This window comes from Mobula hypostoma, chromosome 22 (genome assembly GCF_963921235.1).
Source record: "Mobula hypostoma chromosome 22, sMobHyp1.1, whole genome shotgun sequence".
Lineage (NCBI taxonomy): Eukaryota > Metazoa > Chordata > Chondrichthyes > Myliobatiformes > Myliobatidae > Mobula > Mobula hypostoma.
In genome coordinates this window covers 552565-674460 of record NC_086118.1, presented here as the reverse complement: position 1 = coordinate 674460, position 121896 = coordinate 552565, and the positions used below count along the sequence as shown (strand labels likewise).

General features: G+C 47.6%; 1 protein-coding gene across 2 annotated transcripts; it reads left to right on the top strand.

The window, feature by feature from the left end:
- The first annotated feature begins 358 nt into the window (after nt 1-358).
- Nucleotides 359-107681, top strand: nherf1b (NHERF family PDZ scaffold protein 1b). 2 transcript variants are annotated; one of them, XM_063030836.1, is made up of 6 exons: nt 359-913; nt 77151-77330; nt 84833-84986; nt 101285-101328; nt 103187-103303; nt 105145-107681. In XM_063030836.1, the coding sequence occupies exons 1-6, from the start codon at nt 374-376 to the stop codon at nt 105298-105300; spliced, it is 1191 nt and encodes a 396-aa protein (XP_062886906.1). In that variant the 5' UTR covers nt 359-373; the 3' UTR covers nt 105301-107681. The 2 variants fall into 2 exon arrangements, with proteins under 2 accessions (XP_062886906.1, XP_062886905.1); XM_063030835.1 differs by having other exon boundaries at nt 105142-107681.
- Nucleotides 107682-121896: the final 14215 nt, after the last annotated feature.

Below are 121896 nucleotides of genomic sequence, written 5' to 3'. Positions count from 1 at the left end.
ACGGACCGGTTATTCAGTTTATCGCCTTTTCATTTATCCTTCCAGCAACTTTTATCGTGGGAAAGCCTCTCTCCGCAGGTTGTTGCAAATCAAGATTCCGGACAGGTAAATCACTCGTTACCGGGCGACCCCGGCTAAGCGTTATAAATACTCAACGCTTTACGATGCAATGTTATAATATGGTATTTTACCATATCTAAAATATGACATAAATAAAATCAAATACGGTTTAAATGCATTGAACAAATTCATGACAAGTGAAACTTCTTCTTTCGCTTATCAACAGCCCTATAAATATTAATGAGGGGCGGGGAGTCGGTTGGCTGATTGGAGGGAGTAACCTGAGGTCGTGCACGCTGATTGGAGGCGCGACATGCCAGTCAGAGGTCGGGGCGGCGAGCGGGAGAGCGCGACTCGGACGCGGAGAGTTTGCCGGAGTTCGGCCCTGCTCGCTGCTCGGGTGTGTGGGCGAGAGCGGAGCGCCGGCGGCATCATGACCAAGGAGCAGCTCAGGCCGCGGCTCTGTGCCATCAGCAGGGGCCCGGGCGGCTACGGATTTCACCTGCACGGGGAGAAGGGGAAGACGGGCCAGTTTATCCGGCTGGTGGAAGCGGGCTCGCCGGCCGAGGCAGCGGGGCTGAGGGCCGGCGATAAGGTGGTGCAGGTCAACGGTGACAACGTGGAGCAGGACAGCCACCAGCAAGTGGTGGAGAAGATCAAGGCGGTGGCCAGCGAGACTCGGCTGCTGGTGGTGGACAAGGAGACGGACGAGCTGCTGAGGAGCCTGGGGCTGCAGTGTAAGGCGGAGTACATCGACGGTATCCCCGAGCAGGGGCAGGGCGTCGAGCAGCTGCCCGAGTCCGAAGAGCGAGAGGTGGGAGGCGACAGCGTGTCTCAGTCGAGCAGCGAGAAGGTAGGCAGGCGCAGGGCGCGGAGCCTGTGTGTCCGCTTCCCTCGGGCACCGAGCTTCGGGGAGGGAGGGATAGGCTGCCCGGGAGTCCCGCTGCGCTGGGCGGAGGGCTGGTCACGGGCTGTCTTCCCGAGCCGTGAAAAACTAAAGATCATACCGAGTTTGCATCGGGCTCGGGGATTCCTTCAGCAGCGTCCCTGTCAGGTGTGAACGATGCTGCGCAGGGGGTGATCTGAGCTGCCTGTCACGGCCGAATTTCTGAGTGTGAAGTGGCCACACTCACCACATCTGGGTATATGCCGAGTTTTCTACACGATATCCGTGTAGACGCTGGTTTGGGAGAGGGCAGAGAGCCACCTGCATCTAACGTGCGCTCTCGGGCGTTAGATGTTTATTCCAGATGTTTATCCCCGGCCACTGCACTGTTAATGGAAGGAGCAGGGGCATGTCTCCAGAAAGGTTTCCCGGAGACCCGCTTGGCAACTGGAAGCCTGTTTGGGACTTTTTTTTCCTCGTGTGAATGACCTGTGTGTTTGTGTTTGTGTGTGTCTGCATTGGGGTGAATTTCTGGGAGGTCAGTACCTTTGGAATTATAATCCCCGTCTTAAATGACGTGACATTTGTTGTTTGCGACGGAAGTACAGCGGAAATGTTGATTTATTAATTACAAAGTAATGTAAAAGATACATTGAGGTGATTATAGGCTCATGGACCTCTTCAGAAATGTGATGGAAGAAGAGTTGGGCGACTTACTCCGTGACAAGAAGAGGACAGGTACCGGACGGTGAAGGCCCTTCGTGATGGTTGCAGCCTCCGCGATGGAGCTGGCTGAGTTTCCGACTCTGCAGTCTCTTCATCCCGCGCATTGGAGCCTCCATGCCAAAGGTGATGCAGCCAGTCAGAATGTTCTCCACAGTTCATCTCCAGAAATCTGCAAGAGGTCTCTGAGTGACATGCCAAGTTCCCTAGGGCATTGCATCAATGTTTTGGGCCGGTACAGGTCCTCTGAGATGTTGACACCCAGGAAATGGAAGCTGCTCACTCTTTTCATCAGTGATTCGGAATAAAGACTAGTGAGTGCTCTCCGGCCTTCCCCTTCCTGATCCACAGTATATTCCTTGGTGCTGAGTGTGAGTTTGTTGTTGGAACCACTTGAGCAGCTGATTTGTCTCACTTCTGGAAGCCTCCTTGTCTGAGGTTCTACTAACAACAACTGGGGTGTTATCAACGCATTTACAAGAGGGGTCTACAAGAAGGGTCAGAGCCGTCTCTATTTCCTGAGGAGACTGAGCTCCTTTAACATCTGCCGGACGATGCTGAGGATGTTCTATGAGTCTGTGGTGGCCAGTGCTATCATGTTTGCTGTTGTGTGCTGGGGCAGCAGGCTGAGGGTAGCAGACACCAACAGAATCAACAATCTCATTCGTAAGGCCAGTGATGTTGTGGGGATGGAACTGGACTCTCTGATGGTGGTGTCTGAAAAGAGGATGCTGTCCAAGTTGCATGCCATCTTGGACAATGTCTCCCATCCACTACATAATGTACTGGGTGGGCACAGGAGTACATTCAGCCAGAGACTCATTCCACCGAGATGCAACACAGAGCGTCATAGGAAGTCATTCCTGCCTGTGGCCATCAAACTTTACAACTCCTCCCTTGGAGGGTCCGACATCCTGAGCCAATAGGCTGGTCCTGGACTTATTTCCTGGCATAATTTACATATTACTATTGAACTACTTATGGTTTTATTACTATTTAATTATTTATGGTGCAACTGTAATGAAAACCAATTTCCCCCGGGATCAATAAAGTATGACTATGACTATTTGAGCTGTGCTTAGCCACAAAGAGTAAAGCAGTGGGCTAAGTACATACACATCCTGGAGGTGAGTCGGTGTGGATGGGATGTTAACACCAATCCATACCAATTGAAGTTTCTTGATGATGAAGTCAAGGATTCAGTTGCTGAAGGGAGATACAGAGGCCCAGGTTTAGAAGTTTGTTTCTAAAACTACCCCTCACAATCTCCAAAGGCAGTTTGTGGTGTCCTGGGCATTGGGCAGTGAGACTTAGCCAATGTGTTTGCCCTTCACTGTGCCCTGCACATTCAAGAGGTTTAATTGGGGTAAGAGGGTTTCCACCTGATTTCCCTCCTTGCTGAGGATGGGCCTTGCATTAGAAGAAAAGGACTTTCACACACCGAGATTAAAATGAAAATTCCTTCTCTCAGATTTTAAATGCACCCTTTCAGTTTTTAAGCAGAGTTCTAGATGCACCCCTGAAAGAAGAATGATCTCCTTGTCAAGACTTCAGGATCTTATCAAGTCCCTCCTCACACTTATAACTTCCAGTGGACAGGAGATTTGTCCATGCCAGATCCTCGTGCAATAATCTGGGAACTGCTTCCAAAATATTGATGTCCTTCTTGAAGTAAGAAGCCCAGTGGAGTATCTGGTGAACAGAGGCTCAGGATAGTGGGGGATCTGATGGTAATACAACTGAATGTCAGGGCTAGGAATTTAGACTGTTTCTCTTTGGCTGACCTTGAACGTTACTGGCTACCTAAGAGCTGAATCTTTTAAAATGAGCTAATATGCTGCATTGACTGAATCACAGTGGAGAGCTGCTGGATTTAGTTTTGAAGGTGTATCTAAAATTAATGAGTTTACGGTGTTGTATGTGGTTCACTTCAATAGTCAGACCTGAATACATCGCTTCAGATTTCCTCTCCTGGGCAGGGTTAAATGTCAGCAGAAACTGACTGTCAGAGTAGAACATTTTTTCTCTGAAATTTGTAACTCAGTGCTGTCACCTGTCTGTTAGCTTCCCTGATCTATTAATATAGGTTGGAAATTCACAAAATGCCGCACAATGTGCAGGATACCCTTACCTCCAGCAACAACAGATGCAGTTTAATCTGGGAAGTCTAAAATGGTGGAGTTTCGGAGGTCAAACGCCAGGGGAAGATGTAGCATAAATAGCCAGATCTTTAGGACCATTGATGATCTTGGGGTGTGAGCCCATAGCTTCCTGAAAGTGGTGACACAAGTAGATGGGGTGGTAACGAAGGTATGACCACGTCTACTTACATCGCTACGTGCTTGGTGTATGAGAATCAGGAAGATGTGTTCCTGTTGTTTAATACTTTGGTCTGGCTACGTTTGAAATACTCTGTGCAGTTCTGGTCACCTCATTCCAGGAAGGATGTGGAGACTTTCGGGTGGGGGGGGGTGGTGTGCGGCTGAAGAGGTTTACCAGGATATTGCCTGGATTAGAGAGTACGTGTCGTAAGGAGAGTTTAGACAAACTTGATTTGTTTTCTCTGGAGCGTTGAAGGCTGAGGAGAGACTGGGGGTTGTAACATTGAGGTATAGAACATTACAGCAAAATACAGGCCCTTTGACCCACAATATTTGCCAATCTTTTAACCTACTGTAAATCAATCTAACCCCTCCCTCCTGTGTAGCCCTCTATTTTCCTATCATCTTTGTGACTTTGTTTCGTAAATGCCCTTTATGTATCTGTCTCTACCACCACCCACCACTCCTTGTTAGAAAAAATATTACTGCTACTCAAAACTTGTGTTGCATTCGCTGGCCTATAATTACTGATGCCAAAGCCAGAGCACGAAATAACCTTTATTCAGTAAACCATGCAGCTGAAAGATTCAACAGTGCATCTGGAGCACAACTATTTAAATGGTTTACCAAGAACATTCGAGAGATCATTAGGAACAACAACCAGACAGTCAGTCAGCCTGGGATTGGTTGTCAGCCAATCAATTAGCTTTGTTATTTCGGCTTGGCGTAATAACTTTCCTCCAGTCATCGTAAAATTATGCCCCCTCTTGTTAGTCATTTATGTCTTGGTTAAAAGTCTTTTGAGTATCTACTTGATCTGTGCCTATTATCTTCATGTACAGCTCTATCAAGTCATCTCTCATACTTCTTCGTTCCAAAGAGAAAATCCCTATCTGCATAAGGCATGCTGTCTAGCCCAGGCAGCATCCTGGTAAATCTCTGCACCCTTTCTAAAGCTTCCACATCCTTTCTGTAATCAGGTGACAAGAATAGAACACAACACTGCAAGTGTGGTCTAGCCAGGGTTTTCTGGAGCTGCAACATTACTTCATGGCTTTTGAACTCAATCCACTAATTAAATAAGGCCGACACAACTTATGTCCTCTTAACAACCAAATCAACTTGTGCTGCAACTTTCAGGGATCTTTGGATGTGAACCCCAAGATCCCTCTGTTCCTTCACACTTAAGTCCTGCCACTAAGCTGTGTTCTGTCTTCAAATGCATTCTTCTCAAGTGAATCACCTGATGCTTGTCTGGGTTGAACTCCAGCTGCCTCTTCTCAGCCCAGCTCAGCATACTGTCAGTCAATGTCCCTTTGTAAACCTACACATTATCCACAACTCCACCAACCGTCGTGTCACCTGCAAACTTACTAACCCACCCTTCCACTCCCTCATCCAAGTCAATTATAAAAATCACAAAGAGCAGGGCTCCCAGAACAGATCCCTGTGGAACACCAGTGGTCACTGACCTCCAGGCAGTATATGCTTCATCTACTAATCTCTCTCTGCCTTCTATGGGCAAAATAGGATAGTCAGGTTTTTCTTTTGCCTCATAGTCAAATATGAGAGGATAAAAATTTAGGGTGAGTAGGAATGTTTTGTAGGAGATATGCAGGGTGTGTTTTTTTTATGTGTCAGCTACTAGGTACCTGGAAAAGGCAGCTGTGGGTGATGATAGGAATGTATATTTAAAAGGGATTTAGACCGGCACAAGTACATGCAGGGAATTGAGGGAAATGGATCAAGTGCTGGCAGGTAAGTGTAGCTTAATTTAACATCCTAGTTGGCCCAGACATTGGGAGCATAAGGGCCTCTTCTTGTGCTGTAGCATTTTGTTTTTGTTCTGTGTTCAATGCCCACAAGAGTTGATCAAGTCCAGACAAACTTGGCTTTGGGAAAAAAAACAGTTGAGAATTGAGGTGTATCTTCAGCACAATGTGAAAATATTAGTTACTTGCACTTTCATCCACAACAAACTGTATCCTATATCCTGTATCCCCTACTGAGCTGTAGTATTCTGTCCTATTTTAGCAGGGAAGGGTTCGACTGATCTTCGAGTAAGTGAAAAGGTTGGCATAACATCGTGGGCCAGAGTGCCTGTCCTGTCCTGAAAATCCAGGGAGAACTTGAAATATTCAATCAAGATATTGATTCTTGAATCTAAAGCTAGATCAGATATTTGGAAATTTCTGAAAGGCAAATGTTTTATGTTCTATAAACAGTTATGTCATACGCAAACTTGATAATTATCCTATTACTAAATTACAAAATGATACCTCTCTGCAAAATTCAATGGCAGAAAAGAACTGCAAGAATATCTGTACAGACCAAAATCTGATTTTGAGTGTAGCTGCCACTTTCTCAGGCAGTGGCATGCTTCCCTTTGTATACCCATATCCTCCTCAGTGTCAGAGGACATTTAAATTTTAACTCTAGAAATTTCTCTGTCAGTTACATAAATGCAGGAGGTTTTATTTCTATGGAAGGTGATTGTCTGAATAAAATTGTGGCAAGTGGCCTGACGATCACCCATGTTCTACGCCTGCAGTAACGTTAGCAGCACAAGGCAAATCTTTGTGCTGAACTCCCTTTGTAGTTTGTTGAGGGTTTTAGTAATGTCAGGATTAAGGATCATTGCCAGATGGTAAACTGGAGGGAGAGCAGACTAATCAGGACTTGTTTACTTTATGTAGCTGTTTGCCTGAACCTAGTTAAATACACAAGCTGTCAAAGTTCTGATTGCTGAACAAAAGTCTCACACAAAGTAATATATTGATTTAGTACAGTTGTGTGTGTGACTAATGATTGCTGGGATATTGAAAATCCTGGAAGAAATTGTAAATATTCTGATTAAGATATTGATTCTTAAATCATAAAGCTAGGACAGATGTTTGGAAATTCCTGAAAAAGCAAGGATAAGCTTTAATTGATAATGAGATTCTAGATTCTAGAAAATAAAATAATGGTTTGGAATTTGTGGTCAGTACTGAGCCAGTTTTGCTTGCCCCTGACCCACTGGAAAACATTTGTGCATTTTTCTAATCACCAGTTTGCCAAAAAGGACCAGCTTTGTGCCCAGCACAGTTTGGGGCATCCGGGTTCAATTCTGGCATCTTCCTTAAGAAGGTTTGTTCGTCCTTTCTGTGAAGCACATGGGTTTCCTCCGGATGCTCTGGTTTCCTCCCACAGTCCAAAGACGTACTGGTTAGTAGGTTAATTGGTCATTGTAAATTGTCCTGTGATTGGCTTGGGTAAATAGGTGGTTGCTGGGTGGTGCAGCTCAGTGAGCTGTCCTCTAAATAAACAAATAAATAAACCTTAGCATTGAGATTCTGAGAGTCTGCGTCCTGTTGCTGATAAATCCCTACCCACAAATTACTGGTACCAAACGTTCAGAATCACGCCAAAATATTTCACAGAATCAACTTTAATATTACAGGTATATGTGAAATTTGTTGTAATAATAAAAATTGTAAATTACAGTAATTATATAAATATTTAAGAAAAGTTAAATAGTGCAACAAGAGAAAAAACAAGCAGTGAGATTCAATGTGCATTCAGAAATCTGATGGCAGAGGGGAAGAAGCTGTTCTTGAGTTTTGTCTCTGTCTTCACGCTCCTGTACCTCTTCCCTGATGGTAGCATTGAGAAAAGGCCATGTTCTGGATGATGGATGCTGCCTTTTTGGGGCATTTCTCCTTGAAGATGGCCTGGATGCTGGGGAGGCTGGTGCCCATAATGGTACTGACTGAGTTCACAGCTTCCTGCAGCTTATTTTGGTCCTGTGCTGTAGCCTACCCCCCGCCCCCCCCCCCCCCACCAGCCAGTTAGAATGCTGTACACGGTACATCTGTAGAAATTTGTGGAAGGCTTTGGTTACATACCAAATCTCTTCAAACTCCTAATGAGATATACCCTGTGTTGTGTTTTCTTTGTAACTGCATCGATATGCTGGGCCCACGATAGACCCTCAGAGACATTGATACTCAGGAACCTGAAATTGCTCACTCTCACCACTTCTGGTCCCCTGTCTTTCCCCTTCTGAAGTGCACAATGGGCTGTTTGGTCTCACTGACATTGAGTGCAAGATTGTTGCTGCAGCACCACTCAACCAGCTGGCCTTACTCGCTCCTCAACATCTTTATTCAATCCATACTTTTTAAAGAAAAACTCAAAACAATGTTATGAAAGATTGTCATAGCACAGAGTCCATGCCAACCATCAGCCTTGTATTTACACTAATTTTACCTTAAACCCATTTTACTTCCTCACGCTTTCATCAACTCTGCCAGATTGTACCACACACTCACACACTAGGGCACCTTGTAGCAGCCGGTTAATTTGCAATCTGCATGTCTTTGGGTGGTATGAGGAAACCAGAGTACCCAGAGGTACCCACATGGTTGTAGGGAGAATGTTGAAACTCCGTGCAGAGAGCACCAGGGGTCAGGATAGAACTCTGGTCCCTAATGTGAGGTACTGGCTTGACTACCCTGGCCATTGTGTATTTAAACCTCTGATGACCAAAGCAATCCAAAAATTCCACCAAGCAAAAATCAAACTTCTAGAGGAACTCAGGTTGTCAGGCAGTGTCCATAGAGGGAAATGGGCTATTGACATTTTGGATTAGGGTCTTTCTGAACTGATTGGGCAGTGTAGATAAAGAGTATAAACCTGAAATGGCAGTTGTCCGTTTGCTCTGCAGCTACTGTCTGACCCACTAAGCACAGATAAAGACTGTTATGAACTGGTGGTGCAATGTAGATAAAGATTCTCGACTCAAAATGTCAGTTGTCTATTACCCTCTGCAGATACTGTCTGACCCACCAAGTTCCTCAGCGATTTGTTTTACTTTGCCCCAGGTTCCAGCATCTGCAGTCTTTAGTCTCTAAAGTTCCTACTGGTTGCCTCGATCCCTCACTTGAAATGAATGGAACAGAACTCGCTGCACAGGCTCTAATCCAGTGCAGTCCTTAGAGAGGGTTCCCAGTGCATGTTCTAACACTTCTGGGAAACTGCTGGTGAATGACTGTCAGTGAGTTTGGGAATTTGTCTTCACATACACACACGACGGAAGTTCTGAACTTGTTAGCTCTAAGATGGGGAAAAGACAGTGTTTCCTCACAATGACGGTTCTGTGGACTTGCAGGCAAAATGTCTGATTTTTGTCTACTGTTGGATGTGTGTTTCAGCCATAAAATACTCTTTTTCAGAAAGCTAGAGATTACCTTTCGATGGACTGTTCGGATGTCGAACAATGAGGTTCACTGTTTATTTCCTGACAATAGTGTTACTAACTTCGAGCTTCTTTACAGAATCTCATTGGTACAGGGCAAGTACAGAGGTTAACCAAGACCTGTACATTTAGCAGCTTTAAGCAATTCGTTAACTGAAAACAGGAACTGTTGTGTAAAGAATGCATTGCTTTCATTGGTGGTGTTACTTGTGGTTTTTAATTGATAATGCACAATGTAGGCTTGGTGCGCTGGCTGTCCCACAGAGAGCAACGCGACTTGGAAGAGAACAGTCTGATAATGTTAGTGATATTGATTGGGGAATAAACATTGACTGAAACTTTGAGTAACTCAATCTTCCTTTGGAAGAGTGTTACGATTTTATTTTACTGAAGGAAGAAGGGGTACATGCCTGCCTCAGGATTACTAGTTTTTATATATTCTAGTTTTACTAGCCTTTGTGCTCTGCCTTGATTTCCAGTGTTGATGTCTTTGCTTTGCATCACTTTATATCATTTTATATGTCTTGCTTTGCAGATGTGTGTATCACCGTTAGAAGCCAACATTTAGTTATCACATTCTCTTGGTAGTTGTTTCAGCATTGAGTTGCTGTCTTGGCTAATCCAGTTCCTGGGTAAATGTCAAAGAAACCAGCAAAAGCTGGACATACTCAGCAGGGCAGACAGCATCCGTGGAGAGAGAGAGAAATACAGCATGTTTTCCTTCTGCAGTTGGGTATGGGATGACTTCCAAAGATGGCAATCTGTGATGCACCCTGCCACTCTCAGCTTGGGGAAGGGAAGGAGAAGTATGGCTCTGACTGCACAGGGACAGGACAGTGTAAAAAAAAAAGATGCTTTGTAATCTTGCTCTTGCACCAATACAGTAAAATTGTACTGAGTGGTGATTCTGTGAGCTAACACATACCAGGAATGTGGATGTTAGCCTTGGAGAGCATGCAGCAAACAGTTGTTAGTGTGGTACTCACAAGGTGGGTGTTGCAATTATATTGGATGTCCACAGCAGATGTGATTGTATTACTTGAAGCAGAGAAGAAAGAGTTTAATGGAGGTTTATGGTTTTGATTGTTTCTTTAACAAAATGAAGGGGAACGATAACTGAAGGTCACCGGTTAATGAGAGGTGAGATAAGGCAATTTATATAGGTTTTGATTTGTGATATGTAACCTGAAAAGGGTGCTGAAAGTCACTATTTGATCTGTGTCTGAAGGGTAATTGAGTAAACATTCAAAAAGGAAAATATTGTGAGATTGTGAAGTTAACAAACTTTGAAATCTGGGCCTCTGTACCTCAGCCTGCAACTGGAATCCTCAACTTTCTTATCGGGGGAGCACAATCAGCGTGTTGATTGGAAATATTCTCTTCCTCACTGACACTCGATACAGGTGCACTTTGTGGATGTGTACTTAACCCACTGCTCTATTCTCTATGTGTGGCTCGGCCCAGCTCAAACGCCCTTCATAAAGTCAGTGATGACACAACTGTTGCTGGGAGAGAATCTCTGACAGTGACAAGGAGGTGTACAGGAGTGAGATCAGTATTGGTAGTGGACAATTGATATAGACAGGAAGGGGAAGTTGGGAGAACACACCAGTCCTTATCAAGGAGTCAGCTGCTTCTATTTCTTGGCTGTCAACATTTCAGAGGAACTATGGTGAGTCCAACATACTGATGCAACCTCCCATACAGCACCTTGTCAAAGGCCTTCTGAAAATCCAAGTACACAACATCCACTGACTCTCCTTTGTCTATCCTGCTTGTTATTTCCTCAATGGATTCTAACAGATTTTTTAGGCAAGAGGAAATAAAGCTGACTTTGGCTTGTTTTATCATGTGGCTCAAGTACCCTGAACTTCATCCTTAATAATGGACTCCAACATCTTTCCAACCACTGGTCAGGCTAATTGGCCTATAATTTCCTCTCTTATCTCCCTCCCTTCTTAAAGAGTGGAGTGACATTTCCCAATCCTCTGGAACCATTCCGGAATCTGGTGAATGCATCCACAATCTCTTCATCTACCTCTTTCAGAACCCTGGGATGTGGTCCATCAGTCCAGATAACTTACTACTTTCAGCTTCCCAAACACCTTCTCCTTAGTATTCTTCTGCTCTCTGACACTAAACTTTCTGACATTCTGCTGGTGACCTCCACAGTGAAGTTGGATACAAAATACTTACTGTGTTTGTCTGCCATTTCTTTACCCCCCCCCCATTACTACCTGTAAAGTTCAAATGTAATTGTTATTCAACCATACAGATGTGTAGAGCTAAATGAAACGTTGTTTCTCTGGGGCCAAGGTGCAAGGCACAGTACATAGAACACATATAGTTACGACAGCAGATACTATACAGTCACAAAATAATATTAGCACAAGTGGTCCTGGAGCCATGTTTCTATAAGAAACAGACACACAGCAGTTCCTCATCTCACGCTGGGTCAGCCACAGACAAAGGCAATCTAGCTTGTCTTCCAGGAGCGAACACTGGAGAGCAGCACTGATCGGAGAGCTGGCCTGAAGCCTCCAGCAGTCCAATATCACTTTGCCTTTCTTTTACTGCTTATATATCTGGAAAAAAGTTTGGTATCTTTTATATTACTGGCTAGTTTACCTTCGTATTTCATTTTTTCTTTCCTTAGGCTTCTGGTGTTAGTGAGGCCTCTGATTGTAGTGTGCACATTTCTGCTGTTGAGGCCTCTGACTGTACTGTACATAGTTCTGGTATTGGTGAGGTCTGATAGCCTGTAACTGTGTACAATTCTGGTGCTTGTGAGGCCTTATCGGCTGTACTGTGCATGGATCTGGTGTTGGTGAGGCTTCATTGTACTGTACTGTGCACAGTTCTGGTGTTGGTGAGGCCTCTAACTGTAGTGTGTACCATTCTGGTGTTGGTAAAGCCTCTGACTGTACTGTGCACAGTTCTGGTGTTGAGGCCACTGACTGTAGTGTGCACAGTTCGTGTGTTGGTAAAGCCTCTGATTGTAGTGTGCATCGTTCTGGTGTTGGTAAAGCCTCTGACTGTAGTGTGCACAGTTCTGGTGTTGGTGAGGCATCTGTCTGTAGTGTGTACAGTTCATGTGTTGGTGAGGCATCGTCATCTGTAGTGTGCACAGTTCTGGTGTTGGTGAGCATTGACTGTACTGTGCATCGTTCTGGTGTTGGTAAAGCCTCTAACTGTAGTGTGCACAGTTCTGGTGTTGGTAAAGCCTCTGACTGTAGTGTGTACAGTTCTGGTGTAGATGAGACCTCTGACTGTAGTGTGCACAGTTCTGGTGTTGGTGAGGCCTCTGACTGTACTGTGCACAGTTCTGGTGTTGGTGAGGCATCTGACTGTAGTGTGCACAGTTCTGGTGTTGGTGAGGCATCTGACTGTAGTGTGCACAGTTCTGGTGTTGGTAAATCCTCTGACTGTAGTGTGTACAGTTCTAATGTTAGTGAGGCCTCTGTAGTGTGTACAGTTTTGGTGTTGGTGAGGCCTCATCGACTGTAGTGTATGAGAGGTGATATTTTGCAAACATGCAAAATCCAGAAGGGTCTGGACAGGGTGGATGTTGAAATGTTTTCACTGGTGGGAGAGTTGCTGACAAAGTGCTAGTTGCTTAAAATCACAGTAGGTAGAAAGCTCTAGAATTCTCTAGCCAAGAGGATTATGGAGGCTAGTTAAGCAGAAGTTTGCAAAGCGGGAGTAGGTGAATTGAGGGCTGTGGGGATCTGACACAGGAGAGGGGTTGAGGTCACACATGATCACAATGAATGACTAAAGGGGCAGAGTGGCCGGCTTCTGTTTGAACTTCATTCATTTGGTGGTTATTGTGGTGTGTCAATGCAAGTGTGAACTTAATTCTTTTTCTCTTGTTATTCTTCCCCTGAAAACAAAAGTTGGTGTGGAGTATGACTTGCTGCTGTCATGTCACCATCGCTAAAACATTGCTGGCTGGAGATCAGCAGATTAGCTCTCAGCTGTAGATCTTCAGCAGTGTGCACTGCAGCAGACCTGGGAGTCCTTACTCTCTCTCCTTTGGTCAAAGTACAATGCAGCCGCGTACCATTCCTGCCACTCTAATCTCTAGTCTGTTGGTGCACCACATTGAACCTAAAATTTTTGCTTAAAATGCATCTTGGAGTTAAATATTAACACCTGAAAAATAATTACAGGCCATGACTTTAGAGATAATTTTAGTTAAGCAGCCCTGGTATTTGGACTTCTCCCTTAACAATATCTGGACTGTTGACTATTAACAGACTCCAGTGAACTTTGTGACTATGTGAGGAATGAGACTTGACTTGGGTGTGGGGCAACTATGTGCTTTTTGTTCTGTCTTCAGCCATCAACGTTGGCAATCATATGCACACATTCAGTACCTTCTATCACGGTAGAACTCGGAGGCGATAGCATGGGAAAAGATATCAAACTGGCTATCTTTACTGTAACTTCATCTAAAACCATTTTGGACCTCTCTCACTCAAGGCAGGTGCAGCCACAAGTTAGGTAAAGGTAAATATTTTTTCCTGTAGATGATGCTAGGGCAGGGACTAGATGGGATGAATGTTGCAGGCAGTAAGGAGACTGACCAGAGAGTTCAGAATTAGAATTAATTTGGATGAAGCTAAGGAACAGTAAGGGCCAAGCACACTGTTGGGGATTGTATACAGACCCCAGTTATGGTGAATCTATGGCTCAGCTGGTGTACATAGCTGAGTACTGAAGACTGCTCATCAACTGTCTGGAACATTTACTGATATCTTCAGCAGTCTGAGGCTTCAGTTATACTGGTGCCCAAGAAGAGTGTGGAAAAAGAAAGGGGAAAACACTGAGGTAGTATTTATGTGTTCAGTGTTCATTCAGAGCTCTGGCAGAGGGGAAGAAAGATACTGTTTGTGAAACATTCAGTGTGTGTCTTCAGGCTCCTGTATCTCCTTTATGGTAGCAAAAGAGAAGAGGGCATGTCCTGGGTGATGGAAGTACAGTACAGCCTCTACTTTCTCAGAAGTCTGTGTAGGTTCAACATATTATCTGAAACTTTGAGAAACTTCTATAGATGTACAGTGGAGAGCATCCTGCATGGTTGCATTATGCTGTGGTATAGAATCACCAGTGCCCAAGAATGAAAACTCCTATTAAAATCAGTGGATACCACCCAGTTCGTCACAGGAAAAGCCCTCCCCCCTGCTGAGCACATCTACAAAGAGGGTTTGTCAACTCGGTCCATCTTTGTGTAGTTTTCCATTGATTCTATTGTACATTGCTCTACTGTGAATGCCTGCAGGAATATCAGAATCATATTTGGTGACATGTACATACGAGGGGTGATTGATAAGTTCATGTCCTAAGGTAGAAGGAGTCAATTTTAGAAAACCTAGCACATTTACTTTCCTACATTTACACACTTAGTCCAGCGGTCGTGGGGCATACGGATCCCTTCTTTGTAGAAGTCGGCGTCTTGGACCTCCAGAAAGTGGTCGTTCGTGACCTAAGGTAGAAGGAGATGAGTTATTAATTTCAAACCTTCTGCATTATCACTCAAAGAGTTGAACTGCACGTGCGTGTAACGAGAGCTGTATAACTCATCTCCTTCTACAGATAGCTACAAAGCAAGAAACTCGAAAGGACTCAATTGAAGAAAGCAGGGAAAAAAATGAAAGACCAACACTCGATGTGCAAGAAAAAGAAAAAAAATATAAATCATGCAAACAACAGCAGCATTCTGAACCAAAATAGAATTCTCAGATCCAAGCCCCAGAGCGGACTGGAGTGGGCCAGTGCCTCGATTATCAGTTCATCATATTCAGAAAGTGATAGATAGATACCTCTCAAAGATGAAGAAGTATTTGAAAAGGACAAAGAGGCAAAGAGTGGGAATAAAGGGAGCCTTTTCTGTCTGGCTGCCGGTAACTAGTGGTGTTCCAGAGGGGTCTGTGCTGTGACCTGTCTCTTCTCGTGTTAGTTGTCAGTGACTTGGGTGACAGAATTGATGGCTTTGTGGCCACGCTTGTGGACAATATGAAGATGGGTGGAGGGGCAAGTAGTATTGAGGAAGCAGGGAGTCTGCAGAAGGGCTGAGTCATATTGGAAGAATGAGCAAAGAAGTGGCTGGTGGAATATAGTGTCAGGAAGTGTATGGTTATGTACTTTGGTAGAAGGAATAAAGTCATAGACTATTTTCTAAATGGGGAGAAATTCAGGTATCAGAGATACAGGTGCAGTTATAGAGAAAATGCAGTACAGATGTAAGGTAGGTTGTGAGGCATAGGAGGTCTGTTCAGGTGCCTTACAGCAGTTGGATGGAAGCTGTTCTACAGGATGTCTATAGAAGACGGGCAACTATAGGCCAGTTAGCTTAACATCTGTAGTCGGGAAAATGCTTGAAGCTGTCATTAAGGAAGAAATAACAAAATGTTTAGAAAGGAGTGGTTCCATTAAACAGACACAGCATGGATTCAGAAAGGGCAGGTCTTGTTTGACAAGCTTACTGGAGTTCTTTGAGGACATAATGAGTGCAGTGGATAGAGGGGAACAGGTAGATGTCGTATACTTGGATTTCTAGAAGGCGTTCGATAAGGTGCCGCACAAGAGACTTATAAGTAAGATACGGATGCATGGAGTTGGAGGAAGTGTATTGGCATGGATAGTGGATTGGTTAACCAATAGAAGGCAGAGAGTTGGTATAAATGGGTGTTTCTCCGGCTGGCAGTCAGTGGTGAGTGGGGTGCCGCAGGGGTCGGTGCTGGGCCCGCAGCTGTTTACCATTTACAGTGATGATTTGGAAGAGGGGACTGAGTGTAGCATAGCAAAATTTTTTTTAGATTAGATTAGATTATGAGAACACTCAGTCCTCGTTTATTGTCACTTAGAAATGCATGCATTAAGAAGTGATACAATGTTCCTCCAGAGTCATATCCCAGAAAAACAGGACAAACCAAAGACTAACACTGACAGAACCACATAATTATAACATACAGTTACAGCAGTGCAAAGCAATACCATAATTTGATAAAGAGCAGACCATGGGCACTGTAAAAAAAAAGTCTCAAAGTCCCGATCGACTCCCGAGTCCCCGATAGCAGGCGGCAAAAGGGAGAAACTCCCTGCCATAAACCTCCAGGCACCGACAACTGCCGATGTATTGGAAGCACCCGACTACAGCCGACACTGAGTCCGTCCGTCTGAAAGCTTCGAGCCTCTGACCAGCCCCTCCGATACAGCCTCCCGAGCGCCATCCTCTGCCGCGCGCCTTCGACCTCGCCCCGGCCGCCAAAACAAGCAAAGCCGAGGATTCGGGGCCTTCTCCGGAGATTCCGGTTACCACACAGTAGCAGTGGCAGCGAAGTGGGCATTTCAGAAGTTTCTCCAGATGTTCCTCCGTGCTCTCGCGTCTGTCTCCATCAAATCAGAATTGTTCACGGTACCCTACTTGACAGATTACAGATATCATTCACCGTAGTGGCCGCACGCGCTGCGTCGCGCCGCCATCTTCTCCTCCTCCCCTATGACACTAAACTGAGTGGAAAAGCAAATTGTACAGAGGACGTGGAGAGTCTGCAGAGGGATATAGATAGGTTAAATGAGTGGGCCAAGGTCTGGCGGATGGAATGCAACGTTAGTAAACGCGAGATCATCCACTTTGGAAGGAATAATAGAAGAGCATATTATTATTTAAATGGTGAAAGATTGCAGCATGCTGTTATGCAGAGGGACTTGGGAGTGCTTGTTCATGAATTGCAAAAAGTTGGCTTGCAGGTGCAACAGGTTATTAAGAAGGCAAACAGAATGTTGGCCTTCATTGCTAGAGGGATTGAATTCAAGAGCAGGGAGGTCATACAGGGTACTGGTGAGACCGCACCTGGAGTACTGTGTGCAGTTCTGGTCTCCATACTTGAGGAAGGATATACTGGCTTTGGAGGCAGTGCAGAGGAGGTTCACCAGGTTGATTTCATGGATGAGGGGGTTAACCTCCGAGGAGAGATTGAGTCACCTGGGACTATACTCTCTGGAATTCAGAAGAATGAGAGGGGATCTTATAGAAACATACAAAATTTAGAAAGGGATAGATAAGATAGAAGTAGGAAAGTTGTTTCTATTGGTAGGTGAGACTAGGACTAGGAGACATTGCCTCAAGATTCAGGGGAGAAGATTTAGGACGGAGGTGAGGAGAAACTGTTCTTCCCATAGAGTGGTGAATCTGTGGAATTCTGTGCCCAGAGAAGCAGTTGAGACTTCTTTACTAAATATATTTAAGATACAGTTAGATAGATTTTTACATAGTAGGGGAATTAAGGCTTATGGGGAAAAGGCAGGTAGATGGAGCTGAGTTTAAGGACAGATCAACCATGATCTTATTGAATGGTGGAGCAGGCTCGATGGGCCGGATGGCCTACTCCTGCTCCTATTTCTTATGTTCTTATGTTCTTGTGCCTTGTGCGTTTGGTATCTTCTGCCCAGTGGAAGGGGGAAGAAGAGAAAATGTTCAGCAGTCTTGACTGCTTGCTACCTGTCTGAAACGTGTGTTTGGGAAGTTTGATCCAGCAGAATGTATCTGGGGTTCTGCTAAAAGGTTTGGCTGGTTACAAGTTGATGTCAATGGTTGTCCATCCCCTGTAATGAAGGTTAGCAGTATTTGTGTACATTGTTCAAAGGCAGGGCCAGAGTCTGCCCAGCGTTTTGGCACAGAAGTACTGACTTGGATGTTGGTGACCAGAACCGGAGATAGACTGGTCAGCTCTAACCGCACCCCCCCCCACCCCCCCAAACTCTGTAATCCGTTCAGGATCCCGAGTTCATCTTATCTCCTATTTAGTTTCTGCTACCCCTGGCAGCTTTTGTGATGTTATGTGGGTTGAAATTGGTTAAATATTCATGTATTTTATTATTTTTTCTTGCATATCCACCGTGCATCAGTTGGCAGAAAGCGCTTGATCAACAGTTTTCTCTGAAAGTTTTGCAACCCTCCTGCTGTGGTTTCCGATCGAGCAACTGAGGCATTTGGTTGAGCAGAGCCAGTCAGGTGACCCAGAATGACATGGGTGGTGACGAGGAGGGTGAAGGTTGGAGAGCAAGTTACAGTGAAACCACAGGAAGCTTGCTGAGAGTGTAAATGAAGCACAAACATACTGGAACACCCTTGACCTGTCATGCTGTCATCTCAGTGTTCAAAGCCTCCCCTCCCCATTTCAGTTATCATCCATTGTTGCCATGTGATACAAGTCAGCTGTATCTAAAACAAAATCTTCAGCTTTATTTAGAAGAGTTTGATATCAGAGAGACTGCATTTGCTTTTCTCCCCCACAATTAGGGCACATTATGAAGTTCTTTTCTGCTGATAGGTGGTCTAAACCTCAATTTCCTCTGTAATAGGGTTACTGGAGGATTCTCTACGAATTCCTTTGCCTCTACAAATACTGACTAGCCCTCTGACTCCCTTCTGTGTTTATTTCTTTACTCCAGATTCCATCTTCTGCAGTCTCTCGTGTCTGAATTTCTTGAATGTGTTATTGTTTTGTTCATGAGATGACAAGATTAGAGCTGATTTTTAATCTTGGGAACCTGGTGATGAGGTACAGTCCTAGCTGAGGGGAACCTTGTTTGCTGTTGGAGTGAAAACCACAGATGGTGCAAATCTAAAAGAAAGGCAGAAAGCACTGAAAACAGTATTTGTGGGGAGAAGAACGGGGTTGATGTTTTGGGTAATGGGCCCTCCTTCAGAAGCATGTGGTGAAAGATTAATCGGACCCCCCCCACCCCAGCAACTGGAAGGAGCAAAGAAATGTGACAGCTGGTCTCATTATCGCCAACTGCACCCCTCTCCCGTAACCCATAAAGCTGACAGCTTCATCAGCTACTGCCAAACTGGGCTGGAAGCAGGCCAGCTCGTCCCCAAGGCATAGCAACAGGAAGGAGCGGGCAGCAGACAGCTTCAGGCAAACTGCACATGAGGTGGATATTTTGAACAGTGGGGCCTTTGTGCTGCTGTGGGTTACAGGTGCGTCAGGCATGGAAATATACTCTGGTCAAAGCCTGTGTATATTGCCATTTATCCTGTTGATGCAAATAGCCCTGTTCATGTGCACTGTCCCCTACATTCCTTCACCCCCTCATCCAGCAGAAGGCATTTCTATCCCAACTCTCTGATTCTTTGCTCTCATTCCCATTATCGGTGGCAACTGTCAGATTTATTAAGTACCTTTCCACTTTTTTTAAATGATTCTGTTCACTGTCACATCTTTTGTCCCAATGAAAGGGCTGTCTAATTTATAACTTTTGGTTGTGGTGGGCACCGGGTCACCTTCATGGACTCTGCTATCCAGCTGGATCCAGGATCTATCCGTTTCACATTGCCTTTTGTTGTAAGCCTCAAAGACTTGTCTGGGTTTTGTACAGTAGCGTTCTTTTTAAAGGCAAGCTAGAATGTTCTAGCAGAAAGCGATGAGAAGTCCTTTTGGATAAACCGTTTAAACCTATGAGGCATTGTGTCTTATGTTTGTGGGTGGCATGCTGAGTTGTGTTCTCTTGCTGTACAAAATAACTATCCTTGCCCAAGGAGGATGTAGTAACCACAATTCATGCTTCCTCTCTGTAACCCTTTAAACCTAACTTCCCCCCTGTGTTCCTCCCATTCTGGACTATTCCACAACCGTACGCTTGGGGAAGCTCTTCGGAAACCCCTGTAACTGTACCGTTGCTCTTCCTTTGTAAAATCTCAAACTGTTTTTCTGTTGCTTATCTATCTCTGTATCTCGATATGGATGACTTGCCCGTGGCTGAATCTGTTCTTGAAAAGCACTCTGCAGTTATGAGCAGCATTTCCACTTCAGGCTGTGATGCAAGGAGTTGCAGATGTAAATGGGCTTCAGAGAAATGTCCCGCTGAAGGGTTTCAGCCCGAAACGCCGACTGTACTTTTTTCCATAACTGCTGTCTGGCCTGCTGAGCTCCTACAGTATTTTGTGTGTGTTGCTCAGTGAAATATCATTAGTATCTGTGACTAGGTGGTTTCCCGGAAAACTTTTGCTGATGTGCAGAAGAAAACACTTCACCTACTTGAAAGCTGCTGTCCTTTTGGCAGGAGCTGAGCATGGGGGCTGTCCTTAGCATTAGGTCCCGGTTGGGCTATGGTGGGGTGGGGGGACCTGACTCCCGGGGAGAGGGTGCGTGACTGATGAAAGTCGGGGTAAAAGTGGCAGATGGGGGGTGGGGACACAGCACAGTCCCAGTGGCAGGAGTCTGGTGTTGGGTTTTGAGCAGGCACCTGGTGTGAGGAATGATCTGACCTGGCAGCCTGCAGGAATAGTGACTGACCTGAAAGCTGTGTTGCTCCTTCCCTCCTCTCCAATTGGGTACTAAACTGGGTTTATTCAAGTTCAGTATGGCGTGTGACTGTGACGATATAATTCTCAGACATGCAAGTGAATTCAGCAGAACAGTGTGATGCATGCTGGGTTTCATGGTCCATCACTCATTGTGATTGTATCAGAGTTTATATTGTGTGTCTTCTCTCTGTACATGTATACAACCAAACAAAACAATATTTCTCCAGACCATGGGACATCCACAAAACATACAAACCCACACAGCACATAAAACAAAATATTACCATAAATGTTAATAAAATGGAATTTAAAATGCAGCACAGGTAAACGGTAAACAGCTCCTTGTTCTAGTAATGAGACATTGATGGTGGCAGGGTAGTCATTAATCTCACAGCCTGAGAGAAGAAGCTGTTACCCAGTCTGGCAGTCCTAGTCCTGATGCTCCTGTACCTCCTCCTTGACGGTAGTGGGTCAAAGAGATTGTGGGATGGGTGGAGAGGATCCTCAACAATGCTTTGTCCCTTCGTATACAAGGCTGGAATCAACTCTGAACATGGGGCTTAATTTGCTATCTGAGGCAACGTAATTGGGATTGTTGTTTCCAGCCGAGTTGATCCACAGAACGCATTTGGAGAATTGTTTGTTTAGTTTTGTTGTGTGAGTCGTAGAATTGTTCAGTTGAAACCAGGCTACTTGGCCAACTGGACCACATCGAGCGGTGGGCACCTTTCCATCGCCCAGCACTTGATTCTATCGCTCTGTGCATAGGTGATTTATTGATGTTTTCACTTAGAAGCTTGTTAAGTCACCCTGCTTTAACCCTCCCTCAGGAACTGTATTCCAGAAACTTACTTCCTTTTCAGTGAAGGAGGTTTCCCTCAGTTCCTCTCTAGATTGTTTACCACTGACCCTAATCCTATATCTTTTAGTTTTATCTACTCTGGTACAGAGAGAAAGCTGTCTATGCGACTTTTGATATTTCTCATAATTTTCTATACTTGAGACTTCTCATTTCAAGTTCACATCCCTCCTGTAGCGTGGTGACCAGATCTGAAATCCAGCCAAGGTCTGGCCAGGGTTTGATAAAGTGGGAGCAGGAGGCCTCCATACTTTTGTATTCAGTATCCTGACCAACCAGCCAGTGAAGGTCAATATCCCATCAGTCTCCCTAACTGAGATCCAAATCAAAACAAAGATCTATTTACCAATCTCTGTTCCTTTGAAAGTGAGATATATAGTGAATGAAGAACAAAACCTCCATTTCCAGAGGCCAGGTACTTGCTCAGCTGTTTGAGCCTGATCCTGGTCAGCTTGCTTGGTCTGTTGATGCCCGGTGCTCCACAACCAAGGACGCAGCTGAACAACGACAATGAGCAGGAACTGTGTACTTGTCCTGCAGTTGCAAATCAGACTGGTATGGATATGCATGGTGGATCCTCTATCCCCACTGGATCAAGGCCAGGACTCCCATCCAATGATGAGTACTCCCCACTGGGGAAAAAATGTAGTGACAATCAAAGAATGCAGTGTATGTATCTGCCGGTATTGTTACCAGCCTGTCGACAGTGGTCCCTGGTGTGTATGTATCTGACGGTATTGTTACTATCCTGTCGACAGGGGTTCCTGGTGTGTATGTATCTGACGGTATTGTTACTACTCTGTCGACAGTGGTCCCTGGTGTGTATGTATCTGACGGTATAGTTACTACCCTGTCGACAGTGGTCCCTGGTGTGTATGTATCTGACAGTATTGTTACCAGCCTGTCGACAGTTGTCCCTGGTCTGTATGTATCAGACAGTATTGTTACTACCCTGTCGACAGTGGTCCCTGGTGTATATGTATCTGACGGTATTGTTCCTAGCCTGTCGACAGTGGTCCCTGGTGTATGTATCTGACGGTATTGTTACTAGCCTGTCGACAGTGGTCCCTGGTGTGTATGTATCTGACGGTATTGTTACTACCCTGTCGACAGTGGTCCCTGGTGTGTATGTATCTGACGGTATTGTTACTACCCTGTCGACAGTGGTCCCCTGGTGTGTATGTATCTGACGGTATTGTTACTACCCTGTCGACAGTTGTCCCAGGTGTGTATGTATCTGACGGTATTGTTCCTACCCTGTCGACAGTGGTCTCTGGTGTGTATGTATCTGACGGTATTGTTACTATCCTGTCGACAGTGGTCCCTGGTGTGTATGTATCAGACGGTATTGTTCCTAGCCTGTTGACAGTGGTCCCTGGTGTGTATGTATCTGACGGTATTGTTACTACCCTGTCGACAGTGGTCCCTGGTGTGTATGTATCTGACGGTATTGTTCCTAGCCTGTCGACAGTGGTCCCTGGTGTGTATGTATCAGACGGTATTGTTCCTAGCCTGTCGACAGTGGTCCCTGGTGTGTATGTATCTGACGGTATTGTTCCTAGCCTCTCGACAGTGGTCCCTGGTGTGTATGTATCTGCCGGTATTGTTACTAGCCTGTCGACAGTGGTTCCTGGTGTGTATGTATCTGACGGTATTGTTACTACCCTGTCGACAGTGGTCCCTGGTGTGTATGTATCTGACGGTATTGTTACTAGCCTGTCGACAGTGGTTCCTGGTGTGTATGTATCTGATGGTATTGTTACTAGCCTGTCGACAGTGGTCCCCTGGTGTGTATGTATCTGACGGTATTGTTACTACCCTGTCGACAGTGGTCCCTGGTGTGTATGTATCTGACGGTATTGTTACTAGCCTGTCGACAGTGGTCCCCTGGTGTGTATGTATCTGACGGTATTGTTACTAGCCTGTCGACAGTGGTCCCCTGGTGTGTATGTATCTGACGGTATTGTTACTACCCTGTCGACAGTGGTCCCTGGTGTGTATGTATCTGACGGTATTGTTACTAGCCTGTCGACAGTGGTCCCCTGGTGTGTATGTATCTGACGGTATTGTTACTAGCCTGTCGACAGTGGTCCCCTGGTGTGTATGTACCTGACAGTATTTTTACCAGTCCATCACCCCCACCCTTCTAAGGAAAGCCACATACATCAAACTGACTTCCTCTAGCAGAGAAGTTGAACTGGACTCCAACCCCCATTTCATCCATGTGGTAACTATGAGAAGCTGGTCTTCCGAGTTTTATTCAGATTTGATCTGTCCTGTTCGTAGTACTTTCATTATCTCACTCCTCACAAGCTTAAGCTCGAAGTGAAGTCGGTGACATTTAGTCAATATTTTAGTGAAGAGCACCAAACAGTCAGCTCCTGCACAGTGGGCATTCGCTGTCACATGTAGCATTCTGGTAATAACCTGTTCAGTTGGCCAGGGCATGGGGGCATTCCGTTTGGTGGGGTCAAATGGCCTAGTATTAGACAGGGCCTGGGAAGTGAATATTCAAGGGTATACGTCCTATCGAAAGGACAGACTGATGGGCAGAGGGGGTGGCGTGGCTTTGTGGGTGAGGAGTGATACTCAGTCCCTTGCGAGGGGGGACATAGAATCAGGAGACGTAGAGTCAGTATGGATAGAACTGAGAAATTCTAAGGGTAGAAAGATCCTAATGGGAGTTATCTACAGGCCCCCAAACAGTAGTCTGGATGTAGGGTGTAAGTTGAATCAAGCGTTAAAATTGGCATGTCGCAAAGGTAATGCTACAGTTGTTATGGGGGATTTCAATGTGCAGGTAGACTAGAGGAATCAGTTTGGTACTGGACCCCAAGAAAGGGAGTTTGTGGAGTCCCTCCGAGATGGATTCTTAGAACAGCTTGTACTGGAGCCTACCAGAGAGAATGCAATTCTAGATTTAGTGTTGTGCAATGAACCGGATTTGATCAGGGACCTCGAGGTAAAGGAGCCATTAGGAGGTAGTGACCATAATATGATAAATTTTAATCTACAATTTGAGAGGGAGAAGGGAAACTCGGAAGTGTCAGTATTACAGTTGAACAAAGGGGACTATGGTGCTATGAGGGAGAGCTGGCCAAAGTTCAATGGAACAATACCCTAGCAGGGATGACAGTGGAACAGCAATGGCAAGTGTTTCTGGGAATAATGCAGAAGGTGCAGGATCAGTTCATTCCAAAGAGGAAGAAAGATCCTAAGGGGAGTAAGGGGAGGCCGTGGCTGACAAGGGAAGTAATGGACAGTATAAAAATGAAAGAGAAGAAGTATAACATAGCAAAGACGAGTGGGAAGCCGGAGGATTGGGAAACTTTTAAAGAGCAACAGAAGGTAACTAAAAAGGCAATACGCGGAGAAAAAAATGAGGTACAAAGGTAAACTAGCCAAGAATATAAAGGAGGATGATAAAAGCTTCTTTACGTATGTGAAAAGGAAAAAAATAGTTAAGACCAAAATTGGGCCCTTGAAGACAGAAGCGGGTGAATTTATTATGGGGAACAAGGAAATGGCAGACGAGTTGAACAGGTACTTTGGATCTGTCTTCACCAGGGAAGACACAAACAATCTCCCAGATATAATAGTGGCCAAAGGACCTAGGGTAATGGATGAACTGAAGGAAATTTATATTAGGCAAGAAATGGTGTTGATAGGCTGTTGGGTCTGAAGGCTGGTAGGTCCCCGGGACCTGATGGTCTGCATCCCAGGGTACTTAAGGAGGTGGCTTTAGAAATTGTGGACGCATTGGTAATTGTTTTCCAATGTTCTATAGATTCAGGATCAGTTCCTATGGATTGGAGGGTGGCTAATGTTGTCCCTCTCTTCAAGAAGGGAGGAAGAGAGAAAACAGGGAATTATAGACCGGTTAGCCTGACGTCGGTGGTGGGAAAGATGCTGGAGTCAATTATAAAAGATGAAATTACGACACATCTGGATAGCAGAAACAGGATTGGTCTGAGTCAGCATGGATTTACGAAGGGGAAATCGTGCTTGACTAATCTTTTGGAATTTTTTGAGGATGTGACTATGAAAATGGACAAGGGAGAGCCAGTGGATGTAGTGTACCTGGACTTTCAGAAAGCCTTTGATAAAGTCCCACATAGGAGATTAGTGGGCAAAATTAGGGCACATGGTATTGGGGGCAGAGTACTGACACGGATTGAAAATTGGCTGGCTGACGGAAAACAAAGAGTAGCGATTAACGGGTGCCTTTCGGAATGGCAGGCGGTGACCAGTGGGGTACCGCAGGGTTCAGTGCTGGGACTGCAGCTGTTTACAATATATATTAATGATTTAGATGAGGGAATTATAAGTAACATTAGCAAATTTGCCAATGACACAAAGCTGGGTGGCAGTGTGAGATGTGAGGAGGATGTTATGAGAATGCAGGGTGACTTGGACAGGCTGGGTGAGTGGGCAGATGCATGGCAGATGCAGTTTAATGTGGATAATTGGAGGTTATCCACTTTGGTGGTAAGAACAGGAAGGCAGATTATTATCTAAATGGAGTCAAGTTAGGAAAAGGGGAAGCACAACGAGATCTAGGTGTTCTTGTACATCAGTCACTGAAAGCAGGCATGCAAGTACAGCAGGCAGTGAAGAAAGCTAATGGCGTACTGGCCTTCATAACAAGGGGAATTGAGTATAAGAGCAAAGAGGTCCTTCTGCAGCTGTACAGGGCCCTGGTGAGACCACACCTGGAGTACTGTGTGCAGTTTTGGTCTCCAAATTTGAGGAAGGACATTCTTGCTATTGAGGGAGTGCAGCGTAGGTTCACAAGGTTAATTCCTGGGATGGCGGAACTGTCATGTGTCGAAAGATTGGAGCGACTGGGCTTGTATACTCTGGAATTTAGAAGGCGGAGAGGGGATCTTATTGAAACATATAAGATTATTAAGGGATTGGACATGCTGGAGGCAGGAAGCATGTTCCGGCTGATGGGTGAGTCCAGAACCAGAGGCCACAGTTTAAGAATAAGGGGTAGCCCATTTAGAATGGAGTTGAGGAAAAACTTTTTCACCCAGAGAGTGGTGGATATATGGAATACTCTGCCCCAGAAGGCTGTGGAGGCCAAGTCTGTGGATGCTTTCAACAAAGAGATGGATAGAGCTCTTAAAGATAGCGGAATCAAAGGTTATGGGGATAAGGCAGGAACAGGATACTGATTGTGGATGATCAGCCATGATCACAGTGAATGGCGGTGCTGGCTCAAAGGGCTGAATGGCCTACTCCTGCACCTATTGTCTATTTCTTATCTTCACAATGATAACATGACTTAGGGTGGAGTAGAGGAACAGATAGACCTTGGAGAATAAATACACCAACCACTATAAGATGCACCACTGTTTAGCAAAAAACCACAAAAAATGCTAATCGAGCACTGAAAGTTTTTTTTCCCTAAGAGGTTTCAAATTGAGGAAGTAGGGAAGCTGTATCAGTTAAGTTGTCTAGACCACATTTAGGGAGTTGTATACAGTTCTGGTCACTATTAGAAATTTGGAAACCTGATACCAGAAATGTGGGGGAGTAGTATCATGAAAGGGTGAACATTCTGGCCCTCGTTCCACTTGAGAAAAGAATGCTGAAGGGTAATCTTATAGAGGTATTTAAAATGGGATTGTTTTGAGGGTGGATACAAGGGAATTGTGGTAACTGAATGTCAGTGATGCAGGGTAGTCACTGAGAAAGAGCTGAGTTGAGTAATGGGGATACATTGTAAGGCAGTAGATGGATGTAAATGAGGAAGGACAGACAGAGGCTTGTGAGTATCGGTCCTGTCATAGATTGGTTTGGCTAAATGGCCTGTTTCTTTGTTTTATTTTCTGGGTAATCCATGTTATACCCCAGGGTAGCCATAGACAGCTCCTTGTATGATGTTGAAGAACAGCGCTGTCACAATCCATTATTATGGAGGTGAGAGGAGGCTCTGGTATTGGGAAGATAATGCAACATTGCCATAGAACTATCAGCCTTCTTTTCAAAGTTGCTGGTGAATGCAGCAGGCTAGGCAGCATCTCTAGGAAGAGGTACAGTCGACGTTTCAGGCCGAGACCCTTCGTCAGGACTAACTGAAGGAAGAGTTAGTAAGAGATTTGAAAGGGGGAGAGGGAGATCCAAAATGATAGGAGAAGACAGGAGGGGGAGGGATGGAACAACACCTTATATTCCGTCTGGGTAGCCTCCAACCTGATGGCATGAACATTGACTTCTCTAACTTCCACTAATGACCCGCCTCCCCCTCGTACCCCATCCATTTTTTATTTTTATACACACATTCTTTCTCTCTCTCTCTCCTTTTTCTCCCTCAGTCCCTCTCACTATACCCCTTGCCCATCCTCTGGTTCCCCTCCCCCCTTTTCTTTCTCCCAGGCCTCCTGTCCCATGATCCTCTCATATCCCTTTTGCCAATCACCTGTCCAGCTCTTGGCTCCATCCCTCCCCCTCCTGTCTTCTCCTATCATTTTGGATCTCCCCCTCCCCCTCCCACTTTTAAATCTCTTGCTGTGTTCACCAGCAACTTTGTGTGTTGCTTGAATTTCCAGCATCTGCAGAATTCCTGTTGTTAGCCTTCTCTTCAATTGTTTGTGCTTGGTGTCTGTCCCCAGCGTCACAACCCTCACACCTGTGGTGTGGGCGTGCACACTGAGTTTAGCCGTCTGCCACGGGAGTGCAGTTGATTGTTCTTGCTGTATTGTAGTTGATTGTCCTTGCCACAGGAGTGGAGTTGATTGTTCTTGTCATATTGTAGTTGATTGTCCTTGCCACAGGAGTGGAGTTGATTGTTCTTGCCGTATTGTAGTTGATTGTTCTTGCTGTATATAGAACATAGCTGAGAGAGTGGGCTCTTCAGCCCACAATGTTGTGCTGCTTTCAGTCTAACCCCTCCACGCCTACATGCCCCATAGCCCTCCATTACTCTTCCATCCAAATGCCTAGGAGTCTCCTAAATGTCCTAATGTATCAGCCACAGCCACCATCCCTGCCAGTGTTTTCCAGACATTTACCACTTCCTCTAACCTCTCCCCTGAGCTCACTTTAAAGGGATGTCCATTGCTATTACCCATTGCCACCCTGGGGAAAAAGGGATTGGCTGTCCTCTCTACCTGCCCTCTTATCAACGTGTACACTGCTGTCAAGTACTGTTCCATCTTCCTTTGCTTCAAAGAGAAATGTCTTGCTCAACCTTTCCTCATGAGACACGGTCTCTAATCCAGGCAGTATCCTGGTACTTACCGCACCCGCTGTCAAGTTTCCACATCCTTCCATAACGAGGTGACCAGAACTGAGCACAATTTCCAAGTGTGGCCTAACGAGAGCTTTATAGAGCTGCAGTGTTACTCAGTGGCTTTTGAACTCAATCCCCTTGACTAATGAAGGACAAACCACCGTACACCTTCTTAACCTCCCTATCAACTTGCATGGCAACTTTGAGCAATCTGTGGACTTGGATCCCAAGATCCCTTTGTTCCCCCTCACTACTAATAATCCTGCCATCGTCTTGTACTCTGCCTTCAAGTTCGACTTTCCAAAGTGTCTCTTTGCACTTATTTGGATTAGGTTCCATTTGGTACTTCTTTGCCCCGCTATGTCCTGTTGTAACCCATGACAACCTTTACACCATCCACAAGACCACCAAACCTTTGTGTCATCTGCAATTAGTGAAAGTTCAAAGTTCAATGTAAATTTATTATCAAAGAACATATACGTCACCATATACAACCCTGAGATTCATTTTCTTCCGGGCATTCACAATAGTTATAAGAAACATAATACACGAGGTACATGGGCATGATTCTAAAATGTCTTTTTTAACAGAAGCTAAATCTAATCTCTCACTGTAAAAAGCTTCACAGCCTTTCATTTCACAAACTGCTGGAGTGACTTGCTCAGCTGATGGGGCCAAGTTTCACTGCCATGGTATTGCTGCTGTGGACTCTTCAATGCTTCCACACTTTGCATGTTGTAAAAGTGGGGGCACTCCTAAAGAAATCCTCCTGGCTTTAAAACATTCTGGGAGGTCAAAGATACTACGCTGATTCCAGTTCCACTGTTAGCTTCCTGTTGCATAATGGCACGACTCTCAAGGTGGCATATGGTAACATATCTGTACTTCGATAATAAATTTAGTTTGAAATTTGAACATCAGAATTTCTTTGGGATGCAGGAGTTGACCTAGAGTCTGGTTATTCAGTAGTGCCTGATCACGGAACACTGACCTGAGAGCCCTGTGCAGCTGCAAAAGTGGCCGTCATACAACACAATGGGAAACGTCTACCTGTGGGTCGGGTTTTCACAGACCCATACGCAAGTATGTGTAAGTTGCAGAAGGTGAAGCCTGTAAGTCCTGGGAAGGATGGTGGGAAATAAGCATTCGATGCTTTGGGCTGAGGCCCTTCATCAGGCACAAATTGAAGTGGAGGAGGTGGAACTGAGGACACTGTTTTGGTATTGAGGGAATGGGTGTCGATGCAGGTTACACTGATGTGAGGGGACAAACGGCTTTATAGACAAGAGTAAGAAGTTTGATTTGGAGACTGGGATTGCAGACCTCCCAGTGCTTGGTCTGCCTGCGTGATCCCAGACAAGGTGGCCCAAAGATTAGCTGTGGCTGAGTTTCTTTCTGCTGGAGATGATAAGAGTGGATCCCTCTTGATTGCTTTCAGCCAAGGTGGTCTGTTAATGTTGTCCGGGTCTATCTCCAGTGGGCTAGAGTGGTCAGTTAATGTTGTCCGGGTCTATCTCCAATGGGCCAGAGTGGTCAGTTAATGTCCCGGTCTATCTCCAATGGGCCAGAGTGGTCAGTTAATGTCCCGGTCTATCTCCAATGGGCCAGAGTGGTCAGTTAATGTCCCGGTCTATCTCCAATGGGCCAGAGTAGTCAGTTAATGTCCCGGTTTATCTCCAGTGGGCCAGAGTGGTTAGTTAATGTCCCGGTTTATCTCCAGTGGGCCAGAGTGGTCTGTTAATGTCCCGGTTTATCTCCAGTGGGCCAGAGTGGTCTGTTAATGTAGTTTGGGTCTATCTCCAGTGAAACAGAGTGAGGCCATCCAGCTGGTGGCTTTAAAAACTCAAAGGGAAAAATGTTGGGGAAGGAACAGGCATTGGTACTGAATAGTTTGAAGTCTGACAGAGTTAGCATGGAAAAAAAGCTCGTAAATGGCCCAAATGCTCTGATGTTCCATGATTGTGTTAAGTTGACAGTCTCAGCAGAGAAGTGATAACTTTTCAAGTCATTTTCCATACTAGAGCATTAGGAAGAGATAAGTATAAGATTATTTTTGGGTTTGGCCAGGTGTTGAAATGTGTGTTACACAAACTGACCTTGAGGAAGATATTCCAAGGCTTCTTATCAAAGGATTTTAAACCCCATCAATGATCTACTAGTTATATTCCAATGACTCATAAGCTTGATGATCCACTATATAACAACCATCTCATTGATTTGGACGAAGGAACTAAGTTTTCAGGTACGAGGCTGTGAGTGGGGGTGTGGGGAATGTATGCCACAGAAGGCACAGAAGGCACTGGTGCTTAGCTCAATAAAAGCCAGTGTAGATACATTTCCTAGGGTAAAGGAGGTTCAAAGGCTATGGGGGATGGGTGGGAATGTGGTACTGAAGTGGACAGTCTGACGTGAAGGGCTGAATGGCTCACTGCTATATTCTATGTTGGTATCCAAAACAGTGAGGCGCCTGAGACAGAGAATGTAAGCAGAAGGCAATGGGGCCAGTCCATCCCTTGTGTTTTCAACACAGGTTCTAATCCGTTCTCGGAGGTTCCTGTACAGGCCATGGGCGAAGTTGCCAAGAGCTCCCCTCCCCTACCCCCAGCCCTACCCATGCTTTGTGATGGTATTGGTCTCTCACATTCGGGTACAGTACAGTGGGGAAGGGTATGTCACTACTCTTATTCTCAATCTAGCTGATCATCCTACCCAGGTTTTGCTGAAAGCCGTTGGCCTGGGGTGTAGGAAACAGGACCCTTCTCAACATGCTCTCCCACTCAGTACAATCCCACTCATTGCCCATTCTCACGGAAGCCACTGTTTTCGGTGGCAGAGAATTCCACTGGTTCTCCACCCTCAGAATGAACAAGTTTCTGCTCCATTCAGCCTTGCCCCCCCTCCCCCCCAAACATGCGACAGCGGCCAGGGAAAGTGCCCTCCATTTCCAGCCATTTGAGACCTGTCAGTAATTTCAATAAACAACACACACAAAATGCTGGAGCAGGCTCGGCAACATCTGTGGAAAAAAGTACAGTTGATGTCTCTGCCCAAAACGTTGACTGTTTACTCTTTTCCTGGCCTGCTGAGTTTCTCCAGCATTTTGTGTGTGTTGCTTGGATTTCCAGCATCTGCAGATTCTCTCTTGTTAGTAATTTCAATAAAACTTTTCCCCATTCTGTACCTTCAACCTTCTAAGTTCTCATGAATGTAGGCCTTGTCAAGCCAAGTTCTGCTTATACAATGACCCCACCGTGACAGGAGTCTGTGACGAGCTTTCTTCGCACTCCTTCTATGGTAAGAGTATCCTGTGGAAGAGCCAGAAGCTCCGTACAATGCTCTAAGTGTCACAGACACGAGAGGTTCTGCAGGTGATGGAATGGCACAACACACCTGAACTCAAGGGATCAGGCAGCATTTATGGAGGGTAGTGTACAGTTAACATTTTGGCTCAAAATCGTTAATCAGTACCCTGTATTATTGTCATTGTTCTGTTTGCTGTAAAGAGTCAGAAAAAAATACAGCACAGAAACAGGCCCTTCAACCCATCTAGGTCATGCCAAACCATTTAAACTGCCTAGAACTATCAACCTGAACCTGAACCATAGTTCTGCCATCCATGTTACCTATCCAAACTTCTCTTAAACATTGAAATTGAACTCATAGGCTCCACTTGTGCTGACAGCTCATTCCTCTGTCTTATCGTCCTCTGAGTGAAGAAGTTTTCCCTCAGGTTCCCTTTAAATTTTTCACCTTTCACCCTTAACCTATGACCTCAGTGGGAAAAGCCTGCTTGCATTTACTCTGTCTACGCTGCTCATAATTTTGTACACCTCTATCAAATCTGCGCAATCTTCTACGTTCCAAGGCATAAAATCCGAACCTATTCAGTCTGTCCTTATAACTCAGGTCTTCTAGTCCAGTCAACATCTTTGTAAATTATCTCTGCACTCTTTCAAACTTACTTACATCTTTCCTGTAGGTAGGTGACCAAAACTGCACACAATACTCCAAATTAGGCCTCACCAACATCTTATAACTATAATATAACATCCCATGAAAAGATAACAAAGAACAACAGATCCAACACCAGTCCCTGTGGCACTCGACTAGTCACAGGCATCCATTCAGATCCTACCAATCTGTAGCTTCTCCCACAAAGCCAATGTCTAATCCAATTTACTGCCTCATCTTGAATGCGAAGTGATTGAACCTCCTTGACCAACATCTCATGTGAGACCTTGTCAAATGCCTTGCTAAGGTCTATGCAGACAACATTCACTGCCTTGCCTTCATCCACTTTCCTGATAACTTCCTCAAAAAACTCTAAGATTGGTTAGACACGACCAACCACGCACAAAACCATGCTGACTGTCCGTAATTAGTCCATGTCTGTCTCGGTACTAGTAAATCTGATCCCTAAGAGTACCTTCCCACTACTGACATCAGGCTCACCAACCTATATTTTCCTGATTTAATTTTAGAACCTTTCTTAAACAGGGGAACAACATTAGCTATCCCCCAATCCTCAGGTACCTCACCTGTCTGTAAGGATGATTTAACTATCTCTGCTAGGGCCCCTACAATTTCTGCACTTGTTTCCTACAGCATCCAATGAAACACCTTCTCAGGCTCTGGGGATTCATCCACCCAAATTTGCATCAAGAAAGCAAACACCCCCTCCTCTGTAATCTGTACAGGGTCCGTGATTTGTTGCTGCTTTGCCTCACTTCTATAGTCTCTGTGTCCATCTCCTGAGTAAATACAGCTACAAAAAAATCAATTTAAGAGCTCCCCCCTCTCTTTTGGCTCCATGCATAGATTACCACTCTGATCTTCCAGAGGACCAATTTTGTCCCTTGCAGTCCTTTTGCACTTAACATATCTGTAGAATCCCTTAGGACTCACCTTCACGTTGTCTGCGAGGACAACCTATATAACCATATAACAATTACAGCACGGAAACAGGCCATCTCGGCCCTTCTAGTCCGTGCCAAACTCCTACTCTCACCTAGTCCCACTGACCTGCACTCGGTCCATAAACCTCCATTCCCTTCCTGTCCATATATCTATCTAAATTAACTTTAAACGACAACATCGAACCTGCCTTAACCACTTCTGCTGGAAGCTCGTTCCACACAGCTACCACTCTGAGTAAAGAAGTTCCCCCTCATGTTACCCCTAAACTTTTGCCCTTTAACTCTCAACTCATGTCCTCTTGTTTGAATCTCCCCTACTCTCAATGGAAAAAGCCTATCCACGTCAACTCTATCAATCCCCCTCATAATTTTAAACAGCTCTATCAAGTCCCCTCTCAACCTTCTACGCTCCAAGAAACCTCATGCCTTCTTTCAGCCCCCCTCCCCCAATTTCTTTGAGTGTTCTCTTGCATTTCTTGCATGCCATAAGCACCTCATTTGTTCCTGCCTGCCTAGACTTGCAGTTCACCTCCTTTTGTTTAACCAGGGCTGAAAACTAAGGTTCCCAAAAGCTGTTAACTTTACCTTTTATTTTGACGGGCATCTTTAAATCCCTTGGACTGTTGGGTGGTCCATAATATAATTCCATGAATGTGGTCATCCCTTTTCTTATTCCTTAACTCCGTTGATAAAACCTCACTAGATGAGTCCTCCAGTTTGTTCTGATTTAGCACTTCCATGACCTTTCCTGATTAGTAAAACCATCCCTCCCATTCCAACTCCTTAACACAGCGTTAGAAGCTGTAGCTGGACTCATTTCTCAAAGTTGTAGTTGTCAGGAACACTGGAAACCTTCCTGGCATCCACATACCGCAGGCATACCTATTGCTCCAACTATGCAATTATAAACATAAACAGAATTTTCTGCTTGTAACCTCAGCTTCTGTTGGTTGTGTTGAGGTAAGAGGGAGCAGTGTGGAGGGAAGGCTAGTGGGGATGGAGTGGGGGCAGGGTGAAGGAAGGAGTTAGTGGTGACAGAAGGGGTGAGGGAGGAGTTAGTGGTGACAGGGTGGGGAAGTGAGGGGGGGGGCAGTGTGTAACCCTGCCTTCTGTTGGTTGTGTTGATCACATTGCTAAAGTTCAGCTTGTTTAAACCATTAAATGCAGTATTAATTATCAAAGAACCAAACTGTAAACATTTGTTCCATGTAATCTGAGGAAATGCAAGTAGGTTGTCCTGTGACTCCCAATAATTTTAAGAGCTGCTACCACTGAGTTGTGTATTGGGAGTGATTTGGCAGAGTAGTTGCTCCGAGGACTGAATGTTGTCTGGTGAAATGTCTGAAGTTGTGGATCAGCCATGGTGGGAGTTGAGAGTGAACACTACTTCACGTGTCTGGGCCAGTGTGAAAGCTGCTTCAGGAAATACTTGTCAGAAAATTTCTCGATAGGAAAGGTGGAGGGAGCTTTCCTGACTCTTTAAATCACTGTTTTCCCTGGTTCCAAAACAATAACCTCCCACTCATGTCAGCTAAACCAAAAAGCTGATTATTGATTACAGGCAGAAGAAACTGGGAGTCCATGCATCACTCATTGGGAGTTCAGAAGTGGAGTGGGTCAGTAATTTCAAATGCCTTGACCTTATTTCAGAGGCTCAAACCAAGGACAGCACATATGTGTCATTATAAAGAGGGCATTTCTAGTTTCTTGAAAATTTCCACAGATTCAGCATGTCATCTGAAACTTTTGGGAAACTTCTAGAAATGCAGTGGAGAGCATCCTGCCTAGTTGCATCATGACCTGCTGTGAAAGCACCAATGCCCAAGAATGGAAAAGCCTACAAGAATGCCCAGTCCCTCCCTGCCCAGCACTGAGCACATCTATAAGAAAGCAGCATCCATCATCAAACACCTCCACCATCAGGCCATGGTCTCTTCTTGCTACTGCTATTGGCAAGGAAGTACAGGAGCTTCAGGTCCCACACCACCAGGTTCGGAAGCAGTTATTACCCCTCAACCATCAAGCTCCTGAACCAGTGTGGATAATTTTACTCACCTCAACATTGTGGACAACCTATGGCCCTTTTCAAGAACTGTGAACTCATGTTCTCTGTCTGTCATTCTTTTGCACTTTGGTTATTTGTCAGACTTGTAATTTTTCATTTAATTCTATAGTATTTCTACTGAGAATGCCCGCAAGAAAGTAAATCTCAGGGTGGTATATGGTGATGTAAGCATTCTCTGTAGTAAATTTACATGGAGCTTTGAGCTTTGTCTCTGGTTGAACCTGCTGTCTGTCCTATCAAGTGTAAAGAGTATGATCATTTTTTGGAGTAGCTCTGGTTGAGCTGATCTTTGCCAACTTGCTCAATCCTGTTCAAATGTCATTGAGTAGCACCACCCCCACCCTCTCCAGCCAAGAACCATTTTGGATCGCAAAGTTTCTTCATGGCAAACTCTGCCATTCCCCCTCCTCTCTCCTCCTTGCCCCCATCAGCAAATGTTAGTTAATGCACTGATTTTGACCTTGTACCAAGTCACCCCTGCCCCCTTCCTGGAGCTCAGAGGGACAATCTCCTCTAGAAACTGGGTAACAGGGTCCTGGCGTGTTGAGAGAACTGGGTGGATTCAAAGATTCAAAGTATTGTGGCGAGCATTTGGTCCATAATGATAGACGAGGAAGCTTGTTGAATTCGACAACCATTTTATTGTGATGAACACGAAACAGACCGGCTGCCATGACCTGGAGAGTGAACCCAACCAGTCTCACCAGATGGGGGAGGTGACCAACACACACCCCGGTTACAAACCCACTGATACACAAGTGAATAACTGCATAACCCGAGCTAAAGTGTAACAGTAAGTGAACTGGAACTTCCCACCAAAATCCCACAAAAACAGTAAAGCGTACTGGTTATTAGGAATGCAAGGCAGGCTGTTGACCACATCCCCACCCCCCCTCCACAGAACGTTACAGTACACTTATTATTAAAGTATAGGATGCAACTGTGAGGTTGTGCTCCCACAGGCAGCCACAAAATAAACACAATTGAATCCATTCAAAGAAAACATCAAACACCCTGTGCGCAAACAATGAACAAATTATGCAAACAACAAAAAGGGAGTAAATAGCAGAGGTCGGTGAGGAGACGGGTAGGGAAGATGAAAATGCCTGTTGCAGATGAAGTGCAGGGTTCTGCATTAAACAGTCACTGTTGTAGACGAGGTCCTATTTTATTGATAACAAGGATGCGGGACTGGATGGGCATCTCCTCACTCGGATCACATCACTTCCATAATGCATTCTGTGACAGCAACGTGCAGGTTTCAGTTTCTGTTCTTGATGGAAGATGATGACAGCACCTGCCCCTGGAGCAGTGTTCAGGCAGGGAACTCTGTGTGTGTGTGTTTGCATGCATGCCTGTGCGGGGTGTGTGTGTGTGTATATATGCCTGTGGTGCGTGTGTGTCTGTGAGTTTTGCTGTGTTGCTCTCTAATCCATTGTGTCTTGCACCCTTGTCCCTCCCCGTCACTACAAGTGGTGTTTGATTACTCACCAGGCTAGCAATGTTTCTGAGTGGAGCTGTCAGGTCCCTGGAGCTGGTTCTCCAGTCGACACCCTGCACTCCAGTTTGATCATGAGATGTACTGTGATGTCACAACTGATCCTGATCCTGACTGTCCCATTCAATTGTTGGAACACCGACTGATCCCTCATCTTGGACCAGCCTGTCAGTTAACAATGAGTGGCAGAATGAAAGGAAACGATTTCCGAACAATGACCGGAGAGTAATCTTTGGTCCATCCAGCCTGGGGTGTACATTAGGGCAGGCCAACTCAGCGGCCCTGCCTGACTTGCTGTATTTTCCTGGAAGAGGAGAAAAGCCACAGTAATCCTGTTCAAAAATTCAAAGTAAATTGATTAACAAAGTACATAAATGTTATCAAATGTTTTCCCAAGCTCATTTTCTTGCAGGCATTCGCAGTAGAACAAAGAAGTACTGCAAAATCAATGAAAGACTACACATAAAGACTGACACATTGTACAGATACAAAAAGGAACCAGTGGTAATAATAATGATCAGTAAAACGGGGAACATGAGCTTGAAAGTGAGTCCGTTGCCGAAGCTCAGTGTTGAACCACTCTGGGACGGTTGAAGAGTGACAACTGTTCCTGCCCTTGGGGCTGTTGTATGTCCTTCCCAGTGCTTTGAGCACCTGCTGGGTGATGGGGACTCTTGCTGCTCTCCTGTGACAGTGCTGCTTGTAGATGTGCTCAATGGTGGTGGTGGTGGGGCTTTTCCTGTGGTGTACTGGGCTATATCCACCACTGTTAGTAGGCTTTTCCATCGCTGGGCACTGGTGTTTCCATACCAGGCCCTGATACAACCAGGCAGAGTACTCCACACTTCTTGTCAAAGATTTAGACGACATGCTGATTGATCTGCACAAATGTCTAAGAAAGTGGAGCTGTGTAAGTAAGGGCAGACTCTTCTTCAGAACCATTCATTTGTTTACCAGTAAATGCCTTTTGTGTGATCTGGACTATCCCAGTCCACTAAAGGCCTCGGCCGGACTCTGGTGTGGCCGTAACTTCCACTTGCAGTAGGTATCCTGCTACTTTTTCTATTTCTGTTTCTTTGTGGCTGGAACATGGACACCCCCGAAGTGTGTATCAGGGCCCTGGATCCACTGGGAGACCATGTGGCTGGAACAAAGAGCATGGTGGGGGGGGGCTTTGTTTGTGGTTCTCACTTGTTTACTAAGGTCCTATAACCAGAGATTTGTATGTACTCCATCCCCAATAATGACATCAGCGGTAAATTGGCTTGTTCTTGTCCGACGTAGTGAGGTGCTGTGCTGCCTGCCATGCATGCAGTTCATTTCATTACAACAGTGATTGCAGCAGTACAAAGTAAAAGCAAAAACAGAATGCAGAGGCAACACACACAAAATGCTGGAAGAACTCGGCCCAAAACTTCAACTGTACTTTTTTTCCATAATGCTGCCTGGCCTGCTGAGCGTGTGTTGCTCCGATTTCCAGCATCTTCAGATTTTCTTTTGTTTGTGACAGAAATCAGAATAAAGTGTTACAATTACAGAGAAAGTGCAGTGCAGAGCCATAACAAGGTAGATTGTGAGGCCAGGTGTCCATCTCATCGTACAAGGGTTCGGAGTTGCCCTTTAGTCTGGTGGTACGTGCTTTCAGGCTTTTGTATCTTCTACCCGATGGGAGAGGGAGAAGAGAGAATGTCTGGGGTGGCTGCTTTACTGGAGCAATGAGAAGTGTAGACAGAGACCACGGGGGCAGGTTGGTATCTGTGAAACATGGAGCTGCAGTTTTTTGTGGTCATGTATAGAGCAACTCCCATACCAAACTGTGATATTTGCTCATTTCTGTACTTTACATCTTTGCAATCTACTGCTGCCAGAAAACAAGAAATCTTGCAACATGCGTCGGTGATTCTGATAGAATCTGGGTCTGGGTAGAATGCTTTCTATGGTGCATCGATAAAGATTGGTGAGGGATCAGAAGGAAGATGCCAAATTTCTTCAGTCAGCTGAGGAAGTTGAAGTACTGTTGAGCTGCCTTGGTCACGGTGTCTATGGTTGGACCACTGGCAATTGGCAATATTCACTCCTGGAAGCCCTTAACCCTCTTGAGCCCAGCACCATTGATGTAAACAGGAGCTTTCTGCCGGGCAGTGTTGAGAGTGCTACACTGTGCAGGCATGATGGGGTGTGGAACATTCAGATGAGATAACGCACTGCTGCTCTCGATTGCTGACAAAGAGCCAGTTATGAGAAGAGGAAGGGAATTATCTCCAGTGACCCACCTAAGAATAACACCAGCAGAATTACCTGTATCCATTGTAGATCACTGCTTGTGGGAACCTGCTGTACGCAAATCGGTGGTTTTGCTTCCTGCTTTAGGACAATGAGCACACTGGGTATTGTAATGCCTTTTGAAAGGCGTTAATTACCCAGTGTCACAAGCAATTCTGCACATGCTGGACATCTTGATCAATATACACAAAATGCTGGAGAAACTCAAGTCATGCAGGAATAAACAATATTTTGGGTGAGACCTGGCCGGAAGTGTTTTCCTCCATACAGACGGTACCTGACGTGCTGAGTTCCTCCGGCATTTTCTGTGAGTAACGGAAGTGTAACTTCTTTGCATTCCTCCTTTCTGTTGGGAAGTCCATTTCCCTTCCAGTCCCGAGCTGTAAGGGAGGCCTCTCCTTCTGTTAGGAGCTGAAATGACGTGTGGATGGAGTTGAGCACCTGCTGAGAAGTTTCTGTATTGCTTTTACCTTACGTTCTGATGTGGTGAACTGATCTGTATGAATGACATGCACAACAGTTTTACACTGCACCTCGGAACATATGACAATAATAAACCAATTACCAATTAAATGATCAGTGTGGATCCTTGGAGGTGACCAATGAGTGTGAAGTCTGGGAATGAGATGGTAGGGGGTTGTGCTGAGGGCAGATGGTGAGAAAGCCAGACATGGAGTATTTCAATGCACAGCTTTGTTTAAACTGCTTATCTGCTTGTACTCTAATACAAGGCACACACATCGTGATAACCATCAGCCTTTAAATATCTAAGCACCAATAGTTTTGGGGGTTTAATTTGTAGTTGTGAGCTGTAATCTGCGAGGTTGGCTGTGCTGGTGTTAACTGTGTACTGATCAGGTGTGTCCCTGCACGGTCTGGATGTGCTACAGCTTGAGGTGCTGTGTAGTGCACTTGCACACGCCTGATTAGCTAAGACTTCCTCTGCAGCAGCCCAAGGGTGCTGGAAATGTAAATGATAAAGTTTAGTTTGCCCTTGGCTGTCCTTAAAGGTGCATTCCCAATCAGCTGTAACACACACAAAATGCTGGCGGAACTCAGCAGGCCAGGCAGTGTCTATGGAAAAAGTACAGTCAACGTTTTGGGCTGAGACACTTCGGCATTTTATGTGTGTTACTTCAGTACATTCCCAATCCCATTACCATTGGTCGTCTTCCTGCCAAACCCTCCTAGATCATAAATCTAGTGCAGAGCCTTGATAGCTGGCAAACTCGGGGCATTCCAGGGTTTAACACTAGGAAGTGGTCCTGGGTATCTAAGGGGGTTTGTTAAAGCAGTGTCTGGCAGATGTTAATTATTGAAAAAATTACTGAATAGATAAAGTAAGCGTAGCAGGTTGAGTGTAAAGGCTTTTCTGAAGGTACTTGATAATGTAAGAAAAGTGTAGCTCTGCTGGGAACTGTTGGCGTGACAACAGCTTGTGGATTGGAGAGAATGAGTGTCTGACATTGGAGAGGAGCTGAGGGTGATATTGAGGTACCTAAATGTTAGAGCTGTGTGCTGAGCCCTCTTCTGTACTCCCTTTTCACCTATGACTGCGTTCCTGTACGTGGTTCTAACTCCATAATCAAGTTTGCAGACAACACCACGGTGGTTGGTCTGATCAGAGGGGATGACGAAACGGCCTACAGGGATGAGGTCCAGCACCTGGCTGCGTGGTGTGCCGACAACAACCTGGCCCTTAACACCCAGAAGACCAAGGAGATCATTGTGGACTTCAGGCATGCTAGGAGCCACACTCATGTCCCCATCTACATCAATGGAGCTGTAGTGGAGCATGTATCAAGCTTCAAATTCTTTGGTGTCCACATTTCCGATGATCTCACCAAGTCCCTGAACTCCTCCATCCTGATCAAAAAGGTGTAACAGTGCCTTTATTTCCTGCAGAGCATCAAGAAAGTTCACCTCTGTCCCAGGATACTGACGGACTTTTACTGCTGTACCATTGAGAGCATACTCACCAACTGCATCTCAGTGTGATATGGCAATTGTCCCGTATCGAACCACAAAGCACTCCAGTGTATGGTGAAAACTGCCCAGTGGATTATCGGCACCCATTTCCCGCCATTGAGAACATCTACCATAAACGCTGCCTGGGCAGGGTGAAAAGCATTATCAAGGATACATCTCACCCTAACCATGGACATTTACTCTCCTCCTATCCGGTAGGCGCTACAGAAGCCTCCGTTCCACACCAGCAGGCACAGGAAGAGCTTCTTCCCTGAGGCTGTGACGCTGCTGAACCTCACATCACAGCGCTAAGCAGTATTGCATCCATATTGTACTGTCTCAGTACTTTTATATTTGTGTGCTGTAGCACTTTTTATTCGCAGTTGTTTTGTAAATAACACTATTCTTTTGCACTTTTGGTCGGATGCTAATTGCATTTCTTGGTATCTGTACTCGGCACAATGACAATAAAATTGAATCTAATCCAATCTAATCTAATCTAATATTTTGACGCTGAGTGGTTTAAGTGGGTGGTGCTCAGTGCTTGAAGTGTCATGTCTCGGTTGATCAGTCAAGCATCTGCTTCTGTGGCGTATACAGAAAGTGGGGGACGAGCTGACTGGCACATATACAGAGAGAGGTGGGGGACGAGCTGAGGGGCACATATACAGAGAGAGGTGGGGGATGAGCTGAGGGGCCTACAGTTTGCGAGGTCCTGAGGCCATGGGTCCAGATGCGGCCTGATTTGGGCTTCACCTTATCCTTTTGCTCACTAGAAAAATGGCACAATGTCTCATCAGCTGATGGATGAGGACTCCTCTTCACCAATATGGAAAGTCTGTTTGCTCTTTGTATATGGTTCTGTGCTCTATGCATCCGACCATATGTATGGAGTTTGCTGGGAGGACCTGCCGAAGGTCAGCCCAGAGGATCGAAACAGTACACCTCCAGCTGCATGGGTTGAGTGCAGAATTCCTCGGGGCTTTCTGAGGTGCCTGGGGGTGGGGAGAAAAGCCTGGTGAACAGGGAGGTGCCCTTTTCTTAGTACAGGGACATCAAACTACTGCCAACAGAGAGATGGTAGAAAACGGTCTTGCTCTTCAAGTGCAAGCCCTCTTGATCCACCCCAACCAGCCCTGTACAATAAGACACACAAAGTGCTGGAGGAACTCAGCAGGCTAGGCAAGATCTGTGGAAAAATGTACAGCCAGTGTTTGGGCTGAAATGTCGACTGTACTTTTTCCATAGATACTGTCTGGCCTGCTGCACTTTGTGTGTGTGTTGCTTGGATTTCCAGCATATGCAAATTTTCTCTTGTTTGTAGCCGTATACAGTCCTGGTCCATCCAGGAGAACATCCTTCTTCAGCCTGACATACTGATACAATTATGAAGAAATCATGACAGTAGCTAAATTTCATTGTGTTTGAGGAGATTTGGTATGTCACCAAAGACCCTTACAGATTTCTACAGATATACCATGGAGAGCATTCTGAATGGTTGCATCATTGTCGGGAGGGTCCAATGCACAGGATTGTGGAGGCTGGGAGTGGCAGATGTCCTCTCAGTTTACACAGATGGTGTGCTCACAGACCAATAGGCTGTGTGAGTGCTAGCACGTTGTGGATGTGGATGCCAATATTTTGCATGCAGCGCAGTAATGTTCTAGAGCTTTAAAGCAATAAAGTTAATGTTTTGTAAATCCTTTGTGGAAAGACACCAGGGCTGAGGAGGCGACTCGACCCTTGTCTAGGAATCACATTCTCCAGGTGATAGAGAGTTTCCAACATGGATGGTGTAGGTGTGGCCTTTAATTCCTGATTTGGATTTAATTTTCTCTCTGCTGTATTTTGGCTTTGATTAATTCCGTCTGTACAGCTGGTGATACCGAGTTAATATGTTACTGGTTATGGATAGCTCAGCAATGAATTATGCTGGTAAATGCTAGGTCTTGACCCAAGTACAATTGCCAGATTCTGCTGACTGATCTACAAGCATTAACTAGTTAGGGACAGGATCTGGGGGGCAGCACATACAGTGTAATTAGATTAGATTATGAGGACACTCAGTCCTCGTTTATTGTCATTTACAAATGCATGCATTAAGAAATGATACAATGTTCCTGCAGAGTGATATCACAAGAAAAAACAGGACAAACCAAAGACTAACACTGACAAGACCACGTAATTATAACATATAGTTACACCACCAGTGATAAAGAGCAGACCATGGGCACAGTAAAAAAAAGTCTCAAAGTTCCGATTGACTCCAGATAGTCCCCGATTGCAGGCAGCAGAAGGGAGAAACTCTCTCTGCCATAAACCTCCAGGCGCCAACAACTGTCGATGCATTGGAAGCACCGGACCACAGCCTAGGGTTAGGGCCTCTGCCACTTCCCTCTACAGTCCTGATGCAGGGTTCCGGCCCGAAATGTCAACTCATCGTTTCCATGGATGCTGCCCGACCTGCTGTGTTCCTCCAGCGTGTGGTGAGTGTTGCTTTGACCTCAGCATCTGCAGAGTATTTTGTGTTTACAAGGATGTTGCCTGGATTGGGGAGCATGCCTTATGAGAATAGGTTGAGTGAACTCGGCCTTTTTTCCTTGGAGTGACGGAAGATGAGAGGTGACCTGATAGAGGTGTATAAGGTGATGAGAGGCATTGATCGTGTGGATAGTCAGAGGCTTTTTCCCAGGGTTGAAATGGCTAACATGAGAGGGCACAGTTTTAAGGTGCTTGGAAGTAGGTACAGAGGAGATGTCAGGGGCAAGTTCTTTTAACACAGAGTGGTGAGTGTGTGGAATGGGCTGCCGGTGACGGTGGTGGAGGCAGATACAATAGGGTCTTTAAAGATACTCCTGGAAAGTGGAGCTTAGAAAAGTAGAGGACTATGGATAACCCTAGGTAATTTCTAAAGTAAGTACATGTTCGGCACAGTTGTAGGTTTCTGATGTTTCTATTTCTATCTAATTGGAATTGTACAAACCATTGTAAAGTGAAGGTGGATGCTAACCACAGAGGCTGTTAAAGGCCGATGTTAATTCCGTAGTGACTGGTATGTGTTGGTGACTCTGAGGATGTTGGTGGCATTTTCCACCTTTTAGCTCCTATTTTAAATCCCTGCAGGGTTTAAATCCCTGCTTCTTCCAAACGTCATGTCTGGGTTATGAGCACTTGTTGGTCGGCCTCCATTATGAGACCTCTTTAAAAACCCCAAGAATGCTTCAAATCTTCATCACTGAACGTACCAGTTCTCCACCTTACTTGTGGGTAACTGACCACCTTTATCCAGTACTTTTGTAACAGAATCAAGGTTATTGTGTTGGTGGTGAGCGGAGAGGGTGTATTTACTGATTGTCGTATCTATCTGGACTACCCCCCCCCCACCCCAGTCCTGGACACCTCATTCCTGGCAGTTTGACCCTGACTGTCACTTCTGTGCAGTGATGCTGGTACACTGTTAATAGAGTTGTCTTTGGCTGGGGAACTGTGAGTACACAGTGACCGTTGGGTGCCTGTTGTTTTTGGCTGGGGAACTGTGAGTACACGGTGACCGTTGGGTGCCTGTTGTTTTTGACTGGGGAACTGTGAGTACACGGTGACCGTTGGGTGCCTGTTGTTTTTGGCTGGGGAACTGTGAGTACACGGTGACCGTTGGGTGCCTGTTGTTTTTGGCTGGGGAATTGTGAGTACACGGTGACCGTTGGGTGCCTGTTTTTGACTGGGGAATTGTGAGTACACGGTGACCGTTGGGTGCCTGTTGTTTTTGGCTGGGGAACTGTGAGTACACGGTGACCGTTGGGTGCCTGTTTTTGACTGGGGAACTGTGAGTACACGGTGACCGTTGGGTGCCTGTTGTTTTTGGCTGGGGAATTGTGAGTACACGGTGACCGTTGGGTGCCTGTTGTTTTTGACTGGGAAACTGTGAGTACACGGTGACCGTTGGGTGCCTGTTTTTGACTGGGGAACTGTGAGTACAGGGTGACCGTTGGGTGCCTGTTGTTTTTGACTGGGGAACTGTGAGTACACGGTGACCGTTGGGTGCCTGTTGTTTTTGACTGGGGAACTGTGAGTACACGGTGACCGTTGGGTGCCTGTTGTTTTTGACTGGGGAACCGTGAGTACACGGTGACCGTTGGGTGCCTGTTTTTGACTGGGGAACTGTGAGTACACGGTGACCGTTGGGTGCCTGTTGTTTTTGGCTGGGGAATTGTGAGTACACGGTGACCGTTGGGTGCCTGTTTTTGACTGGGGAACTGTGAGTACACGGTGACCGTTGGGTGCCTGTTGTTTTTGGCTGGGGAACTGTGAGTACACGGTGACTGTTGGGTGCCTGTTGTTTTTGGCTGGGGAACTGTGAGTACACGGTGACCGTTGGGTGCCTGTTGTTTTTGACTGGGGAACTGTGAGTACACGGTGACCGTTAGGTGCCTGTTGTTTTTGACTGGGGAACTGTGAGTACACGGTGACCGTTGGGTGCCTGTTGTTTTTGGCTGGGGAACTGTGAGTACACGGTGACCGTTGGGTGCCTATTTTTGGCTGGGGAATTGTGAGTACACGGTGACAGTTGGGTGCCTGTTGTTTTTGGCTGGGGAACTGTGAGTACACGGTGACCGTTGGGTGCCTATTTTTGGCTGGGGAATTGTGAGTACACGGTGACTATTGGGTGCCTGTTGTTTTTGGCTGGGGAACTGTGAGTACACAGTGACCGTTGGGTGCCTATTTTTGGCTGGGGAATTGTGAGTACACGGTGACCGTTGGGTGCCTGTTGTTTTTGGCTGGGGAACTGTGAGTACACGGTGACCGTTGGGTGCCTATTTTTGGCTGGGGAATTGTGAGTACACAGTGACCTTAGTGACATGGACAGACACTATTGTGTACTTGAAGAACGTCTTGTGACTGTCCCCATTAACATTAAACATTTGTGTGTTGCTGTACTCAGATATCTAACTTCAATATTAAATGGTTTGGCTTGATTATGACATTAATTGGATGTGTGAATCACTGTGTAATCTAACAATATGTGTCAGCCACAGCTCTAACATCCCCTGATCAAAGAACGAAATTGCTTTGCCTGTTCCCAGACAAGTTGAAGTTTGTTATCTGAGTGTACATAACAAAGCCAAAGGAAACAAAGTGACCAGAATACAGTGCACACACAAAACATGTATCATACACAGCACATAAACCAAAATATTACCAGGAATAAGATAATCAAATAATTCAAAATGCACATGGCACGCGGCACAGGAAAACGGCCCATGTCTTGAATGTAGCTTGTTGCTATTTGGCAGATTCTGAAGCAATTCTTTGCAATGAGGTCTTTTGATCAAGAATATCTTGTGACCGTCCTTGTTAATCTTAAGCACTTTGGTACTAAATCGATTTACAGGGAGAACTGGAGAGGTAGTGAGCAAAAGCTGTGAAATATGGACAAACAGTGAGAACATAGACCGAGGAATGTGAAAAGGGGACAAATGCAGTGTGGGACATACTCACAACTCCAGGATCTTTCCTTAATATACCGTGACATAACTGGAGTTATGAAACTTAAGTGCTGTGCATTTGTTCTGGATATGAATCCTTAAGTAAAGGAATAATCTACTGTATCAGCCAGTGCTTTATCAACAGCTGAGTCAACTGCACCAGCCTGTAAAGTTTACTGCCCTCAATGACATACCAAAGATGTTTTGAAGCACAGCCGATTACTTGGGCGGGGTTTTGGTCAGATTGAATGTTACCTTCTTTGTGCTGCATGACTCCTTTTGGCAGGCTAGCTCTATGCTTTTTATTTCTACAAAAGATTCAAAGTACATTTATTGAAGAATGTGTAAATTATACAACCTTGTTTACCAGCAGACATCTCGTGCCTTTTGGCAGAATTTCTAGAAAACCCATTTCATAGTCCCTGAGTGGTCTTGATCAGTGACCTGCTATGTTTCAGAGTGCACCTTTTCTGCCTAGTCACTAGCATTTGTAAAATAAGGTTTATTTATTATTATTACTTTCTCTCTCTCTTTCCCTCTCACAGTAACTCCTTGCCTGTTCCCCATCTTCCTCTGGTGCTCCCCTCCCCCTTTCTTCCTTCCTTCCAAGGCCTTCCGTCCCATGATACTCCCCCTTCTCCAGCCTTATATTCCTTTTGCCAATCAACGTCCCAGCTCTTAGCTCCATCCCTCCCCTTCCTGTCTTCTCCTATCGTTTTGGGTCTCCCCCTCCCCCTCCCACTTTCAAATCTCTTACTATCTCTTCTTACTGTTAGCCCTGATGAAGGGTCTTGGCCCGAAACATTGACTGTACTTCTTCCTCTAGATGCTGCCTGGCCTGCTGCGTTGCACCAGCATTTTGTGTGTGTTGCTTGTACTGTCACCAGTTCCAATACTACAAATCAGTTGATTATTTTCCCTTTCAGCACGAGTAGCAGATTGTCACTGAAACAAGATGCAGTTTGAGCCAGTGTGATTTTCAGTAAGGTGTTCATAACAGATTTGAGATTTTCCCAGAAATTCTTGATCTTTACAAACACTATGCATGAACTTTGCCCAGGTGAAAACTTATTATGTATGTGCACTTTCTGGCAGCTTTACTGTTTGCAATTTCCATGTTTCTAAGAACTAAATGTTACTAAATGACAATAAAAGAGGACTGCGTGTCCTCATAATCTAAACCTAAACTATTTATGTAACATCTCTAATTATAATTCGACTTTCCTGCATGTCACATGAATGTAATCATAAAAAAGAATTTGAAACCAGACCATGTACGATATCAGCAAAGGGTGAATGTTTTTTTGGTGCACTTTAACTGAGAGGGGAGACAGAGTGACCAGTGTTGCAGCAGTTATTGATCACCACGATGAAGAGGACAGAACTGGATGAACATTGCAGGAGGAAGTTGGAGTGACAAGTCATTTAGAAATAGGGAATTTTAAACAGGAGATTCTGCAGATGCTGGAAATTTTGAGCAACTCACACAAAATATTAGATTTACTCAGAAGATCAGGCAGCATGTATGGGAGCGACTGAAGGTACATGTATTGTCATGGAATGTACACAGTATACAACTCTGAGATTTGTCACCCCCACAGACAGACACAGAACGAAGAGCCCTGGAACCCATTTAAAAATAGACATCAATCCCCCACGGGCACAAAACAAAGAAATTGCACAAACAGCAACAAAAAAAAGAGCGAATACACCGAATATAAAATACAAAAATCAAAAGACGAATTCGGTTCTGCTCAGTGTTCGTTGTCTACAGGCAGCCCAATTCAAGATTACCCAAACTAACAACGAAAAGGAGTGACCAGGAAAACTAGAAGCACATCATATGTGAGTTAGAGTTCACTACCCACAAAATGCCTACATTAAACTTTGCTCCGGCACTGCCCCCCAACGGTGTCGAGGGAGAGAGGTTATTTAAACACAACCTCCCCTCGGGGGCAGCGAGTGAGAAAGGTGGGCGGAGGGAGAGATGGAGACACTTTCTCCCGGCTGCAGTGAGTGAGAGGCTAGTAAACAGTGTTGAACACATGCTTGCCCTCCGCGCCCACGCGCCCACCTTGATGATTTCAATCTTCCTTTGCACTTCATCACTTCATTTGACAAGATTAGCGAGCGATGGAGACGATAATGGCTTGCTTTGGTCGCAACCTCGTGGAACCTCTCAGAGACAGCAAAGTGCCAAATTGCCCGATCAACCTGAAAACACACCCCTAGAATGTAGGTAACAGGCTCCAGTAAATGAGCACTGCTAAAAGAATGCAGCTGTTGGGTTGTCTCATCTGCTTAAGTCTATATTACTAACTTTTAATGAAGTTTCTCCGATGAAAGTTTGTTAATGTTTTATTTGTATTTGACGATAAAAGCCAATTCCACCCAAATGAAGTGGTATGTATAAATCCGGTGAATCCTGACCAGCTTTCCTAACTGAGAATGGTTATCCTGGCTGTTACCTCTGCGTACGACTGTGCTGCTGGAATCTGTTGGCACGTGTGAGGCTTGGGAAGGCGTGTAGAGCTGTCTCTGGTGGTCAGCCTGTGATGTGATGAGCCTGCCATTCCAGTATGGTTTGTAACTGGGCGGTGTGGTGCCGTTAGCCTTTTGCAGTGTGCTGTGTTCCCGTGTGTAGCAGTAATAGAGTCCATTCATGTGGCAGTGATAAACGTTTTTAATGAAGAGTGGCAAGGGAGCACAGCAACCTGTCAGGATGGACTTCTGTAGACAGCAGCTCCGCTCTCCTCTGCTCCCAGGTGCGCTTTCTCTCAGTTTACATAAGCTGCAGTACCTGACTCCATGCCTTGGGGCGGATTTTTGTCATCCACTGTGGTAGACCCAAGGTAGTGTAATTGTCTGCCATACACTGTTGGCTCTTGAGGTCTCTGTCACAAGCTGATTGATCCAGAGCCTTGGGGTTCCTGCACATTAACAGTGTAGCCTGTAAGGAGAGAGACAAATGTATGGGAGGACTGAGCTGGTATGTCTCAACGTCATGCATTTGTTCTGTCTGATGTTAAAGGTTGTGCATAGATTTTGATTTTTGTTGTCTCAATTAGTTGATATTAACCCTGGCTGACAGACCCATCAAACTGGTTGAAAGCTCAATTAAATGGACTTTATTTCTTGCATCTTTTACATACATGAGTAAAAATCTTTATGTTACATCTCCATCGCAATGTGCAATCATAGTAATTTATCATAGATGGAACAGTCAATGTAATGTAGAGTACTCTGCAATCAGCGTGAGTTAATCAGGCTGATGGCCTGGTGGAAGAAGCTGTCCTGGAGCCTGTTGGTCCTGGCTTTCATGCTGCGGTACCGCTTCCCAGATGGTAGCAGCTGGAATAGATTGTGGTTGGGATGGCTTGGGTCCCCAATGATCCTTTGGGCCACTTTTTCCACACACGTTTCTGTAAATGTCCTGAATCATGGAAAGTTCACAACTACAGATGTGCTGGGCTGTCTGCACCACTCTCTGCAGAGTTCTGCGATCGTAGGAAGTACAGTTCCCATACCAGGCAGTGATGCAGCCAGTCAGGATGCTCTCCATTGTGCTCCTGTAGAAAGTTCTTAGGATCTGGTGTTCCATACCAAACTTCCCGAACCGTCTGAGGTGAAAGAGGCGCTGTTGTGTCTTTTTCACCACACAGCTGGTGTGTACAGACCACGTGAGGTCCTCGGTGATGTGGATGCTGAGGAACTTAAAGCTGTTTACCCTCTCAACCCCAGATCCATTGATGTCAATAGGGGTTAGCCCGTCTCCATTCCTCCTGTAGTCCACAACCAGCTCCTTTGTTTTTGCGACATTGAGGGAGAGGTTGTTTTCTTGACACCACTGTGTTAGAGAGATGACTTCCGTCCTGTAGGCCACCTCATTATTATGAGATTAGGCCAATCAATGTAGTGTCTTCGGCAAGTTTAATTAGCAGATTAGAACTGTTGGTGGCGACACAGTCATGAGTATACAGGGAGTAAAGGAGGGGACTTAATACACAGCCCTGAGGGGCTCCTGTGTTGAGACTCAGGGGGGTGGAGGTGAGGGAGTCCACTCTTACCACCTGTTGGCAATCTGACAGGATGTCCAGGATCCAGCTGCACAAGGCAGGATCAAGGCCGAGGTCTCTGAGCTTCTTGTCGAGCCTGGATGGAATTATGGCGTTGAATGCTGAATTGTAGTCCAAGAACTGCTTTCTTCCATAAGCACCCCTCTTCTCCAGATGTGTAAGGACGGTATGTAGAGCAGTGGCTATTGCATCATCTATCGATCAGTTGTGTCGGTAGGCGAATTGCAGGGGGTCCAGTTTGGGTGGTAACATGCTGCGGATGTTATCCTCGACCAGCCTCTCAAAGCATTTGCTTTTTATTAAGGTGAGTGTGACAGGACGCCAGTCATTCAGACTTGTTACCTTGGTCTTTTTAGGTACAGGGACAACGGTGGATGATTTGAGGTAGGAGGGCACTCTACACTGGGAGAGGGAGAGATTAAAAATGTCTGTAAACACACCTGCCAGTTGTGTGGCGCACATCCTGAGTACTCGCCCTGGGTTGCTGTCCGGTCCAGCAGCCTTGCGACTGTCTACTTGTTGGAAACATCCGCGTGCCTCAGAGATGACCAGGTTGCAGGTTGTAGTGGTGGCTTTCCTTGGAGGCTCAGATTTAGCGACATCGAAAAATTATCAAAGAAAATTAAAGGAAAAAAAATGTTTATTCTGTAACTCAGCAAGTGAGGCAGCGTCTGTAGAAAATGAAACAGGATTAGTTTAGGCAAAGGGTAAAAGCCTGTGGTATTACTGGAAAGAGACCAGCATTGATAGGACATCGGCTGATTGGCAGGGGGCAAAGAGTGCTAATAAAGGGGGCCAAATCTGGTTGGCTGTCAGTACGAGGTGGTGTCCCGTAAGGGTCAGTATTGGGATCACTTCTCTTCACGTTATATGTCAACGATTTGGATGTCAGAATTGATGGCTTTGTGGCCAAGTTTGCAGATGATGCAGAGATAGTTGGAGGGGCCGGTAGTGTTGAGGAAACAGGGTGTCTGCAGAAGGACTTAGATAGATTGGGAGAATGGGCAAAGTGGCAGATGGAATATAGTGCAGGGTCATGCACTTCAGCAGAAGGAATAAAGGTGTAGACTATTTTCTAAACAGGGAGAAAATTCAAAAACCTGAGGTGCAAGGGGACTTGGGAGTCCTTGTGCAGGATTCCCTAAAGGTTAATTTGCAGGTTGAGTCTGTGGTGAGGAAGACAAATACAATGCTAGCATTCATTTCAAGATGACTAGAATATTAAAGCAAGGATGTGATGTTGAGGCTTTATAAGGCTTTGATAAGATTACACTTGGAATATTAAGAGTAGTTTTGGACCTTATTTAAGAAAAGATGTGCTGGTTTTGGAGACTGTCTGGAGGAGGAATATGATGGCAATGTATGAAGGGTGTTTGACAGCTCTGGGCCTGTACTCACTGGAGTTTAGAAGAATGCGGGGGATCTTATTGAAATCCATTGAATATTCAAAGTCCTATATAGTGTGGATGTGGAGAGGATATTTCCTATAATGGGTGAGTCTAGGACCAGAGGGCACAGCCTCAGAATCGAGGGATGTCTATTTAGAACAGAGATGAGAAGGAATTTCTTTAGCCAGAGGGTGGTGAATCTGTGGAATTCATTGCCACAGACAGCTGTGGAGGGCGTCATTGAGTCTATTTTAGTTTCTTGGTTAGACAGACTGCCAAAGGTTACGGAGAAGGCATAGGTTTAAGATGGATAATAATAAATCAGCCATGATGGAATGGCAGAGCAGAACCAATGGGCCGAATGGCCTAATTCTACTTGTATGTCTTATGGTGTAATTTCCTCAGCCGCTCATGATCTACACTATCATCCTATCCCTGTTCTGGAACTGGGAGTAATCCGGAGATTACCACCTTGACTGTCCTGTTCTTCCGTACCCGCAGCCCCCCCCCCCACCTTCCCAAATCCCTATCCTGTCTACACAGGACCTCTTCCCCTTTCTACCGATATCACTGAAACCAATGTGCACCATGACCATGCACAATGCTGCACACTCTCCTCCTCAGAACCTTCTACAGCCACTCTGCCTCATCCTGGACCCCAGTGCCTGCGAGGCAATACACCATCCTGACATCTCTTTTGCAGCCACAGAATCTCCTGTCTGTCCCCCTTAACTACTGAGCCTCCTAACACTATCCTGCCTGACGTTACCCTTGCCATCCGAGGCTCAGAGCCGGTCACAGTGCCTCTGGCCTGGCTGCAGTTGCTGTGCCCTGATGCCCCCCAGCGGTATCCAAAGGGGCAGATTTGGTGTTGAAGGAAACAGCCAGAGGGGAACCCTGTACTGACTGCCTACTCCCCTCACTTCTCCTGCTGGTCACACATCTACTATCTGAAGCCTGCGCTCTGGGTGTGAGCACCTCCGTAAAATTATCGTTTGAAATTTTCACCCTCTTGGATGACCTTGAGTTCCTTGACCTTGTCAGTTAGGAGCTGATGTTGGGTGTACTTTCTGCAGATGTAGTTATCAGAGAGACTATTGTGTACCCTGAAATCTACATCTCACGGGAGAACCACCATCCTGACTACACTTGTTATGTCTGTAACTTCTTAAGCTTAAGTTCTAGCCTTTGCCCATTCTCACCAAAGCTTGGCCACTCTTAACCTGTCAATTTCAACTATGGCTGCTCTGCTTACACCTCGTTTCTTTTTATTGGCCCCTGCCGTGTCCCTAAGAGATCGTTATTATTGCAGTCCGCCACAAAGTTCTAAAAGGCCCATTGCTCTTTATAAATTTTGTGTTGCCTCACCAGTGAATGTCTTGTCACAATGTCAAAAGCAGGAAGGTTAGGCCCAGTTGTCAATTTTAAGTTCTGGGCATCGGCGTGTTCCTGTGTTTAGTTTCCGGCTGTCATTATTTAACCCAATATTTCTCAGGATGTCATGGTGATGTAGTGGTTAGAGCAATGCTGTTACAGTTCGGGGCGTCAGAGTTCAGAGTTTAATTCCAGTATGATTTGCAATGAGTCTGGGCGTCCTCCCTTTGGAATGTGTGAGTTTCCAGGTGCTCTGGTTTCCTCTCCTAGTCCAAAGAAGGACCGGTTGGGTTAATTTGTCATTGTAAATTGTCCTGTGATTGTAAATTGGGGGCTGCTGGGTAGCAGGGTGCCCCCAAGAAGGGCCTATTCCACACTGTATCTCAATAAGTAATTGGAGTTACTCTGTGGCTGATTCCGAGCTGATCGATTGGATTGAACAGGCGTGATGTTTGCTGTAGTCATTCACGGAAGGCGAACACTGTGTCTATTTCTGCGAGTTGGGACCTGCTGCCTGCTGCAATCTGACAGTGTCGATGCGTGCCCTACAGCTTCTTACCCCAGTGACTTGGACAATGCCCATCTCCCTGCTGCCTCTGTCCTCCATGTCATAGTGTCTGCTTCAACAGTTAAACTTGCTGCGTCATGTTGGGGTGCCCGGAATTGCTAACTGCATTAGGGCTGGTTGTAGGAGGAAAAGCCTCCATTGTAGGCCCAACATTAGCTACGGCAGGCATGTAAGGTTGGTCTGTGCTGTGAAGGTCTGGATGCCCTGATGCTGCGGATGGTTTTAGGCTGAGTTTACTGCATTTGAAAGGTGTTGAACAACAGTCATCAAGAAGAGTCAGGACATGGTGCAGTTCTCTAATGGACTGGCTGTATAACTCAACCCACAGTGGCCTCCTGTTCCCTCCCTGTGTGGCAAATGATCCTCTGACTGTTGTGAAGCCATCTCTACTCCCACCTCACAACCTCCTCCTTTCTTTAGTTCAACTCAATCTCATCTGTCCCAGAAGAATATTTGTTTGATAAGCTGGGTTGTTCTGCATTAATTAATAGAAAAGTGAGGTTATTGGGGAGCTGTGGAAGTCAATAAAGTTGAGGAGATGTCTCCTCACTTTCTGGAGCATTTCCTGTCATATTGGAAGAAGTTGAAGTTGTTGCTCAGGGCTGTGACTTTGCTCCAGCTCTATTCATCAGGTCAATAGTTATAAACATCTTCAATTCCGTTCACAACTCCTCAGCAAATGAAACAGCCTCAGCCTTCGTGCAGCAAGATGTAGACAACACAAAGGCAGGACTCATCGGTGGCAGGTAATCTGTCTGCTTTAAAAGATAATGGCAATGATGAGTCAGAGAGGGAGAGTTCAAGCACCTATCTCTGACATTCAGTGGTGGGACCGTCCCTGGGTTCCCCAACATCAGCATCTAGGGAGACGCTATTGAGCCAGTGCTCAGTTGGACTAGCCCCATACACAGTTGCTACAAGAACAGGCAGGGGCTGGTTATCCTGCAGCAAGTTCCTTTTTCCTAATAACACAAAACTTTTTCACCATCATCAAGGAGCAAGTTAGAATACTTGTATGAGTGCAACTCCCAACAGTACTGAAGGAGCTTGGCACCATCCTGGACTAAGCCCATCTACCACCCTAAATAGTCACCGGCACACTCGTGCACGCTGGCTCCGATGTGAACCGTTTTCAAATAGTCACCGGCACACTCGTGCACGTTGACTGCGGTGTGAACCGTTTTCGGATAGTCACCGGCACACTCATGCATGTTGACTCCGATGTAAACGATTTCCATAATGCACTGGTTCTTCGGTTACCTTGTCAATCTGTAGTCTTCAACACCTTGGGTAGACGATGGCAACAATGACGAGAGAATGCAACCTCTAGCAGATTCCTGACTGCTGCTGAATTCAAGCAGACTATATAAAGTAAAACTGGAAAATGAACTTTAAAACAACTACGTCCAGTTTGCATCGTGTTCCAGTCTCAACCTAAATTGCTAGAATAGGGATTGAACCCATATACTCTGACTCCAGAACAGGATCCAACAATTTCCTTTGTACCAACTGGCAACACCTGATGGCCATTAACTGACGAGATGTATTGTTGGGTCGGAGGTCACGATGTGACTTGGCCATTAATGTGTGATTGTCTCCATATCTGAAAAATAAAGGATAGCTGGATTGATAATCCCGTGTGATATTGCAGGCCACACTGAGCATAATCCTGTGTGATATTACAGGCCACATGCAACTGGGTTTTTTGAGCAGAGTCCCGTGGTGTTACCAGCTGTTATATGACTGGCTTCATGAACTGGAAAATGTGTGAAATTTTGAATTCAGTCCAGCTTCAAGATTGGACACAAACCATGCTTTTGCCCATGAAGAGATGTGAACATGTATAGCAGAGAAAGGGCAGATTGTGATGTACAAATTTGAGGCTTGAGTTCCAGAGCCAAGTTTGGGGTAGAAGGGCAGGGATTGACTGTCTAGTGTTTCTATAAACTAGAATTATCTCTACTTTTCCAGTTATTTCTTAACTGCTCTGTGGGGAGGGGCAATGAAAGTTCAATCTTTTTTAAAGGATTGGATAAAGTTGAATGGTTCTTGCACAGAAGTGACCCACTGAGTCTGTTCAATCTGCTTCTTCACCAATTGGCCTTTCTCATCCCTCTTGCTAACCTAAATTCTGTCACTCTAAATAAATATATTGTGCTTTATAAATTCCACACATCAACTACCTAAGTTACCTCCCAACTCTTTGAAAATCTCAGTGTGAACCACCTCTTCCAGTTTGGCACCACCTACCCCTCAGCATCCTGCGGTCTCTGAGAACACACTTATTGTTCGTGTGACCCAGTGAGGGCTGAGGCTGTGTCTCGTTTCCTGCTGGACTGTCTGCAAGAGCGTATCTTCAGTGGGAATATTCAGACTGAAGAATGCAGAAATGCTCCGTGAGTCCTCCTCACCCTGGCAACCCCTTTGCTCGTGTTTGAAGGTATTTCCCTACACCAGGGGTTCCCAACCATTTTGATGCCATGGACCACTGCCCTTAAGCAAGCAGTCTGTGGAGCCCAGGCTGAGAACCCCTGCCCCAGATGGTTTGACTTCAATTTGTTACTGTCTGCAGTATGGGGAATTCCATCAATAGTGAAAATTTTTGTTGGTCTAATAGGTCTTAACTATGTCTTTTCCAATCTAATTCTTCTTGTTTAAGCATCTGTTTTGACAATGCAATCTTCCTGAATAAGTATTTTGCATCAGTGTTCACGGTGAAAGATACTAGTAGAATGGTGGAAGTACAGGTGTCAAGGGTCAGGAAATGTGTGAAGTTAACATAACTAGAGAGAAGGTTCTTGGGAAACAAAGGTCTGAAGGTAGATAAGTCACCCGGACCAGATGGTCTACACCCCAGGTTCTGAAAGAGGTGGCTGAAGAGATCATGGAGGCATTAGTAATGATCTTTCAAGAATCACTAGATTTTGGAATGGTTTCAGAAGACAGGAAAATTGCAAATGTCACTCCACTCTTCAAGAAGGGAGAGAGACAGAAGAAAGGAAACATAGGCCAGTTAGTGACCTCAGTGGTTGGGAAGATGTTGGAATCGATGATTATTAAGGATGAGGTCTTAGGGTACTTGGAGGCACGTGATAAAATAGGTCAAAGTTAGAATGATTTCCCCAAGGACCCTTGACATGTCTGTTCTTGTCCTCCTTTCAACATCAGCTTTATCATCAGCTACTCTGTTCACTGCCAGTGTGATGTTGGCACCATTTGATATTCCAGGAAGACCGTTCCACCCAGAATGCACTGGTTCACTCCTTTATTTACCAGCAGATGTGAAGCAATAGCTGGAAATCACTTTTAGAGCCTCCCTTCTCCCAAACACTCTAAAAGCATTCCAAGTTGGGGATAGCATTGAGTATTTTGCATTGGGAGATCAAATGTAGTTTGGGTGGCTGCCAGGATAACCCAGTCTACCTGCCCCCACTGCCTCCCAAACTCCGACCGCGATGTTGCATTTTGCAGAGGAGCAGTTTTGTATCACCTTCCTTCTGAACTCTGCGTCAACAGCGGCAATTTCAGTAACTACTTGCTGTTGTCTCTTGGTCCACTCTTTGTTTCCTTCGTTTGCTGCCATCAGTGCTTTTGTATTTCCCTACTTAATCTCTCCTCTTTCCATTCGTGGTACACTTTCACTTTGGTTTATCAGCCATGGTCAAATGGCAGAGCAGACTCATTGAACTGAATGGCTTAATTCTGCTCCTCTGTCTCATCCTTCCTCCCTTCCTCTCCCTAATTACCATAGAACCATAGAAACTACAGCACAGAAACAGGCCCTTTGGCCCTTCTTGGCTGTGCCGAACCATTTTCTACCTAGTTCCACTGACCTGCACACGGATCATATCCCTCCATACACCTCCCATCCATGTATCTGTCCAATTTATTCTTAAATGTTAAAAAAGAATCCGCATTTACCACCTCGTCTGGCAGCTCATTCCATACTCCCACCACTCTCTGTGTGAAGAAGCCCCCCCTACTGTTCCCTTTAAACTTTTCCCCCCTCACCCTTAACCCATGTCCTCTGGTTTTTTTCTCTCCTTGCCTCAGTGGAAAAAGCCTGCTTGCATTCACTCTATCTATACCCGTCATAATTTTATATACCTCTATCAAATCTCCCCTCATTCTTCTACGCTCCAGGGAATAAAGTCCTAACCTATTCAACCTTTCTCTGTAACTGAGTTTCTCAAGTCCCGGCAACATCCTTGTAAACCTTCTCTGCACTCTTTCAACCTTATTTATATCCTTCCTGTAATTTGGTGACCAAAACTGAACACAATACTCCAGATTCAGCCTCACCAATGCCTTATACAACCTCATCATAACATTCCAGCTCTTATACTCAATACTTCGATTAATAAAGGCCAATGTACCAAAAGCTCTCTTTACGACCCTATCTACCTGTGACAACACTTTTAGGGAATTTTGTATCTGTATTCCCAGATCCCTCTGTTCCACTGCACTCCTCAGTGCCTTACCATTAACCCTGTATGTTCTATGTTGGTTTGTCCTTCCAACGTGTAATACCTCACACTTGTCAGTATTAAACTCCATCTGCCATTTTTCAGCCCATTTTTCCAGCTGGTCCAAGTCCCTCTGCAGGCTCTGAAAACCTTCCTCACTGTCTACTACACCTCCAATCTTTGTATCATCAGCAAACTTGCTGATCCAATTTACCACATTATCATCCAGATCATTGATATAGATGACAAATAACAGTGGACCCAGCACTGATCCCTGTGGCACACCACTAGTCACAGGCCTCCACTCAGAGAAGCAATTCTCTACCACCACTCTCTGGTTTCTTCCATCGAGCCAATGTCTAATCCAATTTACCACCTCTCCATGTATACCTAGCGACTGAATTTTCCTAACTAACCTCCCATGCGGGACCTTGTCAAAGGCCTTACTGAAGTCCATGTAGACAATATCCACTGCCTTCCCTTCATCCACTTTCCTGGTAACCTCCTCGAAAAACTCCAACAGATTGGTCAAACATGACCTACCACGCACAAAGCCATGTTGACTCTCCCTAATAAGCCCCTGTCTATCCAAATGCTTGTAGATTCTGTCTCTTAGTACTCCCTCCAATAACTTACCTACTACTGACGTTAAACTCACCGGCCTATAATTTCCCGGATTACTTTTCGATCCTTTTTTAAACAACGGAACAACATGAGCCACTCTCCAATCCTCCGGCACTTCACCCGTAGACAGCGACATTTTAAATATTTCTGCCAGGGCCCCCGCAATTTCAACACTAGTCTCCTTCAAGGTCCGAGGGAACACTCTGTCAGGTCCCGGGGATTTATCCACTTTAATTTTCCTCAAGACAGCAAGCACCTCCTCCTTTTCAATCTGTACAGTTTCCATGGTCTCACTACTTGATTCCCTCAATTCCATAGATTTCATGCCAGCTTCCTTAGTAAATACAGATGCAAAAAACCTATTTAAGATCTCCCCCATTTCCTTTGGTTCCGCACAAAGCCGACCACTCTGATCTTCAAGAGGACCAATTTTATCCCTTACAATCCTTTTGCTCTTAATATACTTGTAAAAGCTCTTTGGATTATCCTTCACTTTGACTGCCAAGACAACCTCGTGTTCTTTTAGCCCTCCTGATTTCTTTCTTAAGTATTTTCTTACACTTCTTATACTCCTCAAGCACCTGATTTACCCCCTGTTTCCTATACATTTCATACAACTCCCTCTTCTTCTTTATCAGAGTTGCAATATCCCTTGAGAACCAAGATTCCTTATTCCTATTCAATTTGCCTTTAATCCTGACAGGAACATACAAACTCTGCACTCTCAAAATTTCCCCTTTGAAGGCTTCCCACCTACCAATCACATCTTTGCCAGGGAACAACCTGTCCCAATCCACGCTTTTTAGATCCTTTCTCATTTCTTCAAATTTGGCCTTCTTCCAGTTCAGAACCTCAACCCTAGGACCAGATCTATCCTTGTCCATGATCAAGTTGAAACTAATGGTGTTATGATCACTGGAACCAAAGTGCTCCCCTACATAGACTTCCGTCACTTGCCCTAATTCGTTTCCTAACAGGAGATACAATATTGCATTCCCTCTAGTTGGTCCCTCTATATACTGATTTACAAAACTTTCCTGAACACATTTTACAAATTCTAAACCATCTAGACCCCTAACAGTATGGGAGTCCCAATCAATGTATGGAAAATTAAAATCCCCTACCACCACAACTTTGTTTCCTGCATTTGCCTGCTATCTCTCTGCAGATTTGCTCTTCCAAGTCTCGTTGACTATTGGGTGGTCTGTAATACAATCCCACTAACGTGGCCATACCTTTCCCGTTTCTCAGCTCCACCCATAAGGACTCAGTAGACAAGCCCTCTAATCTGTCCTGCCTGAGCACTGCTGTAATATTTTCCCTAACAAGCAATGCAACTCCCCCACCTTTCATTCCTCTGCCTCGATCACATCTGAAACATCGGAACCCTGGAATATTAAGCTGCCAGTCCTGCCCCTCCTGTAGCCAAGTTTCACTAATTGCTACAACATCATAATTCCACGTGTCAATCCACGCCCTCAACTCATCCACCTTCCCCGCAATACTCCTAGCATATACACCTCAGAAGATTTTTACCACCACTCACAACCTTTCTGTCAGCGGATTTGCTTAAACTTTCAATATCATTTATTTTCACCCCAGCCACACTGTCAGCTCTGGCACTCTGGTTCCCATCCCCCTGCAAATCTAGTTTAAAGCCTCCCCAATAGCAGTAACAAACCTCCCTGAAAGGATATTGGTCCCCCCAAATTCTGTCAGTTTCATTTTTAACCTTTCCAAGTTCTAATGAAAGGCCATAGTGTCACAGGCCATTCAGCCCAACTAGACCATGCCAACCCCAATGTGCACCTGTCTTGTCCCAGAGAGAGAAGCAGAGTAAACATTTCACTTCAATACCAGGCTAGGCCTTTATTCCTTGAAGATGGAAGGATGAGGGCGACCTGATAGAAATATTTAATAATTATGAGGGACATAGATAAGTAAGTTGAAAGGTAACAGACCTCTCCCCAGGAATCCAGAACTAGTGTGCATAGGTTTAGGGTGAGAGAGGAAAGACTGAGGCGTCCCAAGAGTCAACTTTTCATGCAAATAGTGGTGAGTGTCGGGAATGAGCTGCCCAGAGGGAGAGGGAGAGGCTGAGGCAGGTACAGTATCATTTAACACGCACTTGGATATGGGCAGGGCTTAAAGGGACGTGGGTTGTGCGCAGGAAATCGCTCTCACCCTAAACCTATGCACACTAGTGCTGGATTCCTGGGGAGAGAACTGTTACCTTTCAACTTACTTATTATGTTCCTCATAATTATTAAATATTTCTATCAGGTTGCCCTCGACCTTCCATCTATTGAAGTGAAATGTTTACTCTGCTTCTCTCTGCGGGAGCAATGTGTGGTGATGTGGTATCTGGGTTTTCAAATATACCACAGAATAGGTGTGAGCAAGATTCAAGCCCTTGAGATTAATGGGAAATGGTAATCTGGATATCAAACTGGTTTAAGGATGACAGCTGTTCTGCTTACTGCAGCTTACTATGTAATTCAAGTTTAATTTAACCATACACGAATGCAGCCAATGAAATAGCGTTAGTATGGGGCCAAGGTGCAAAGACACATTATTAATTCACCACAGCTAGATGCATAGAAATGAACAAACCCGTATAAAGTATCAGTAAGAATGCAACGATGCTGTCTGTGTGTGTGTGTGTGTGTGTGTGTGTGTGTGACACATACATACATACAGGCGTGTGCACGCACACACACACACACACACACACACACATACACGTACGTGCAGTACTATGTATAGTACAGTAGATTACAGTTATATGCGCCATCTGTTAATCAGGGCAGCCACTTATTTGGGACAACTCTTAAAGAACAAAATCTAAGCAAGAAATAGCTGGCATTCACTTTGTTTATTTGGGACACTATGCCGCTTAATTGGGACAGGAGACTGTTGCTGAGTAATTTCTAAATAGTGTCAGTCATGTGAACCTGTGTGGCAGTTAGACACTACATTATGTTTAGATTGAATAGTTTTTAAATAGAGGTAGTAGCGTGCATTTTTGTTCCAGATGTAGTGATTTTTTTTAACACTGATAGCTAGCAAATAAGTAGTAAGACAATTCAGAACTGTTTGGCTCACTACGATTTCAAGCATTCAGGCCTCGAGATGCCTGAAACGTCTGGGAGTGAAAATGAAATTATTTCACTTCAAGTTAGGAACTATGAAAAATCTGAAGGTGTTGACAATCATCTTGAATGTTGCAATGAAAATAAAGATTTGGAAGATGCTGTTGTCAAAAGCATTGCATGAAGACAGTCCACTATCTACATTACATGTCTGAGCTGATTTTGTTCATTTACAGTCAATCAGAAGAACATGGTTAGTGTATGGTGGATAAATTCCAGCGTTGGTAACTATTAAGAACTAATACACAGTTTTATAGTACTGTAGTAGTATTGGTAGTGTTCTGATTTGTTCTGTATTTCATTTAAATACATAATTTGCTGCTCAGTTGAATGTAGTTTGCCTTTTAAAAATCTTTTTAGCTATTTCCATGAAACTTTGACCGATTGGGACACCCGCTTAATTGGGCCAAAGTGTTCTGGTCCCGATATTTCCCAATTAATCGGAATTCACTTAAATCCTTGGATTGATGGTAGGAACTGGAGTAAATGGAGCCCCAAACCCAGTAGGACCAATTATGTCAGATTTGGTTTCGGCTTGTGGTAAAACAATTGTCCTTTATCTGGGTCAGGGTGATTTGCTCAGTATTACTTACTGAGCCGAGCAGTATGACAGGTCTGTTTTCTGTTTCCCTTCCAGCATCCCTGGATTGGGTCAGGATAGACATGGAAGCAACCAGTATCCAAGCAGACTTCTGTATTAATAGGGCATTATCCCAAAGATTGTGAATGACCAAACTTAGAAATTTACAGAGGCATGCAAAAGTTTGGGCACCCCGGTCAAAATTTCTGTTACTGTGAATAGTTAAGTGAGTAGAAGATGAACTGATCTCCAAAAGTCATAAAGTTAAAGATGAAACATTCTTTTCAACATTTTAAGCAAGATTAGTGTATTATTTTTGTTTTATACAATTTTAGAGTGAAAAAAAGGAAAGGAGCACCATGCAAAAGTTTGGGCACCCCAAGAGATTTGAGCTCTCAGATAACTTTTACCAAGGTCTCAGACCTTAATTAGCTTGTTAGGGCTATGGCTTGTTCACAGTCATCGTTAGGAAAGGCCAGATGATGCAAATTTCAAAGCTTTAAAAAATACCCCGACTCTTCAAACCTTGTCCCAACAATCGGCAGCCATGGGTTCCTCTAAGCAGCTGCCTAGCACTCTGAAAATTAAAATAAATGATGCCCACAAAGCAGGAGAAGGCTATAAGAAGGTAGCAAAGCATTTTCAGGTAGCCATTTCCTCAGTTCATAATGTAATTAAGAAATGGCAGTTAACAGGAACGGTGGAGGTCAAGTTGAGGTCTGGAAGACCAAGAAAACTTTCCGAGAGAACTGCTCGTAGGATTGCTAGAAAGGCAAATCAAAACCCCTGTTTGATTGCAAAAGACCTTCAGGAAGATTTAGCAGACTCTGGAGTGGTGGTACACTGTTCTACTGTGCGACGACACCTGCACAAATATGACCTTCATGGAAGAGTCATCAGAAGAAAACCTTTTCTGTGTCCTCACCACAAAATTCAGCGTCAGAAGTTTCCAAAGGAACATCTAAACAAGCCTGATGCATTTTTGAAACAAGTCCTGTGGACTGATGAAGTTAAAATAGAACTTTCTGGCCGCAATGAGCAAAAGTATGTTTGGAGAAAAAAGGATGCAGAATTTCATGAAAAGAACACCTCTCCAACTGTTAAGCACGGGGGTGGATCGATCATGCTTTGGGCTTGTGTTGCAGCCAGTGGCACGGGGAACATTTCACTGGTAGAGGGAAGAATGTATTCAATTAAATACCAGCAAATTCTGGGAGCAAACATCACACCGTCTGTAAAAAAAAGCTGAAGATGAAAAGAGGATGGCTTCTACAACAGGATAATGATCCTAAACACACCTCAAAATCCACAATGGACTACCTCAAGAGGCACAAGCTGAAGGTTTTGCTACGGCCCTCACAGTCCCCTGACCTAAACATCATCGAAAATCTGTGGATAGACCACAAAAGAGCAGTGCATGCAAGGCGACCCAAGAATCTCACAGAACTAGAAACCTTTTGCAAGGAAGAATGAGCGAAAATCCCCCAAACAAGAATTGAAAGACTCTTAGCTGGCTACAAAAAGCGTTTACAAGCTGTGATACTTACCAAAGGGGGTGTTACTAAGTACTGACCATGCAGGGTGCCCAAACTTTTGCTTCGGGCCCTTTTACTTTTTTGTTATTTTGAAACTGTAAAAGGTGGAAATAAAAGTTTTCTTGCTTAAAATATTAAAGAAATATGTCATCTTTAACTTCATGCCATTTGGAAATCAGTTCATCTTTTACTCGCTTAGCTATTCACAGTAACAGAAATTTTGACCGGGGCGTCCAAACGTTTGCATGCCACTGTACATAAGGAAGTTGTAGAATATAGAACTATGATTGATAGATGGGATTAGTGCTCCTGGGTACAGTAGTCAGAGAGCCTGGCCTCTTTCTGTGCTGTAGGACTTGAAGATATGGCTGAAATTGAATCCAGGAGTGTGAAATGATGTACTTTGGTAGAACAATTTAAGGAAAGCCTATTTAAATGTGTTTTAAAGTGAGTCCAGTAACAGATGTGGATGTATGCACTCAGTGTTCAAACATGATAATGTTTGATATACATGTTTCTTTTTAATAAAAGCCAAATGGAATCTGTAGTGTTATAAAGAGAAAGGAACAGCAAGAACAGTACACTGAACACAGGTTTCTAGTTAGATGTTCACTGGCACAATCCTCACTGAGGTTCCAAGATGAGGTTTTCAGTTGTCTGTAGAGATGAGGGTTTAGCTTTGGAGCAGAGAGCCTCAGTTTCAGGAACAACAGGAATTCTGCAGATGCTGGAAATTCAAGCAACACACATCAAAGTTGCTGGTGAATGCAGCAGGCCAGGCAGCATCTGTAGGAAGAGGCACAGTCGACGTTTCAGGCCGAGACCCTTCGTCAGGACTAACTGAAGGAAGAGTGAGTAAGGGATTTTAAAGTTGGAAATCTTCTTTCCATATTTCCATACAATACTGGATGGTCATTCAGCTCATTGTTTATACATTAAAGTCTCATTTTCCCCAGACCAGGGCAATTTACAGTGGCCAATTAGCCACATCTTTGGACTGTGGGAGGGGAGCAGAGCGCCCAGAGGAAGACAGCATGGTCATAGAAAGAACGTGTAAGCCCACACAGGCTGCACCAAACCCAGGCTGTGTGTGGAAGCTAGTTTGTTACCCTCAAACACAATGATCTGAAATAAGCTGGATGAAAAAGCAGTGGGAATAGGATAAATTTGTGGCTGCAGAAGAGGAATTACTGGGGCTGTGGGGGAAAGGTGGGAGAGATCCTCTTCCAAAACCCATGTGGCTCCAGTGCCATGTCCCGGTTTGCTGACACCACCACTGTCGTGGGCTGAATCGATGGTGGTGATGTACCAGCGTGGATGAGGGAGACTGAAAAATCTGGCTGAGTGGTGTCATAATAACAAACTCTTACTCAATGTCAACAAGACCAAGTAACTGATTATTAACTTCAGGAGGAGGAAACCAGAGGCCTCATGAGCCAGTCCTCACTGGAGGGTCAGAGGTGGAGAGGGTCAGCAACTTTAAACTCCTCATTGTTATCATTTTGAAGGACTTGCCCTGGGCCCATTACCAAGAAACTTCCTTGGGAGTTTATGAAGATGTCATGCTGAATCTAAATCTCTGACCAACATCTATAGATCTGTAGTGAAGAGTAGATGTGTGGTGATTACAACCATTGCATGCACATTGCCCTGGTATGGAAACAATTACGCCCTTGGATGGAAAATCCTACAAAACGTTGTAGATATGGCCCAGTCGAAATGGGTAAAGTCTTTCCCACCATTGAGCACATTTGCACGAATCAGGAAAGCAACATCCATCTTCACGGACCCCACCGCCCAGGACATGCTACTGCCACCAGGAGGAAAGTACAGGAGCCTCGAGACCGGCTCAGGAACAGTTACTACCCTCAACCATTAGGCTCACGAACCAGAGGGAATCACTTCACTCATCGTCACGTGCCTGTCAATGAAATGTTCCCACAACCTATGGACTCACCTTCAAGGGCTCTTCAACACATGTTCTCGATATGTGTTGCTTTCCTGTTCGTTTGTTTGTTAACTCTTTCTTTTTGTATTTGCTCAATTTGTTGTCTTTCACACACTGTTTCAATCCCGAGTTGATGTGATCATTCACTGATTCTACTATCGAGTTATTGAGTATGCCTGCAAGAAAATGAATCTCACTGTTGTATATGGTGACATAAGTAGTTTACCGTAAACTTTTTGAACTCTGAAAAGCTAGCATGGGGCATTGGGTTGAATAACCTCCTACGAAGTGTATATTGTATATTGTGCCTGTTCTCCAACAGCTGGTGTCTGCTAGCTCATCCACTGTGTCTGATTGCAAATACTGCCATGACATACAAGTATAGGCGATGATTGTACTTAGCAGTCCAGTGTTATTAGCATCCCCGAGTCTGTCTCTGGCCTGTCTATGCTGCACTGTGTAGAGACCAGCTCTGGCCTGTCTATGCTGCATCGTACTGTGTAGAGACCGGCTCTGGCCTGTCTATGCTGCACTCTGTAGGGACCGGCTCTGGCCTGTCTATGCTGCACCGCACTGTGTAGGGACCGGCTCTGGCCTGTCTATGCTGCACTGTGTAGGGACCGGCTCTGGCCTGTCTATGCTGCACCGCACTGTGTAGGGACCGGCTCTGGCCTGTCTATGCTGCACTGCGTAGGGACCGGCTCTGGCCTCCCAGTACTTGCTGCACCACACTGTGTAGGGACCGGCTCTGGCCTGTCTATGCTGCACCGCACTGTGTAGGGACCGGCTCTGGCCTGTCTATGCTGCACTGTGTAGGGACCGGCTTTGGCCTGTCTATGCTGCACCGCACTGTGTAGGGACTTGGCTGTGGCCTGTCTATGCTGCACCGCACTGTGTAGGGACCGGCTGTGGCCTGTCTATGCTGCACTGTGTAGGGACCGGCTCTGGCCTGTCTATGCTGCACCGCACTGTGTAGGGACCGGCTCTGGCCTGTCTATGCTGCCCTGCGTAGGGACCAGCTCTGGCCTGCCAGTACTTGCTGCACCGCACTGTGTAGGGACCGGCTCTGGCCTGTCTATGCTGCACTGTGTAGAGACCGGCTCTGGCCTGTCTATGCTGCACCGCACTGTGTAGGGACCGGATGTGGCCTGTCTATGCTGCACTGTGTAGGGACCGGCTCCGGCCTGTCTATGCTGCACCACACTGTGTAGGGACCGGCTGTGGCCTGTCTATGCTGCACTGTGTAGAGACCGGCTCTGGCCTATCTATGCTGCACCGCACTGTGTAGGGACCGGCTCTGACCTGTCTATGCTGCACCGCACTGTGTAGGGACCGGCTCTGGCCTGTCTATGCTGCACTGCACTGTGTAGGGACCGGATGTGGCCTGTCTATGCTGCACTGTGTAGGGACCGGCTCCGGCCTGTCTATGCTGCACCGCACTGTGTAGGGACCGGCTCTGGCCTGTCTATGCTGCACTGTGTAGGGACCGGCTCTGGCCTGTCTATGCTGCACTGCGTAGGGACCGGCTCTGGCCTGTCTATGCTGCACTGCGTAGGGACCGGCTCTGGCCTGTCTATGCTGCACTGCGTAGGGACCGGCTCTGGCCTGTCTATGCTGCACCGCACTGTGTAGGGACCGGATGTGGCCTGTCTATGCTGCACTGTGTAGGGACCGGCTCCGGCCTGTCTATGCTGCACCACACTGTGTAGGGACCGGCTGTGGCCTGTCTATGCTGCACTGTGTAGAGACCGGCTCTGGCCTATCTATGCTGCACCGCACTGTGTAGGGACCGGCTCTGGCCTGTCTATGCTGCACTGTGTAGAGACTGGCTCTGGCCTATCTATGCTGCACCGCACTGTGTAGGGACCGGCTCTGGCCTGTCTATGCTGCACTGTGTAGAGACCGGCTCTGGCCTGTCTATGCTGCACCGCACTGTGTAGGGACCGGCTCCGGCCTGTCTATGCTGCACCACACTGTGTAGGGACCGGCTGTGGCCTGTCTATGCTGCACTGTGTAGAGACCGGCTCTGGCCTATCTATGCTGCACCGCACTGTGTAGGGACCGGCTCTGGCCTGTCTATGCTGCACTGTGTAGAGACCGGCTCTGGCCTATCTATGCTGCACCGCACTGTGTAGGGACCGGCTCTGGCCTGTCTATGCTGCACTGTGTAGAGACCGGCTCTGGCCTGTCTATGCTGCACCGCACTGTGTAGGGACCGGCTCTGGCCTGTCTATGCTGCACCGCACTGTGTAGGGACCGGATGTGGCCTGTCTATGCTGCACTGTGTAGGGACCGGCTCCGGCCTGTCTATGCTGCACTGCGTAGGGACCGGCTCTGGCCTGTCTATGCTGCACTGCGTAGGGACCGGCTCTGGCCTGTCTATGCTGCACTGCGTAGGGACCGGCTCTGGCCTGTCTATGCTGCACTGCGTAGGGACCGGCTCTGGCCTGTCTATGCTGCACCGCACTGTGTAGGGACCGGATGTGGCCTATCTATGCTGCACTGCGTAGGGACCGGCTCTGGCCTGTCTATGCTGCATCGCACTGTGTAGGGACTGGCTCTGGCCTGTCTATGCTGCACCGCACTGCGTAGGGACCGGCTCTGGCCTGTCTATGCTGCACTGTGTAGAGACCGGCTCTGTGTCTATGCTGCACTGCGTAGAGACCGGCTCTGGCCTGCCAGTACTTGCTGCATTGCGCTGGGTTCTGTCTCCGACCTGTCAACGGCAACTTGTGCTGGCTCTGGGATACAATGAGAAAGGTCCATTAGACATAGGAGCAGAATTAGGCCACTCGGCCCATCGATTCTACTCTGCCATACCATCACGGCTGATTTTATCATCTCTCTCAACCACATTCTCCTACCCCCACAGCTGTCCTTGGCAATGAACTCTTCTGGCTAAAGAAATACCTCCTCATCTCTGTTCTAAATGGACGTTCCTCTATTCTGAGGCTGTGTCCTCTGGTCCCAGACTCCCCACTACAGTAAATATCCTCTCCAATATTCGATAGGTTTCAATGAGATCCTCCCCCCACCCCAATTCTTCTGATTTCCAGTAAGTACAGGCAGAACTGTCAAACGCGCCTCATACAGTAACCCTTTCATTCCCAAATCGATTTTGTAGACCACCTCTGGACTCTGTCTAATGCCAGCACATCTTTTCTCAGATCAGGAGCCCAAAACTGCTCACAGCACTCTAAGTGTGGTCTGACCAGTGTCTTATAAAGCCAAGGCATTACATCCTTGCTCTTATATTCTAATCCTCTGGAAATGAACGTTATCTTTGTTTTGCATTACTTACCACTGACTCAACCTGCAAATGAACTCTTAAAAAATCCCAAGCCCCTTCGCACCTTTGATTTTTGAATTTTCTTCCCGGTAAGAAAATAGTCTATGCCTTTACTCCTTCTACCAAAGTACATGACTATACACTTCCCTGCATTATATTCAGTCTGCCGTTTCTTTGCCCATTCTCCCAAACTGTCCAAGTCCTTCTGCAGATTCCCTGCTTCCTCAACACTACCTGCCCCTCCACCTATCTTTGTATTGTCTGCAAACTTGGCTACAAAGCCATCAATTCTGTCAGCCAAATCATTGACACATAACTTATAAAGAATTGATCCCAACACAGACCGCTGCAGGATACCACTTGTCACCAGCGGCCAATCAGAAAAGGCCCCCTTTATTCCCAGTCTGTGCTTCCTGTCAGTCAGCAAATCTTCTATCCATGCTAGCATCTTTCCTATAACACCATAAGCTCTTATCTTGTATCTTTGTCAAAGGCCTTCTTAAAAATCCAAGTAAACACCACTTACTGATTCTCATTTGTCTATCCTGCCTGTTAATTCCACAAAGAATTCCAACAGATTTGCCAAGCACGATGTCCACTTAAGGAAACTATTCTGACTTTATCATGTGACTCCAAGGACCTCAAAATCTCATCCTTAATAATGGACTCCAGCTTTTTCTCAACAGCTGAAGTCGAGCTAACTTGCCTACACTTTCCTTTCTTCTCCCTCCCTCCCTTCTCAAAGAGTGGAGTGACATTTGCAATTTTCCAGTCCTACAGAGCCATTCCAGAACCTCGTGAGGCTTGAAAGATGTAAGGAGGGAATGACAAAGGGGTCCAGTCACCCTGTGCAGTGCTCAGTTGTTGAGAGTGAGTGCAGGTGATAAGTTAATGGAAACCTGCCTGATTTGGAGCTACCCAGGTAGGGTGGGAGGCAAAAGGGAGGTTCATGAAATGATCTAAAAGTCCAGTGATTTGTTTTCAAGTTGAAGCCCCTATTTGTTTTTTCCTGGTTTCCGGCCTCACTGGGAGGGCGGAAATGAGTGGAAGATCCTGCACTGGGCTTCAAGCTGTGCTGTTGCTGATAATGCAGGTTAACACTCCAAGGATTCTTGGCTTCTGGCCAGTCCAGGCTGGGCGTCGGTCTCCAGCACTGCTCCTTTGACCTGCAGCCTACACAGCATGGAATTAAACAATGGCTTGGGAGGAAAGCTGGGCTCCACGACGACAACACTCCACTTCCACACTACGGTCCCAATGGGCTTTCTCTTCCATTGTACAGTTGTACACAGCGCAGTGTGCCTGTGGCCTCTCTCAGACAAAGGGTCGTCTTCCTGTGCAGATTCCAGAAATCCCTAACCAGCGACCTCTCCCCATGCCTTCGCCTGCTCTGTGTGCCTTTTACTTGTTAACTTGATCTTGAAATAAAACAGAGCCGCACTTTGCCCAAGCACACTAGGAACTGGAGAAACATTTGCATGGAAATTCCCCCTGATATGATAAAGTAGACTTGACCTCTCAATCTATCTCATTATGGCTTTGCACCGTCGTGTCTGCCTGTATTATCGGCGATTAACTGGAGTGAAAATTCATGCTGTTCCTCAATTAAACTTAATTGACTTGTGCACAAGGAAAACAGCCCAGACCCTGTCACCACACTGTCTGAACAGAGAAATGCCATTTTTATACAGAACTGGCTAGCAGTATTGACCAATTGGTAACCTTGTTTATGTTCAAATTCTTTGTTTGCACGATCAGTCACCATGTAGGTGTTAAAAAGTTGATAGAAACTACAGGCTAACAAGTAAAGATACTTTGACGTTAGTAAAGTAATTCTACCTCAGTTGGTGTGTGTGTGTGTGTGTGACTTACACCCTTCTGTGACCACCCTTATTTTGCCTCCACATGGCAAGTGGCTCCAATTCTCTGCTGTACAAAGGGAAGCTCTGCTCTTCAAAGAGCTTTCTTGCTAGGGCTGGCTGCACGCTATCTAATCTATTGTTGCCTGGACTTGTGTTAAACCTTGCCTTCGCCACAACTTGCACATCTGCCCTGCACTTTCTAAGTGACTACATACTGTTGCTACTTTCCTCTGTAATGAAATCATCTCTATGGATGGCGTGCAAGATTTCCACAGTACGTGTGACAATAGTAAACCCATTCCCTGAGCAGGACTTTCACAGATCAATGAGCTGATAGGGTTGTCCCTCCAGGTGCTGGTAGTTGATGGGTTAATGGGTGGTTTTTGCACCTGTGCAGAGAAAGATGGACACTGCCTCTCTTCTACTGTCCTGTTTATTTTTAGGAGCTGTGATAACTTTAATGGGAGTACAAATTGTGCTGGGACCACAAGAACACAACTGTCTTGTGCGCATGGATCAGTTCTGGATTAGCTATGACTAGTGTCCAAGAAACACAGCAAGTTTCATGTCTGCTAAGTACCTGGGCACTTTTGAATCAGACACCCCACAGTAGCTCCTATGTGATGACGTAGTCTTTCTGTTTGGAACCAAACTGATAAGTTATAATTTTAGAAACTCGTGAGACCAAGGAACCAAGGTGTTTCAATGTGCTTACCGAAACGATATTTCTTTTCAACTGGGTGTAGAGTCTGCATTATTTTCTAGTGAGGAAGCTTGTTGAGGTGCCTTGTGAAAGACTCACTGCTGGATCTGAAGGAACTGTGTGAAGCTGGAAGGTTTGAATGGTAGCGAGCTGAAGTGAAATCAGAGCCAAAGAACAAAATGTGAGTGGCTTGCTGATCTTAGTATTTAGTGTCGGAAGTCACTGTGCCAGACACTAGCAGTATATCAGAACTTAGAGAATATCAGGCGACAGAAGTAATCGTAGTCATTATTGAAGGAGAAGATGCTTGAGAAGCTGAAAGGTTTGAAGTAGTCACCTGAACCAGATGAACTACGCCCCAGAGTTCTGAAAGAGGTGGCTGAGGAGATTGTGGAGACATTAGTAATGATCATTCAAGAATCACTAAATGAGCCATAATGGGGCAGTGGAGCAGACCCAATGGGCCTTTCGGCCTTGTGGCCTATTTATCCTCGTGTCCTTTATTTTAACATTATGTCAGCTGTCTGCTTACCATGACCTTCCTACAGTATTGTTGAAATTGGGTGGGGTATTTTACTTTACTTCATTCAGGACAAACCCAGCTGAAAAGGCCACCTGTTAGCCCTCAAACTACGAGAGTCTAGAGCTGATGACCTCTCCCGAGGCTATAAAACAGGGATACTAAGAAATTGTGACGATGCATTAGTATCGTCACCTTTGGAAAAACAAAGCAAGTCTGAAGTCAGGAACCACAGAGGCATCTCCTTTTGTGGTTCCTGCTGTCAGACCAGAGGGAAAAATGTCCCTGGATCATTCAGCTTCACCTTGCAGTAGTTGAAGAGCTGCTTGCTGAATCTCGATCCAGGTTCTGTTCTTCAGGAGGAACAAGGTGCATTGTCTTCACAGCAACTGCAGAGGTACTGGGGGAAGTCAGCTAGAGGCAGTATGGAGGATCCTTCTCAAACTTAATGAAGCCCATAAATATGGTGTTCTCCTTGTGTTTAAAGCTGTGACACTCAATGGCAGGTCCACCACAGACCCTGATCATTGCAGACTGGGGTCGAGCAGTTGATGGAAATTCACGGTCTGCTCGAGTGAATATGCGATTGAGGGAGCTGATGATGGGGTTTCTGTGTGTGGTGTTGAAGGAGCTGATTGATCTGGATGTGATTTGTGAGGGACACCAACAACTTGGATGAGGTGAGAAGTGTAGAAGGGTACAGGAGTGAGGGTGGAAGTGACACTGGGAATGTGTGGAGGAGTGGCCGGTGAACTTGGGTGTGCGCTGCAGATCACTCGGTCGTGAGGAGGTGGGGGGCAGACCTCCTACCCCCATGGGACCAAGAGCGCCATTGCAGTTGCATGAGCACCTGTGCACGATCTGGAGGCTGTACCATTCTGTTTTCTTCACTGAGAGCAGACAGGGTTACTCTAGAGGGAGTGCGGTGAAGATTCACCAGACTGGTTCCTGGGTGGTGAGTGTGCAGCATGAGCACTGAGGGACTCACTGGACTGTGGTCTCTCCGGGGCTTAAGAGCAGATCTCATTAGAAAAGTAGGCAATTGACAGAGTTCAGCAGACTGGACTCAGGGAGGATGTTTCTCTGACTGAGAGTCTGAAGCCAGCGATCCCAGTCTCGGAATAGCAAGGCCGCTGGGACTGAGGGATGAGGAATTTCATCATTCTGGGGCTGGTGAATCTTGGAAGCCCTTCACCTTTGAGAGCTGCAGATATATTCAAGGAATGTATCCACAAATTTTCCCTGAATCCTACCCATAAATCAATTGATTTTTAGATCTATTCCCTGAATATGGGCGTGTTGAAAGTAAATTTATTATCAAAGTGCTCATATGTCGCCACATACAACCCTGGGAATTATTTACTTGCAGGCATTTGCAGTAGAACAAAAAATGCAATGGATTCGATGAAAAACTACACAAAAACAAAGACTGACAAGCAGCCAGTGTGCAAATACAAAAGAAAATAATAAACAAACAAATAACACTGACGATATGAGTTTTGTAGGGTCCGTAGGTTGGTCAGTGATCAGCTCAGTGTTGAGGTGAATGAAGTTACCTACTCTGGTTCAAGAGCCTGATGGTTGAAGAGTAATGACTGTTCCTGAACCTGGTGGCGTGGGACCTGAGGCTACTTTATCTCCTTCACAATGGCAGCAGTGAGAAGAGAGCGTGGCCTGGATGGTGGAGGTCTCTGACGGATGGTGCTTTCTTATGGCAGTACACTTTGCAGTGTCGGGAGGGCTCCTGTGACGGTTTGGGCTGTATCCATTGGACACTGGTGTTTCCATACCAGGCTGTGATGCAGCCAGTCAGGATACTCTCCACAGTGTACCTATACAATTTTAGATGACATCCCAATTCTGTGCAGACTTGTAAGAAAATAGAGGTGCAGTTGTGCCTTCTGGTACTTGTGTGCTGGCCCCAGGAGAGATCCTCCATCATGATAATGCTAAGAATTTAAAGCTACTGACCCTCTCCACTGCCGATCCTGAATATATCTAGAAATCCTTTGATATCCATTTTGAAGGAATTCAATATGCACATCAATGGATTTATGGATAAATGCAGGGAGTTGAGGAATTGGGGGGGATTAACGAGGAGCTGGTGCTGAGGACAAACAGACTGGTGAATCGGGAAGGACTGGATTCTCCTCCTGTGTTGTGGGGTCAGCACCGAATGACAAAGTGTCTCAGTGACAGATTGGGAAATACACAAGCCCAACGATAGCCCAAGCACAGGGACGACTGAGTACGAGAACGAACCGCAAGGTTGAAAGAGTCTTGCAGCAACTTTTGCATCATCAATGTTCTTGCACCCTCCACTGTCTGTGCCTGTGCCTGAGCTTCCGTCATCCCAGCTTGGTCAGAAATTGAAGTTGGGGTCCTGCAGCTTTTTGGGACGAGACCAGTGGTGAAGCTTCTCTCCGTTGGCTCTGAGACGTGTGCAAGTGTCTGTTTCCTTGTGAATTTACAACCACAGCTGTGCCATTTAAGAGAAGTTAGACGACATAGATTGTGAGGGAGGACTGTTATCTTGCTTGGTCATTTACAGGTTGGCCCTACACAGCTGGGGATGAAGGGCTGAAAGAGTGCCTGTTTGACGCCCAGTGCTGTCTGAAGCCTAGCTGCTGTGGCAGTTGCTAGGAGGACAAGAATGAAGGAATGTATTACCAGGGGCTGTCACTGAGTTCAGGGGGAGCGGCCCGAAAAATTAATGAATTTTCAAAATTATTTTTGGCCTGCTGCCTGCTCAAACATGTTTTCTGTAATGAAAGGTCTGCTGCAGTATGTTCATGATTTACTTCTGCTCACTGAGGTACTGTTGAGGATGTGCTCATTGTGAAGGGATCTGGGGATGTGGGGGTCCTCCCAGTGAATTGCAGAAGGCCAGGGGTTCAACTTCAGCTTCAGGACAGTGTGGGTCACTGGTGAGAGAGGGAGGGGTAGTGGTGAGGGAGTGCTGCCCTCTCAGAGGGCTGGGAAGGGTTAAGTGTACTGAGTTTTCATGGATCTATGACTGCTGTGTGTTGAACACTGTCATGTGGAACTTGGCCCGCCATCTCATTCTGACCAGGGAAGGAGCTGGTGGCCAAAGTGAAGGCATGAAAAAGGCAATGCTGGCGAATATGCAGAAGTGTTGGCAGATGTCTGTGATCTTCTGCCTTCTCTGGAGTACCAATGTGCTGCACAGCTTCTGAGGTGTGCCCTGTCTGGTGCTGTGCGAGAACGAGATTGCTGCATTGGAGGAGAGACAGGGTGGAAGTGATGGAGTGTGAGGCTGAATGACTCTCCCCTCGTGAGTGATGGAGGGTGAGGCTGATTGATCCTCTGCTTTTCAGTCAGTAACCTTCCTCAGTGCTCCTGGGTATTTGACAGCTGCTGATGTGGGTGTGATTCTGGGGATGGGCTCTGCCACCAGCCACTGTCGTACAGCAGAGGAGAGGTTCACGGCTACAAGTCGAGGGGTTTCGGACTGCACATTGACTAGATCCGAGCTATTCACGGTCTGTTCCTGTCAGCTCCTGGGCCACAAAGCCCACTGGGAGGGGACTGCATTGTCTGTTGCTGTGACAGCTCCTTGTGTGCATTTCGGCTGCTCGTTACTACCCTCCTCTCCTCTCCCCCAACCCTCCTCCTAACTCCCCCACTCCTCCTGACCCTCCACCCCCCACTCCTCCTGACCCTCCAACCCCCCTCCTCTCCCTCCACCCCCGCTCCTCCTCTCCCTCCACCCCGCTCCTCCTCTCCCTCCGCCCCCACTCCTCCTCTCCCTCCGCCCCACTCCTCCTCTCCCTCAATCCCCCCTCCTCTCCCTCCACCCCGCTCCTCCTCTCCCTCCACCCCGCTCCTCCTCTCCCTCCGCCCCGCTCCTCCTCTCCCTCTGCCCCACTCCTCCTCTCCCTCCGCCCCCCGCTCCTCCTCTCCCTCAATCCCCCCTCCTCTCCCTCTGCCCCCCACTTCTCCTCTCTTCCGGCCCCGCTCCTCCTCTCCCTCCGGCCCCGCTCCTCCTCTCCCTTCCACCCCCACTCCTCCTGACCCTCCACCCCCGGTCTTCCTCTACCTCCAGCTCCCGCTCCTCCTCTTCCTCCGCCCCCCACTCCTCCTCTCCCTCCGCCCCCCCACTGCCCCTCCCCCTCCGCCCCCCCCACTCCCCCTCCCCTCTCCTACCTCCTCGCTGCTGATAACCGGGTCTGTGTGATTTCAGGACGGGGCGGACACCCGCAAAGAGCTGCGCCCCCGACTCTGCTACATGCAGAAGGGTTCCAATGGCTACGGCTTCAACCTTCACAGTGAGAAATCCAAGACTGGCCAGTTCATCCGTGCAGTGGACCCTGACTCTCCTGCGGAACGTTCTGGACTGCTGCCTCAGGACCGTATCATCGAGGTGCCCTTCTCTTCTTTCCCTTCCCTCTGCTTTGACAACCCACTTGTTCGAGGCCGTTTGGAACAGAACTAGAATCCTTGACCAACCCCCCCTGACCCTCTCCCCATCAGCACCGGGTGCATCATCCAGCCGTCCCTCCCTACCACACCCTCCATCCACACACACACACACTGGCCCTGTCACACCCCCTTCTCTCCTGTCCCCCCCCACACTGGCCCTGTCACACCCTCCGTCCCCGCCCCACACTGGCCCTGTCACACCCTCCCTCCCCACACACACTGGCCCTGTCACATCCTCCCCCCCACACACTGGCCCTGTCACACCCTCTGTCCCCCCACACACTGACCCTGTCACACCCTCCCTCCCCACACACACTGGCCCTGTCACACCCTCCGTCCCCACACACACTGGCCCTGTCACACCCTCCCCCCCACATACACTGGCCCTGTCACACCCTCCGTCCCCGCCCCACACTGGCCCTGTCACACCCTCCCTCCCCACACACACTGGCCCTGTCACATCCTCCCCCCCACACACTGGCCCTGTCACACCCTCCGTCCCCCCACACACTGACCCTGTCACACCCTCCCTCCCCACACACACAGGCCCTGTCACACCCTCTGTCCCCACACACACTGGCCCTGTCACACCCTCCCCCCCACACACACTGGCCCTGTCACTCCCTCTGTCCCCCCACACACTGGCCCTGTCACCCCCCCCACACTGGCCCTGTCACACCCTCCCTCCCCACGCACACTGGCCCTGTCACACCCTCCCTCTCCACACACACTGGCCCTGTCACACCCTCCCCCCCACATACACTGGCCCTGTCACACCCTCCGTCCCCGCCCCACACTGGCCCTGTCACACCCTCCCTCCCCACACACACTGGCCCTGTCACATCCTCCCCCCCACACACTGGCCCTGTCACACCCTCCGTCCCCCCACACACTGACCCTGTCACACCCTCCCTCCCCACACACACTGGCCCTGTCACACCCTCTGTCCCCACACACACTGGCCCTGTCACACCCTCCCCCCCACACACACTGGCCCTGTCACTCCCTCTGTCCCCCCACACACTGGCCCTGTCACCCCCCCACACTGGCCCTGTCACACCCTCCCTCCCCACGCACACTGGCCCTGTCACACCCTCCCTCTCCACACACACTGGCCCTGTCACATCCCCCCCCCACACACACTGGCCCTGTCACACCCTCCGTCCCCCCACACACTGACCCTGTCACACCCTCCCTCCCACACACACTGGCCCTGTCACACCCTCCGTCCCCACACACACTGGCCCTGTCACACCCTCCCCCCCACACACACACTGGCCCTGTCACTCCCTCTGTCCCCCCACACACTGGCCCTGTCACCCCCCCCACACTGGCCCTGTCACACCCTCCCTCCCCACACACACTGGCCCTGTCACACCCTCCGTCCCCACACACACTGGCCCTGTCACACCCTCCCCCCCACACACACACTGGCCCTGTCACACCTTCCGCCCCCCCCCCACATACTGTCTCTGTCACACCCTCCATCCCCCTACACACTGGCCCTGTCACACCCTCCGTCCTCCCCCCCCACAGTCTCTCACACCCTCCACCCCCCCACTGGCTCTGTCACCCCCACACACACACACTGGCCCTGTCACACCCTCCATCCCCACACACACTGGCCCTGTCACACCCTCCCCCCCCCACACACACACCGGCCCTGTCACTCCCTCCGTCCCCCCACACACTGGCTCTGTCACACCCTCCGCCCCCCCACAGTCTCTCACACCCTCCACTCCCCCACTGGCTCTGTCACCTTCCCCCCACACACTAGCCCTGTCACACCCTCCGTCCCCCCACACACTGGCCCTGTCACACCCTCCCCCCCACACCCACACTGGCCCTGTCACACCCTCCGTCCCCCCACACACTGGCCCTGTCACACCCTCCCCCCCACACCCACACTGGCCCTGTCACACCCTCCGTCCCCCCACACACTGGCCCTGTCACACCCTCCCCTCACACCCACACTGGCCCTGTCACACCCTCCGTCCCCCCTATACACTGGCCCTGTCACACCCTCCCCCCACACACACACTGGCCCTGTCACACCCTCCATACCCCCCCCCACACACTCGCCCTGTCACACCCTCCGTCCCCCCACACACTGGCCCTGTCACCCCCCCCACACACACACACATACACGCACTGGCCCTGTCACACCCTCCGTTCCCCCACACACACTGGCCCTGTCACACCCTCCGTCCCCCCACACACTCGCCCTGTCACACCCTCCGTCCCCCCACACACTGGCCCTGTCACCCCCCCCCCACACACACACATACACGCACTGGCCCTGTCACACCCTCCGTTCCCCCACACACACTGGCCCTGTCACACCCCCTTCCTCCCCCACTGCCAGCCACACCCTGACTGTCTCTTCCCTACCTGCCCACTCTCCTCTCGTCCGCTCATTTGCAGACCCTGCCTCCCCTAACACTCCGCCGCTGACATTTGTCCCCATTTTCTCCCCTGGTCAGTGTTTATTATTTCTGTAAATGATGCAGATGTGAACATACAGCAAGTTTGCTGATAGTGTGAAATGGGGGGGTGGTCGTCATAGTAAAGTTGGGCACAAGGAACCACATCAAAATCCTGATACGCTTGGGAGATAGGTTCAAGAATGGCAAATGAACTTCAACTTGTGACGTGATGCTTCTAGGACAGTCACACAGCGCAGGATTTGCACAGTGAATGACAGTTTTTAAAATGATGAGGGATATGGAGAAGGTGATTGTTGCCAGGGTTGGAGAGTCCAATACTACAGGCCCTGGAGATCTGTCTGTCTGCCTTTAGACATTTTAAGACATCAAGCACCTCCTCTTCCGTATTACAGATCTCTGCGTTTACTTTTTCTAGTTCCAGATTCTTCATGTCTTCACAGTAAAAAGGAGAAATGTTCATTAAGCATCTTGCCCGTATCCTTCAGCTGCACACGGAGATCTATCCAGTCTGTATCTGAAACTTTAAGCTTCGAGTCCTGTCCCTCACTAAACCATATTTCTGGGAATGTCTGTAATATCCCAGTCCCATGAAGTTATCCATGCTCCTACCGATGCAATTTAATCCCATAGAGACTCCTTCCTCACTGCTTGCCTGTCCTTTCTATTGCTGACTTCTGTCACTTTCCAGCCTTTCATTTGCATTCCTGTTTCCCCCACCAATCCCATTCTAATTCCATCCTAGCAGTGCTAGCAAATCTTCCCAAACAGGATATTGGTCCTCTTCCAGTACAGGTGCAACTTGTCCATCTTGTACAGGTCACTTCTGTCCCAGAAGACATCCCAATGGTCCAGAAAGCCAGAATCCTGCTTTGTGGGGGTGGGGGGGGTGGGGGGGTGATGTGGTGAATAGTGAGGTGGAGTGTTGTGACTCTGGCAGACCAAGAGCCGGGGGTCGTTCCCACTATCAACGTGCTTCCAAGGGATCCTTGCACAGCTTACAGGGGCACAAGGGACTATGCAGGTGCTGGAAACCTGAAGCAACACACACAGAATGCTGGAGGAGCTCAGTCGGAGAGGGGACATCTATAGAGAGAGATGAACAGTCGACGTTTCAGGCTGAGACCCATTGTCCTGGCCCGAACGTTGACCGTTTCCTTCCTTCCTTCCAGAGATGTTTTCTGAGCTGCCGAGTTCCTCCAGCACGTTGTCTGTACAGCTTGCTGTGGCTCTCGTTTCTGGATATCGTGGTGAGACGTTGGCACTCACTCGGGGCTCTGCCTGATTCTTGCATTGGCATCCCACAGATGGATATTGGAATCCTCTACAGCGTTATGTCACAGTCCTCAGTAATTAGTGTCCATCTGGTATTTACATGCATCAGCGAGGCTGTGAGAATGCCTCACACCAAAATGTGCATAAATTGTTATAAGGAGAGCTTTTCCAATAGTCGCCCAACTAACAATTCAGTCCATTTGTGAATCCTTCAATTAACCCTTCAGTGCATGTGTGGAGTGAGGTTGGTCAGTACCTCACCCTCTCCATCTGTGGAGTGAGGTTGGTCAGGACCTCACCCTCTCCCATGTGTGGAGTGAGGTTGGTCAGTACCTCACCCTCTCCATCTGTGGAGTGAGGTTGGTCAGGACCTCACCCTCTCCCATGTGTGGAGTGAGGTTGGTCAGGACCTCACCCTCTCCATCTGTGGAGTGAGGTTGGTCAGGACCTCACCCTCTCCATGTGCCAACGTCTTTAGTTTTTCATTACACCTGGTTGTTCCAGCTCTAGTCATCCCTGACACTATCCCTCAGCTGCACAGTGACAGTAATGCACTCTCGTTCTTTCTCTTCTCTTTTGCCTGTTCTTTTCACACATGACCTGCAGTCCCGAAGCTCAGGCTTCTTCACAGATGGTCAGTGTTTCCAGGAACAAACAGGAGCTCTGTCAGGGCTGTGTACTGTTTCCTGTGCTCCTCATGGTGTGCCAGAGTGATGTGTAAACCTCCCCAGGGACAGAACACCAACCTGCTGGGCTGTCATTTGCTCCTGGGTTAATTCATTGTTGTGTGAGTGGTGGCATTGGAGGGAAGGCTGCTGGGCTGGTACGCCGTCTCGCGCCGGACACTGGATGCTGACGTGCTGGAATCTGACAGCTTTGCAACAGACACAACGTGCTGGAGGAACTCAACAGCATCTCTGGGAATGAATAAGCAGTCGTTGTTTTGGGCGGAGACCCAAATCTGATAAGGAAGAGGCCAGAATGAGGTGGTGGGAGGGGAAGGGGGACAAGCTGGAAGATGATACTTGAAGCCAAGTGGGTGGGGGAGAGGGGGTGAAGTAAGAAGCTGGGAGATGATAGGAGGAAGGGGTAAAGGAATCTGATAGGAGATGAGAGTGGACCATGGGAGAAAGGGAAGGAGGAGGGGAACCAGGGGGAGGTGAGGAGAAGAGGGAAGAAGCCAGGGAGGGGAGTTGAGGAAGGAAGTTGGAGAAATTAATGTTCATGCCATGAAGTTGAAGGCTACCCAGAGAGAATGAAGTGTTGTATCTCCAGTCTGAGGGTGGCTTCATCATGGCAGAAGAGGAGGCAGGGACTGACATCAGAATGGGAATGAGAATTAAAGTGGTTGGCCACTGGGAAATGGGCTTTTTGCAGATTGAGCGGAGGTGCTCGACAAAGCAGCCGCCCAGTCTGGGGTCAGACAGGTGAGGACGGGCTGCCCTGGGTGTGAGGGCTTGCTATCACTCTGCCACTCGCTGTGGAATTTTAATTAACCTGTGATTATAATTTTACCCCCGCTGACCTCTGTCCATCACACTGTACCTCAGGTATACACTGACAGCTGTGTGTTCTCCACGTATTCAGTGACACTCCTGTATGCAGTGGCAGTGTGCCCCAGTGTTGTGTCATGACTGTCCTGTCAGAGTCATCTGTGCTTGGGGTGGAGTGGATGGAATTGGCCATGATTCTGTCTCAGTCCAGAAAGAGTGAGCTATTGCAGAATCTCGACTCAAAACGTCAAACAATTCGCTTCCCCTATAGATGCTGGTCAACCCACTGACTTCCAACAGCAGATTTTCTTTACTCTGCGGTCTCTCGTCTCCCTATGTAAAGAATTGTATTGCACCCCACTGTACTAGGCTATCAATACAGTGACAGACCTGCACCTAATGGTGCCATCTAACACAGTCCTGATTCTGATTGAATGTTGGTGGTGTTGTGGATCATGTAGAAGCTTGTCGTAGGTTACAAAACACTGACAGGATGCAGAACAGGGCTGTGAAGTGGCAGATGGAGTTCAACATGGAAAAGTGTGAAGTGAGGTCGACGTTAAAAGTAGTCTACGTTAGTCAGGGGATTGAGTTCAAGAGCTGAAAGCTAATGTTGGAACTCTATAAAACTCTGGTTATTCCACAATTGGAATATTGTGTTCAGTTCTGGTCACCTCATTTTAAGTAGGATGTGGGAGCTTTGGAGAGGGTGTAGAGGAGGTTTACCAGGATGCTGCCCAGAGTAGAGAGCATGTTGAGCCACTAGCTTTATTTCTTCGGAGTGGAGGAGGATGAGTGAACTTGATGGAGGAGTATAAGGTCAGAGGCATAGGAAGAGTGAACAAGCAGCATCTTTTCCCAAGAGTTCAAATGGCTAATATGAGGGGGCATAATTTTACGTTGTTTGGAAGAAACAACTAGCATGTATAGAGCATTGGTTGATTGGCAGGGGAAAAAGAATGAGAATAAAGGAAGCATTTTCTGGTTGGCTGCTAGTGGAACTAGTGTTCCACAGGGGTCTGTGTTCAGCTTTTTACGTTATATGTCAATGATGGATGATGGACTCTCGATGGCTTTGTGGCCAAGTTTGCAGACAATCGGTGGAAGGACGGGTTGTGTTGAGGGAGTAGGGAGCCTGCAGAAGGATTGAAACAGATGAAGAGAATGGGTAAAGAAATGGCAAGTGGAATAGAGTGTAGGGAAGTGTATGGTCATGCACTTCAGTCGAAGGAATTAAAATGTGGACTATTTTCTAAATGGAAAGAAAATTCAAAAATCCAAGGTCCAAGGGATTCATTGTGCAGGATCCCCTGAAGGTCACATTGCAGGTTGAGTTGGTGGCGAGGAAGGCAAATACAATGTCAGCATTTATTTCAGGACAACTAGAATATAAAAGCAAGGAAGTGTTGCGGAGGCTTTATAAGGCACTGGTAAAGCTTCACCAGTATTGTTAGCAGTTTTTAGCCCTTTGTTTAAGAAAGAGTTGAGAGGAGGTTCACAAGAATAATTCTGGCAATAAAAAGGTTACCATATGAGCACCAATTGATGGCTCTGGGCTTGTACTCACTGGAATTTAGAAGAATGGGAGGGGTCTCATTGAAGCTTGTCGAATATTAAAAGGCCTTGATAGAGTGGATGTGGAAAGGGTGTTTCCTGTAGTAGGCGAGTCTAGGACCAGAGGACACCACCTCAGAATCGAGGGACTTGCATTTTGACCGGAACTGAGGAGGAATTTCTCTAAGCTTGAGATTGGTGAATTTGTGGAATTCGTTACCACAGGCAGCTGTGGAGGCCGAGTCTTTATGTATATTTAAGGCTGATGTTGATAGATTCTTGATTGGTCAGGGCATGAAGGGATACAGGGAGAAGGCAGGAGATTGGGGCTGAGAGGGAAAACGGATCAGCCATGATGAAGTGAAGGAGCAGACCTGATGGACCAAATAGCCTAATTCTTCCCGTATATTTTAATGGTCTTATGTTTGTGAAACTACAGGGGAAGGATGGGAGTCAGAGGTAGTTTGTTTAACAGAGAGTGGTGGGTGTGTGCAGTGTGCTGCCAGAGGTAGATATATAGATAGGCACATGGATGGAAGAAAAATAGAGGACTATGTGAGAGGGAGGGGTTCGACTGCAATTGATTAAAAGGTTGGCAAAACGTTGTGGGCTGTATTGTGTACTGGCTGTGTGTGCTTTGTGTCTGTGGTCCAGGTATAACAGATTGTATGTTACAGGTAAATGGGACCAGTGTTGAGGGGAAGCAACACACCGACGTGGTGGCAGCCATTAAAGCTGGCGGCATAGAGACCTCACTGCTGGTTGTTGACCCTGAAACGGACGAATTTTTCAAGAAATGCAAAGTTTCACCTTCAGCTGTTCACCTTACAGGTACTGTGGGACAGGTATCACTGCTACGGATGACAATCATCAGATTGATAGCATTGGGTATCACCATGGTGAAGGCACTGGGGACTGGGTAGGGAGGATGGAGGGGGAAGCACTGGACACAGAGCTTTACCGTGGGGGGGGGAGAGAGGGCTTTACTGTGGTGGGACGGGGAGATGGGGCTTTACCATGGAGGGTGGTGAGACAGGGCTTTACCGTGGTGGGGGGGGGGAGAGAGACAGGGCTTTACCGTGGGGGGCAGTGAGACAGCATTGGACACAGGGCTTTACCGTGGTGGGGGGGGGGGTAGAGACAGGGCTTTACCATGGTGGGGGGGGGAGACAGGGCTTTACTGTGGAGGGTGGTGAGGCAGGGCTTTACCGTGGTGGGGGGGGGAGAGAGACAGGGCTTTACCGTGGGGGGCAGTGAGACAGCATTGGACACAGGGCTTTACCGTGGTGGGGGGGGGGTAGAGACAGGGCTTTACCATGGTGGGGGGGGGGAGACAGGGCTTTACTGTGGAGGGTGGTGAGGCAGGGCTTTACCGTGGTGGGGGGGGGAGAGACAGGGCTTTACCATGGTGGGGGGGGAGACAGGGCTTTACTGTGGAGGGTGGTGAGACAGGGCTTTACCGTGGGCGGGGGGAGACAGGTCTTTAACATGGAGGGTGGTGAGACAGGGCTTTACCGTGGTGGCGGCGGGGGGGAGAGGCAGGGCTTTACTGTGATGGGGGGGGAGACAGGGCTTTACTGTGGGGGGGGGAGACAGGGCTTTACCGTGGTGGGGGGGGGAGAGACAGGGCTTTACCATGGTGGGGGGGGAGACAGGGCTTTACTGTGGGGGGGGGAGACAGGGCTTTACCGTGGTGGGGGGGGGAGAGACAGGGCTTTACCATGGTGGGGGGGGAGACAGGGCTTTACTGTGGAGGGTGGTGAGACAGGGCTTTACCGTGGTGGTGGGGGAGATGGGGCTTGACCATGGAGGGTGGTGAGACAGGGCTTTACCGTGGTGGGGGGAGACAGCACTGGACACAGGGCTTTACCGTGGGGGCGGGGGGCGGCGAGACCGGGCTTTACCATGGCAGGGGAGCAGGTGATGGGATTTTACAGAAGTAGAATTGGTTTATTATTGTCACGTGTACTGAAGTATAGTGAAAAGCTTGTCTTGCACAGTTAGACAGATCAATTCATTAGATAGTGACTGAGGCAGAGCAAGGCAAAGTAGTAACAGAAGGAGAATAACGTGGAACAGCTGCAGACACAAAGTGCAAAGCCATCATCACGTCTGCTCAAGTGTTCGTTTTATCATTGAAGGCCTTGACCCTGCCTTGTGCAGCTGGAGCCTGGACTTCCTGTCAGATCGCCAGCAGGTTGTAAGAGTGGGCTCCCTCACCTCTACCCCTCTGACTCTCAACACAGGAGCCCCTCAGGGCTGTGTCCTTTACTGCCTGTTTACCCATGACCGTGTCACCACCCACAGCTCTAATCTGCTAATTAAATTTGCTGACGACACTACATTGATTGGCCTTATCTCAAACAATAATGAGGTGGCCTACAGGAAGAAGTCATCTCTCTAACACAGTGGTGTCAAGAAAACAACCTCTCCCTCAATGTCGCAAAAACAAAGGAGCTGGTTGTGGATTACAGGAGGAATGGAGATGGGCTAACCCCTATTGACATCAATGGATCTGGGGTTGAGAGGGTAAACAGCTTCAAGTTCCTCAGCATCCACATCACCGAGGACCTCACGTGGTCTGTACACACCAGCTGTGTGGTGAAAAAGACACAACAGCTCCTCTTTCACCTCAGACGGATGAGCAAGTTTGGTATGGGCCCCCAAATCTTAAGAACTTTCTACAGGGGCACAATTGAGAGCATCCTGACTGGCTGCATCACTGCCTGGTATGGGAACTGTACCTCTCTCAACCGCAGGACTCTGCAGAGAGTGGTGTGGACAGTCCAGTGCATCTGTAGTTGTGAACTTCCCATGATTCAGGACATTTACAAAGACAGGTGTGTAAAAAGGGCCTGTAGGATCATTGGGGACCTGAGTCACCCCAACCACAATCTATTCCAAATGCTACCATCCGGGAAACAGTACCACGGCATAAATGCCAGAACCAACAGACTCCGGGACAGCTTCTTCCACCAGGCCAACAGACTGAATAACTCACACTGATTGGAGTGTATTTCTATGTTACATTGACTGTTCTATTTGTTATAAATTACTATTATTGCCTATTGCACATTTAGATGGAGGTGTATTTTAAAGACTTTTACTCTTCATGTATATGAAGGATGTAAGAAAGAAACTCAATTCAATTCAATTAAGGGAACTGTTCAATAGTTTGATAACGGGGTAGAAGCTGGTGGTATGTACTTTCAGGCTTTAGTATTCTCTGCCCAGTGGGAAGCGGGGGAGAGAATGCACGGGCTGGGTGGGGTCTTTGGCTATGCTGGTTGCTTTGCTGAGGCAGTGAGAAGTGTAGACAAGGTCCCTGGAAGGAGGCCGGGTTCCGTGATGTGCTGAGCTGTGTCCACAACTCCTGCGGTCATCGGCAGAGCAGTTGCCGTCCCATACTGTGATGCATCCGATCCGGACGCATGCACTCTGTGGAGCATCGATAAAATTGTGCGGGATGAAAGGAGGCCTGTCAGATTTCTTTAGCATACCGACCAAGTAGAAGTGTTGGTGATATTTCTTGTCTGTGGCATCTCTGTTGTCAGACAGGTCAGTCTGTTGGTGACTTGCAGTCAACTTCAACAGCATCTTGCAGCTTTTAATTGGGGAAATTATTTCACTTCCCCCTTTTATTTAGTTTCATCATAATCCCAGGGCAATGAGCAGAGGCAGAACAGGCTGATGTTCCCGCATCAGACCTGGCTGGTGAGAAGCCTTTGAGCTGGGCCAGTCAGAGGGCCGGAGGGCTGGGGCGGTCACGGACGCCTCTCTGTGCCTTATCTGGTTTTTCTGCAGGTGTTTTACTTGTCTGGTATTACGGCACAGAAACAGGCCATTCAGCCCAACTGGTATGTTTTGTGCTTTGTCTTGGCTGTGTTGCAGTGGGGTGGTTGAGGGACGGATTGTCCTGGTTTTCCCGGATTGTTACTGCGGCTTTGGAGGGAAGAAGCAGCTCCTTTCGATGGTTGAACTTTTCCATTTGTGCAGCGAGTGATGTCCAGGGAGGGCCCTCCCCTCGTTTGTACTGCTCCCCAGGAGTGAGAGAGGGGAGTGCAGTTGTCCAGCTGGCAGTGGGAACTGGACCTCTCTGTTTTTAGCTGTGCCCTTCTCCATAGCACCCTCCCCCGCCCCCTGGGATGGGCAACCCTGGTCCCTGCTAGCTGAAGAACGCTGGGAGTTGGAAGTGTCCAGGGCATTGCTAATGGAAGGAGGATGAGCTGGCTTGAGTTCAGAACTACCTCCTGGTGTAGCTGGTTTGCAGCCTCACAGCACGCCGTTGTAGTCACTGCCCACCAGTCACAGTGGGCGAGGGGAGACGGAACTGGGGGTGGGGGGGGGGACAGTTCGAGAGAGCAGGTGAAAGAACTCTGCCGCTCACTGCCACTGGGAGTAGTGTACACCCACTCCTAATATTCCACCCCTGGCTTGAGGGTTGGCAAAAAGCCCTGCAGGTGCAGTCTATGTCTGTGTGCCCGTTGCAGGGGGCATGGGTGGTGAGGTTTACGTGTGTTCAACCCGTACTCCAGTCTCTGGCTGGAAGCTGTGCCGAGGGGCAGACTGTGACTGTTGTGATGTGTAGTGTGTTTCTGTGGGCAGGCTGACTGTTGCACACCTGCATGATCAGCACCAATTTTCTTCAGTTTTTAAAGGTTGATGGCTCAACTAACTGAGGTGTTTAAATTGACTCGTGGATTTTCAGAATAAATAGAAATGATTACCCCTCTGGTGGGGGAGTCCAGAGTTTGTGTGTGTGTGTGTGTGTGTGTACACATACACGTGTAAGACCATAACATATAGTAGTAGAATTGGACCATTCATTCCATTGAGTCTGCTCTGATATTTTATCATAGGTGATTTATTTTCCATCTCAACCCCTTCCCTCTGTCTTCTCCCAGTAAACTTTGACACACTGACTAATCAAGAGCCTATCAATCTCCGTTTTAAATGTACCCAGTGACTTGGCCTGCACAGCTATCTGTGGCAAAGAATTCCACAGACTCACCACCCTCTGGCTAAAGAAATTCCTCCTCATCTCAGTTCTGAAGAGATTTCCTCCTATTCTAAGGTTGTCCCCTCTGGTCCTAGACAGCCCCCCCACAGCAAATGTCTTAGAAACATAGAAAGCCTACAGCACAATACAGGCCCTTCAGTCCACAAAGCTGTGCCAAACATGTCCTTACCTTAGAACTACCTAGGCTTACCCATAGCCCTCTATTTTTCTAAACTCCAGGTACCTATCCCCGAGTCTCTTAAAAGACCCTATCGTATCCGCCTCCACCACTGGCAGCCCATTCCACACACTCACGACTCTCTGTGTAAAAAAAAAAACACAACTACTTCCAAACGCCTTAAAACTGTGTCCTCTCGTGCTAGCAATTTCAGCCCTGGGAAAAAGCCTCTGACTATCCACATGATCAATGCCTCTCATTGTCATGTACACCTCTATCAGGTCACCTTTCATCCTCCATCACTCCAAGGAGAAAAGGCCGAGTTCTCTCAACCTATTCTCATAAGGCATGCTCCCCAATCCAGGCAACATCCTTGTAAATCTCCTCTACACCCTTTCTACGGTTTCCACATCCTTCCTGTAGTGAGGTGACCAGAACTCCAAGTGGGGTCTGACCAGGGTCCTATATAGCTGCAACATTACCTCTCGGCTCCTAAACTCAATCTCACAATTCATGAAGGCCAGTGCACCGTATGCCTTCTTAACCACAGAGTTAATCTGCACAGCAGCTTTGAATGTCCTATGGACTCGGACCCCAAGATCCCTCTGATCCTCCACACTGCCAGGAGTCTTAGCATTAATACTATATTCTGTCATCATATTTGACCTGTCAAAATGAACCACCTCACACTTATCTGGGTTGAACTCCATCTGCCACTTCTCAGCTCTTCATACAACACCTCCAATCTTTGTGTCATCAGCAAATTTACTAACCACCTCCATGTCCACTCTTTCAAATGCCTTTCGATATTCGATAGGTTTCAGTGAGATCCCCCTTCATTCATCTAAACCCTAGCAAGTACAGGCCTAGACCCAAATAAAAGACCCTTCATACACTGACCCTTTCATTCCCAGAGTCAATCTCACAAGCCACTTCTGGATCCTCTCCAATGCCAGCAGATCTATTAGATGTGGGGCCCAAAACTAATCTCAATACTCAGAACATGTTCTAACTAGTGCCTTATAAGGCATCAGATTTACATCCTTGCTTTTATATCCTAGTCCTCTCGAAATGAATGCTAACATTCCTAGATGTGTGCCTTCCTGTCAACCTCAGTGAGGAGGGACACAGACAGATTGGCCATTCAGTCACACACACTTCCAGCATGTGCTCTGAGCCTGAAGAACGCTGAGTGGGGCTGGGGTACACCTTGGTTGCTCCAATTCTGGCCTGGGGGAGATGAGGGGGTGAGTTACTGAGGAAGTATTTGTTTACCTTTGCTTCTGCCACTCCCTGCTTTGGTGCCGTGTGGGCTACACACCCCTTGCTCTCTGGCTCAATGTGTTGCACTCAGCTGGAGCTGGTTGGAGAGAACATGACTGTCTCTGCTTTTGCTGCTGAATGACCCTGACTGGCTGGGAACACTGGCAGGGTGGCTGGGCAGAGTACCTGCAGACCCTGCTCTAGCAAGGTGAGTAAGGTCCAGTGATGGTTAGTGTGGGCTTGTAGAGTCAGGATCATAGAGAAGCACAGCACAGAAACAGGCCCTTTGGCCCATCTAGTCCATGCTGAAAACCATGTAAACTGCCTATTCCCAACGACCTGCATGGGGACTTTAGCCCTCCATATCCCTACCATCCATGGACTTGTCCAAACTTCTTTTAAATGCTGAAATCCAGCTCGCACGGACCACTTGTGCCGGCAGCTCATTCCACACTCTCACGACCCTCTGAGTGAAGAAGTTTCCCCTTAAACTTCTGACCTTTCACCCTTAACCCATGACTTCTGGTTGCCATTCCACCCAACCTCCATGAAAAAAGCCTGTTTGCATTTACCCAATCTCTACCTCTCATAATTTTGTATACTTCTATCAAATCTCCCCTCAATCTTCTACATTCTAAAGAATACAGTCCTAACCTATTCAATCCTTCCTTATAACTCAGGTCCTCCAGGCCTGGCAACATCCTTGTAAAATTTCTCTGCACTCTTTCAACTTTGTTTACATCTTTCCTGTAGATAGGGGACCAAAACTACACAGAATACTCCAAATTAGGCCTCACCAATGTCTTATACAACTTCAACATAGCATCTCTTCTTCTGTACTCAGTACATTGATTTATGAAGGCCAATGAGCCAAAAGATTTCTTTATGACCCTATCTACCTCTGATGCCACTTTCAATGAACAATGGACCTGTGTTCCCAGATCCCCTTGTTCTACCACACTCCTCAGTTCCCTACAGTTGGCTGTGTAAGACCTACCCTAGTTGGTCTTACCAAAGTGCTTGCATTTGTCTGCATCAAATTTCACCTGCTATTTTTCAACCCATTTTACCAGCTGATGCAAACCCCTCTGCGAGCCATGATGGCCTTCTTCACTGTTCACTACACCCCCAATCTTGGTGTCATCCACAAATTTGCTGATCCAGTTAACCATATTATCATCCATATCATTGATACAGATGACAAACAACACAGGACCCAGCACCAGTCCCTGTGGCACTCCACTAGTCACGGGGCTCCAGTCAGAGAGGCAACCCTCTACTACCACTCTCTGGCTTCTCCCACAAAGCCAATGTTTAATCCAGTTTACGACCTCATCCTGAATGCTGAGTGACTGATCTTTCTTGACCAGCCTTCCATGCAGGACCTTGTCAAATGCCTTACTAGTCCATGTAGACAACGTCCATCTTCCTGGTAACTTCCTTGAAAAATTCAATAAGATTGGTTAGACATGATCCACCATGCACAAAGACATGCTGACTATCCTTGGTCATTCCATGTCTATCCAAATTCTTATATATCTGGTCCCTTAGAATAACTTCCAATAACTTTCCCACTACTGATGTCAGACTCACTGTCTTATGGTTTCCCGGTTTCTGTTTAGAACTTTTTTTTTAAACAGTAGAACAACATTGGCTATCCTCCAATCCTGTGGTACCTTTCCTGTCACTAAGGATGGTTTAAATATCTCTGCTAGGGTCCTGGCAATTTCTGCACTTGCCTCCCACAGGGTCCAAGGGAACACCTTGTCAGACCCTGGGGATTTATCCACCCTGATTTGCCTCAGGGTGGCAAACACCGTCTGCTCTGTAATCTGTACAGGGTCCATGAAGGTGATGCTGCTCCCATAGATTCTCCGTCTCGAGTAAATCCAAATGTAATGGATGCATTTACCATCTCCCCCATCTCTTTTGGTTCTACACATGGATTACCATTCTGGTCTTCCAGAGGAACAATTTTGTCCCTTGCAATCCTTTTGCTCTTAACATATCTGTAGAATCCCTAAGGATTCTCCTTCACCTTGTCTGCTAGGGCAACCTCATGCCTTCTTTTAGCCGCCCTGATTTCTTTCTTAAGTATTCTCTTGCATTTCTTATAATCCATTGGCACCTTGTTTATTCCTACTTGTCCATACCTGCTATGCACCTCCTACTTTTCTCTTAACCAGGGCCTCAATCTCTCTTGAAAACCAAGGTTCCCTACACTTGCTATCTTTACCTTTTATTCTCACAGGCACAAAAAGCTTTGTATTCCCAAAATTCTGTTCTGAAGGCCTCCCACTTTCTAAGTACACCTTTGTCAGGAAACAGCCTGTCCCAATCTACACTTGTCAGATCAGTAAAGGGCAGCACCCAGATCTGCTCAAAGTTTTCCTCGGAGCTGGTAAAGGAAGGTTTGGGAGGAGGCGTGTGATTCATTCAGCCCCCAGCTTGAAAGAATATCTTGCGCTCTCCCCAACAGCATGTGGACTGTTGCTGTTTACTGCCAGTTCTTATTGAAAGTATTTGACTGGCGTTTGGCAGTGGTGGATGAGATCACAGTAACTTGGCAAATGTCTAATACTTTGCAAGTTGATAATTAATGCGGGCTTTCACTTTCTTGCTCAATCTGCCACTCATTGTCCGTAAGTGCTGTGATTTTGGACACCGTTTGTACATTGCAAAAAGCAAGGTCTGGGAAGATGGCAATACATACCGAAAACTTTGCTCAGGAGACATTTGTGAATAGTCCTGAGATACATTTTGCTTTAAAGTTGCATTCTGTGCTGATGGAAGTTTCTCATGGACTGTTTCAGAGGGTGGTGTGTGAGTGTGAGCCAAGTGTTGGTGGGACCAGCATCAAGGGAGTCGTCCAGATTGTCAGTGAACTGGCTCCGTTATCACAGACACCCACAAGTAAATTTCAACCGTAAAATAGGAAACACACAAAAATCTCTGTGTAACCGTGCCTCCATAGTATTGTAATCAGGTGGCGTCAGCAGCACATCAGACTGATGAGAACTAAAAGTGGAGAGAAGCTGGTCCTGCTGCTCGTAGGGCCAAACTTCTGAATTCTGCAATATTGTGGGAGCTCGTTTGTGAGTCAGGCGTTGGGAAACGGGTGTTCTGTGATGAGTCAGTTTTTCACTCACGTGACTTTAGCACTTTCCCTTCTGTTTGATGCCCTCAGCTGTCACAATCAGACATTGGTTGCATGTACCGTGGGCAGGCGGAAGAGTCGCAATCAGAAACAGTTTAGTGAAAGAGATGTGAAGTTTGCTGTGTTGTGGCAGCATTACAGTGTAGTACATAAAAAGCTGCTGTAAGTTACAAGAAATATATAGAAGTAAATGAGTCGTGCTAAAAGGGAGTAAATAGTGAGGTCGTGTTCAAGGACCATTCAGCAATTTGATGGCAGAGGGGAAGAAACTGTTCCTAAAACGTTGAGTGTTCACCTTCAGGCTCCGGTACCTCCTCCCCGAAGAGGGAAAGTATGGGGCCATTGCGTTAGGGCAGCACTTGGCCACACCAGCAGAAAGATCGGAGTTCGACGGTGGAAGGAGGATCTGTGCAGCACCGACAGGATGAGGTGGTCTGTCCGTTAATGTTGACAGGCCATGGGTTGAGGGGAGCAGGCTTCTCAAGATCATTGGAAATGCCCGAGGTTGGAAGAGTGTGGGAGAGTGCCACAGGCTATGGTGGGCTGCTGTAGCACAGTGTTGGAGGGGCTTTCAGGATTTTATTGGAAGTGGTTGGCTCATATACAGTCTGAGTAGGGAGCTGAGTTCAAGGTCAACCTCTGAGTTCCCCAGGTGATGAGCCTATGTTGAACTTTGCATGAAGGCCATGCAAAGACCCAATGTCTCAGTGTTTTATTCCTTTCCAAGGCTGGCATTTGTTACCTGGAGAAGGAATGCGATGAGCGACTGCAGTCCCTCTGGTGGTGGGAAGAGTATTCCGGGATTTACATCCAGCAATGAGACGTTTCTAAATTGGAATGCTGTCTCTTATGTTTTGTAATTTCAAAACATTAAACTGATTCAAAAGAAGACAGGGAAGTCCGAAGTGCGGGTCTAACTTCACCTTAACTTTAAGCGAAGTGCACACGTATCATGTGGTAGTATGGTGACATATGCAATTAATGTATTTATACATTCAACCTGTAATTAATTATTTAAACAAACAAGAATGCTTCATTAAACAATATATATCTATATACATACAAGATATATATTGCTTAATTAAATACACAACACTTCTCCCTGCTTAGCTATAAACTCCAACTCAATCAAGAATGTATCTCAACTATATTCACAGTATACTATATAATACAACTGCTATATAGTGGCATGCAAAAGTTTAGGCATCCCGGTCAAAATTTCTGTTACTGTGAATAACTAAGCAAGTAAAAGATGAACTAATTTCCAAAAGGCATAAAGTTAAAGATGACACATTTCTTTAATATTTTAAGCAAGAAAACTTTTTGATTTCCATCTTTTACAGTTTCAAAATAACAAAAAAGGAAAAGGGCCCGAAGCAAAAGTTTGGGCACCCTGCATGGTCAGTACTTAGTAACACCCCCTTTGGCAAGTATCACAGCTTGTAAACACTTATGGTAGCCAGCTAAGAGTCTTTCAATTCTTGTTTGGGGGATTTTCACCCATTCTTCCTTGCAAAAGGCTTCTAGTTCTGTGAGATTCTTGGGTCGTCTTGCATGCACTGCTCTTTTGAGGTCTATCCACAGATTTTCGATGATGTTTAGGTCGGGGGACTGCGAGGGCCATGGCAAAACCTTCAGCTCACGCTATTGAGGTAGTCCATTGTGGATTTTGAGGTGTGTTTAGGATCATTATCCTGTTGTAGAAGCCATCCTCTTTTCATCTTCAGCTTTTTTACAGATGGTGTGATGTTTGCTTCCAGAATTTGCTGGTATTTAATTGAATTCATTCTTTACTCTACCAGTAAATGTTCCCTGTGCCACTGGCTGCAACACAAGCCCAAAGCATTATCGATCCACCCCAGTGCTTAACAGTTGGAGAGGGGTTCTTTTCATGAAATTCTGCACTCTTTTTTTCTCCAAAGCTGCCTTTGCTCATTGCGGCCAAAAAGTTCTATTCAAAAGTTCAGAGGAACATCTAAGCAAGCCTGATGCATTTTGGAAATAAGTCCTGTGGACTGATGAAGTTAAAATAGAACTTTTTGGCCGCATTCCTTCTTCTAGTTTATGCATCTTGATCTTGGAAAGGTGCATTTAGTTCATTGGAGTGTTCTCTTATTAATCCTTCTGTTGCTTCCTTCAAGATCTGATCTCTCGGTTTCCTCATCCACAATATCATCTGACAAATCCTCTTGTTTTTGTATCTCCATTGACTCCTTTCTTTTTGGCCTTCCATTCATCCAGCTGGGCTTTGGTCTTTGCATCAAATTTTACAAGCAGCTTTTTGTCTCCCATTTGAGGTTCATGGAATAACCTTAATGCACAGAGAGTCGATTCTGGTTCTCTATACTCACAAAAGCTGAATGCGTGCAACTTTCATGAAACTTCTTGAACTCTCTTCCAGCTTAAAACCAAGCCATATTTCACAAGTGACAGCCTGATTAACAAATCAAAGGTTTCTCAGACATGTTGCCTATGAAAACTGTTGTGCTGGGACTACTGCTTTTGTCACTTTCACGATTCCTCTGAGTACCATGGTCCTTCATTGGTCCAATATGCTTTCCATCTCAAGGCACAGATGTTGGCGCCATCACCTGTTGTCCTCTGTTGGGCAGCGAATCATAGTGTGCAGCCTGGAGACAGTTGTGGCATCATCCAGTATCTTTCTTAATTCGCTTTCAGTTGACTTTATTGTAGGGGATGTGAAATACAAACTGTGGATGGACCTCCAATGAAGTTGTAGTTGTCTTGTCAGTCACCCCCCCCACAATGCTGGTGTGCATCTTGATCTTGGAAAGGTGCATTTAGTTCATTGGTGTGTTCTCTTATTAATCCTTCTGTTGCTTCCTTCAAGATCTGATCTTTCGGTTTCCTCATCCACAATATCATCTGACAAATCCTCTTGTTTTTGTATCTCCATTGACTCCTTTCTTTTTGGCCTTCCATTCATCCAGCTGGGCTTTGGTCTTTGCATCAAATTTTACAAGCAGCTTTTTGTCTCCCATTTGAGGTTCATGGAATAACCTTAATGCACAGAGAGTCGATTCTGGTTCTCTATACTCACAAAAGCTGAATGCGTGCAACTTTCATGAAACTTCTTGAACTCTCTTCCAGCTTAAAACCAAGCCATATTTCACAAGTGACAGCCTGATTAACAAATCAAAGGTTTCTCAGACATGTTGCCTATGAAAACTGTTGTGCTGGGACTACTGCTTTTGTCACTTTCACGATTCCTCTGAGTACCATGGTCCTTCATTGGTCCAATATGCTTTCCATCTCAAGGCACAGATGTTGGCGCCATCACCTGTTGTCCTCTGTTGGGCAGCGAATCATAGTGTGCAGCCTGGAGACAGTTGTGGCATCATCCAGTATCTTTCTTAATTCGCTTTCAGTTGACTTTATTGTAGGGGATGTGAAATACAAACTGTGGATGGACCTCCAATGAAGTTGTAGTTGTCTTGTCAGTCACCCCCCCCACAATGCTGGTGTGCATCTTGATCTTGGAAAGGTGCATTTAGTTCATTGGTGTGTTCTCTTATTAATCCTTCTGTTGCTTCCTTCAAGATCTGATCTTTCGGTTTCCTCATCCACAATATCATCTGACAAATCCTCTTGTTTTTGTATCTCCATTGACTCCTTTCTTTTTGGCCTTCCATTCATCCAGCTGGGCTTTGGTCTTTGCATCAAATTTTAAAAGCAGCTTTTTGTCTCCCATTTGAAGTTCATGGAATAGCCTTAATGCACAGAGTGTCGATTCTGGTTCTCTATACTCACAAAAGCCGAATGCATGCAACTTTCGTGAAACTTCTTGAACTCTCTTCCAGCTTAAAACCAAGCAAGTAACCGCCCACTCTCACCTGATTTAGCTGACACTGACCTGCTCAGCATCAACCAAACAACACTAGAGTGGCTAGCTGTCTGGTGTGACAAGCCATGATGATGATGCTTTTGAAATCTAACTTTTGCGATCGGTAATGGCTTTCATTCTTAGTGTTCCTGCATTACTTTCACAGTGTCAACCAAGCTCATTTCTGATGGTTTGGTTGGAGCAGCTAAACTTCGAAGCAAACTGTCTGCCTTTAAACCTGATGCACTTAGCAAAATTGGTATTCATTTCTCATTGGTCATTTCATTTGCTTCAAAATATTATTCAATTAGCTCAGTGTACCTGAGCCAGTTATCTCTTATGGAATCAAACGTACCAATCTTTTCGATGTAGTTAGCCAACAGGTGAGAGTAGATATTGGACTGCTGGAAAATGATGCTAGAGAGGTAGTAATGGGGGAACAAGGAAATAACAGATGAACTGAATAAATGTTTTGCATCAGTCTTCACTGGTGGAAGGTCAAGGGTGTCAGGGAGCAGAAGTGAGTTAAGTTGCCATTGCCAGGGAGGATGTTCTTGAGAAACTGAAAGGTTTGAAGGTAGATAAGTCACCTGGAACAGATGGTCTACACTCCAGGGTTCTGAAAGAGGTGGCTGAAGAAATTTGAACGCATCAGTAATGATCTTTCAAGAATCAATAGATTCTGATGTGGTTCCAGAGGACTGGAAAATTGCAAATGTTACTCTACTCTTCAAGAAAGGAAACTATAGACCAATTGACGTTAGTGGTTAGGCAGATGTTGGAGTTGATTGTTAAAGGATAGGGTTTCGGAGTACTTGCAGCCACAATACTAGGCCATAGTCAGCATGGTTTCCTCAAGGGAAAATCCTGCCTGACAAATCTTATGGAATCCTTTGAAGAAATAACGAACAGGATAGACAAAGGAGAATCACTGGATGTTGTGTACTTGGATTTTCAGAAGGCTTTTGCAAAGGTGACACATATGAGGCCGTTTAACAAGTTAAGAGCCTGTGGTATTACAAGGAAGATGCTAGCGTGGATCAGGCATTGGCTGATTGACAGGAGGCAAAGAGTGGGAATAAAGGGAGCCTTTTCTGGTTGGCTGCTGGTGACTAGTGGTGTTCCACGGGGGTCTGTGTTGGGACTGCTTTTTAAATTATATGTCAATGATTTGGGTGACAAAATTGATGGCTTTCTTGCAAAGTTTGCAGGCGGTACGAAGATAACTGGAGGGACAGTTAATTTTGAGGAAGCAGAGAGGCTACAGAAAGATTAGGAGAATGCGCAAAGAATTGGCAGATGGAATACCGTGTTGGGAAGTGTATGGTCATGCACCTTGGTAGAAGAAATAAAAGAATTGACTATTTTCTACATGGAGGGAAAATTCAAAACCCTGAGGCACAAAGGGACTTGGGAGTCCTCATGCAGGATTGCCTAAACATTAATTAGCAGGTTGAGTTGGTGGTGAGGAAGGCAAATGCAATGTTAGCATTCATTCCAGGATTCCAGGATGGAAAGGTTTATTATATGATGTGTGCCTGACGACTCCAACCTCCTGTATTCACTGGAATTCAGAGGAATGGGGGGGAGATCTCAATGAAACCTATCGAATGTTGTGAGACCTCAATAGAATGGATGTGGAGAGGATATTTATTATGTTGGGGGAGTCTTAAGACCAGAGGACAATGAGGAAGAATTTCTTAGTCAGACAGTGGTGAATCTGTGGCATTCATTGCAACCCCTCTCCTTGGCCCCCCACACCTCACTGCCTCTCTCTCTCTAAGCCAGCCCCTCTCACCTCTGCTCCCCTCCCTGACTCCCCCACGTCCTCACCAACCCCCCCCCCCGCCCCCACAGTTGAAAGGAAAAATTTTCAAACACCATTGCCGGGCAGGGAGGCATGGATATGAAGGGGGTGAATTCAGGAGTTTCTGCCTCCTGCTGCACGTCTGAGCACATTAACCCATTCATTCTTCTCTCATGACACCCCACCCTGCCAAGGTCAGACCAGAGAGCGACTGCAGGCGAGGTGCTTTGAAACTGAAAGTTTGGTTGAAGAGCTGGATTTAGAAGTGGGGTGAGGATAGGAGAAGTGGGGGTGGGAATGTTGGGGCAGTCGAGTTTGGAACCTCTGCTGGCTGAGAGGAGGGAACTTTGTTCTACCTCGAGAGTGCAGGCACTGCATAAATACTTGAGTAGTGTCTGAACTGTTGTGACATAGACGGACAGAGCGCGAACCTACCCTGGACAGTGACAGACGGACAGAGCACACACACCCTGGACAGAGACAGTGACGGAGACAGACAGAGCACACCCACTCTTGATAATGTCACCATGACTTGGCCTAATTCTGCTCTCATATCTTCTGGTGTTAATGTGCGACAGTGTTGATTGTTAGCGAGAGGAGATGTAGTTTCTGATCTGCACTGACTGCTGTTTCCCAATGATGGAGTCCACGATCTGGTTGCAGAGGGAGGTATAGAGGCCCAGCTTTTGGAACTCGTTGAATCATACTGAAGGTATGATGTTGGTCACCAAGCTGTAGTCAATAAACAGCAGTTTGATGTAGGGATTGCCAGTGTCCTAGTGATGCAAGGCCAAGTGGAGAGCCAGTGAGATTGCATCCGCTGTAGACGTATTGTGGCGATCAGTCCTTGCTTCGGCTGGAGTTAATTCTGGCCATGAGTATACTCTCAAAGGAACTCATCACAGTAGATGTGCGTCTAGGTGATGGTTGTTGAGGAAGCTCATCCTGCTGTTCTTGGGAATTGGTATGACTGTCATGCTTTTGAAGTAGCTGGAAAACTCTGACTTCAGCACTGAGAGACTGAAGATGTCCTTCAACACTCCCACTGGTTAGTTGGCACAGGTTTTCAGAACCCTAGCAGGCAACCGTCACGGCCTGATGCCTTGTGAGGGTTCGGCTCGTGAAAGACGCTCTAATGTTGGCCTCTGATGTAGAGAGCACAAGGTCTCCAGATGCTGCAGAGACTTGCACGGGCCCAGTATTATTCTTCCTTTCAAAGCGAGTCCAGCAATGAAATGGTTAGCATATGAGGAACATTTGGTGGCTGTGGTTCTGTACTCACTGGAGTTTAGAAGAATTGGGGGGTGGTGGGGGGGAAAATCTCAGTGAAGCTGCCAAATATTGAAAAGCTTAGATAGAGTGGACATGCAGAGGGTGTTTCCAATAGTGGGGAATCTACAGCCTCAGAGTACGACATCCCTTTAGGACAGAGACCAGGAAGAATTTCTTTAACCAGAGGGCAGTGAATCTGTGGAATTTATTGCCACAGTTATTTGTGGAGACTAAATCATTGGGTATATTTAAAGCAGAGATTGATAGATTCTTCATTAGTCAGGGCATCGAAGGTTGCAGGGAGAATGGGGCTGATGGGATTGCAGTGCAGAGTGGAAATGACCAAGTTTTGTACCTGTGTCTTATGGTCATATGACGTGCTGGGATCAGAGAACACTTACTGTTCACTGGGTGGTGGTCTAGCTGCCTTCCAACATGGTGAGGGTGTCCGCAGTCTCAGTAGGTCGTGTGCCTGTATCTGAGGCGGTGATGTGTGTGGTTGTGTTTGGTGGCCAGGTTTACGATTGAGGATGTGGTCTGTTTAATGGCTTCTGACTGGGTTGAAGTGCGACCAGAATATTAACAACTGTGGATTTGTGTGTTTTGCAGGACCTCTGCCCCAACTGCTCACAAACGGAGAAGACGAACAGAAGGTAGAACGTGTCTCCTATTTCCATGTGGTTGATTTGCACCGTGCCATCAGGTTTTGAGCGGGTGTTGCACTCCCTTGTCAGAGTCACTCACAGCTCTTCTGGGGCTGTCCAGTCAATCAGGCTGGTTGTCGTAGTCATAATGCAATACAACAGGGGTACATGTCCTTCGGTTGACCCAGCTAGTCCCAGTTTCTGGCAGTCAGCCCACTTCCTTCTGAACTCTGCCCCTGATTTGCAGCTGAGGCAAACCCTGAAGACCCTGTGCTGCCCAGGATCCACACCCTCTGCACTGCCGATTGGGGTGACATATCTGAGTGTGCATTCAGCACAGCTTCAGGTGGAGAACTGCAGTTCTGGAGTTTTAAACTATAGTAGAGAGTCTAGTCAGTGCCTTGGGAACTCTGTGATCTTTGCCTCTGACCTGGGCTCACAGATCAGTGCCATTCACTGTTACCACTGGGGGCATTTCTCTTGCTGTGTCGAGGCAGAAATATTAAACATCTGTGGGCTGGACATCTCTGCATTTTAAGTGGCTGTCATTCCCAACAGAGAAAACAGCTCTGGGAGAATATGCTCCCTTCATTTAATATAAAATAATTGTTCCAATGCCTGAACCTTGGGATTCTGATTTAGCAGCCAGGAACTGGAAACTGTGTGTGTGGAGCTGGAAACAGGAATTGCAGACTGTGGCAGTGACACCCAGACAGGGAGACAGGATACAGGAATTGCGGACTGTGACAGTGACACCCAGACAGGGAGACAGGATACAGGAATTGCGGACTGTGACAGGGAAGCTGGAAACAGGAATTGCAGACTGTGACAGTGACACCCAGACAGGGAAGCAGGAAACAGGAATTGCAGACTGTGACAGTGACACCCAGACAGGGAGGCTGGAAACAGGAATTGCAGACTGTGACAGTGACACCCAGACAGGGAGACAGGATACAGGAATTGCAGACTGTGACAGTGACACCCAGACAGGGAAGCAGGAAACAGAAATTGCGGACTGTGGCAGTGACACCCAGAGAGGGAGGCAGGAAACCTGTCCTTAGATCTACCACATCCGTCAACCATTTTTACCGTCTACTGTAACCCCTTTTGCCCACATTTCTCTGCCTTGCCTCTGAGTATCTTTTGAAATACTCTGTAATGTAATGATTATATCCTCCTCCACCTCCTCCTCCTCTGGATTTGCATTCCAGTTTACAACTACTCATTCTTGCCTTACACCTGAGATCCTTTATTTAAAAATAAGAACTCCTACCTGTACTTTGCCCTCTTGTTTTTGATACCTCTGTCCCAAGGAAAGGATTCGGACTATCTGTCTCTGATAATCTAGTAGTCTTCTATCAGGTCACGGTCAACCACCTTTGCCCCAGGGTAGAATTAGACCCAGCCTCTCCATAAATGAAATCCTTCAATTTTGGCGACACCCCGATGAACCTGCTCTGCACTCTCCTCTCTCCAGCACAATCACATCCTGTATATAAATCTGATGTAGTGACCTCAGCTGTACACAGTACACAGTACTCCATTTGTAAAGTTGCAACATAACACCCCAAATCTTGTGTTCTATCCCTCAGTCTATGAAGGCAAACATGCAATGTCTGCCTTTACCACACTATCCACTGTTACGCAATGGTGGACCTCTGTTAATCAATATTCCTTAGCACCCTCCTGTTGACACACATGTCCCATCTCTTTTGACTTTCCAATCCACGTCAGTCTGATTAAATTTCATCTGCCAACTCTCTGACCAACCTGCCTGCCATGGCCTTGGGCAATCTTCCTTTGTGCCCAATTGGTATCTATTCCTGTTTATTGGGGAGTTTGCTGAAGATTTTCCTCCATCTCACAGGCCAATGGAAACGTGTTGGAGTCAGTCGCACTCACATCGGAACCATCTTCAGATTCTTCGTCTTTGCCCTCCACTCCCACAACACCGGCCAAGGAAGCAGCCGCTCACATGGCAGAGGTAGAGTTCCTCCTTCTATTTCCTTGGTGCCCGGGATTGCAGAGGCTGTAGCTTTCAGCAGGAGTCCGGATCCTGTGACCTGAGCTGTTTCTGAGTTGGTAAGGGGGCTGCTAGCTGTGTTCCCACCCAGCAGGAGATGCCTGCAGCCCAGCAGCCAGTAAATCCCCAGGAGCTCTGTGGTATGTACGGGGTGTGCGTATATGAGCTGTTCATCAGCTCCTTCCAGGCTGCCGTTCCGAAGCTCCCTCGTGATCAATCTGCCTCTGCCTCTGGGGCAGAAGGCTGAGAGTATCCGGCCCCATTCGGGCTGGGATTCCATGGCCTGTCAAAGGGGCCAGGTGAAGGAGCGTCAAAGGAATTGTGCTGTGTGGGAGTGGTGGTGTCAGGCACTGCTGTGGAAAGGTAGTCTTGGAGCTACCACCTGTTAACCAGGGCTCTCCTGCCCAGTAAGATGGAACAGCTTTGTTCTGTCTGCTGCTCCCATTCCCATTTCCATATTGCCTTGTCCGTCCACTGCCTGCTCTGCTGTTGTAGTGAGGCCAAATTCAATACCCCATATTGTGTTTGCGTAGCCTCCAACCTGATGGCATGAACATCGATTTCTCCAACTTCTGGTAACCGCTGCTCTCTGATTTCCCCTTTACCCCCCCCCTTCTGTTTCCCTCATTCGAATGGCCTCTCACCCCTTTCCTTTTCCTTCCCCACCTTGATGACCTGTCCATCACCTCCCTCTGGTTTTGCACCCCCTCCCCTTTATTCCAAGGTCTACTGCCCTCTCCTGTCTGATTCGTCCTTCAGCCCTTTACCCCTTCCACATCTCGGCTCCCAGCTTCTCTAATCACTCCCCCTCCCTCCTGCACACACCCACTTTCCCTTCATCTGGCCAGTTTGTTCTTCTCCCTCAGCCTCCCTATTCTGGTTTCTGTCCCTTTCCTTTCCAGTCCTGATGAAAGGCCTTGGCCTAAAACATGTGTACTGACTTTTTGACCTACTTCAACGGCAATCTAACTCTTGCCTCCCACAAATCCCTCCCCCATTTTCCTTTCATCCTTGTGTCTATCTAAGATTCTCTTAAATGTCTCTAATGTATCTGTCTGTACACCACCCCAAGCAGGGGGTTTCATGCACTTGGCACTCCATGTAAAGAGAAACCTGCCTCTGACGATCCCCCCTGTACTTGCCTCCTATCACCTTAAAAATATGCCCTCTGGCATTAGCATTTACACTCTGGGTGGAAAATGCTGGATGTCCACTTTATCAATGCTTCTTATCATCTTGTACACTTCTTTTGAGTCATCCCTTATCCTTCACTGCGAAGGGAAAAGTCCTAGCTTGTTCAGCTTGTCCTCATAAGACATGCTCTCTAATCCAAGCAGCAGCCTGGTAAGTCCCCTCTGCACCCTGTCTAAAGCTTCCACATCCTGAACTGAACACAATATTCTAAGTGTGGTCTAGCCAGGGTTTTATAGAGCTACGAGATTACCTTGTGGCTGTTAAACTCAGTCCCCTGACTAGTGAGGCCCAACACACCATGTATCTTAACAACCTGACCAACTCGTGTGGCACCTTTGAGAGATCTATGAAAAGTTGGCTCTTTGCTCCCTTCCACAGATGTGGCTTGACCTGCTGAGTTCCTCCAATGTTTTAATCGAACTCTTGCTCAAGATAGAACAGCGTTTAGAGATCAGCAGCCTCTGGCCAATATTCATCTTTCGGCTCATTCCTGAGATGGGTGTTTGGTTGCTGCTGCTTTGCCCTGTGACGGGGTGGTGAAGGAGCTGTGGGAATGGGATGGGCATTGTCCCTCAGCCCCGGGCTGACCTGCTCTTTGTCTCCAGCAGCACCCCCTTGACACCAAGAGCGCATTTGCTGACGTGGGTCTGAGCCTCAGCATGTCCGCGGCAGCCGCCAAGGAGAAGGTGCACTCGAAGCGGCTGAGCAAGCGGGCTCCGCAGATGGACTGGAGCAGGAAGAATGAGCTCTTCAGCAACTTGTAGGGGGGCCCGGCTGGTAGCTCTCATCTCACTGCACAAAAACCTTAATCTCTCTAGTGATTTGTTTGTTTCTCCAAACCCCAGCTGATCTACCTGGTGCATTCCAATGGTGGGGCTAATTCACAGCTCCTCCTTCCCCCGCCTGTCCCTCCCCCCTCCCACCCCCACCCCCATCTCCTTTCCAGTCAGCCTCAGCCCCACTCCAGTGCTTTGGCTAGCTGGGGTGGGGTTAGCAGACCCTTTGTTGCTCACAGCTCAAACCATGTACCCCGAGGGAGGGGCTGGAACCACATCTCCGGTAGCCATCACTTGGTCTAGGACTGTCTCACCATAGCCTAGCATTCTGTCAGGGCTCTGTGGGTGGCTGGGGCTATAAGCAAGAATACTCCGCTGTGGGCTTGGGGAGAGTACCTTCCCTTTGCTATGAACTGTAGTTGCATTAGGTGCATCTAATCATACTGTGCTAATGAACTGGATTCCTTAGTAAAGAGGGGAGTGATCAACCCTCTCCCCACACCTCTGCCTGCAACTATCCACCCATCGCAAGCTGCCAACACTGCCCTGGCAAACTCTTGAGACTGCAGCTCACTGGAGGTCCAAGGGCTTCAACGGAATTGTTCGTTCGTTCATATGCTCAGACACAGACAGTTTCAGCAACCCTTTCCGGTGTTTCCATCCACCAACACACCTTTCCCGCAGCCCGCCTGCACTTGCACCTTGTTCCAGTCTTCTCCCCTCACACTTACTTATCATGGCGAATCATTTATATAATTAATTGGGTCACTTCAAATGTCCTTTTGAAAGATCAGCCAGTCGTGGAGTTGAGTGCGACCAATGATGAATGAGGCTTCTATTCGGAGAGGATATAAACAGCCCCTTTTGTTACCTTCTCCACTGAGGGGTAAAAGTGTTGGGCTGTGCATGTGTGGGGAGAAGTTGCGCTGTGCCTGCGCTTTCTTCTGAATTCCTCCTGTTCCCACTGAAATGTGCTGATTAGTCCAATTAATCTGCTAGCAAAGATGAAGGGGCTGGAAACGGTGCTCCTATTAATAATGTCGTTATCCCTTTGCTCTGAATGAATGCTGTCTCTGGCGGCTTTGTACTTCAAACAGGCATCCTTTTGATGGCGGGGCACAAATGGAGGTTTTGTATTTTCAGTATTTTGTTAACTCCTTCCACTCTGCATACAGTGCTCTTGTCTCCTGCTGGGCAAGCACAGGGTGGGTTTTGGAGCAGCTAATTTTTGTCACTGGTGATGTTTATAATTTACTTCTATTTAGCAGAAATAAGTTAGGAATAAATGCTAATGAATTTGGAAATCTATAAAGTTCTGAACTTGGCACATTTACTGCACATTGAAGGAAGTTTATGGTTTCTGGGACACGTAAGAAATTCCAAATGAAATGATGTTCTCCTGATTGGGCTGGAGTTTCTGCTTGAGAAAGACTGTTCAAAAAGTCTTATGGGTTAGTCAGCGTAGACTCTAAATCTGAAAATTTATTCCTGGGATGCAATGGAAGGTTCATGAGAGGACTGGTAGAATCTTGTACCCTGTCCCACCATTACCTCCCTCTGATGGTTCAATGGTGGGATGGCCCGAGGTAAATAGGAGGGACCTATCTCCCTCAGCAGAAGGGACAGATTTAAGGGAGTGGGAGAATGATGGAAAGTGCAGGTGAAGAAATGTTTTTCACTCGGAGGGTGTTGTGGGAACGGATCTCTGCCTGCATTCAAACAACACTGGGTGGCACCACGGAGCCCCTGTAGGGAGGTGGTCTGACTCAGAGAAGCTCCTCAACATGGTGAACTGAGAAGCCGCCTCCTGAGTCGTAACTCTGTCCATCTTCCCTGTGACTGTATGACAAGGTGCCCAACGCATTTGCACCCCAGACTGAGCTTCCATGGCTTACCAGAGGCAGCACAGTCTGAACTATCTGGAGCCAGTGTGGTGGAAAACTCTCCCCAGCACTAGGGCATGAGTAGTCTGGATGGAGTGGGACTCAATTTCCAAACTTGTCTAATAATATCATTTTCTTTTTTTTTTGCATTAAAATATTTGGAGGTTTTGTTTTAAAAACAGAGCACTGGTAGAAGGGAAGTTTGGGTGGGTTCCAGCTGCTGGCTGAGATGGTTTGTATTTATCTGCCCAGAGCGGGCTTCCAGCAGTCACCCTGTACGATGTGGTCCGGTGCAGAGGCTCTCCGAGTTCGACCATCCCAATCCCAATGAAATCCACCTGAGGAGGTGAATCACACGTGCTAACTGTCTCAGTCCATACATGGAGAAGACCAGAGTGATTTGTGTCCAGATTCAGTATCTGTAATTTTTAGAAACTATATTTTTATCAGTATATGTAAATTTTATGAAATAAAGGTTAAGAATCAGCTGTTTCTCAGTTGCTTATTTGGTTACCATGAGGACTACAGACAAGGATCCAGGGAGTTAGACCCTGTGTTTGTCAGTTACCCTACCCATATAGTCTCCTACAAAACCTCATTTTTATTCTTCCCTCTTTCTCATTCTCCTGACCTTCTCTCCCTGACTTGCATACAAGCATCAATCTTCAGTGACCACTGACCTATCAGCCCTGCATACCTTTGGGATGTGAGGGGAAACTGTGTGATGGGAGAGTGTGCCAACAGCAGGGGTCAGGACTGGCGGAGCAGCGAGTTCTGCCCCTTTGCTGCCCGTGGGTATAACCACAGGGCATGTATGCTGTGGGTCCCGTTGATGTTCACAGGAGCTCGGCTGGGGGAGCAGTCAAAGGGATAAGCAAAGCAGTAGGTTCTGAGAAAATGGGAATGATCACAGGCTGGGACAGGGACTAGGGAGGAATTTAGAGTGAGGGGACAGAAATGTTCCTCTGTAATGGTCAGCTGGTGATGTGGAGATCCACCAAATAGATGGATCCAGGCCAAAATATGGCAATTGTGGGTGAGGTGAGGACTGGTTTAACACCGGCAGCTCAATCGGAGCGAGCTGAGCCCGTGGATGGCAGGATATTGGGCTAATCTGCTGCGGTGTGAAGAGAGCACACCGCCATAGTAGGGTGACAGTCTGGGAGAGTTAACCCCTCTGCCTCTGGTTAGAAGCTTAGTCCTTGTTCTCCACCTGGTGGGGATGCACAACCTGCTCCTCTCAGCCACAGCCTGCCTGCTTAGTTGCTAACAACATTTGTGTTTGATAAATACTGTTACCATCAACCTTCACTCGATGCACTGCCTCGTGGATTCTAGCAGCCAGGATGCAGAGGTATTCCTGACATTAATCTGACTTTATCTCACTCCCTGTTCCGGACTTGCACTCCACAGCAGATGGTTTCTCAGTTCCCATCTTTTAATCAGTTTAGAAATGTCATACGTCACCTCCCATACACTGTACTGACTGGGGCCACCTGTCCTAACCAGTGATCAACATTACATAAGAGATTCTGCAGATGCTGGAAACCTTGAGTGACAGACAAAATGCTGGTGGATCTCAGCAGGTCAGGCAGCATTTTTAGAGGAACTTGGAGATTTTGCTGAAGGTTCTCAGCCTGAAATCGCGGTTCTTTATTTCCCAGCATAGATGCTGCTTGCCAGGCTGAGCTCCTCCACAGTGGCCCCACATTCCTGCTGGCTCCTGTGAGTGAAGATGAGCATCGGTCTGTAAACCAGCTTTCTCACAGCCCCGAGCTTCCCCAGCACCAGTCTGAGTGCTCTCTCTCTCACCCCTGGGCCTGGCTGTGAATCCCACATACAGTACTCGGTTCTAAATGGTCCATGTACCCAGCAGGACCCCTACCCCCACACAGACCCCCAAGTCCACCCAACAGGCTTAGGATGTACCGAGAGAGTCAGAACTGGAGCTCAGGGGACACAACCCTGTGGTAAAACTAACACTTATTGCCACCTTCTGCCCCCCCCCCGCACCCTCCATGCGCACGCACACTCACACTCATACACACACACATACTCGCGCACGCACACACACACACACACACACTTTGGGGTGTGGTCGCCTCTCCCACTGAAGACTAGGTCTGGGATGGCCTACTGACACTATTAACACCCTTAACAGGAAGGGGTTTTGATTTGATTTGATAGGGGCAACCTCACCCAGTGTGAACAGGAAGACCTCTGTCTCCTATTACTACTGCCAGCCCCTGTGGCAAACCCACCCAAGCGTCAGGCTATTAGCTGGCTTTAGTCAACCTGCCATCACCACGCCGGGCTGGGGAAGCCTGCCTCCACTCCACCGTGGACTGCTGACGAGACAGCGCAATGTACCTGTAGAGAGAAGGAATGTCACAGTGAGAGGGCCCCAGCACTTCCAACCTACCACTCACCTCACCAACAGACTTCCAACAATACCCTCAACAATTATACCATCAACAGACATCCAACAATACCATCAACACCCACCCAACATCATCAACAGACATCCAACAATACCATCAACACCCACCCAACATCATCAACAGACACCCAACAATACCATCAACACCCACCCAACATCATCAACAGACACCCAACAATACCCTCAACACCCACCCAACATCATCAACAGATATCCAACAATACCATCAACACCCACCCAACATCATCAACAGACACCCAACAATACCATCAACACCCACCCAACATCATCAACAGACACCCAACAATACCATCAACACCCACCCAACATCATCAACAGACACCCAACAATACCATCAACACCCACCCAACATCATCAACAGACACCCAATACCATCAACACCCACCCAACATCATCAACAGACACCCAACAATACCATCAACACCCACCCAACATCATCAACAGACACCCAACAATACCATCAACACCCACCCATCATCAACAGACATCCAACAATTCCATCAACACCCACCTAACATCATCAACAGACACCCAACAATACCCCCAAACTAGACCACCAACACCATCAACAGGCATCCAATATCCTCAACAACTGTACCATCAACACCCACCCCACAATATCAAGAAACATCCAGCAATATCCTCAACTGTAGCATCAATACACACGCCAACTAGCCCACCCCACATATACCCTTACCAGCAGTACACCCCCAACTAGCAACACTCGCCTACATCACCAGCATCTCAGAGTCTCCATCAGTCAGTATTAGAGACTCACAGGCCTGGAACAACAGGGGAGAGGGACAGACTCTGGTTCACTTTTCCAGAGTGGGTGCAGTGCGGACACAGGTGACTGAAAACCGAAGATGCTAGAATCTGAAGCAAGAGACAAACTGATGGGAGAGGAACTGAGACAGAAGCTGCTGGACTTCTGTTCGTGAAGGACAGAGCTCACTCCACCCCACTTGGATAATGGAAGCCTCACGGATGAATTTAATGCAGAATTGTACAAATGCATTTTCAGGAGAAATAAACCAAACCAAATGGACTCAGTGGTACCATTTTGAAGGGAAAGTATAGCGAGTATAAAAATCTGTGAACTTTTCATTCTCTGAGGCCCAGCAGCGACTGTTTAAAATTTGCATATCAAATGAGATGTTTTTGTTCTTGTACTTGGGCCCAGCCGTTGAGTAAAGGGAGACAGACAGTCTGAAGGTGGAAGTGCAGGCCTTGGGGGAACAGTGGCAAGGTAGAGTGAGGTAAAATTTTTCTTCCTTTACTCCACTTGTGGGTGAGCAGTCTTCTGTTACGTGGTGTGGGAGATCGGGGAGCGATCAAGCGTCCCTGGCACCTGAGCCTCCCAGAAATGCATCCAGCTGCAACTCCTCTCAGATCGCATGGATCAGTCGGATTTACAGTTAGGCTCACTGAGGCAAGGAGTGTGACAGATAGCAATTCCAGGGAGGAGGTCAACCCCAGGTCCAGCCAGGTAGATGGAAGACCACCAGGAGCAGCAGGCAGGTCATTCAGGAATCTCTGCGGCGCTTTCCCTGTCTGACAAAGACACTGCTTTGGGGGGCATTCAGCCCCTTGGGGAAAACCGCAGCAGCAGGGAGGACAGGAGCTGTGTTGGATAAGTCGAAGTGAATGACAGGACAGTTTAGTCAAGGACACAGACAGGCATTTCTGTGGCTGAAGTTAGCACTGCAGGACAGTGTGTTGCTAGGGACAAGGATGTCTATAAGCAGCCGCAGGACTATCTGAAAGGGGAATATGAGCAGCCAGATGTCACGGTTCATATTGGTACTGACAGCATAGGCAGCAAGGATGATGAGATCCTGCAGAATTGAGGGAGTTGATTGAAAGTTGAAAAAACAGGGCCTGTAGGGTTGTATTCTCAGGATTACTCCCCATGCCATGTGCTAGTGAGGTAAGAAATAGGAAGCGAGTATAATTGAATGTATGGTTAAGGAGCCGGTGCCGGAAGGTGGGTTTCAGATCCCTGGACTGGTGGGGTCTCTTCTCGGCTACTCAAGCTGAAGGAGAAGCAATATTCACAGAGTGTGATTGGAGCTTCAACCAGTGTGGCAGGAGGGCAGGGACCAGGGCAGTACATTCGCAGGAGGAGGGACTGAGGGGGAGATAGATGTTAGGATGACCACCTTATCATGATGGATAGGCCTGTGAGATCCTGACACCGATGCCATCTGGTGCTTAACTCCCGGTCGGGTCAAGGTGGAGGTTCCAGAAAAAGAATGATCTAACCAAAACCTCAACAGTGGAGCTGGCGGAATGTGATGACACATCACAACAGCAATGAGGGGTCTCCAGTTATCCTTCAGTCCATGCCACAGGACCCTGACCCCGATCCGTCAAAGCTGCCTTTGTATCAGCCTTCCCATGTTAAACAAAGTCATGCACAGGCATTCCTTATTAAGGTAATCCACCCCAGCATCGAGATCTAAGTCCCATGGTGATCAGCAAATGTGAGATGTGGAAACCCCTCAGAATATGTGGATCCTGGATTGGCCTCTGCAGGTTCTGAGGAGAACATCACACTCAGCTCGAGTGACCAGGGGTTATGTCACAAACTGAAAGGAAGGACAGATGACTGTACAGTATTGGCAAAAGTGGTCATAGGCTTTCAGATCGCTATGGGGAAGGTTATGAGTAGACATTGGGGGAAAGAGGCAAATTACAACATTTACACGAGATTCTGCGGATGCTGGAAATTCAGGGCAATACCAACAAAATGCTGGAGGAACACAGCAGGTCAGGCAGCATCCATGGAAGGAGTTGAACTTTGATATTTCGAGTTTGACGCTCCTCGGTATTTGTTGCTTGAAGTTACAAGAGTATTAGGCAGGAACTGGGGAGAACAGAATAGACTGAGGATGGCTGTATTGAAGCATCCAACATCTGGGAGTTATTTGAAGGCCAGGTGGTCAGAATCCAGCTCTGTTGTTCTCCTGTGAGGAAGAAAAATGAGGATAGCAAAATTCAGGAATTTTGGATAACAAGAGATATTGCAAATTCAATAAGAAAAAAAAGGAAGCATGCACGTAGTAGGTTTAGAAATCTAACAGAGGACAAGCCCCTTAAAGAATGTAAAGGAAGCAGGAGGGCGCCACAGTAGTATAGTGGTCAGCTCAGCGCTATCACAGCTCGGGACTGTGACAGCTCAGTGCTATCACAGCTCGGGACATAGAAACATAGAAAACATTGAAAATAGGTGCAGGAGTAGGCCATTCGGCCCTTCGAGCCTGCACCGCCATTCAGTGCGATCACGGCTGATCATCCAACTCAGAACCCTGTACCTGCCTTCCCTCCATACCCCCTGATCCCTTTAGCCACAAGGGCCATATCTAACTCCCTCTTAAACATAGCCAATGAACTGGCCTCAACTGTTTTTTGTGGCAGAGAATTCCACAGATTCACCACTCTCTGTGTGAAGAAGTTTTTCCTAATCTCAGTCCTAAAAGGCTTCCGTTTTATCCTCAAACTGTGACCCCTCGTTCTGGACATCCCCAACATTGGGAACAATCTTCCTGAATCTAGCCTGTCCAATCCCTTTAGAATTTGATACGTTTCAATAAGATCCCCCCTCAATCTTCTAAATTCCAACGAGTATAATCCTAGTCAATCCAGTCTTTCATCATATGAAAGTCCTGCCATCCCAGGAATCAATCTGGTGAACCTTCTTTGTACTCCCTCTATGGCAAGAATGTCTTTCCTCAGATTAGGGGACCAAAACTGCACACAATACTGCAGGTGTGGTCTCACCAAGGCCTTGTACAACTGCAGTAGAACCTCCCTGCTCCTGTACTCGAATTCTCTCGCTATAAATGCCAGCATACCATTCGCCTTTTTCACCGCCTGCTGTACCTGCATGCCCACTTTCAATGACTGGTGTATAATGACACCCAGGTCTCGTTGCACCTCCCCTTTTCCTAATCGGCCACCATTCAGATAATAATCTGTTTTCCTGTTTTTGCCACCAAAGTGGATAACCTCAATGCTAGCACAGCTTGGGACTATGACAGCTCGATGCTATTACAGCTCGGAACTATTACAGCTCGAGGCTATCACAGCTCGGGACTATTACAGCTCAAGACTATTACAGCTTGGAACTATTACAGCTCGATGCTATCACAGCTCCTGTCTATGACAGCTCGTTGCTATTACAGCTCGGGACTATTACAGTTTGATGCCATTACAGCTCAGGACTATTACAGCTCAGGACTATTACAGCTTGGAACTATTACAGCTCGATGCTATTACAGCTCAGGACTATGACAGCTCGAGGCTATCACAGCTCAGGACTATTACAGCTCAAGACTATTACAGCTCGATGCTATTACAGCTTGGGACTATTATAGCTTGAGACTATTAAAGCTCAATGCTATTATAGCTCAGAACTATTACAACTCGATGCTATTACAGTTCAGGACTATTACAGCTCGATACTGTTACAGCTCAGGACTATTACAGCTCGAGACTCTTACAGCTCAATGCTATTACAGCTTGGGACTATGACAGCTTGATGCTATTACAGCTCAATGCTATTACATCTTGATGCTATTTCAGCTCAGGACTATGAAAGTTCGATGCTGTTACAGCGGGACTATTACAGTTCAGAACTATTACAGCTCAGGTCTATTACAGCTTGATGCTATTACGGCTCTCCTAAGTTACAGAGAAAGGTTGAACAAGTTAAGTCTTTATTCTTTGGAGCATAGAAGGTTGAGGGGGGACTTGATAGAGGTGTTTAAAATTATAAGGAGGATTGATAGAGTTGACGTGGATAGGCTTTTTCCATTGAGAGTAGGGGAGATTCAAACATGAGGACATGAGTTGAGAGTTAAAGGGCAAAAGTTTAGGGGTAACATGAGGGGGAACTTCTTTACTCAGAGAGTGGTAGCTGTGTGGAATGAGCTTCCAGCAGAAGTGGTAGAGGCAGGTTTGATGTTGTCATTTAAAGTTAAATTGGATAGATATATGGACAGGAAAGGAATGGAGGGTTATGGGCTGAGTGCAGGTCGGTGGGACTAGGTGAGAGTAAGAGTTCGGCACGGACTAGAAGGGCCGAGATGGCCTGTTTCCCTGCTGTAATTGTTATATGGTTATTACAGCTCAGGACTATTATGACTCAGGGCTATTACAGCTTGGTACTATTCGAGCTCGAAGCTATTACAACTCAATCGTGTTTCAGCAAGTTGCTGTTACAGATGGGTGCTATTACAGCTTGGTAGTATTACAGCTGAGCGCTGTTACAGCTTGATGTTATTACAGCTCAATGCTATTATTGCTCGATGGTATTACTGCTCAGTGGTATTTCAGGTTGGTGCTGTTACAGCTCAGGGCTATTACAGCTCAGAGCTATTATTGCTCTATGGTATTACAGTTAGGGGCTATTACAGCTCATTACAGCTGTAATGTCCTGTCACACTCACCTGAATAATAAGCAAATGCCAGCCAGGTTAGTCTAACGGAATGGCTCAGAGTTGGTGACCGTCTACACAGAGAGCCACGGAAGATGATCCAGCCCTCCCTATTCACTAGGAGATGAGTGTGCTGAATATACAGTGGGCAGTGTCAGCCAACGAAAGCATCCCCTCACCCTCCTCCTTACTGCAGCTCCAGGCCATTGGCTCCCATGTGTGGCCAGACGGTGTGACTGACCCCAATCCTGCTTGGATATGTTAGGGGCAAATTCGCATGAGCACCCCCACCCCCCACAATTGCTCCTCACCCCCATGTGTCATTGGACAGCTTCTTTTTACTTCTACCCATCAAACACCCTCCAAAGTGGCCCCCTGTACTGCCTCATAATTTTGCTCTGCCCCTCCCAGAATGGCTGCTCTCTACTGTCCCTATCTACTGCCCACTAACACTGCAATGAGCCCTCGCTCTGTACTACAGCAGCCCCTCAGTACTGCCAACCCTGAAATGCATCAACTCTCTTCCCTGCTTTCACAAGCAGGCACTGGCCCAAGGGTCAGGGGCATGGACCCCGGTGATGACACTGGTAACCCCAGTGTAATCCTTCCTCCTCACTCCACGGATCAGATCACACTGACTCTCTGACAGTAAAGCTCTCCACGGCACAGTCCGTTGGGAACTGACCCCTCGGGCAGTGAGTGACTCTCAGCTCGGCTCGTCCAGGAGCCATTGGGCTGGAATGCCTGGTGGTCACATCCCTACAGAGTCAGAGTGGGACGGGGGGGCAGAGGGATCTGTGAACCAGCCGCTTTGCCAGGGAGCATCTGCGTCGGGGACTGGGGGAGAGAGAGGGGGAAACGAGAGGGAGGAAGGGAGAGAGGGAGTGAGGGAGGGAGAGAGCAAGGGAGTGAGGGAGTGAGGAAGGGAGAGAGGGAGTGAGGGAGAGAGGGAGAAAGGAAGGGAGAGAGGGAGTGAGGAAGTGAGGGAGTGAGGAAGGGACAGAAGGAGTGAGGAAGGGAGAGGGAGGGAGGGAGAGAGGAAGGGAGAGAGGGAGTGAGGAGGGGAGAGAGGGAGTGAGGGAGAGAGGTAGTGAGGTAGAGAGGGAGTGAGGAAGGGAGAGGGATAGAGGGAGTGAGGGAGGGAGGAAGGGAGAGAGGGAGAGAGGAAGTGAGGGCGTGAGGGAGGCAGGAAGGGAGAGAGGGAGAGAGGGATCGAGGAAAGGAGAGAGGGAGAGAGGGAGTGAGGAAGGGAGGGAGGGAGGCAGGAAGGGAGAGAGGGAGAGAGGGATCGAGGAAAGGAGAGAGGGAGTGAGGGATGGAGAGAGGGAGTGAGGAAGAGAGAGAGGGAGAGAGGGAGTGAGGAAGGGAGAAGGAGTGAGGGAGGGAGAGAGGGATCGAGGAAGGGAGAGAGGGAGGGAGAGATGGAGTGAGGAAGGCAGAGAGGGAGGGAGAGAGGGAGTGAGGAAGGGAGAGAGGGAGTGAGGGAGGGAGAGAGGAAAGGAGTGAGGGAGAGAGGGAGTGAGGAAGGGAGAGAGGGAGTGAGGAAGGGAGAGAGGAAGGGATTGAGGGAGAGAGAGTAGGAAGGGAATGAGGGAGAGAGGAAGGAAGCGAGGAAGGGAGTGAGGAAGGGAGAGGGAGGGAGGGAGAGAGGGAGTGAGGAAGGGAGAGAGGTAGTGAGGGAGAGAGGGAGTGAGGGAGAGAGGAAGGGAGTGAGGAAGGGAGTGAGGGAGTGAGGAAGGGAGAGAGGGAGTGAGGAGGGGAGAGAGGGCGTGAGGAGGAGAGAGGGAGGAAGGGAGAGAGGGAGAGAGGTAGTGAGGGAGAGAGGAAGGGAGCGAGGAAGGGAGTGAGGAAGGGACAGAGGGAGAGAGGAGGGGAGAGGGAGTGAGGAAGGGAGAGAGGGAGAGAGGTAGAGGGAGAGAGGGAGTGAGGAAGGGAGAGAGGAAGGGAGTGGAGGAGAGAGGGAGTGAGGAAGGGAGTGAGGGAGTGAAGGAGAGAGGAAGGGAGCGAGGAAGGGACAGAGGGAATGAGGAAGAGAGAGGGAGGGAGAGAGGTAGTGAGGGAGAGAGGGAGTGAGGAAGGGAGAGAGGAAGGGAGTGAGGGAGAGACAGAGTGAGGAAGGTAGTGAGGGAGAGAGGGGCAGAGGTAGTGAGGGAGAGAGGGAGTGAGGAAGGGAGAGGGAGTGAGGAAGGGAGAGAGGGAGAGAGGAAGTGAGGGCGTGAGGGAGGCAGAGAGGGAGAGAGGGAGTGAGGAAGGGAGAAGGAGTGAGGAAGGGAGAGAGGGAGTGAGGAAGGGAGGGAGGGAGGGAGGGAGGCAGGAAGGGAGAGAGGGAGGGAGGGATCGAGGAAGGGAGAGAGGGAGGGAGAGAGGGAGTGAGGGAGAGGGAATGAGGAGGGCAGAGAGGGAGAGAGGGACTGAGGAAGGGAGAGAGGGAAGGGAGAGAGGGAGTGAGGAAGGGAGAGAGAGATTGAGGGAGGGAGAGAGGGAGAGAGGTAGTGAGAGAGAGAGGGAGTGAGGGAGAGGGGTAGAGGGAGTGAGGTATTGAGGGAGGAAGGGCGAGAGGGAGAGAGGAAGTAAGGGCGTGAGGGAGGCAGGAAGGGAGAGAGGGAGAGAGGGATCGAGGAAAGGAGAGAGGGAGTGAGGGAGGGAGAGAGGGAGTGAGGGAGGGAGAGAGGAAAGGAGTGAGGTAGAGAGGGAGTGAGGGATTGAGGAAGGGAGTGAGGGATTGAGGAAGGGAGTGAGGGAGTGAGGAAGGGTGAGGGAGTGAGGGAGAGAGGAAGGGAGTGAGGGAGAGAGGGAGTGAGGAAGAGGGTGAGGGAGTGAGGAAGGGAGAGAGGGAGTGAGGAAGGGAGAGAGGAAGGGAGGGAGAGAGGGAGTGAGGAAGGGAGTGAGGGAGTGAGGGAGAGAGGAAGGGAGCGAGGAAGGGAGTGAGGAAGGGAGAGAAGGAGTGAGGACGGGAGAGAGGGAGTGAGGAAGAGAGAGGGAGTGTGGAAGGGAGAGAGGGAGAGAGGAAGTGAGGGAGAGAGGGAGTGAGGAAGGGAGTGAGGGAGTGAGGGAGAGAGGAAGGGAGAGGGAGTGAGGAGGGGAGAGAGGGAGTGAGGGAGAGAGGGAGTGAGGAAGGGAGAGAGGGAGAGAGGTAGTGAGGGAGGGAGAGAGGTAGTGAGGGGGAGAGGGAGTGAGGTAGGGAGAGAGGGAGTGAGGGAGAGAGGGAGTGAGTGAGGGAGTGAGGAAGGGAGAGAGGAAGTGAGGAAGGGAGAGAGGAAGGGAGGGAGGGAGTGAGGAAGGGAGTGAGGGAGTGAGGGAGAGAGGAAGGGAGCGAGGAAGGGAGTGAGGAAGGGACAGAGGGAGTGAGGAAGGGAGAGGGAGGGAGGGAGAGAGGAACGGAGAGAAGGAGTGAGGGCAGAGAGGGCGAGGGAGAGAGGGAGTGAGGAGAGCGAGTGAGGAAGGGAGAGAGGTAGTGAGGGAGTGAGGAAGGGAGAGAGGAAGGGAGTGAGGGAGGGAGTGAGGGACAGAGGAAGGGAGTGAGGAAGGGACAGAGGGAGTGAGGAAGGGAGTGAGGGAGAGAGGAAGGGAGCGAGGAAGGGAGTGAGGAAGGGACAGAGGGAGTGAGGAAGGGAGAGGGAGGGAGGGAGAGAGGAACGGAGAGAAGGAGTGAGGGCAGAGAGGGTAAGGGAGAGAGGGAGTGAGGAGAGCGAGTGAGGAAGGGAGAGAGGGAGAGAGGTAGTGAGGGAGTGAGGAAGGGATAGAGGAAGGGAGTGAGGGAGGGCGTGAGGAAGGGAGTGAGGGAGTGAGGGACAGAGGAAGGGAGCGAGGAAGGGAGTGAGGAAGGGACAGAGGGAGTGAGGAAGGGAGAGGGAGGGAGGGAGAGAGGAAGGGAGAGAGGGAGAGAGGAAGGGAGAGAGGGAGTGAGGAGGAGAGAGGGAGTGAGGAAGGGAGAGAGGGAGAGAGGGAGAGAGGGAGTGAGGGAGTGAGGAAGGGAGAGAGGAAGGGAGTGAGGGAGTGAGGGACAGAGGAAGGGAGTGAGGAAGGGACAGAGGGAGTGAGGAAGGGAGTGAGGGAGAGAGGAAGGGACAGAGGAAGGGAGTGAGGAAGGGACAGAGGGAGTGAGGAAGGGAGTGAGGGAGAGAGGAAGGGAGCGAGGAAGGGAGTGAGGAAGGGACAGAGGGAGTGAGGAAGGGAGAGGGAGGGAGTGAGAGAGGAACAGAGAGAAGGAGTGAGGGCAGAGAGGGTAAGGGAGAGAGGGAGTGAGGAGAGCGAGTGAGGAAGGGAGAGAGGGAGAGAGGTAGTGAGGGAGTGAGGAAGGGATAGAGGAAGGGAGTGAGGGAGGGCGTGAGGAAGGGAGTGAGGGAGTGAGGGACAGAGGAAGGGAGAGGGAGGGAGGGAGAGAGGGAGTGAGGAAGGGAGAGAGGGAGAGAGGTAGTGAGGGAGTGAGGAAGGGAGAGTGGAAGGGAGTGAGGGAGGGAGTGAGGAAGGGACAGAGGGAGTGAGGAAGGGAGTGAGGGAGAGAGGAAGGGAGCGAGGAAGGGACAGAGGGAGTGAGGAAGGGAGAGGGAGGGAGTGAGGGACAGAGGAAGGGAGTGAGGAAGGGAGTGAGGGAGTGAGGAAGGGAGAGAGGGAGTGAGGAGGGGAGAGAGGGCGTGAGGAGGAGAGAGGGAGGAAGGGAGAGAGGGAGAGAGGTAGTGAGGGAGAGAGGAAGGGAGCGAGGAAGGGAGTGAGGAAGGGACAGAGGGAGAGAGGAGGGGAGAGGGAGTGAGGTAGGGAGAGAGGGAGAGAGGTAGAGGGAGAGAGGGAGTGAGGAAGGGAGAGAGGAAGGGAGTGGAGGAGAGAGGGAGTGAGGAAGGGAGTGAGGGAGTGAAGGAGAGAGGAAGGGAGCGAGGAAGGGACAGAGGGAATGAGGAAGAGAGAGGGAGGGAGAGAGGTAGTGAGGGAGAGAGGGAGTGAGGAAGGGAGAGAGGAAGGGAGTGAGGGAGAGACAGAGTGAGGAAGGTAGTGAGGGAGAGAGGGGCAGAGGTAGTGAGGGAGAGAGGGAGTGAGGAAGGGAGAGGGAGTGAGGAAGGGAGAGAGGGAGAGAGGAAGTGAGGGCGTGAGGGAGGCAGAGAGGGAGAGAGGGAGTGAGGAAGGGAGAAGGAGTGAGGAAGGGAGAGAGGGAGTGAGGAAGGGAGGGAGGGAGGGAGGGAGGCAGGAAGGGAGAGAGGGAGGGAGGGATCGAGGAAGGGAGAGAGGGAGGGAGAGAGGGAGTGAGGGAGAGGGAATGAGGAGGGCAGAGAGGGAGAGAGGGACTGAGGAAGGGAGAGAGGGAAGGGAGAGAGGGAGTGAGGAAGGGAGAGAGAGATTGAGGGAGGGAGAGAGGGAGAGAGGTAGTGAGAGAGAGAGGGAGTGAGGGAGAGGGGTAGAGGGAGTGAGGTATTGAGGGAGGAAGGGCGAGAGGGAGAGAGGAAGTAAGGGCGTGAGGGAGGCAGGAAGGGAGAGAGGGAGAGAGGGATCGAGGAAAGGAGAGAGGGAGTGAGGGAGGGAGAGAGGGAGTGAGGGAGGGAGAGAGGAAAGGAGTGAGGTAGAGAGGGAGTGAGGGATTGAGGAAGGGAGTGAGGGATTGAGGAAGGGAGTGAGGGAGTGAGGAAGGGTGAGGGAGTGAGGGAGAGAGGAAGGGAGTGAGGGAGAGAGGGAGTGAGGAAGAGGGTGAGGGAGTGAGGGAGGGAGAGAGGGAGTGAGGAAGGGAGAGAGGAAGGGAGGGAGAGAGGGAGTGAGGAAGGGAGTGAGGGAGTGAGGGAGAGAGGAAGGGAGCGAGGAAGGGAGTGAGGAAGGGAGAGAAGGAGTGAGGACGGGAGAGAGGGAGTGAGGAAGAGAGAGGGAGTGTGGAAGGGAGAGAGGGAGAGAGGAAGTGAGGGAGAGAGGGAGTGAGGAAGGGAGTGAGGGAGTGAGGGAGAGAGGAAGGGAGAGGGAGTGAGGAGGGGAGAGAGGGAGTGAGGGAGAGAGGGAGTGAGGGAGAGAGGGAGTGAGGAAGGGAGAGAGGGAGAGAGGTAGTGAGGGAGGGAGAGAGGTAGTGAGGGGGAGAGGGAGTGAGGTAGGGAGAGAGGGAGTGAGGGAGAGAGGGAGTGAGTGAGGGAGTGAGGAAGGGAGAGAGGAAGTGAGGAAGGGAGAGAGGAAGGGAGGGAGGGAGTGAGGAAGGGAGTGAGGGAGTGAGGGAGAGAGGAAGGGAGCGAGGAAGGGAGTGAGGAAGGGACAGAGGGAGTGAGGAAGGGAGAGGGAGGGAGGGAGAGAGGAACGGAGAGAAGGAGTGAGGGCAGAGAGGGCGAGGGAGAGAGGGAGTGAGGAGAGCGAGTGAGGAAGGGAGAGAGGTAGTGAGGGAGTGAGGAAGGGAGAGAGGAAGGGAGTGAGGGAGGGAGTGAGGGACAGAGGAAGGGAGTGAGGAAGGGACAGAGGGAGTGAGGAAGGGAGTGAGGGAGAGAGGAAGGGAGCGAGGAAGGGAGTGAGGAAGGGACAGAGGGAGTGAGGAAGGGAGAGGGAGGGAGGGAGAGAGGAACGGAGAGAAGGAGTGAGGGCAGAGAGGGTAAGGGAGAGAGGGAGTGAGGAGAGCGAGTGAGGAAGGGAGAGAGGGAGAGAGGTAGTGAGGGAGTGAGGAAGGGATAGAGGAAGGGAGTGAGGGAGGGCGTGAGGAAGGGAGTGAGGGAGTGAGGGACAGAGGAAGGGAGAGGGAGGGAGGGAGAGAGGGAGTGAGGAAGGGAGAGAGGGAGAGAGGTAGTGAGGGAGTGAGGAAGGGAGAGTGGAAGGGAGTGAGGGAGGGAGTGAGGAAGGGACAGAGGGA

Excerpts from the sequence above, each read along its gene's own strand:
- nherf1b (XM_063030835.1), top strand. The coding sequence starts at position 374 with ATGCCAGTCAGAGGTCGGGGCGGCGAGCGGGAGAGCGCGACTCGGACG. Across the intron at positions 77,331-84,832 it reads CTCAGGACCGTATCATCGAG|GTAAATGGGACCAGTGTTGA; the intron begins GTGCCCTTCTCT and ends TGTATGTTACAG. Across the intron at positions 84,987-101,284 it reads TTCAGCTGTTCACCTTACAG|GACCTCTGCCCCAACTGCTC; the intron begins GTACTGTGGGAC and ends TGTGTTTTGCAG.